This window comes from Lytechinus variegatus, chromosome 5 (assembly GCF_018143015.1).
Source record: "Lytechinus variegatus isolate NC3 chromosome 5, Lvar_3.0, whole genome shotgun sequence".
Classification (NCBI taxonomy): Eukaryota; Metazoa; Echinodermata; class Echinoidea; order Temnopleuroida; family Toxopneustidae; genus Lytechinus; species Lytechinus variegatus.
In genome coordinates this window covers 25,868,807-25,993,459 of record NC_054744.1, presented here as the reverse complement: position 1 = coordinate 25,993,459, position 124,653 = coordinate 25,868,807, and the positions used below count along the sequence as shown (strand labels likewise).

General features: G+C 36.3%; 6 protein-coding genes and 1 long non-coding RNA gene across 14 annotated transcripts; 3 read left to right on the top strand and 4 right to left on the bottom strand.

The window, feature by feature from the left end:
• Window positions 1-3,175: 3,175 nt before the first annotated feature.
• LOC121415820 (neuronal acetylcholine receptor subunit alpha-9-like) lies at window positions 3,176-36,772 on the bottom strand. Of its 3 annotated transcripts, XM_041609160.1 has the most exons (9): window positions 36,541-36,772; window positions 35,746-35,876; window positions 21,685-21,827; window positions 16,875-16,919; window positions 16,206-16,315; window positions 15,304-15,484; window positions 13,548-13,905; window positions 12,788-12,947; window positions 3,176-3,952 (listed from the first exon to the last, which is right to left on the bottom strand). In XM_041609160.1, exons 2-9 carry the CDS (start codon window positions 35,840-35,842, stop codon window positions 3,655-3,657), a joined length of 1,392 nt encoding a protein of 463 aa, XP_041465094.1. In that variant the 5' UTR covers window positions 35,843-35,876; window positions 36,541-36,772; the 3' UTR covers window positions 3,176-3,654. The 3 variants fall into 3 exon arrangements, with proteins under 3 accessions (XP_041465094.1, XP_041465095.1, XP_041465096.1); XM_041609161.1 differs by lacking the exon at window positions 35,746-35,876 and having other exon boundaries at window positions 36,541-36,771; XM_041609162.1 differs by lacking the exons at window positions 21,685-21,827; window positions 36,541-36,772 and having other exon boundaries at window positions 3,177-3,952; window positions 35,746-35,797.
• Window positions 22,994-69,433, top strand: LOC121415819 (probable ATP-dependent RNA helicase DDX59). 5 transcript variants are annotated; one of them, XM_041609157.1, is made up of 17 exons: window positions 22,994-23,072; window positions 47,224-48,033; window positions 50,557-50,724; window positions 51,492-51,567; window positions 52,198-52,317; window positions 52,799-52,945; window positions 53,058-53,140; window positions 54,090-54,138; window positions 56,995-57,071; window positions 58,062-58,190; window positions 59,074-59,177; window positions 59,486-59,552; window positions 60,800-60,997; window positions 61,844-61,910; window positions 66,180-66,363; window positions 67,870-67,952; window positions 68,795-69,433. In XM_041609157.1, exons 2-16 carry the CDS (start codon window positions 47,227-47,229, stop codon window positions 67,919-67,921), a joined length of 2,328 nt encoding a protein of 775 aa, XP_041465091.1. In that variant the 5' UTR covers window positions 22,994-23,072; window positions 47,224-47,226; the 3' UTR covers window positions 67,922-67,952; window positions 68,795-69,433. The 5 variants fall into 5 exon arrangements, 3 of the variants coding, with proteins under 3 accessions (XP_041465091.1, XP_041465090.1, XP_041465092.1); XM_041609156.1 differs by lacking the exon at window positions 22,994-23,072 and adding an exon at window positions 43,333-43,560; XR_005970062.1 differs by lacking the exons at window positions 22,994-23,072; window positions 67,870-67,952; window positions 68,795-69,433 and adding exons at window positions 43,334-43,560; window positions 62,567-62,701 and having other exon boundaries at window positions 66,182-66,263.
• A 2,364-nt stretch (window positions 69,434-71,797) lies between these two features.
• LOC121415818 (ATP synthase subunit alpha, mitochondrial-like) lies at window positions 71,798-82,385 on the bottom strand. The gene is made up of 11 exons (XM_041609155.1): window positions 82,250-82,385; window positions 78,558-78,627; window positions 77,718-77,887; window positions 77,025-77,198; window positions 76,366-76,532; window positions 75,548-75,696; window positions 75,024-75,175; window positions 74,225-74,449; window positions 73,688-73,795; window positions 73,147-73,291; window positions 71,798-72,652 (listed from the first exon to the last, which is right to left on the bottom strand). The coding sequence occupies exons 1-11, from the start codon at window positions 82,313-82,315 to the stop codon at window positions 72,420-72,422; spliced, it is 1,659 nt and encodes a 552-aa protein (XP_041465089.1). The 5' UTR covers window positions 82,316-82,385; the 3' UTR covers window positions 71,798-72,419.
• Window positions 82,386-82,586: 201 nt separating this feature from the next.
• Window positions 82,587-86,687, top strand: LOC121414847 (ARL14 effector protein-like). 2 transcript variants are annotated; one of them, XM_041607902.1, is made up of 4 exons: window positions 82,587-82,621; window positions 83,828-83,941; window positions 84,385-84,527; window positions 85,823-86,687. In XM_041607902.1, the coding sequence occupies exons 2-4, from the start codon at window positions 83,897-83,899 to the stop codon at window positions 86,025-86,027; spliced, it is 393 nt and encodes a 130-aa protein (XP_041463836.1). In that variant the 5' UTR covers window positions 82,587-82,621; window positions 83,828-83,896; the 3' UTR covers window positions 86,028-86,687. The 2 variants fall into 2 exon arrangements, with proteins under 2 accessions (XP_041463836.1, XP_041463837.1); XM_041607903.1 differs by lacking the exon at window positions 82,587-82,621 and adding an exon at window positions 82,682-82,704.
• A 7,641-nt stretch (window positions 86,688-94,328) lies between these two features.
• On the top strand, window positions 94,329-106,715 carry LOC121415817. Its single transcript, XM_041609154.1, has 8 exons — window positions 94,329-94,399; window positions 98,948-99,172; window positions 99,871-99,939; window positions 100,532-100,613; window positions 101,202-101,302; window positions 102,242-102,374; window positions 103,811-103,967; window positions 106,628-106,715. The coding sequence occupies exons 2-7, from the start codon at window positions 98,975-98,977 to the stop codon at window positions 103,939-103,941; spliced, it is 714 nt and encodes a 237-aa protein (XP_041465088.1). The 5' UTR covers window positions 94,329-94,399; window positions 98,948-98,974; the 3' UTR covers window positions 103,942-103,967; window positions 106,628-106,715.
• Window positions 106,453-113,127, bottom strand: LOC121415816. The gene is made up of 5 exons (XM_041609153.1): window positions 113,010-113,127; window positions 110,520-110,771; window positions 109,818-109,986; window positions 108,106-108,242; window positions 106,453-106,767 (listed from the first exon to the last, which is right to left on the bottom strand). The coding sequence occupies exons 1-5, from the start codon at window positions 113,086-113,088 to the stop codon at window positions 106,493-106,495; spliced, it is 912 nt and encodes a 303-aa protein (XP_041465087.1). The 5' UTR covers window positions 113,089-113,127; the 3' UTR covers window positions 106,453-106,492.
• Window positions 113,128-117,509: 4,382 nt separating this feature from the next.
• On the bottom strand, window positions 117,510-119,476 carry LOC121414846. The gene is made up of 3 exons (XR_005969919.1): window positions 119,286-119,476; window positions 118,676-118,787; window positions 117,510-117,590 (listed from the first exon to the last, which is right to left on the bottom strand). It is a non-coding gene; the product is annotated as an uncharacterized LOC121414846 (long non-coding RNA).
• Between the last annotated feature and the right edge of the window lie 5,177 nt (window positions 119,477-124,653).

Sequence of the window (124,653 nt, the reverse complement as noted above, 5' to 3'; positions counted from 1 at the left end):
CGGACATGTCAAGAACTGTATCAGCTAATATCAATCTCTCGAATCGGTATGTCGAATCGAACATTGATTGAGGTTCGATGTATTAAATTCAACTTATCTAGCTTATCCAATGCAAAGAGTTCTGGTCATTAGCATAAGAGTTACTGTGATTAAAAAACATGGCGCCTTGTTGTGAGTGCAGAAAATAACAGTATTGTGATCTATCCGGTTGAATACTCCAATTACGGACACAAATTGACTTCACGCATCGGTCGTGTTCAAAAGAAATTGTTGCAATGACAAAAGCTGTTGAAGTTTAATTGCCACATTCAATCTAGTCCAGATTGGACCTTGGTGTTTGGAAGTTCCCTTTCCCAAAGCTAACATAGAGGGCACATGTCTCCAATCTCTAATCATGCAGCGCCAAGTCAATCCATCATAACCGACTACAGGTCGACAAAAGTTACGTTATTGCCAATCGCATCATGCAGTTGCGGGATAAGGGCACAATCCTGCGCCCCCCCCCCCCCACTTGAGAGTCAGAGTCAATATTTTAATGTCAATGTGTCCTTCATCTACAAGTGCGCCCCCCTCCAAGAGCGTTGCAGCAAATATTTTAATGGAAACATGCCGTTCATACACAAGTGAGGACGTTTCTTATTTCGCTCGTCAAAATCCTGGATCCTCCCCTGGCATCATGTACCATCTTGCCGAAGCATAACGAAGTTGTTGAATTTAACTGCCCGATAAAAAAAGTACATGAATATATTGATATCATGTTTCATGGAAAGGTTCGGACTCCAGACATAATTAATGATCGTCTGTGCCGGAAGGGCACGGTCTTTTCCCTTAGTATATTTTTATTAGCAGTCTGAAAGTGAACACTCGTCTACAGGGGCGGATCCAGCATTTTCGAAGGGTGGGCACATTTTAAAAAGTGTTTAAAAACCAAAAATTTAAGATATTTTGTCCACGAAAAAATGACAAGCAAAAAAACCGGGTCTTCGCTTACAAAAGGGAGGCACACTCCTTTTTTAACGGCATTTTTCCATTACAGAAATTAATTGTGCCGCTCAAAGGGGGAGGCACGGGCTGGCTGTGCTCCCCCCCCCCCACCTTACCTGGATCCGTCAATGCTCGTTTAGAAAACATACATCTATCTAGATCTGATGAGTTCGTTTATACGTTGTCATTGGCTCGTATTCTGAAGTCGGGTCCAACTTAGTCCATAAAGTCTGACAGATCCACACTTAGACCGCGGGTCCAGTCTAACTCGGGCTTGTGTTTCTGAAAGTTCGTTCTAGTTCAACCCGTGGTCAAAAGTGATATTTTGGCCCGAGTTAGACCAGACTTATAGACCGAGGTCTAATTCAAACCCGACTTTAGAAAACGGGACATTGTGTTTGAAGAGGTCAATAAATAGGTGTAGAAATCCCTTAGAATAATGTTTCTGGCTATTCTTTGGCATGGGCGTAGACGGTAGGATGAGTGGTAATAAATCGAACTGTTATTCAATTTATTTCATTTATTTTCAATGCCGATAAAAGGAAATGTACAGAGAAATGCATGTGGGCATAATAACAGATTGTCAATACAAAAAAGGGACATTATAAAGATATACATGTAAACATGCTTATATTACATAAAGTGATGCAGAAATTTCAATGAAATGATGGAATTGAGGAATACAGCAAAAAAAATCAGTTTTATATATTTTACATGAAAATATGATAAAGCACAATATAACGACTATACTCTACTGCAGCTATAGATTTTATTTATTCCGTTTCAGATTTAGAAATATAAGAAACATAGCAAAGTTAAAAAAGTGAAAGTGCAAAGTAGAAATATGGTACAATTATAGGTGGTGAGGAACTTGATGAATACAATTACCCTAGTAGATTGAGTATTAAAAGAATACTAAAAGTCAATATAAAGTGGCACGAATATAGTGTCTACAATTTATGTTTAGAATATAATCTATAAAATAAATCAAGACCAAGTATACACCAATTACTTAAAGAATAAACCATGCATAGTGCCCACAATCATGACGATGTGTTAAAATATTATCGACAGCAAGTTACCTTAATATACACTTTAAGACAAATAAAAAAATGGAAGGAACGTATCATTTCAATAAACGGAACATGTTTCAAGGTTCACACCTTATCATCAGCCTAAATTCATAAACATACACAGCAAAAACTGTGGTGTTAACCGGTGTACATAGAGGACCACACCAGTTATTTCACACCGGTGTTAAATTGAAAGTGTTAGTTTAACACCTATAGGTGTTATAACAACACATTCGGTTGTTACATTTACACTTTTTGGTGTTATGTTATATCTCTAGGGTGTAATTTTAACACCTCAGGGTGTGGTCCTCTATTAACACAACTGGTGTCAGTTTTAACACCACTGTTTTTACAGTGTAGTCATGCTGGGTATTTATACATTTTAGATATCAGGAAACTTTGATGAATGTAGTTACAAGAATACAAAGGTACGTGGAACAAGGTGAATCTGATTTAAAAGGAGTAAAAGTAAAAGCTGATTAAATGAAGAAAAAAAAATCATTGTACGCATGTTGGTTGTCCTGTTTATGAATTCAGGCTGGTGTGAACATTGAAACGTGTTCCGTTTATCAAAATATTATGTTCTTTTCGTTTCATTAGTTTTCAATTTGATATACACTTTAAGTAATCATATATCACGACATATACACTCTAAAAACAAATCAGTCAAAAATGACTACTTAATAGGGTCAGCTGGGTGCAACTGTTATTCTAGTCATATTTGACTATTTTTCTAGTCATATTTTACTAGAACAGAGTTATTTCTGACTAGAATAAATCAGTGATTGCCATATCAGTTTCCCCCAGGTGACTACTGGTCTAGTCAATCTGACTAATTTGTTTTAAGAGTGTCCGTACATGTAAGTAAAAGAAATACCAGCAGATGATAATTATGTAAATGGAACTGGGATAATAAGTTGCCTTCTTTATTACGCCAAACTTTGAATGTATACAATGTAATCATCGTTAGGGTAATCTACAAAATGAATTCCAATGCAAAAAAACAATAGGTATCCCAAATACGATCAAGACAGAGACGCCTACCGTTATGGAATATTAATCAGATAAAATGTAAATAACCAAACGGATGAGCCAAATGTTTTCTTTCGATATATAAAAAATTCCATAATGTTTACAACATAAACATAGTACATAATTAGAGAAAAAAATGGTTTGGGCATATACTTCACATTACATAATTAGAAAAAATGGTTTGGGCATATACTTCGCATTAGGATGATAATAAAGCAGCATAAACAAATGAAAGAAGGAGACCGCCATCGTGAGCGGTTAAGCTTGTAGTTGATGGTGGCCTCATAAAAAGGGTTCGTGACTAAGATCGGTAATTACTGAACAAGAGGGTGGGATACAGGTGCAGGTGCTGTAAATAGCGCATTTGATGTGGCGTAGAGTACATTCAGGTCAAATGGGGCGTATGATCATAATTATATCATGCAGGGTCTGGCGTTAGCATTTTCTTTATTGACGGTAAGCAAATATTCATTTCTTATCAAAGATACATCGCAAAACAGTGATGCCAAAAGTTTGTTCACATCAAGTTTTCATGGCGTTCCTCTTCTTCGGTCGCCATTTTTTATTAGTGGCGGTGACTGAATGCTTCCAACGCGTATACGATGCATCCAACTGTACAAACACTTAAAATGATGCCAAATGCTCGATCAATCGCAAGAGCAAAATGCTTCCACATGAAACTGTAATTAAGATCTTCCTCACAGTCCGCCATACCGTTGGTCATCCTGCCTTTCATCGACGAGTTTGACTCGGTAGTCGAACCGGATGATGGTAGCCTTGATTTAACCTTGAGGTAGAAGGACGCTTGTCTTTCATCACCTCTGTTTAACTTTAGCATTGACCTCCGTTTTTTGTAGAAAGAGCTAAATAAGAAATAATAGGGATCGATAGATCAAAATCACATCACAATTTGACTGCCTCAGTGGTTTAACCCTAAATAAATCTAACTGGGCTATTTAGACTGATATATACGAGGGGAGGGTCAATTTTACCCCCCCCCCCTTCAGATATTTGCCGTTGATTGCGCGATCGCAGCAAAATTTTACACGCGCGTAGAGCCGGACGTATGCTACAACACTGTATAGTAAAATTTTCAAAACAAAATATTTTTTCTTGTATTTTAAAAAATATTAATTATGCAAATGAGCTATGAAACTTGCCGTAAACTTTTTTTTGTTTGCATGTTTTTGCCTTTTACTCAGTTTATATACAGTAGCTCGTAGAATGCTAATTTTGATGAACATGTCACTTTTTACATTTCTAACAAAAGTCTACGAAAAATTGGCTAAAATAATTAATTTCCTATGTATATGTTTTATCAATTCTAATGTGTTTTCCTGTTGTTTTTTTTCATTTTTTTGTCGATGAACTTTTGCGATCGTAAATAACATGAATCCATTTAAACCAACAAAATTAAAAGTAATCATACATTTATGATTTTTGGTTGAAAAAAAAAAATTTGCAATGACTTTGTACACGAAATCACATTTTTAAGCAATTTTTGGACAGACATGCGCTTTAACATATTGCGTAATTTCGGAATCGCGTACTCCGGTGTCTCATATTTGGTCTCAGAAGATGTGCAAGACTTGAAAATAAGGAGTCAGCGAGCGGCGTGGTAAAAAAAAATTACGCGGCGGCGTAGCAATGAAATATATCAAGGGGGTCAAATTGACCCCACCAGTTAAGTCAGGGATAAGTAAATACACGCTTGACTTTAAATACAACATCGTGGGGTTCAATGCCAAGCAAATGGCCTATCATGGTCATGATGGGTAATTAGAATTAGTATTCTAATACATCGAGTAAGGCTTTGCATTTTGATTCCCCGTGAATCCTAGTAGTGGTGGTAGTGGTGGTGGTGGTATAGTAGTAGCAGTGGTGTGGTAGTAGTAGTAGTAGCAGTAGTAGTCGCAGTAGTAGAAGTAGTAGCTGTATTTAATAGTATTAGTAGTAGAAGTAGTAGTGGTGGTGGTGGTGGTGGTGGAAGTAGTAGTAGTAGAAGTAGTCAAAGTAGTAGTGGTGATGGAGGTGGTGGTGGACTGGTGGTGGTGGTAATAGTAGTAGTAGTAGTAGTAGTAGTAGAAGTAGTAGTAGTAGTAGTAGTAGTAGTAGAAGTACTAGTAGTAGTAATAGTAGAAGTAGTAGCTGTAGTAGTAGTCGTCGTCATAATAATGATGGTGATATAGTGATTTCCATCGTTAGATCCACTCTGTAGAGTGCACTAAGCGCATAAAGAGCTATAAATTAAATAAAAAGGTTTTGAGAAGATTTTTTAAGGATCAACAGAGATTCCGATGTCTTTAGAAAGGCCATTGTACAATGTGAAGTGCATGAGCAAAGGATCTTTTCCCCAAGTTATTATATTTAAAAAGAAATCGAGAGGCTTTACTAAAACAACAGTTTATGTACAATATTCATTGTGTACATCAAAATTTTACATAATGAAGATAATGTAAGATACATTAACCATAACTAAAAGCAAGTTATACTTTTTTTCAAGATTAGTAGATGGTCTACATTTCTTACGGTTTAAAATCTCTGTTTCCTAGTTTAAATACAATATTTTTTCAACATTTTCAACAAATGCCAACTCATCTATGAATAAAGTCATTCAAAATTGTCCTTCTTGGCATTTTGTTCTGACAATAATTTACTTAGCGAATAAAATTATTGTATTTGAGAGATGATGGAAGTTTCTTGGAAATTCAAAACTTATCTGATAACCATTTGATAGTATACTTGTGGCAACTTATATTGTGAATTTTCAATAAAGTACTTACATTCTGTCAAAAAATAAAAAAATATGGCATAAACTAAATAAACTTCTCACTGTATGTCGGGATTGTGAGTGAGTAAAGTGTGCGTGAGTGGGTGTGCGTGTGTGTGTGTGATTAAGATTTACTTAATCTTGCTTATCGAACTGTTGAATTGGATAAGGTGTCATCCAAGTTGATTGTTCAATGTACGGTCTGGAATCCTTTTTAAAGTTTTATAAACTGAACAGAGGTGTTGTATCTGTAGGGAGTTTAAGGTTTTGAGGGGGTGCTCCGGGCTGGAAATAATATGGTTTGAACAGATTGATCTTTTTGTTTAGCTATAGATGTTTCTAGCCCCGAGCGCCCCTTTTAACCTTTATCGAATTCGTTCAGCGAATGTACACCATTCATTATTTTTTTTGTATATACAGTTAAGAATGAGAATAGCATTTTTGTTCGCTTTCTTGAACAGTGTTTTGATACTTATGCAAATTGCTGAGGTCTGCTTATCGAACTGCTGATATGTGGTTTGTTTTCTGTGTAATTAAAAGGGGTGCTCCAGGCTGGTTTGTACGAATTTATTCGTTTGCGTTTCAAAAGCACAATTAAGTGGATTTTGACGCCTTTCCTGATATACCGCCTGTATATAGGGATATTATCATGATTATAATTAAAATAGAGCTAAGAATCATGAATTGACTGCATAATAATGTTACACGCCATCCATGTTTTTATATATATATATATATAGTTCGCATATACAGTCAAGAATGAGAATAGCCTTTTTGTCGCTTTCTTGAACAGTGTTTTTGATACTTATGCAAATTGCTGAGGTCTCTTTATCGAACTGTTGAATTTGATCAGGTGTAGTCCACGTTGATAGTTCAATGTACGGTTTGGAATCCTTTTTAAGGTTTTTATAAACTGAACAGAGGTGTTGTATCTTTAGGGAGTTTAAGGTTTGTAGGGGGTGCACCGGGTTGGAATTAATATGGTTTGAACAGATTGATCTTTCTGTATAGATATAGATGTTTTCAGCCCGGGGTACCCCTTTAACCTTTGTACGAATATGTTCGTTTTGCTTTTCAAAACCACAAATAAGTGGAATTTTAATTTGGCGCCATGTGGGCTATTATGTTGTGGTTAAATGGAGTTAGGAATCATGAACTGACTGCATGTATTTCAGTTTTGTACAATTACAGTCAAGAGAATATTTTAATTTGGATCAGGTGTCATCCAGGTTAAATTGTTCAATGTATGGTCTGGAATCCTTTTATAAACTGAACAATAGGTGTTGTATCAATAGGGAGTTGCTGATTTGCTTAAGTGGTTCGCTGAACGAATTTTGACATTACTCCTGGTATTAAGGCAGTGTATGGGGCTATTCTGTTATAATTTAAACGGGAGTTAACAGGTTAAGAGTCATGAATCAACTACGTGATGCGACACATGTGGTCCATGCATTTCGTTTCTTATACAGCCAAGGGGAAAATAGCATTGTGTTATTCTATCATCATGGGTGCTTGACTAGATAATACAGAATTTATATGCATGAGTAGCTTATGATCAGTCAAGGTTGAGATTTCACAATTTCTTCCATTATGGGATTGTTTGTTTTTGTTTTTTTTATATTATTACTATTGTCATTCGTCATGACTTAAATAGGATAAGGACTTTTTGATATGCAGAATGAAAGATGTATGCTTATACGAGATTAGTTATATCGTACTGATTCGGTGCACTATATTCAAACTCTTTTGAAGTTGCACAGTTTTCGTGTAGGTAGTATGAGACTGACTCGGCTTGGCGTATCTGTTTAAATCGGTCTGTTATCTATCTGAAAATATTTATATAGGTTATACAAACGTCAATCTTTTTATCTTGAAACATCTATAAATCTTTTTTTCTTTCCTCTTTAAAAAAAAAGGAAGAAAAGGAAAAAAAAGTGTTTTTGAAAAAGATCGAAAACAATTCTGTTATTTTAAAAAAAAAAACATATTAATTGGTTACGGGAGGGCCTTTCACGTGTGGTCCTGTTGTACATAAAGATGGTTTATGGTACTTGTGTGTGCGTTTGTATCCCTCACACACTTTTTCTTTTATTTGAAAAGGGGTATACAATGTTATTTGGATGTAGTGTGGGGTGTTTTGGGTTTGGGGTCTGCTCGCAGTCTGGAAGAGGTATTTATTTCAGTTCGTCTTATCTTTGTTTGGTGATAAAATGGATATATGGTATACGAGCTCACGGGAGACACGAATGTATTACTTGGTTTCATTTGTTTAGTACAATAAGACGTTTAGTTACTTACAGGGGTTTATAATGCCAAATTCTTCCTGGATTACTTTAAATGTTAGAGGGTTAAGGGATAAGGTTAAAAGAACACGCATTTGGGAGTGGTGTAAAGGAAAAGGGAGTGATGTGACGTTTTTACAGGAAACATATAGTACTATAGAAGTAGAAGAACAGTGGAAAAAAGAATGGGGTGGGCCAATGTTCTTTTGTCATGGGTCAAACCACAGTAGGGGTGTTCTTATATTGCTCTCCCCTAACTTAAATTTTAAAAGGGATGTTGTTGTTACAGGTAAAGAAGGAAGATACATTATACTTAAAGCAGAAATCCAAGGGGTTAAATTTTTGTTGGGAAATGTTTATTTTCCTACAAGAGACAAAGTAGCATTGCAATGTGATCTTTTAAATGATCTAGATAACAGTATTCATAAAGTTTTTGATTCGGATTATTCGATAATATTAGGAGGAGATTTTAACACTGTAATGGACGGGAGTATGGATTATAAAGGGCCAAACATATCAAACTCTAGGTTTAGTGCAGTTTTGAAAGAATTTTTGAATAAGTATGATTTAGAAGATATATGGAGAAAAAGGAATCCTAATGTTCGACAATTTACTTTTAGACAAAGGTCGCCTTTAGTCCAAAGTCGTTTAGATTATTGGTTTATATCATGCAGTTTAGAAAAATTAGTAAATAAGTGTGAAATCTTAGTATCAGTAACACCGGATCATTCGGGCATTATTCTACAATTTCGGAATTTGAAAGAAAATTATGTTTATGGAAATTCGTACTGGAAATTTAATAATAGTCTTTGTATGGATAAAGATTTTATTAAAGAGATGTATGATATTATATCTGAATTGAAAAATGAATGGGCACCTAGGTTTTCGAATAAATTAGTCTTTTGGGATTTCTTAAAAATGAAAATGAGGGAATTTGCTATGAAATACTCTCGGGAAAAAGCAAAATTACGAAAACGCGAAATAGAAACAGTAGAGGCTGAAATCAAGATTTTAGAAAAGCAGATACTCGAAGGATCATCGGGATCTGTGATTGATACAATTAAATTGAAAAAAGATAAGTTAAATGAATTATATAATTTTTCTCGGCAAGGAATTAAAGTTCGCTCTAGAGCAGATTGGTTTGAGGAGGGGGAAAATAATATGAAGTACTTCGAACAACTGTTAAAAATAAATAAGAGGAAAAGTGTTATTAAAGAATTAGTCATTGAAAATGGAGAAATTATTAGGGACAAAAATAATATTTTAAAAGAAATAAAGATTTTCTATGAAAAATTATATTCTTTGAAAAATGAAAGTTATTATGATAACACTTTATTTTTTAACGAAGTCTTAAAATTAAGTGAACAGAACAGAGAATTATGTGACGGTAAAATAACAAAAGAAGAATGTTTTAAGGTGTTAAAAGAAATGAAATGGAATAAGTCACCTGGAAATGACGGTTTTACCGTAGAATTTTATGATACACTTTGGCCAGTGTTAGGGGATTTGTTGGTAGAAGTATTAAACGAAACATATATAAGAGGGGAATTAACAATTTCTCAAAAACAAGGGACTATCACATTGATAGAGAAGGAAGGAAAAGATGCTTTATATATTAAAAATTACAGACCCATTACGTTATTAAATGTTGACTACAAAATATTATCCAAGGTTTTGGCAGCAAGGATCAAACAGGTTTTAAACGAAATAATTCATTATGATCAGGTGGGATACATAAAAGATAGAAATATTGGGGAAGCAGTTCGACTAATAGAAGATATATTATTTTACTCTAGACATTACTTGGAGCAAGGACAAGGATTTTTGATTGCGGTAGATTTTGAAAAAGCGTTTGACTCTGTTTCTCATCAATACTTATTGAAAGCACTCAATTTTTTTGGTTTTGGGGAGTCATTCTGTTCTTGGGTGAAAATACTATATAAGGATATAAGTAGTTGTGTTATGAATGGTGGGTATTCCACCGGTTACTTTAATGTAGAAAGAGGGGTCAGACAAGGTGACCCACTTTCGCCCTATTTGTTTTTGATTGCAATAGAATTACTGGCACATGAAATAAGAAGGGACAAAATTATTAAAGGGATAAGTTTGGGGAGCATGAAATAAGACAGGTCTTGTATGCCGATGATATGACAATTTTTTTGAAAGACATGGATTCAATAAAAAGGTTGCATTATATTTTTGAGGAATTTGAAAAAGTCAGTGGCTTAAAGGTAAATATGGACAAGACACATTTTATGTACATGGGTAAGGAAAATGGAAAAACAAATGACCCTGTAAATGTATTTGGCAAATATGTTAGGGAAGTTAAAATTTTAGGAGTAATATTTTCAGTTGACTTTAGATTAAAAGATGATCTGAACTATAAAGAAATATTAAGTAAAATAAAAAAGCTTTTAGGTTGGTGGAAACAACGAGACTTGACTATTATGGGAAAAATACATTTATTGAAAACATATGCATTGACAAAGTTAAATTATGTTTCGTCCATCCTTGTTGTCCCCTCATGGGTGTATATAGAAATCGAGAAATTATCATTTGATTTTATATGGGGAGGGAAAGATCGTATTAAAAGAAAAATTATGTATCAGAATTATAATTGTGGTGGGGTTAAAATGATAAATTTTGAAATATTTGTTAGAACGCAGCGTATAATGTGGGTAAAAAGACTTTTGTATGGAGAAAGAAATCTGGGGTGGAAGTTATTTTTTGATTATTCCCTAAGTTCAGTTGGAGGAAGGTTAATTTTTCTATGTGATTATGAAATGAAAAAGATAAAAAGTAAGTTGAATATTCCATCTTATTATTTGGAAATGCTAGATGCTTGGCAAAAGATTGATAATTTAAGACATTTTAATGGTTCTAAAAATCCAATCATTTTCAATAATAAGAATATTTGTATAAAAAATAAAATGATATTTGATAAAGATTTATTAGAACGAGGGTTAATTAAGGTTGAACATATCATTGACAATGGACATGTTAAACCAGTTGCATATTTTTTGAACCTTGGTATGGGTAGTGATCTTTTGTTTATAATAGGTGAAATATATCATGCAATTCCAAGTGATTGGAGAAATGATTTAGGTTCGATACAATTTTGTGAGATAGACTTAATTAATTATAATATAAACTTGCTTCTGTTGGGGAGGGAAATTAGCTTTAAGGAGGTATTATCAAGAAAAATATATGAATATTTTATTAAAGAATTGCAAAAGTCATATGATTTACAGATAAGAGATGGACAAAATAATTATAATTATACAGAGAAAGAAATTAGTGAATGTTTTTTTAGACCAAGAATAACATTATTAATTGGAAGACAGAGGGAATTTCAATTTAAGCTTCTGCATGGGGCAATTTACACTAAAGTTAATTTGTTTAGATTTGGATTTGTTGAAGATAATCTCTGTTCGTACTGTAAACTGGAAACGGAAACATATTCACATATATTTTTGTCTTGCTTAAAGGTCAAACTGATATGGGAAACTTTGATACAGCGATTTGAATTAGATGAAATAAAGGACTTGAATTGGCGGGATATATTTGTTGGTTTGTCAGGCAATACAAATAGAATAAAAAGTTGTAATACTATTATCTTTATGGTAAAATATATATTATTTATTATTTAGAAAGGAGGGGGTTTTACCAACCATTGACGATATACATAAACTTATTTTAGAATATAAGGATCAAGAAAAGAAAATAGCTATTAAAATGGGGAAATTAGGGCGGCACTTGCAAAAATGGGAAACAGTAAAATTGTGACAAGGTTAAGTTGTAAGTCTTTATTTACTTTCAATATATGTAATACTTCTCCCGTGAGCTTGTTATATTCAAAATTTTTCATCGAATTGTTTTGTACTTTCAAACATGATTTATTTATAATGAGTGTGAGCAGATCTTCTGGGCAGTGGTGTGTTGGGTGTGTGTGTGTGTTTGGGTGTGTTTGTTGTGGGGGGGGGGGGAAGTTTGGTCTTTAAGCATTTTTATAATAACTGATTTCATTGTTGATTTTTTTTTTTTTTTTAAAGATATATATGACTCATGATTTTGTTAAGTTAGTGGAAAAAAGTGAAAATATGAAGTGTAAAGTATTATATATGATTTGAAATGTTAAATTGAAATGTTATGTTCATGAAATCAGAATAAAAACATTATTCAAAACAAAAAAAAAATTTACAGTGACCTTCTGGGGACATTTTATCGATCAACCCGGCACGACTTCGGTCCAGATAATCATGCCAATGATAATGATCTTATTTAACTGTTTCATATAAAAACTCATGATTTTCAAACAGTTCCCGTTTGGTCGAAGTTGTGTGTAGACATGGTAGACGGGGTAGGAAGTCTCCCCAATTGGAGAACTGTGCTCATACTATGTCGAAATAAGCCCGGCCTGGGATTAAACTCAGGTTTTTTTTCAGTGTAAGAAATCTAAAAAACCGCACACACGCGTCCCCTCTTTGGCGACTAATCACAATTGATACTTAGTGAACTACGATACTCTGATTGTTTCGGCAGTTCTTCAATTTTCGGTATAGCCTATTTAAGTTCAGTCATTTAATGGTTGAAGAAATTGGCATCTTTATGGGAAACCAGGAATTAGAACGAGAAAGGAGACAAACCTCATATTCTTTGCGATGTTTCGACTGATGAAAATGCGAAGAAGCATAAATCCCCAAAATGGCGGCATCTGATCGGAGTCATTGTGGTAGACCCGTAGAACGATTATTGTCAGGATCACAGAGGACACACTTAAGGCGATCATTATGAAGCAACAATTCACTGTGGGATCAAAAGAACAAAAATACATCCTTCCGCTTCAATACGTTCATCTTAAGACATATTTGCAAAATGTCGAAATCCCGACGATTTTCATTGAAAGAAATATTAGCGTTGAATAATTAAACGGTATTTATCTCCCTTTGCTATGTTGCTTTTTGGTATAATTTCGTATACAGAACAAAACGTGACTGAATTTTGACGAAGGCAACAGACTACCCTGTATTTTTAAACCAAAAACTTTACTTGTTAGTACGGGGGGGGGGGGTAATCAAGCTGTTCGTGAGTTAAAAGCGACTTTAAGAACGATTGGTGAACCTTCTTTACCCGCCAATATTCACCAATGAACATTCAAAGGTGAATATACAAGAAAAGGGTCACCAGTCGTTCTCAAAGTCATTTTATGAAACAGGGTGTTTCATAAAGCTGTTCGTAATATACGAATGACTTTACGTACGACTAGTGATCCTTTGTTGTACTATGTGATCTCCCGATGTAATTGAGTTATGACCTAAGAACATGTTCCAGTCGTGCGTAAAGTCGTTCGTAACTTTACGAACAGCTTTATGAAACACCCACCTGGTGTACTTACTTGTCACTTACCAACTATAGAGCTTGGTTCGCCTATCGGTGGCATGTGCTGAGCCACTAGCTGCTGGAAGAGAATCATTGAAAGGAGGTTTGTCACGGTCAGACTGATCTTCTCACCCGTGTCAGGATGGAGCCAGAAACCAACCAACATGAGGAGTGTCAAGAAGACAGAAGGTAACACGATCTGCATGGTGTAGAACGATGCTTCACGTCTCAGCTGAAGGGTGTACACCACCATATCAAAAGGATGTGGGCAACACTTGAAAGTGTCTGTGGCGTTGGTGGCTTGAAAGCTCGTAAGATCCCAAACGCCATTGCGAACATACGCTTTTTGCTGGGCGTCATCGTCATTAAGTGCAAAAAGCCGCATCTGCGTGAAAGAGTTAACATGAACGGCAACTTGATTATCGTGTTAATCGGTGTGCATAGAAAGACCATCGGGTTTTCACTTTAATACTCTGTGGTATTATGTTCAAAACTGGGGGGTTTCAACACCCCAAGAAATATGGAACAACTTGTAAAGGCTTTTGACAATTCCAAGAGAATTATGTAAAGTTGGGCCTCCATAATTAATACATTTGGCAAAGGTCCTTCATAGCAATTAAGGTTTAAGATGCCAGATTGACCGAGTCCTTTAAAAGTTATATTGGGTATTACCTATGACTGTCCAGAAGCTAGGTAAAGATCGAGATTAGACTTCAGTTTCCTGCTTTGAATCCCCCATCCCCTTCTAGAAGACAATAACTTCATAAACTGTATGCTTTTTCAATCGTCAGAATAAATGCCTAATATTGGTCGACAGCGGATATATTGATAATTACGTTCAAACCAAAAATAACTTATTTGCAATCTCCATTTCCTGATTGTTTTTCAAATCTTTTAATGTACATTATCTCCGTAGAGATATTGTAAATAATGCTTAGGTCACATGGCCATGTCACGGACCTGCGTATATTTGGATAACACAAATGCGTATTTTTTACCCCCAATAACGGAAATTTGAGCAAATGTGTTATTTGCGGACGATACGTATATATTATTTATGGATGTTCCGAATGCATTACGGATGTTACGGGTAAACCAGTGGATGAGCCTATCCGCTGCCAACTCACTGCCACATGTCACGGACGACTTACGGATGGCTTACAGATTTTACGGATGACTTACAGATTTTACGAAGGTCTTACGGACTATGCACGGATAAGTTACGGGCTATTCGGATGGGTTACGGTCGATACTGATAAATCAAAAGCATTTCTGCGCATGTCGGCTTCCTCTAGCGTTTAAATGGTTATAAGACTCTACCCCCTCCCCCGAAAGTGTCAAAAAGCCATAGACTTGTAAAAACGGATGTGAAGCCCATTCTTTAATCAGTTACGTGTTTTACGTGTTGTTCGGATGGGTTTACGAATCTTACGTATTTACGTATGGATAAAGTAATATGTTCTGCGGATGCTTACGAAAATTTCATCCGCAGCAAAATTTTGAGATTTTCAAAATTCTCGCTGCGGATCTGCGGATTGAGGTACGGATGGATCCGGATGCTTGCCGATGATACGAATCCTGGCGGATTCTTACGGATTTTCGTCCATAAGCATCCGTAGCTACCGTAAGTGGCCATGTGACCTAAGCATAAAGGTGTTTTTTTTTTTTACTGGGATTTTTTTGTAATCAGTGTCGTCGTGATTGAAGAAAATAGAGCGCCCTCTTTATTTCGTGATTCACACTCTTTTTAAGGGGTTGTGGGTGTCTGCTTTCAACAACTCACCTCTTTAATACCCAATGTCCATGGGTAGAATGTTACATTGCACTGCTGATGGTCGTACGGAAAGTAAGCAGTGTAAATCTTACACGCAGTAGTTGTGATCATAGGGAACATCCAATGCACTGCACCGGTGTGGGTAACACTGATATAGGTGTCGCTTGTGATTATTTGATCCCTGTCAACGCTTTATGAAGAAGAAAAAAATATATGAATTATCATGAATTTTGGCTGATTGTGATGTTACTGATAATACAAATAATGTTGATTGTAAATAATTATCATTGAGGTCTGGTCTCTGAAGAGACAAGGCTTCTCCTTGAGATCTAAAGGATGTGGAACATGAAGGCGAAGGTCACACCAGTCATCACTGGTCAGCACTCAGGGATGGTGAAGAAGAAGAAAATCAAACCCTGCATATTCAAGATCTCTTCTCATCTTCGACTGTATTATATTCAGAAGGCAGGTATTTATACGGATATGAAAGATCACTCCACCTGAAATTCCTTTTTTATATAATATAACAATATACTAATGATGACGATGATAATATTGATATTAATTAAGTAAGTAGTATTAATAATGATAATGATAATAATTACAATAACATTACCAATACTAGGTGTACTACGACTACCACTAATGACATGGTTTAATAATCAACTCAAACAGTATTCCTTTTCAGAATAAGACAAAGACAATACGATGGTGGTCTGCTTTAGCTTTAGCGACCATGGTGAAATCGGCTAACCGGGGGGGGGGGGCTTTACAAAAAACACGAGAAAGGGTGGATAATATTGGTCAGTAAATCATATTGAATAAAATGCATTATTCGTTTAGTGCTTTTAATTGCATCAATACGTGAAACCTTCAAATAGACATAAGCATAAATAGCGTTATAAACTTACTTCTGCTCTAAATCGAAATCTGGTCTCCATATATCGTGGTTGCTGAGGGTTACTGAAGTGATGTTATCCCACTCACGTGGATCCCACTGTAAAAACTCATCTCTCCATTTCTGCAAAATAATAGAGATTTAGTCCATTAAATTATTTAATAGATCTACGTTTTCAAGTCCCTGGTGAATCGCTTACACTTAAACCGCTTATCAAACATTGAATAATTGTTTTGAGAATAGTGGAGGTGCGATAGCTCAGTCGGTAGAGCAGGGGTTTCGGATTCCGATGACCCGGGTTCGATTCCCAAGTGGTGCGCTAGTGCCCTTTGGAAAGGCATTATCCTCATTACCAGGTCCCTCGGAGACGACCTTAAGCCGTCGGTCCCCTGGTTGCTTGCTCACAGGCATTCGTGCTTTCTTAGCAGTCAGGTAAAAAATCTCGGTATAACTTTGTAAGAATACAACCTTCATCGTTCTCTGACAGAAACTTGTATAGATAATTGTTCAACTACATACATTTGGTAAACATATTATCTCAACAAAAAAAAGTGGCATGACCGAGAAGTGGCGCTGCATCTTTTGGCAGCAATCAATAAATCAATGAAACATTATACATCAAAGATTTAAATCACAGTATTCGAATTTAATTTATTTATTTGTTTTTTGTATGCCTACTTACCATTTTCATATTAGAACGCATAGTAATCACCTGATATTGCTCATTCTGCAAAAAAGGAGTAAGGGGAATGATGAAAGAGAAGTGGGGGGGGGGGTGAACAGTTTATCAATGACAGAAAAGGACATTCATATACTCATTTCACCGGACAGGTAAAATAGTAGTAGCAATAGTAGTAGTAGTAGTAGTAGTAGTAGTATGGTAGCAACAGTAGTAGTAATAGTAGTATAGTAGTAGAAGTAGTAGTAATGGTGGAAGTAGTAGTAGCAGTAGTAGTAGTATAGTAGTAGTAATAGTAGTAGTAGTATAGTAGTAGTAGTAGTAGTAGTAGTATAGTAGTAGTAGTAGTAGTAGTAGTAGTAGTAGTAGTAGTAGTATAGTAGTAGTAATAGTAGTACTACTACTACTACTGGTAGTAGTAGTAGTAGTAGTAGTGGTAGTAGTAGTAGTAGCAGTAGTAGTAGTAGTATAGTAGTAGTAGTAGTAGTAGAAGTAGTAGTAATGGTGGTAGTAGTAGTAGCAGCAGTAGTAGTAGTAGTATAGTAGTAGTAGTAGTAGTAGTAGTAGTATAGTAGTAGTACTACTACTACTGCTACTACTACTAGTAGTAGTAGTAGTAGTAGTGGTAGTATCGTAGTAGTAGTAGTAGTAGTAATATAGTAGTAGTAGTAGTAATCGTAGTAGTAGTAGTAATATAGTAGTAGTAGAAGTAGTAGTAGTAGTATAGTAGTAGTAGTAGTACTACTACTACTACTACTAGTAGTAGTAGTAGTATTACTACTACTACTAGTAGTAGTAGTAGTAGTGGTAGTAGTGGTAGTATCGTAGTAGTAGTAGTACTACTACTACTAGTAGTAGCAGTGGTAGTAGTAGTAGAAGTAGTAGTGGTAGTATCGTAGTAGTAGTAGTAGTAATATAGTAGTAGTAGTCGTAGTAGTAGTAGTAATATAGTAGTAGTAATAGTCGTAGTAGTAGTAGTATAGTAGTAGTAGTATAGTAGTAGTAGTAGTAGTAGTAGTAGAAGTAGTAGTAGTAGTAGCAGTAGTAGTAGTATAGTAGTAGTAGTAGTAGTGGTAGTAGTGGTAGTATCGTAGTAGTAGTAGTAGGTAGTAGTACTACTAGTAGTAGTAGTAGTAGTAGTAGTAGTAGTAGTAGTAGTAGTAGTAGTGGTAGTAGTGGTAGTAGTAGTAGTAGTCGTAGTGGTAGTATCGTAGTAGTAATATAGTAGTAGTAGTAGTCGTAGTAGTATTAGTAATATAGTAGTAGTAGTAGTAGTAGTATAGTAGTAGTAGTAGTAGAAGTAGTCGTAGTAGTAGTAGCAGTAGTAGTAGTATAGTAGTAGTAGTAGTAGTAGTATAGTAGTAGTAGTAGTAGTAGTAGTAGTAGTAGTAGTAGTAGTAGTAGTAGTATTACTACTACTGCTAATACTAGTAGTAGTAGTAGTAACAAATTCAAGTCTCTCCTTTCTCATCCGAATTATGATATTTTGTTTATAGTAGTAGATAGGCCTTGACATTCTATTTACAAATCAATCATTTTTTGTTGCTCCTATTGGTATTAAAAGGACAGCGCTTTTTAACTCGAATTTTATTTAAAAAAAAAAAAATTCGGGTGTCGTCTTTGTCTTCCAATTTCTGATCCTTTGTTTATAGTAGTACATAGGCCTTGAAATTCTGATGATGAAGGAGAAGTGGGGGGGGGGGGTTGAACAGTTTATCAATGACAGAAAAGGACATTCATGTACTCATTTCACCGGACAGGTAAAATAGTAGTAGCAATAGTAGTAGTAGTAGAAGTATGGTAGCAACAGTAGTAGTAATAGTAGTATAGTAGTAGAAGTAGTAGTAATGGTGGAAGTAGTAGTAGTAGTAGCAGTAGTAGTAGTAGTAGTAGTAGTAATAGTAGTAGTAGTATAGTAGTAGTAGTAGTAGTAGTAGTAGTAGTAGTAGAAGTAGTAGTAGTAGTATAGTAGTAGTAATAGTAGTAGTACTACTACTACTGGTAGTAGTAGTAGTAGTAGTGGTAGTAGTAGTAGTGGTAGTAGTAGTAGTAGCAGTAGTAGTAGTATAGTAGTAGTAGTAGTAGTAGAAGTAGTAGTAATGGTGGTAGTAGTAGAAGTAGCAGTAGTAGTAGTAGTATAGTAGTATAGTAGTAGTAGTAGTAGTAGTATAGTAGTAGTAGTAGTACTACTGCTACTACTACTACTAGTAGTAGTAGTAGTAGTGGTAGTAGTAGTAGTGGTAGTATCGTAGTAGTAGTAGTAGTAGTAATATAGTAGTAGTAGTAGTAGTCGTAGTAGAAGTAGTAGTAATATAGTAGTAGTAGAAGTAGTAGTAATACTACTACTACTACTAGTAGTAGTAGTAGTATTACTACTACTAGTAGTAGTAGTAGTAGTAGTGGTAGTAGTGGTAGTATCGTAGTAGTAGTAGTACTACTACTACTAGTAGTAGCAGTGGTAGTAGTAGTAGAAGTAGTAGTGGTAGTATCGTAGTAGTAGTAGTAGTAGTAATATAGTAGTAGTAGTCGTAGTAGTAGTAGTAATATAGTAGTAGTAATAGTCGTAGTAGTAGTAGTATAGTAGTAGTAGTAGTAGTAGTAGTAGTAGTAGTAAGTAGTAGTAGTAGTAGCAGTAGTAGTAGTATAGTAGTAGTAGTAGTAGTGGTAGTAGTGGTAGTATCGTAGTAGTAGTAGTAGGTAGTAGTACTACTAGTAGTAGTAGTAGTAGTAGTAGTAGTAGTAGTAGTAGTAGTAGTGGTAGTAGTGGTAGTAGTAGTAGTAGTCGTAGTGGTAGTATCGTAGTAGTAATATAGTAGTAGTAGTAGTCGTAGTAGTATTAGTAATATAGTAGTAGTAGTAGTAGTAGTATAGTAGTAGTAGTAGTAGAAGTAGTCGTAGTAGTAGTAGCAGTAGTAGTAGTATAGTAGTAGTAGTAGTAGTAGTATAGTAGTATAGTAGTAGTAGTAGTAGTAGTAGTAGTAGTAGTAGTAGTAGTAGTAGTATTACTACTACTGCTAATACTAGTAGTAGTAGTAGTAACAAATTCAAGTCTCTCCTTTCTCATCCGAATTATGATATTTTGTTTATAGTAGTAAATAGGCCTTGACATTCTATTTACAAATCAATCATTTTTTTTGTTGCTCCTATTAGTATTAAAAGGACAGCGCTTTTTAACTCGAATTTTATTTAAAAAAAAAAAAATTCGGGTGTCGTCTTTGTCTTCCAATTTCTGATCCTTTGTTTTACATAGGCCTTGAAATTCTATTAATAATTCAGTTATTGCTCCTAGTATTAGTATTAAAGGACAGCGCTTTTAACTCGATTTTTTTTTATTTCAAGTCTCGCCTTTCTCACCCGAATTATATTTTGTTTATAGTAGTAGATAGGCTTTGACATTTATTTACAAATCTATCAAATATATTGCTCTTACTAATAGAATTAAGGAACAGCGCTTTCAACTTTAGAAAAAAATCAAGTCTTGCCTTTCTCATTCGAATTATATTATTTTGTTTATAGTAGTAGATATGCATTGACATTCTATTTACAAAGCATCAAAATTATTTTTGCTCCTAATGGTGGAAACGTGTATTTAACGATTTTTTATATTATAGAGCCTTGTTTTTTTTTAAATAAAATCTATTCATAATATTTTTAGCTAAAATTTCTGTATTAATCGCAGGAGGCTACATACTTCTACTCTCCAGCCTTTAACTGTACATCTTTTTATCATCGTCCAATCGAGAAGTTTAATCATTTTTCTACTGCAAAGCTCGCTTCGATTATCTGAGAAAAGGGTAAGCATATTTTGCCCAAATCAATTTCTTACAAAGGAATTACAAGCTTGCAACATATCAACTTCATTTCCTTTTATGTCATTAGAAGATTTTAGCGGCATTAATGTTCTACGTGCGTGACAGAATGATTTCGATAATACGCGGATAATAGCGGCTTAAAGGCAATTAAAAGCGAGGGTCTTTAATTACCAATTCCAATGAAATTTTGGAAACTCGAGACTCGAAGTTTAGTAACACACGAGTAGAAGTAGTAGCAGTTGTAGTAGAAGAAATAGAAGTAGTAATAGTGGTAGTAGTAGTGGTGGTGGTGGTGGTGGTATAGTAATACGAGTAGTACTACTACTGCTTTACTACTGTTACAGTGCTGCTGCTGATATCATTACATACATGAGTGAATTTCAAATGCTTTTGGTTTAAAAAAAATAATGAGAGAAAACATCCCCCCTACATAATATGATATGTGTTACGAGTAATACCGGACAGGAGTTCTTTTGCACCACTGGTTAACTGTAGTTAAACAAAAATATCAAATAAGGATTAAATTAGAATTAATATTTTTTTATATTACATGTCTAACTTCTTGTCATTATAACAGCCAGGGATATCCTAAGATTTTAAATGACACTTGAAGCTGAAAATGCCGATATTTGAAGCAAAAGTTCGAGGACACCAAGGAATACGTATAGACAGACCATGTTCTGCATTTTGTGGACGTGCAAGCGTAGCTGTCGTGTACGATGTGTGACCCCCCCCCCCCCTCCACCCATCACCTTCCCTCCCTTGGGCAAAGAAAATGCACTATGAGTACAGGCGACCTATTTTTTATTATTATTTTCAAACAATATTTGCCAAACAAAATGGATCAACCTCTTTGCAATATTAGTACAATGGGACTTACTTTTTAAACAGATCTTCCAAACGAAATGGGTCAATATCTCTGACCCTGGAAACCTCCCTTTTAATCAAGAAATCCCTTATCTAAACTACGGGATCACTGTCATGACTGTGAATATACTTACGAATTCGACGAGTTCATACAGAAGCAACCGAATAAAGACAATAGTTGGCTGTGTGTGATCATGAACTGGCCGAACAGATGTTCTGCCATATCCTTTCAACAATTTATCCACCAGCGACTTGGTTGAGTGATTAGGCCTCAAACCTGACAGATTAATTATTGAGCAACTACAGTAAATTTTTTGTTTTGAATGATATTTTTTTATTATTTAAACGAAACGTAGTAATCGGAGGTGCGCCATCTATCGGTTGCAGCGCGAACAGGCCAAATTCCTAACTTCGCGGTCGACACCGCGAGCAGGCGCAGGCAGCGCACATGATTACCTCTGGCGAAGTTCGTGCAGGTGCCATGAGCCTAATTACGTCAGGAGGGCTCAAGATATCCGTTCGACCCAACCCATTTAATTTTTTTTTAAATTTGATGTTGCTGATTGACAAAAATGTATGAATATGATTCAAAATCTAACACTGATTCTAGAAATGGTAACTACTGAACTTCCTTCGCCCAAATTGGGAAGATAAATAAGTGACTTGGAACTATTTTTTGACTGGCGGACTAATTAGGGCTATTTTACTGTTTCAGTTGATGAATTTGATCCATTCATAGATATCTTCATAAATGGCGATGGCTACGGTACCCTTTCCTGGTCAGATATGGAATGTCAGATATAAAAATTATATCCTATCCAATGGTAGTAAACATTCCACCCTCTAATGACATTTATTTTTATGAATTTTTCAAGCCACTTTTAACACACAAGTCTATGGGGAATGTTTTACGCGCGTGACACCTTGCAGGCTCCACTCCACTTCACCACCGCTACACTACGCTCCACCTACCCGAACTTCGGGACGGTAAAGTCGATCGGATATTCCGAGTGACAAAGGGGGAATCAAGAAGTGTTTTTTTTTTTTTGAAAAAAAGAATTAAAGAAAAATATATAACGAGAAAGAAAAATAGCTTAATTTCATACACCCTTATTTCACACCAAGACCATCCTCCGGTTGTCCTCAAAATTTGTGATTTTGGGCCAGTATCTAATTCCTCACACGGGTAAGGCCGATTTCAAAACATCGCATGCGATCGGTCGCAGGCCAAATAGCATAGATATTGACATTATATTGGTTGGCTCAGAAAATACCAGAATTATTCGAAGAGTTTGGGAAAATATTCCAAGAATCAGTGGAATATTTTTCCGAACTCTTAGAATATTTCTCAGTGGGGTTTTTTTCTAAGCCATCCAATGCTGTTTGGACTGCGAGCAATCGCATGCAATGTTTTGAAATCGGCCGTGAATAATACGTACGTGTGAGGAATTAGATACTGGCCCAAAATCACCAATTTTGAGGATAACCGGAGGATGGACAAGGAGTGAAATAAGGGTGTAGAGTAAGAAATTAAGCTATTTTTCTTTCTCGTTGTATTTTTTTTCTTTAACTTTACAATAAACCACTTTTTGATCCCACCTAGCTTTGTCACTCGGATATCCGATCGAGTTCAACATCCCTAAGTTCGGGTAGGTGGAGCGACGGTGTAGCGGTAGTCCCGACCTTTCGTTGGAGAACGCGGACGCTTATTTACGACGGTAGTTGATTTTGGAAGAGACTTTTTGGGCCCGTCATCATGGTCGTAAAACTCTGTCCTGCAAAGCAAATTGTACGACATGAGATTTTTTTTTCGTTTCGCATCTGCGATGGAAACCGCAATTCGTGTGCAAAATTATGGTTGTTGCTATGGTAACAGCGATTTATCCGATTGAGGACGTCTTTCCAAAGCTACATTTGTGGGCAAGTACGTTACGTATAGGCCAATGTAACGTTATAAGGGTGTCAAAACGATGTTAAAAATGCTGGAAAAGGGATATATATCCAATACTTGTAGGGTTTCACAAGCCAAATACTTGTTAAGAAATGAATATGTGGAAAAGAATTGCTTCCCTTGTTTAGAGTACTTTTCGAAACGCCATGGTCGTGCCTGGTATCCACTCATCAAGGAAGTGGTCCCCCCGGAATTTAAATCTAATCCCCCATTTCTGGGGAAAGTAAAACATAATGCCCATTACATCGTGTGCTAGAGGCATATCGTTTGTGTAGAAGGAGTAAACAAAGGAAACAAAAGAAACCCGCAAGTTCAAACGTATTGCATTTGCTGTGTACATATCAACGCATGCGAAATGTTCGGCCGGAGAGGTTGATCTGACCCATGAAATCAATTGCCAGTGATCCACCAATAATCCACTTTAGATGCAATATCGATTCGATGGACTGTAATAATCTATATCTAAGCCTTCATTCAGTAAGATTTTCCTCACTCAATATGTACTCGATTTGTTTAAAAAAACACTTTCTTATCCATGTCATAATCTATTTTAGGTCCTGCATTTCGAATATCTCCAGCCATCAGTCGTAATATACATGCATGTATGGTGCGGGTGTCGCGGGAGAGGATTTTGCACACGAAAAGCAGATCTGTAGGGCCTGTAACGTACCCCCCCCCCCCTTCCCTGTAGCACAAAGCTTAGCATTGATTGTAGAGCAGTTTTTTACGTTTGATTCTATTGACTATAATGTGCAATCAATCTTAAAAATCAAGTGTATGATTAAGCGTTAATTTTTGTGTTAGGGGACCCTAATATTAGCGTCCGTGGGGATTGCGAAAGGTCCCAAGTGAAGCGGAGTGGAGCCTGCACGAACTTCGCCTGAGTTAACATATGATATGCTTCAAAAATGAAAACCATAAGGCAAGAATTCACAAAAATGGTAATTACATGGGCACATTTCTCCTGGATTCTCGTAAACAGCATTATCCGGTCGAGCCATGTCGGCCAGCGCAGCTGAATAATCGTATTCATGGATGCAATGACATAGCGCGTGCAACAGAATGATCAACTTTTTTAACGTGCATGATAATGAGGCATTGCAAATTTAGGCCAGTGTTGCCAGGTCTAAGCTGAAGAAAAAGGCACTCCAAAATCCCCAAATTTGACTATATGTCCCCAAATTTTTCAAGTCACAAAAATTTCTGAAAAAGTGAGGACATTTATCATGGTTATTGCCCAAATCTCGTTGATATTTATGTGCTCGTTGGTTCACAACATACATAGCAGATTTTTTTTGGTAGGGGGGTTCGATGCAAAGTAGACTGGCAACTCTGACACTGAAAGGTACAACCAACTAAGTTTAATGTAATGAATACATCAGAATTGCGTAGGATGTACATTTTACCATCTACAGTAGATCGTATACTAGTATCATCATCATATTACTGAAAAATAACGAACCCTTGTCATCAAAACCTACAAAAATCCCCTAAAATGCATGAAAAATCCCAAAATCTATTCTCTCCCCAAAGGCTTCTTAAAATCCCAAAATTGTCAAAATTTGGGGATGGAAATCCCAAATCCCCAAATGGCAACACTGATTTAGGCCTGTCCGCTGCAACCGATAGATGGCGCACCGTATTGTGAATCACACTGTGACAGAGATCTGGGGCCCGTTTCATAAAGAGTTGCAACTGTTGTAACTTTGCCATTACGGCAACTACCATGGCAACCTTGATTCTGATTGGCTGCTGAGCCCTGTTACCATGGTAGTTGCCATAATGGCAAAGTTGCAACAGTTGTAAGTCCTTTATGAAACGGGCCCCTGATCTCAGTAAGCTTTCGAAGGGAGCGCACGGTGAATGGAATCCACCGATCTTAAAGCCTGGTCACTCCGCCCGAGCGTTGTTGGAGCTGTCGTGGAGCGGAGAGAAAAAAGTCATCACCGCTTGCTACCGTTCACCATTTTCGATTTCGATTTTTTGGGGGGGTTTTCTTTCGATTTTTGATGTCGATTTTTTCCCCCAATTTTGAGAGCGAAATTCGACCCTCTTTCCCTACCGCTCCAACAACGCTCCAACATTGCTCGGGCGGTGTGACCACGCCCAGGCGCGGATCCATGGGGGGGGGCCGAGGGGGCCTCGGCCCCCCCCCTTCGGCGAAAAAAAAAAGAGAGGAAAAGGGGGAAAGAAAAAAGAAAAAGAGAGAGAGGAGAGGGGGAAAAGAAGAGGGGGAGAGAGAGGAAGAGGGGGAAGGAAGAAGAGGGGAAAAAGAGAGAGGAAAGGGGGAAAGAAAAGAAGAAAAAGGGAAGAGGGGGAAGGAAGGGAAGGAAAAGAGAGAGGAAAAGGGGAAAGAAAGAGAAGGAAAAAGAGAGGGAAAGGAAAAGGAGAAAAAAAAGAGAGGGGAAGAGGGGAAAGGAAGAGAAGAAAAGGAGAGAGAGGAAAAAGAGGAAAGAAAGGAGGAAGAGAAGAAAAGAAAGGGGGAGAGAGAGGGAGGAAAGAAGAGAAGAAAAAAAGAGGGGAAAGAAAAGAAGAAGGGAAAGAAAAAAAGAAAAAGAGGGGAAAGAAAGAGAAAAAAGAGGAAGAGGGGGAAGGAAGAGAAGAAAAAGGGAGGGGGAGGGAGAAGAAAAAAAAGAGGAAGAGGGGGAAGAGAGAGGAAAAAGAAAAAAAGGAAAGAGAGGAAGAGGGAAGAAAGAAGAGGAAAAAAGAGAGAGAAGGGGGAAGAAAAGGGGAAAGGAAGAGAAGAAAAGGGAGGGGGAGAGGGGGAAAAAGAGGAAGAGGGGAAAGAAAAGGAGAGAGGGGAAGAGGGAGGAAAGAAAAAAAGAGAGGGGAAAGAAAAGAAGAAAAAAGGAGAAAAGAAGAGGGGAAAGAAAGAGAAAAAAGAGGAAGAGGGGAAGGAAGAGAAGAAAAGGAGGGGAGGGGGAGAAAAAAAGAGGAAGAGGGTGAAAATAGAGAGGAAAAGGAAAAAAAGAAGAAAGAGGAAGAGGGAAGAAAGGAGAGAAGAAAAAAGAAAGAGAGAAAGGGGAAAGAAGAGAAGAAAAGGGGAGACGAAGAGGGAAAGGACGAGAAGAAAAAAAAGAGGAAGAGGAGGAAAGAAAATGATGTTCGAACCAAAAGGGCGCTGAAATGATGTTCGAAGGAATGTCAAAATGCTGTTCGAACTGGGGGCAGAATTGATGTTTGAACGGGGGGGGGGCGAATTAATGTTCGACGTAGGGGCGCCAAATTGATGTTGGAACTGGGGGGGGGGTCAAAGTGATACTCGAGCTAGGGGGGGGCGAAATGGTATTCGAACTAGGGGCGCCAAATTGATGTTGGACCTACATGTAGGGGCGCCGAATCGATATTCGAACTAGGAGGGCGCCGAAATGATGTTCGAAGGGATGCCAAAATGATGTTCGAACTGGGGGCCGAATTGATGTTCGAACGGAGGGGGGGGGGGCCGAAGTGATGATCGACCTACATGTAGGGGCGCCAAATTAATATTCAACTAGGGGCGCCAAATTGATGTTGGACCTACATGTAGGGGCGCCGAATTGATATTCGAACTAGGAGGGCGCCGAAATGATGTTCGAAGTGGGGCGCCAAATTGATACTCGAACTAGGGAGGGGGCCGAATCGATGTTCGAGGTAGGGGGCACCAAATGATACTCAAACTAGGGGGGCGAAATGATATTCGAACTAGGGAAGGCAAATTGAGTTCGAAGGAATGCCAAAATGATGTTCGAACTGGGGGCCGAATTGATGTTCGAACGGGGGGGGGGCAAATTGATGATCGACCTACATGTAGGGGCGCCGAACTGATATTCAAACTAGGAGGGCGCCGAAATGATGTTAGAAGTGGGGGCGCCAAATTGATACTTGAACTAGGGAGGGGCCGAATCGATGTTCGAGGTAGGGGGCGCCAAATTGATACTCAAACTAGGGGGCGCAAAATTAATACTCGAGCTAGAGGGGGCGAAATGATATTCGAAGGGGGGGGGGCCAAATTAATGATCGACCTACATGTAGGGGCGCCGAACTGATATTCGAACTAGGAGGGCGCCGAAATGTTCGAAGTGGGGGCGCCAAATTGATACTTGAACTAGGGAGGGGGCCGAATCGATGTTCGAGGTAGGGGGCGCCAAATTGATACTCAAACTAGGGGGCGCAAAATTAATACTCGAGCTAAGGGGGCGAAATGATATTCGAAGGGGGGGCCAAATTAATGATCGACCTACATGTAGGGGCGCCGAACTGATATTCGAACTAGGAGGGCGCCGAAATGATGTTCGAAGTGGGGGCGCCAAATTGATACTTGAACTAGGGAGGGGGCCGAATCGATGTTCGAGGTAGGGGGCGCCAAATTGATACTCAAACTAGGGGGCGCCGAATTGATGTTCTAACTAGGGGGGCGCAAAATTAATACTCGAGCTAGGGGGGCGAAATGATATTCAAGGGGGGGGGCCAAATAAATGATCGACCTACATGTAGGGGCGCCGAACTGATATTCGAACTAGGAGGGCGCCGAAATGATGTTCGAAGTGGGGGCGCCAAATTGATACTCGATCTGGGGAGGGGGGCCGAATCGATGTTCGAGCTAGGGGGGCGCCTATGATACTCAAACTAGGGGGCGCCGAATTGCTGTTCTAACTAGGGGGGCGCAAAACTAATACTCGAGCTAGGGGGGCGAAATGATATTCGAAGAGGGGGCCAAATTAATGATCGAACTAGGGGGGCGCAAAATTGATACTCGAGCTAGGGGGGATGATATTCGAACTAGGGAAGGCAAATTGAGTTTGAAGGGATGCCAAAATGATGTTCGAAGGGGGGGGGGCAAATTGATGATCGACCTACAGGTAGGGGCGCCGAACTGATATTCGAACTGCCGCCTTGTTGTTGGCTCATTGTTCCATATATTGAAAGTTTGAAATGTCTTGGCCCTGAGGTTTTTAGGCATGGCCTTGGGGATTGATGCCTTGGAGATTAAAGCCTTGGCCTTGGAGGTTTGAGCCTTGACTACAACACTGATGGACATATTGATAGATATTATTTACAGAAATTTTGAAGTTTACTTGCAAGCACTAAGAAATAAATGTTCAGAATTGAACCCCGAAGGGTTGATGCAAAATCAGCACCCTATGGGTTAAAAAAATTGAACCCCTGATTTGGGGTTAAAAAATTGAACCCTGCGGTTGGGGTTCATTTTTGCACCCTGCGGGTTCAAAATTGCACCCATAGGGGTTCAATTTGAAATTTAGGGGTGCAGTTTTGAACCCGCAGGGTGCAAAAATGAACCCCAACCGCAGGGTTCAATCTTTAAACCCCAAATCAGGGGTTCAATTTTTGAACACATTGGGTGCTGATTTTGCAAGAACCTTTCGGGGTTCAATTTTGAACCTTTATTTTTTAGTGTGCAATATGTAAAAGGATAAATGATACTTTCATTGTAATGGTGAAAGTTTCGGATGCGTTTTTTATTTTTTGACGAATCGTCAAATACTCAAATAACTGAAATAACTCTATGGTTTATATCGTTCCTATATTTTTTGTTTCATGTAGTAATGCGTAAAAGACAGCTATATACAGTTGATGATACGACACCTTTTCTTTTCTAACCTACAGTGGGAAATCACGTTTTATTTTTTTAAACGAATTCCACTGAAAATATTACGTGGATTTACTCAGGTCTAAACTGCATTGCTATCATTTACATTTATTGTTACATCTTGAAATAGTTGATGTATACAAGATACATGGGACCTTGGAATTCATGTTTCACTAGTATTGTATGAAAGAGAGAGATAAGAACTTATCGTCCAAAATGATGCGAACTTAAGAGCATTGTTTTCATATTTATAAAGACACTGACAATAAAGTATGTTTTTACAGTAATTTATCTTTAGTATCTTATATTCTTTTTATATACACCGTTTACACGCATTTTGTTTCTTTTGAAAATCTATTTGGAGTATATAAAATTTGAGCAAGATTATAAGATGCATAACCTTTTGATACTTTATATGATTGTTGCAAGAGCGGAAGAGCCAATGTTTGCTGATTAGGATTGACAAGACAACTCAATGTTTTGAATGGAATTCAAGCGAATAACAAAAGATTATATAATATATCCAAACACTTACAGATCAAAGTAGGCAGTGCACTCCCAATTAGTAAATGCTGAGTGCTGACTACTGAATCTACCTCACCTTTATAATTAAAAAAAATGTAAATTTATATCTTTTTCAAGAATATCTTACCCAAAATAAAATATTAATTTTCTTTCATGCAGAATATACAATTTAGTTATTGCACTACCAGTTTTCATACGCGGCGATACAGGGGCGTCATCCCCATAAGATTTTTCAACCCCTGAAGCAAAAAGTAGAAAAGAAAAAAATAATGGGAGTACCCACAAGAACGAAGAATGCCTACAATGCAAGAGAGGTTTCTGTGGAACTAGACATTACCCATTCGGCAATGGGAGTCAATATTTCGGAACGATTATTACTTGACTTGAAATTAGGGCCCCCTAAGAAATCCTGGATCCGCGCCTGGATCCCGCTCACATAATTCTAGCAGGGCCTACTCTGATGAGAAGTTAAACGAATTGAAAGCATCAAATGGTTAAAATAGAAATCGCTCGAGTTTCCCGCTCGCATCGATTATTTGTTAAAGTGATATTACATTTATTCATGAACAAATCATTATAAAACCATTATTCAATTGCATCTTCTTCATGCATAGGCGGATCCAGGTGGGGACCCGAGGGGCCCGGACCCCCTATTGGTAGAGCAAAAAGGGGGGGGGAGAAAGAAAAAGGAAGAAAAAGAAAAAAGAAAAGGAGGAAGACGAATGAATAAAATAAGATGAGAGGAAGACTTGGAAAAAATATTTTATGTCACTATATAAAATTTTCGCTCGCGCTTCGCGCTCGCATTGGCTGTTAAGTGATCAAAATATCTTGTTCAACACGGAGCTTGAATATCAAGTTTGGAAGTCAGTATACAAAACATATTTCTCCTTGGAAATCGAACTTTCATTAATTTTTGTGATTTACATATTGATTTTTAAAAAGTGCTCTGTAAAAATGATAGTTTTATGGTCTGAATATTAACATTTTCCAATTGCGCTGCGCGTTCGCGAATTTGATTTATCAGGTACCTATTATTTTCATGTATTCCATAAAGTTTTCAAAATATCCCTTTTCAGGTCTGATTGTCAAAACGCATCAGCTAGCGCTGCTATGCTTGCATTTTTGATTGGCAGGTTATGTATGTCTCAATATTGATTGTATAACAAACTACTTAAAATCCCCTTTTCATGACAGTTTATCAAAAATTTCTGCTCGCGATTTGCGCTCGCATTAATGGTTAAAAATATATCAACTAATTAATGATGCATCCTATTCATGAATAAAAAGGTGCTTGAAATGTTCAGTGTTCAGGCCATAATATCATCAGATTCCGCTCCCTCATTATGCATTAATACTAAGATATCAATTTAATAATTAAATTGTCACTTTTGTTTTATCTCGCGCTTAGCAAGATGAATAGGAAGATATATAGTCATCATATTCATATGATAACATGTCCTAAGGATGTCAAGGTCCTATGTCTCAAAATTAAAGTAATAATGAAACATATCAGCTCTTTATCAAGTGCGATTTATATCCACCTTACAAGTTTCCTACAAAGTGTTTGAAATATCAGATCGGAATATCAAATATTTTAAGCTCGCGCTTCGCGCTCGCTTTTATTTTCATGATAAAAGATTGTTTAGAATGCCTAGATTCTAGGTGTAAATCTGAAACACGCGCGCGCATTTTCATTCAGTTATCCAGTTTCAGATCACAATATCGAAAAATTCTGCTCGCCCTTTGTGCTCGTATTAGGAAGATCCCTTTCTCATCCCTTTCATGATTTACAAAACACGAATAGAGTTTCCCGTTCAAGGTCGAAATCTCGATTTTTTTTACGCTCGCACTTCGCGCTCGCATAATTTGATTGTGAAATATGTAATGTCTTCATGGCTAAATGCAAGCAGTCCTTAAAAGGCACTTTTCGATCAGTTCAAAACGCACTTCGCGCTCGCATCATATAGCTATCTTGTTCATGATTACAAAAACTGATTAAAGTTTTCCATTCTTTATGTAGAAATGTCAAAAATTTTGAGCTCGCGCTTCGCGCACGTATTTATTTGATTGTGAAATATGTAATGTCTTCATGGCAAAATGCAAGCAGTCCTTAAAAGGCACTTTTCGATCAGTTCAAAACGTGTACAAGCATTTTCTGCTTGCGCTTTGCGCTCGCATTATTAATGTAGGAAGATCCCCTCTTACTCATCTTTTTCATGATTTAGGAAACATGAATAGAGTGTCCCGTTCTAGGTCTAAATCTAGAATTTTTCCGCTCGCACTTCGCGCTCGCATCAATTGATTTGATTTATTGTTTTCTTCTGCATCCATAACATTCGTATAATACATTTTTCACAACATAAAAAACATAATTATGTTAGCACTTTTGGCATGAATCATAAATAATGAGTACTAAAAAAATAATTCCAGGCAAAAATGATTAACTATATGATATTCACAATTTGCAGGAGGATTGTCATCATAAGCAGATTGCTTGAAAAAATGACAATCCCAAACTTATACTAATTGAATTAATACATTTATAAAGCAGAATTGGCATATATTTTCAAATACGAAACATGAATTCATGCAATGTTATAGTATGAAGATGAAGATGATAAAGCTAAGGGTGACGGTGATATGATGATGTTGATGATGATTATGATGATGATGATGGCCATGGAGATGATGGTGGTCATGATGAAGATATTGGTAATGACTAAATCGAAGGAGGAATAAATTCACGATAAAAAGGATATGACACAAAAATTTTACTTCAAATATTCTGATAATAACATAGATTTAACGTTTGCCTTAAATGAGTGAAGAGACGAAGATTGTTTTACAGACTCTGCTGGTAGAGAGTTACACAAATCTGGACCATGGTGCCTTATGGATTTCTGCTTAATAAGCAGTTTGGGGTTGATTAAATGGAAATTTGAAGTTACGGGTAGGGTATGAATGAATAGATGTATTCAGAGAATAAAAATTGTGGAATGAAGGTAGGTGGGAGCATGTTATTTACGTACTTAAACATAAGAAGTAAACTTTGAAGTGTATTTATGTCAAATACTGCATTAGAGTCTTTAGTTTATGGAATAATGGATTTGTGTGTGATAAATATTGGGAATCAGTACAGATTCGAATCGCTTTTTCTGTAATTAAGTAAATTGTATTAAAGTTTTCCATTCTTTATGTAGAAATGTCAAAAATTTTCAGCTCGCGCTTCGCACTCGCATTATTTGATTAATGAAATATGTAATGTCTTCATGTCTAAATGCAAGCAAGTCCTTAAAAGGCACTTTTCGATCAGTTCAAAACGTATACAAACATTTTCTGCTCGCGCTTTGCACTCGCATTACTCATCTTTTTCATGATTTAGGAAACATGAATAGAGTGTCCCGTTTTAGGTCTAAAACTACAATTTTTCCGCTCGCACTTCGCGCTCGCATCAATTGTTTAGTTATACTGTATAGCTATCCTGTTCATGATTACAAAAACTGATTATTAATTTTTCCATTCTTTATGTAGAAATGTCAAAAATTTTCAGCTCGCGCTTCGCGCTCGCATTATTTGATTAATGAAATATGTAATGTCTTCGTGTCTAAATGCAAGCAGTCCTTAAAAGGCACTTTTCGATCAGTTCAAAACGTAAACAAACATTTTCTGCTCGCGCTTTGCGCTCGCATTACTCATCTTTTTCATGATTTAGGAAACATGAATAGAGTGTCCCGTTCTAGGTCTAAATCTAGAATTTTTCCGCTCGCACTTTGCGCTCGCATCAATTGTTTAGTTATACTGTATAGCTATCCTGTTCATGATTACAAAAACTGATTAAAGTTTTCCATTCTTTATGTAGAAATGTCAAAAATTTTCAGCTCGCGCTTCGCGCTCGCATTATTTGATTGTTGAAATCTTTAACGTCTTCATGGCTAACTGTATGCAGTCTTTAACAGGACTGGTAGGCCTACCTTTCCAATCAGTTCAAAACGTATATCAAAAAATTATACTCGCGCTTCGCGTTCGCAGTATTGCAGGCACATCTTTTTTCAGAATGTTCAAATTTTAGGAAAAAATACATACAATTTCATAAAAAAAATTGCTCGCGCTTCGCGCGGTCATTATAAAATAAGGATTATGATATTATACATTTATGTTGATTTAGAGAATAAAGCTAAGAGGTGACTTATAGGACTACCCCCTTCAAAGAAACAAACGAAAAAAACATCTTCGAGCGGCCGATCGGGAAAATGTGGCCCTTTATTGGCGAAGGCTGAATCCGCCCCTGATTCATGTGTTTATGAAATAAGATAATTCAACATGCATTTAAGGCACTTATGATTGCCTGGGGGAGGGAGGGGCCGCCATTGGCGGCGGAAGCCAAAAAATGTAGGGGGTGTGCACTTGAATTTTTGGGATGGACACAGGTACAAAATTGGACAAGCGCCCCCCAAAAAGGTTATCAACCTAAATTTTAGGAGTTGCTAAACCAAAAAGCAAAAAAAAAAAAAAAAAAAAGCCATCAACCTAGGGGGGGGGGACAACACACGTTTCAGGGGAGTCCACGTGAATTTAGGGGGAACCAGGAAAACAAATTGCCCAGCAAAAAAAAAAAAAAGTTTATCATAAACAAATTTAGTGGGGACCGTCCCCCGTCTAAAATTTAGGAGGGGACACGTCCCCCCCCCCCCGCTTCCGCCGCCTATGGGGGCCGCCATTTTTCCGAAAAGTACACAGGGGCGCCAAAATCAGGTCGAATTTGGGCCCCCCTCCCTTCGAAATCCTGGATCCGGGCCGTGTGACCAGGCCTTTACCATGATACACACCAAGGAAAAGGGGAGTAGGTGCAGAGCGAGTATTCGAGCATAGTTGTACCTTTCACTAGCCATCGCGCCTGCGCAGACCCGAAGCGTGTTTGCATGGGGTGCAAGTTTGAAAATCGCGTGTACTCTAGGTTCCCGTCATATACTTCATCTTCAAATGCTCGCAAAGATAAACCTGCTCGGCAATCATGGCAATGAACAATACTTTTTATTGTTTGTGTGTGTGGAAGAGTGTGCGTACGTGTAATGACAATAAAACTCTATTTTTATTTGTAAAATTGCTCGTAAATTTTGTTGAATATCCGGGCCCAGTGCGCAACTAATAATTGGGCAAAACAAATTTTTGGAGTATTTCATTTCTGATGTCTATTTCAAACAATAAAGTATGGATTAGGATGTGCAATAAATAGAGTTTAAAGGGTCTGGGAACCATCTGCGTAGAAATCGTATGTGTTGATCGGGTCTGTGCATGGACCCAAGTAAAAGATAAACAAGGCTGGATTATATTACAAGATATGAAAAAAAGTGAAAAGGACACACAAAAAACGTTTCAAAAACAGAACGTGACAGGACGGTACAAGAACAAGGCATGACAAAAAGTTATACAAACACAAGACATACGAAATAGTATAAGAACAGAAAAAATGAAATAAAAAAATACAATAAAACAAAGGACAAAAAACGAGTAAAAGAAAGAAGACAAAAAACAAATCTGCACAGGTAGAGCGAATGAAAAGAGGCGAGAAAAGAAGCGAGGTAAAGGCGGTGGGGGGGGGGGGGTTCAGGAAGAACGCGCTTCCAAATGAATTCGATATTATTATTATCTTTACGTTATTCTGAGCCTATCTCTATATGGCCTATATGCCCTATGCAGGAGCAAAGGTCGTGTCACCAGTTAAATTACCTTAATTTACATTAATTTTCTTTACCCAACGGTAGGTTAACAAACATTAAACGTTTGGTCATCATTGCTCAGCTGTGAAAACCGCCACAACTATATTAGGTAATAACTATTCGATGAAGACATAATAAAGTATTTTCTTGTTTGATATTACAAAATCCGCATGCAAGGTGACTATCGCTGCTAGTAACCAACAATTATGATTGAGTAAAGATTTCAAACAAAATAATTCAAATGGTCTTGACTATTTGGGCTTTGCTCAACAGTTATCAACCAACAGATCATTATATAATCAATATATATTTCCCCAAATTTGTGCAATTGTTTTATAATATTGTAAGTGTAAGTGAATACACCATTTTTTATGATTGATTGTAGATGTAGCATTGATAAAAGTAATGTTACCAATGATGTCTGCATCTGCATTGCTGGACGAACATTCAGAAGCACTTGTAAAAAAGAAGACGAGACAGACAATCGTGTGCACCGTTTCAGCTTTCATCTTTCTGCTTTACAAATTATTTGTTGCTTATCTCCTGAGAAGAGAAAAAGGGGAATTTATGATAATAATAATAATGATAATAATAACAACAATAACAATATGGTCCCTATGACGCAGCTATAAATTACATGTCCTCTACTATTCTACACTGGTTGTATCTGAGCCGCCATGTAGGCGCTAAAGCATTTAAGGAATAAATTCTACAAGGCAGCAGCGTATATAGGCAGGATTTTGTAAAGAAAAGGGGGGTTCAAGCTGAATAAAATGTTGACAACCCCCCCCCCCAAAAAAAAAGGTCTTCACCACCAATTTGAGGTTGTTTCCTACCCCCTCAAAAAAAAAAATAATAATAAAAGAAGACAAAAAGAGGTCTTATAAAAAGGGGTTGGTACTAAAAAAAAGGGGGTTGAACCCCTGTAACCACCCCTTCGCCTAGGCAAATTGTGGTACAATATGAGTAAATTTCTTGCTAATGGAAAAAAAAGATATGGCTGGGATTCGAACCCGCGTCCCTCCGATTGAAAGACGAGAGTCGCAATACCACGACACCCCATATTATCCCCTACTTATCACCCGACACGAAGAAAGGAGGGCAAAGAGAGAGAGAGGGGGGGGGGGGGGGGTATGGAATGGAAGTATTTCGCACTATCGTTTAAGATTATATATATTCTGAACACATATAGGGTTTCAATACTTACTGAAATACCAGTTGATGAGAAATATCATTGATGTCCTGAAGAGTTAAAACTGATTTTATTTACAAACACCGAGTATCCCAAACAGAATAAAATATGTCTCAATACCAACGGTACGTCGGAAGAAAAGGCTCGATTGGACCCAATTGCGTGTTTTCATATTCTGCATATGAATAATTTAAAACAAGTAACATATAGTTAGATAACTTTATGGCTTTACGGTCTAAAGAGTTATTACCTCGCAAAAATTAATTTCTTTCATGCTGCGTCACGGAATCCTTTTTATTCTAACAAACACTGTGCCAGGATATATTACAGTCGAAACAAGAAGAAGTTGTTACATCATTCTTTTTTTTCCTTCTAAATTCAACATGTTATACGGGTATTATAGAGTTACACGTCCCATATCTCATTTTTGCACTCTTGTTCCTCCTTTATTATTTCCTCTCTCTCTTTTTATTAATTCCCCTCCTCTTTTTCACTTCTTGATCATTCACGAAGGGTTGTCGCCACTATATGAGCCCAATTTTACAGTGAACATGGTGAAAAATGATGTATGATGTTTATGAAATATCCAAGTATAAACCCCTCCAATGTTACAGTGTAAAGTCGCAATAGCGAAAGGAATTTACCATTAAAACAAAATTTAATAGGGTAAATTTCTGTCAAATTGCTGCGCGACTTTCCACCGTAACTTTCATGATTTACTGTAAATAAAAATGAGGATTTTTGTATTGTTTTTACCGTCAAATTAGGTCTTCCTTAAATTTCATCGCAAAATTATTGTTTCGCTGTTATTTCCTGGTAAAAAATACGGCAATTTTCAACAGTATATAATAGGCTCAGTCTGTGAAACTATGACCCTCAGTAAGAGTTGTGCGTACTAAATTTTATTTATATACAGATTGTGTATAACCATGGACCTACTAGGTCCATGGTATAACTAATACATCATGAAAAAAAAACTTCAAACATAATACAGCAAGGTGTTTGTTAGTCTCGAAAGACCTGTTTTCCTCTTGGAATGATTTAGGCCTATATAGGACTGCATTTTCAGATCGTTAAAACGACAGAATTGAACATATTATATAACTTCAAAGTTGATCTAGTTTACGATTCTCGGGGTGGCGTCAGGGATTTTCGATGGGGAGGAGGGCCTAAAAATGACTTCATTGTTTTCATCATTGTATATGGATATTGTAGAATTACACTATCCTAGAGTAGCATTTTCTTGACTTTCTTCCTTTTTCTTCCCTTCTTACCATTTTCCTTTTTTTTTCTTCATTTATTATTCTCACTCTGTTAGAGAAATCATAAAGGTCAACCCTGTCCCCTTTGGCGTAGTTCGTTCCAGTGCATTTCCAGCTGAAAATTTGTAAGGTTTTATTTATGGGGTGAATTGATTACAAAAATTTTCAAGACCCATCATGTGATCCATACCTCATCGAACACGCATTTTTTTTTTGGTATTAAGTGACCTGAATCCTGGCTCTTTCCCAATCTCATTCCTCTCTTTTTTTTAATGTCAACCCCTTTCAACCCATTTTCTTCATCTGAACAATATTCCTTCTCCTTTTTTACTCCCCCCCCCCCCGGCCCTCCTGCTCTTTTTTCCCCTTCTTCAACTTTCGAATTGTCGAAGGTTGCTGCTGCTTTAGCCTCTTGTCGAGGCCCTGTCGGCTGCCTTCCGAGCGAATATGGCGAAGCAAGCTAAGGGATTTAGCGAAGCAGCCAGGCCTAATTCGCTTCGCTCGGAAAGCGGCCGCCAGGGCCTCGACAAGAGGCTATAGGTCAATCCACCTGTGATAACTTTATTCAGTGTCTCCTGCAGCCATTCCCAAGCTTAAGAAAATGTTTAATGCAAGGCGAGAAAAAAAACTTTGGTCTTTATGCGGGTAGAGCAATTAAAAAGAAGACACAGGCAGTAGTGGCACTAAATAATTGCTATAGTTGGGGCAAGTGGAGTATGAGGTGGCTATCATATACGTATTACACACATCTCCTCCTCATTTACACAGATGTACTTGCTGGGGCAAATAGTAGGCTGCGGAATTACATATTTAAAAAACATTAACCGGCTGGATCATAATTACTTTAATCACACAATGGATACACTTTTACAAGGCCAAAATCTAGGAATTTTTTAAGGCAAAAAAAGCACGTTCAAATTATGGTGGTAAAAGAAAGCAAAGGAAAATTGATATATCATAATTAATTTCAGTGGCAAATGCAGGGCATCCACATAAATTGTCAGCAAAATCTGGAAGCCGTATAAGAGTATGTGAGGGGCTACCAGCATCATTTGATCTCATTACATGTGGGCTATAGTATATTCCAGGAACAATTAGGATGGAAATATTTATGGTAGTGAGAAAAAATAATTTGACCACGCAACGTAGATCTATGTTTAAGGAATTTTTCACCCGAGGCCATTTTTAATACAATTTCGCATAAAATAGTGCACGAAAACGGTATATTCATAAATGAGGACCCCAACTACATTAATCTGATGTATTTTGTATGATATCAAATTCGTCCTTCTCTCATTCTGCACTTAATTGTCTTTCCAAATTTGTGTTACAAGAGGAGCCCATGGTTTTGCAATGAATTTAATTACTGCGTCATTGGAATCCGATTTCATTCATAACACTGCATGCCTTACTTTGGCTTGGGCTTCGGCGCAACTCAAAATTTATCTCAGTAAAGAATAAACCTACAATACCCCCATAAATATGGTTGTTTTGGAGAACATATTTCAGCTCCGAAATCGAAATTTCATCATATTGTTTGATTTACAAATTGATCTCTAATAAGTATTCTTTAAAAAAAACTGTAAGTATTATGGTCTGAATATTAACATTTTTTGCTCGCGTTGCGCGCTTGCAAAATTTGATTTGTCAGGTATCTATATCATTTTCGTGTTCTCAAAGTATCCCTATTCATGTCTGATCGTCAAAACCTATCAGCTATAGCGCTGCAAGCTGCATTTCTATTGGTGAGTTATGTATATCATCTCAATATCAATATCAAACTACTTAAAATCCCCAGTTCATGACAGTTCATCAAAATTTCGGCTCACGATTGCGCTCACCCTAATTGTAAAAATATATTAACTCATGCATTCTATTCATAACTACAAAGGTTCTTGAAATGTTCAGTTTTCAGGCCATAATGTTAACAAATTTCGCTCCCTCATTAGGATAATTAGATTAATGAATAAGATTTTAACTTCAAAATTAAATGATCCCTTTTTTCAGATTAGAATATCGGCAAGTTTCATCTCGTGCTTAGGAAGATAAATAGGAAGATAGTCATCATTTTCATATGATGAAGACATGAATGTCTCGTTCCTATGTCAAAATCATTAAAGTATCAACTCTTTATTAAGTGCAATCCATATCCATCTAACAATTTTCCTATAAACATGACAAAGTGCTTGAAATGTAGAGCTAAAATTGACACTTTTTTTCAGAACTGAATATCCAATATTTTAAGCTCGCTCACTTTATTGATTTTCATGAAAAATATATCATTTAGAATGCCCGGTTTCTAGTTCCCAATCTGTAACACGCGCACGCATGTCTTTTAAGATATGCAGCTTGCATGTTTTTATATGTTCAGAACTTTAGATCATTATCCAGTTTCAGAATCAAAACAGATCTGTTCTGATTCTGAAACTGGATAATGATCTAAAGTTCTGAACATAAAAGAAACTCCAACCCCAAGAACCTTCTGATCTGGAGACTCTCCAGCCTTGATCCCCTAGCAAACTGGAGTCTCCAACTTAATGTGCGCCAAACGCACATCAAGAGGGCGAAGTAGGACTCGCTAGTTGCTCTCTTACTATCTCAGGCTAATTTTTTAATATTATGTTGGCACTAGTGGCGTAATGAGCCAAAAAATTTCAGGGGGGCTAGATAAATGGTGTATCGCGTAAAATTAATAAAAAGTTGCAAGCGAGCGAAGCGAGCAAGCAATATTGATTTTTTTTTAATCCAACTTTGTGATAGACTTTGACATCATATTGAAAATTATATCATATTTCTTCCTTTTCTCTTTCTTTCTCTCTTTCGTTTTTGGTCGTTATTTTTTTTTAATTATAAATATATATTTATATAATATATATATTTTTTTTTTTTTGGGGGGGGAGTTTACGCCTTAGGATGGTACTAAGTAATTAACAAGTCATGAATCAAATCATACACAAAGGTCATTGAAGGGCCCATCATGCGAGCTAGCTAGTTCGCACTTGTTAAATTTACGGGTACGAGAACGCGCGGAATATCGGCTTGGATATGAAAATTTGAGTTAGTTTAAAAAGGCGATTAATGTGTTTGGGCGGGAGAAAGATAGTTTTAAGCAGGAGATAACACATCTTAAGTGGGAAACACAGGGCCTGGGTGGGAGATATTAAATCTCGTGCGGGAGAACGGGAGATTTTGCGAAAATGGGCTTTCGCGGGTGGGAGATATCCCGCCGAAAGCGGGAGTATTGGAGTCTCTGTTGGAATATTACCATTTTTTGTTCGCGCTTTGCGCTCGCATTATCAATGTAGGAAGATCCCAAATTACTCATTCTTTTCATGATTTACAAAACATGAAAAAATGTCCCGTTTTTAGGTCTAAATATGGAAGTTTTCCGCACGCGCTTCGCGCTCGCATCAATTGTTTAGTTTTATACTTATCCTGTTCCCCGGTCCGGTTCATGACTATTAAAAGTGCTTAGAATTTCAATTCTTTAGGTAGAACTGTCAACAATTTTCAGCTCGCGCTTCGCGCTCGCATTATTTGATTGTATTATGTAACGTCTTCATGGGTAACTGCAAGCAGTCCATAACTGGTTCCAGATCACAATGATATTAAAAAATGTTATAAAAAAAATGAACAAATATGCATATCGGATCAATCGCACCTCTTTGTAAGAGTAAAACAGGACCCTATTCTGAAACTGGATTATTTAGGAACGTTTTGAATTAAGAACAAGCTGTGTATATCTCAATAAACATGCATGTGCGTGTTTTGGATTTAAACCTAGAATCTAGGCATTCTACATTTTTTATCATGAAAATCAATAATGCAAGCGCAAAGCGCGAGCCGAAAATTTCAAGCACTGTGTAGGAAAATTATGAAGTAGGTATTTTATTGTATAGATTGTTTTTTTATTCTCCAAGTCTTCTCCTCCAGGCGCGGATCCAGGAGGGGGCCGAGCCGGCCCCGCCCCCCCCCCCCCCATTTTTTGACAACCTGCAGAAAAAAGTGTACTCTTTAACTTGATAGAAACTATGAAAAACAGAAAGAATAGTAAGAAAGAGTATATCATACCCATGATGGGTAATTTGCAGCCTCGTAACGGCCGGCCCGACCCCGAAAGGAAACAAGAAAAAGGTGAGGGGAAGAATTGGAAAATATACTTTATATCAAAATTTTCGCTCGCGCTTCGCGCTCGCGTTCCCTGTGTAATGAATCCCATTCAAGAGGATTAAATGGCTCTTATATATCCAGTTCTGAAATCAATTTTCACACAATATTTTAGCTCGCACATCCGAAGCTTTCATTATTTTGTCTGATTTACACAAATTGTTTATATGTATCAAAATTTTGTTTGATTTGTGAGTTACCTATCCTCTTTGGAAATTCTTACCAAAATTTGTCAAAATGCTCCTTTATCATGTCAGTATATCAAAAAATTAAGCTTGTGCTTCGCGCTCGCATTTGATAGTTTGAGACACACAGCTTGTTCTTTATTTGAATAAAAACGCACTTAGACTGTCCAGTTTTCAGGTCGGAATATCATAATATACTCTCATTATTTAATTGGTGATACTTTTATCCTCTTCATTAATCACTAAAAACTGTCCTAATTGAGTCCCTTTTCACTTTGTCATAGTAAAATTTCGGCTCGCGCTTCGCGCTTGCATTGTTGAGCTGGATACTGATCTTTTTTCATGATATAAAATCTCTTTAGAATCTTCAGGTCTAAGGACAAAAAATATCAAAGAATTTGAGCTCGCACTTCGCGCTCGCATTATATATTAAGACCACATGAGATACCTTATCTTGTTTATAACAGAATCTTTAGTCTTTAATTAGGACTACCCCCAGAAAAACCAACAAAAAAAATCAGATTACAGCGGTCAATCGAGAAAAATATTGATGAAAATATTTTCGCCCCCCCCCCCCCCCCTATTGGCGAAAGCTGGATCCCCCTGTCCTCATTATTCACTCTTAATTCTTCCTCCTCTTATTTTCCTTTTTCTTCTCCCTTTTATCCCCTCTTACCTTCTCTTTTTTCCCTTTTTTGTTTTCTTTCTCCCCTTTTTTTCTTTCCTTTTTTTTGCTCCGCCAATATAGGGAGGGAACCAGGCTCCCTGGATACGCCCATGTCCTCGCTGCCTGGTCTGGAAATGTGTCTCCTACAAACTGTTTCCCGGCGGCTACATACCCTCATACCCCGACTCGTCTCGTCGGGATCTTTTTTCTTTTAATGCTTTTTAGCCTTCATTCAGATAATATAGTTGGTAGTTTATGATCCCCATGTTATATTAGAAATTTGATAAGTAAAATGATACGATTTAATTATTGTCTATTTTCTGTTGTCTCTTCTAATCCAACATGGATATCTTTCCACTGTGTAAGTATCGGAAATTTTAATATTGCAGCTCGATATCGGCTCGATACTAGTATTTTTTCTTCGACATTTCTAGTCCCTTAACCCACACCATATACAATACGCGCAGCAGCGTATACAGTACATGTAAGCCTAGCCTACAGCAAGTCGCAACTGTGCAATGCTATGTTGTTAGTGTGTTTGCCTTGTATTATTTTATTGTTTTGTTTGTTAAGCTTTATAAGTTATATAAGTTGAAAATATTGTAATTTTACTTTGATTATGAAAAATGATCCAGAGCAACGAACGTGTCTTGCTACCATATCCATGCCCTCTCTCTAAGACTACGTTCGTTGATCTAAAACGTAAAGAAAAGATAGGTAAGAGGCGCAGGCAGAGCGTCGAGCGGAGCCGGAGGTGAGTTTAAAATGTGGAATATTTGTAAATTTGAAAAATTGATCTGTGTGCTCTTTAATATTTGAAAAATTGGTCTGTGTGCTCTTGAATTTGACCCTGGTCTTTCTAAAGTTAGGCCAGATCAATAGAATCTAGACTCTACTTTATATTTAAAAGTATATTAAAAAAGGGAAGTGCGAATTACGTTGTCCATGTATTACGATTTGTGTTAGGGTCTAGGCCAGGCTAAGCAGTCGGTAGTCGAGTCGCGTCGGTACCTCGGGCGAAGCACTTGTTCACTGCTACCATCCTGCCTGTGGGGAATCTTCAGGTAGGACTATGTCTATGGTATGCCAATGTTGTACAGAGCACACACTTTAAAAAATCATTAAAATATCACTTTTGTGACCAAAATTACTAATTTCCATACAGTTGCAATTTATTTTACATTGTCATAGTAACTTGGGAATAATTTTTGTATTTACTAGAGCGCTCAAAAACTTGAATTTTGGCCATATTTTTGTGCACGCCCTCTATTGGTGGAAAGTAATATGGCAAGAATTTTTTCATTTTTTGATCTCTATTTTTGATTAAGAAAGAAAATTATTTAAAGTGTCAAATTTAAATAAGAGCCAAGTTGTATGAATAATAGGTGTAATGGAAACTGTCAGTGTAAAAAAATCAGGCATTTGCCCCAAACAAAAAGAGAAAATAAGCCAAACATTGCCATCCTTATTTTGCCACACATGGAGATATAACTGAGAACAAGGTTATATTATAACCTTGTTCATTGAATGAGTGGGGCGAAGTATGTTCGTGCAGGCTCCACTCCACTTCACTACCGCTACACTACGCCTCCACCTACCCGAAATTCGGGACGGTGAACTCGATCGGATATTCAGAGATGGGGTCAAAACAAGGTTTACTGTGAATTAAAGAAAAAAATATAACGAGAAAGAAGAAAATAGCTTTATTTCTTACTCTTCACCCTTGTTTACTTTAGTTTAGATAATCCGTGTCCATCCGCGGTTATCCTCACAATTTGTGATTTTGGGCCAGTAGCACAAAATTATTTCACGTATTATTCACGGCTGATTTCAAAACATCGCACGCGATTGGTCGCAGGCCAAACAGCATAAATATGGATGGCTCAGAAAATACTAAAAATATTCTAAGAGTTTGAACTGAACTGAAGTGGTTTCCCTGGATAGATTATTGTTATCTATTTTGGTAAATTATACTAGAATTCTATCAGAAAAGATTAGGATGCAAGATTTAATAGCTATAGCCTAGTCTATACCCACTTGTTCACTGCAACCACCCTGCCTGTAGGGAATCTACATGTAACGTTACATCATACAACACACATTTAAAAAAAAAATCATTAAGATATCACTTTTTGTAACCCCAAATATTCATTTCTATACAGAACTTTGCATTTTATTTTTCAATAGTAACTTATGGATCATTTTTGTATCCCCCGGAGCACTAAAAGACTTTAATTTTAGGCATAATTTTGTGTAGGCCCTCTATAATTGTTGAAAAGTAAATTGCAAAAAATTGTCATTTATCTAGAAAAAAAATAAAAAGAATTAATTTACTGAACAGTTAAGTTATGATTATGAAAAGATGTAATTGCAACTGATAGTGTCAAAAGAATATCAAGCATTTGTCCCCAAGAACAAGAGAAAATAAGCTGAACATTGCCAATCTTATTTCCTTCCACAGGGAATAGTAAACAGAAAACAAAGTTATATCATAACCTTGTTCATTGAATGAGTGCCTATCCGTACTACAGGGCATGTCATTGAACTCCTGTTTTACCCACAGTTTAAATGTCCAGAAATTATTATTTTAGAGTGCTGAAAGAAGCCCTGTAGACTCTGAATAAGTCAGTCTTTCATAAGTCCAATAATCGCTTATAAACTCAAATCATTCTGTCAGACCAGAATGTGAAAAACATGTTAATAACATCTTCCCAGTCAAATTTTCACATTAGTTGAACAGATTTCTGTTGTCCAAAGATGGGAAAAGGCTCAACCACTAAGGCAGAGTCAAGGTCTGCATTCCTAGATTTCCTTGGTAGTTTGTAGGGGTTGAATTCATTCAAGTCCATTCAAATGGTCTTGGATGTCATATTGATTTATCTCAATGTACCTTTTCACTGACCTTTGATGTTTTTCCCATTTGTGTTGTAATCTATGAAAGAGTATGACCAGCTATCCAAAAACCAGTAGTAAGTCAACGGGGAAGGTTCTCTGCAAATAGACAAAAAAGTGATTTGGTCTTCAAAAAGCAAAAAAAAAGAATATTTCGAAAAATAGCTTTTTTGATGTAGGCCTAATTCTTCTTCATCATACTGTAAAAATTTCAATTTGTGAAAAAAGTGAAGAATTGTGGAAGTGTCGCCTTTCGCCATGCAATCAGAGGGTTGTGTGTTCGAATCCCACCACAGCTTATCGTCCTTTGGCAAGGCGTTAATCCACACTCTCCACCCAGGTGTTAAATGGGTACCCGGTAGGATGCGAAAGCCTATGTAGTATGCTTTACAATTGAACTCTTGTTGGAATGCTCCCCAGGGAGTGGGAAAAGTGCATACATTGTGTGTTGGCATGCCAGGATCCAATGACCAGGGAAGTTTGCAATGTAAAGCACTTAGAAACAATGTGTAATAAGTGCTATATAAATGTAATTATTATTATTATAAAGAATAACAAGCAAGATACAAGAGCTCCTTGATACTCGTTTTTGCGTATTGCTAGGAAGTTTCATTGAGATTGCACAGTGTGCATATCCCATGATGCTTGCTAAACTGCAAACATTGTGTTATCGTTATTTTGAGAAGCTCCTGCTTCAGTTTCTTCTGCATTCAATCAAGACCTTATATTGTTAATCAATTTTGACAAGATATCATTGAAAAGCTTAGGATATGCTTTGTCAAACTCAATAAAAATTTAAAAATTCATTTTGGGCAACGTAGTGTTCGTCTTTGGGTGGATGTTCGCATATGCCCTTTTGAAAGTTTGCTTTGCCCTAAAATTACTGAAATTTAAGGCCTCTAGTTTCCAACTAAATCAAAACACATTAAAAAAATATTGACAATTGGTGCAAAAAGATTTGAAATGTGAATTTTCATCAATTCTGGGGGAAGATTTAACTTAAACCATAACAAAAAGTGGTCAAAACGCTCTTGAAAATAATCATTATGACTCAGGTTACTCAGGTCTCAGTTTAACATGAAAAAAAGGTAATCTTGATAATAATGATTTAGATATTGATGAAATCTGCCCAGGGACCAAAATCCTCTCTTAATTCCCTATTCAATTGGATCACTTTCATGAAATTTGCTTTATTAGTTCAAGCACATCGGCTAGTTGAAAGTTTGGGGCTACACCAATTTTCGCTATTGATTTTCACTAGCATTATTGCAGATTTGCAGTTGAAATTTTTTTTATATAAAATTGAGAATTCAAACTTGCTCAAATAGAGACACATTTCATAATCCAGGCAAAAGCGAAGCTTTTCATAGTGTAATTTTCTTGAAAGGTTCATTTATTCTATTAATAATTTTTATTGAATTTATCCTTCCATTTGTTACATCCAAAGTAGGTGTACACCTACATTGTATGTAAAAGTTATTTATGTTGTGACAGATTTTTAATAAATTCTTCTTGTTTATTACAGAACATGAATTTCATACCAAGAGCCTTGGCGAAAAAGCCTGCAAAGAGAAATGTGCCAATAGTGAAGAAAAAGGGGGCAAACTTAACTCAGAATGCATCTACCTCATGTCAAGCAGCAGCCCGGGTCCCAGCTGCCAATTTTCCAAGTGTAGAAATCAGAGAACCTCCAGGAAGAGATGATGATAAGGGCACCAGTGGGATATCATTGACCAGTGACCAACAGGATGATGGTATTTCAGAAGGCAGCAAGTGCATGAATCAAGCACTAACTGTTGATCTCCTTCCTAGTGTTGATGACTCAAAAAACCCTGAACCAGTCCAGGCTTGTGGATCGCCGTCTTCTAAAGGTGTCACATTAAGGAATGAAAGTGATGAAATTTTCACTGAGAATTCAGAGAGGACACCAAATGAGTCACACAAAGACAAACTTCAAAGGCTTCAGGAGTTGAGTGATCGAATATCAAGTCGAGCCACTGTCATGGAAGGACACCAAGACACGATGTTTGGAGAGGCCTTACATGTACCTCATGCCAAACTATCGTCTGACCGAGCTGAGTATGAGGAAACATTGTTGATCCAGGATGTACAACATGGTGTCCAAGAGGAAGAGAACCCTGAAAGCGATGAGGAGCCTCCACCCATTGTATCCTTCAGCAAGAACCAGCGTTGGCCAGACGAGGATGAGCCAGTCTGTGTGGTGTGTGGGAAGTATGGGGAGTATATATGCGATCAGACTGAAGCAGATGTATGCAGTCTAGAGTGTAAGGCGAAGAACTTGATCAGGAGAGGAATTCAACCCACTATTCCCCAGGTAAAGTCTACTTTTAGTCATTTACTCTCTTTTACTCTCTCTGTCAGCCCCTCTGTCTCACTTTTTCTGTCATGCTTTTTCAATACCTTACTGTCTTCGTCATTTTTTTTCTCACTCTTGGACTCTCCCTCTCTGTCTGTCTCTCTCTCCCTGTCTCTTTCTCACTCTTACTTTCTTTTTCTCTCTCCTTTTCAATACCGGTATCTAATTATCATTACATTTTCTCTCACTTCCCATATAATCTATTCCATCATTGCCATTTGATAATCAAACATTTAATAAAATCATGGGGATATAATAATAATGATATGTCCATTTATATAGCACAGTTACTATGTGCATATACTCAACTGCACTTTGATACTTGGTATTATATTATTACCCGGCTGTAGCTAAGCCGCCATATTAATAGGCGCTAAAGCGTTCAAGGAATAAATCCTACCGGGTACCCATTCATCTCATCTGGGCAGAGAGCAGCACAATGTGGATAAATTTCTTGCTGAAGGAAATTAGGTCATGACTGGGATTCGAACCCACAGCCCTCTGTTTCAAAGTCTGGAGAGTAATCCACTGGGCCACAACGCTCCACACATACAGTCGTCCTCAAAATTATTCATACCCTTGTTGATATTTGTGATTTTTCATGTTTGTGATGAAATAAATGCATTTTATCAAGTTTCTCTATGATTTATGTGTGACCTACTAGTGAAAGAATGACAACAATGCACAATTCAAGAAATTTCTCTTTTCAGGGGTATTTTATTCATAGATATTCAAACAATGTCATGTTCAAAATTATTCATACCCTAAGTTTTCTGAGTCCAATGTCTTTCATTAATAGTCGATAGCATAGCCTTTGTTCTTTACGACTGCTTCTAGACGATTCCTGTAAGTGTCCACAAGCTTCCTGCACGTCTCCTGCGGGATGTTGGCCCATTCTTCCTTGGCATAGGCCTCAAGCTGGGTCAGGTTGGTCGGGTTCCTAGCCATCACTCTGACTTTCAGGTTTCGTCACAAGTTCTCGATCGGATTCAGGTCAGGACTCTGACTTGGCCATTCTAGGACGTTGACATCATGGTCCTTGAACCATTTCTTCACCAACTTGGCGGTATGCTTTGGGTCATTGTCTTGTTGGTACTTCCAGTTGGGGCCAAGCTGGAGTTTTCCGGCAGATTCCTTCAAGTTCTCATCAAGGATTTGGATGTAATCCTCCTTTTTCATGATTCCTTTGACTCTAACGAGGTTCCCTTTGCCACTGGAAGAGAAACATCCCCATAGCATTATGTGCCCACCACCATGCTTGACGGTTGGCACAGTGTTCTTTGGATTGTATGCTTCCCCTTTCTTCCTCCAGACGTATTCAACATCCATATGGCCAAATAACTCCAACTTCGTCTCATCAGACCACAGGATGGTTGACCAAAAGCTTGGATTTTGCTTCAGATGACCTCTAGCAAAGGCCAGTCGAGCCTTCAGGTGTTTCTTCCTGAGCAACGGTGTCTTCCGAGGCCTGCGTCCATGGAGACCTCCTTTGTGCAAGACTCGCTCGATGGTGGACCGGGACACCTTCGTCCCTGACCGGTCAAGCGTTTCAAGTAGGGCCTTGGTTGTGGTCCGGGGGTTGTTGTTGACCTCTCTGCAGATTTTCCTGGCAAGTTTAGGGGACACCTTGCACTTCCTGCCACGCCCACTAAGGTTCTTCACAGTGCTGTACCTCTTGTGCTTCTTGATTACGCTCTGGACTGTTGCCACAGGGACGTCATACTGCTTTGAAATGGCCTTGTAACCTTTTCCCTCAATGTGGGCATTCACAAGACATTGCCGTAGGTCCTCACTGAGCTCCTTCTACTTGGCCATGATTATCAGAGACTGAGAATAACCAGAATGCTTTCCTCTATTTATACCCTTTTAGAAAGATGCTATTTTCCATCATTGTTCAATGGCTTGTTTAACAAAGAGGGTATTTAATTCATTGGAACATCTTGAAATAACTATAGAACAAAGAATAGCACATTCCCAGACAGTGAAAATAATGCGCATTGTCATAAAAGGACATTTTTGTTGAGGTATTGGCAAGGGTATGAATAATTCTGAACAAGTGCAAAAAATAACTTTCGACCATATCTATTATTATGCTAATGAAGACTTGCCAGCTCATATGTCAAATCATGCATAGCAACAAGCAGACAAAAGATACAAAGAAAGTTACATCATAATAGCTTTTACAAGTAAAGAATCTACAGAAGAATGTTTTACCACAAGGGTATGAATAATTTTGAGGACAACTGTACATGTACATGTACATGTACATGTAGTCGTTACCCGAGTGAAACAAAGTTTCCAGATTCCTAATCATTTCAACAATTTAATTCTCATACCTTGGAAATCATACCTTTGAAGAAGACATAAAATCATACCCGATGTATTATTAGTATTTGTCTTCTACTGCCTCACTCTTGAATTGGTCTACACCCACTTCGTCTACTTTGCGTTTGGTCTCATTCCAAATTCAACTTCAAACAGACTAAGAAGCCAGCAGATAATAATACCTGCATATCTGTCCAGGATACTGCTGCTGCTGCTGATGATGTGAATGATTCACCTGAGGAGGATGATAAACCATTCATTTACAGGGAACATCCAGACATCTCCGACCTCACAGCGGAAAGGGTGCAAGACATCCGCAATGAGGCAAGTGTATACTGTCATCTCATCCAATTCAGTTGACTTTATTATGCTTACAGTCTGAATTGAATTGCATGAAAATTTACCAATTAAATTACAAGTAACATCACATTTCACATCATGAAAACATTAATCGAAATCAATAGAAATCATTGGTTATTGGATAATTGTTCATATATATAAAGGGAGGAAAATAGATACTGATATTTATATTATGAAAGTGATCATAATGTCTGCCCTAAATGGTTAAATATGTGAATCAAAAGAAGCTTCTGCAAATGTTAATTCCACTATCATAATCAGTATTGGTGTATGTCATTTTTAGTGTCTTTTGATGTTTTGAAAATGTTGAGTATTTCAAATTGCATAATTTCAGGTGAATTATTTTCCATGAATACATCATAATATTATGAATGGAAGATTGGGAGTAGACAATTGTTGGAAAGGAAGTGTTCTAGTAATGGGACAGATGTAGAATGTCAGGTACAATACATACCTCAAATTGCCTATGTAAATTTCTAAATAAAGAAAATGGCAAAAGATTGAAATTGTTAAAAGAACTCGTTGTTTTCACTGCTTTGAAAAAGGTAGGTGTGTGTGATTTTATTTTGGTCAATGTGGTACATTGACAATTTTATATCTTTCAAGCAGCAAGAGATTTTTAAGTGGATAAAAAAGATTATAGGGAGAGATCTTGAATGTGCTTGATATTTTCTTTTGTAATGTATTGATGTTTGTATTAATTTACAGTTTTTCTTTCTTTTCTTTTTCAGGTTCAGATTTTTGTTGAAGGCATAAATATACATAGGCCCATCCTGGAGTTTGAGCAGCTTCGTCTTCCAGCTAAGAGTAAGTCAAAGAATTCAGGCACTCATCTCAAGCAGAACTTGACCATGATTGAAAATGGTTTAGCTTGCAATCTTTGTAGCATTTGTTCACTTGCAGATATTGCATTACTCATAGTTTTTTAGTTTCAATTCATGCATTGAACTCCATGATGTTGACCTCCCCATCTTATTTGGCTCAGTGTTCTTATCTTCCCTTTTTTGTATAATTATTGTTACTTACAGAGATTTGTGAGTTTGTAAATTTGAACTCATGAGGACAGTCTTACTAGTTTAAGTCATTAGCCTGTAGTTTTACGAGATACAGAAGGGCACATCTCAATAGAAGTGCCACTTGTTTTAAGGAGTGTTTTTAAAATGATTCATATTCAAATGTCAATGATACTTACAGCTGGAAAATAGTTCTTACACTGCTTCCAAAGCATCCCACCTTAGTTGATATACATAGATTTTTATTTTCTTGATATACTTATATTATTTGGTAAATATGCCACTATCTCCATCCCATCTTAATTTTCTAGTGTTTTGTCAAATTTTATTCAATGTTTCAGTTACTCTCTATTCAGTCTCAGTGTTTCATATCATGAAAATTGTTTTATAGTGGTATGATTTATTTTGTTACTTGTTTTTGCAGTCCAGAGTAATCTCCAGGTATCAGGATATGTGACCCCTACACCAATCCAGATGCAAGCTATCCCATCAGCCCTTGCACTAAGAGACCTTATGATATGTGCCCAGACCAGCTCGGGAAAAAGTGAGTGTTCATTGTGAAATCTGGATATGAAGACTACACACGAAAGTCAAAAGTTGTGGTCTTTAGAGGCAGTTGTTTTGAAGATGCAAGCTATTTCAGCATCTCTTTTAAGAAGAGACATTGTATGCGCCCAGACTACATGTAGGTCAGCAAAAAGTAACTCTATTCACACATGGAATCTGGACCCATATGAAGACTGCACAAGACAGAAAAATCCTGTGGTCTTTGTGGCTTTTGACACCTCCACACTTCCACAGTTGATTTTTACAGCAATCACACAATCTTCAAATGATGCATTTCTTTACTCATTCATTATTGTCAACAGAGTATCATCTTTTATATTTCTTCAATGATTGAACTGTTTTACTAAGTGAAATCTGCCTTTATAAGGAAAATTGGTTATAAAAAATTTGTAAATTCCTGATTCTTCTGGTCTATAAATCATATCAATGATTTGTTTCCACCTTTTTATTTGTTGCAGCCCTCTCATTCCTCGTGCCTTCAGTGATTACCATTTATAACCAAGTACTTACAAGGTTTGGAAGCAAAGATCCTTATGTGCTTATCCTGACTCCTACAAGAGAACTTGCCATGCAGATAGAAGAACAGGCAAAACAACTTATGAAAGGTGATATAATAGTAGTTGATCCTTTAAAAATACAACCTCAATATTGTAATATTTATACTGCTTCAGTTTTGCTTTCTATGATCTTACTTTTTAAATTAATTGTGATTTGTAGGATTGTCAAGCATGAAGACAGCACTCTTAGTTGGAGGGCTCCCTCTACCACCACAGTTGCACAGGTTACAACAAGGTATTCAGGTGAGTTTGTGTTGCAGTTCTGTCTTTTTTTCAAGGTTGCAAATTGCTATGTTGCTTCTTCGTAAGCCCTGAAACTTCTGTGTTGCTCTGGAAACAGCATGCAACAATATTTTTTAGATGTTATTAACATTAATATTGGCTACTGACTCATTTATCTACATTGTGTGGTTCCCAGAAGGCATTGTATTGGGACCGCTTTGACCCAGTAGGCAACAGATTAACTTTGAGCATGAAAACTGGAAACTTGATCAAAAAAAGATGAAATTCCAACTTGACATTCTATTGAATCACCATGCAAATCTCCATATTGCTAATTTCTCAGCAATTACAAATTTTTATACCAAAATTCATTCTAAAAGTTATCTTTACATTTTTATACTTTCAAACACCTTTTATGGGATCCTGTTTGAGCTAATTTTGTTTTAGATATTAACCACAACTGGCATGTATGTTTGAATGTAATTTATTAGGGGGGGAATGGTGCCCCTGTAATCATGATTTTCTGTCAGAGGGCCAGTACATAATGTATTCTCTGTATGGTGACATGATGGATATCCAATTCTAACTATAAGCAATAGCCAAAGTTTCCGGAATATAGCTCATGACATTTACTTGTGTGACCTTGTGACTTCTGTTAGCATGAAGTAATACAGCAAGAGGGATAACACAAGTAGCAAGTTTTACAATGATTCTTCCTAGAAATGTAAGAAGAGATTGAGAACGCAGTGTACAAGCAGGTGCGACAAGATTAGCACTTGCTACGGTGGGAGTAGACCAGAATGTATTGGGGCACATGTCACTGAACAAGAAGCAGAATTTCTCGTCTAGTGAATGGCAAAAACAGGTTGTATGCTACATCCGGGAACGTTTAGTTATTGTCGATGACGAAAACTGAGCACTTTACTTTGTCTGTTCATGGTATCACTCGCATTTATTTATTTTGTTATAGTTTATTGTAGGTACTCCAGGTAGGATCATGGACATTATCAACCAAGAAGGTAAGGATCCGCAGATCAATATTGTCAAAGCTGAAATTATTGGTCAATTGTGTGTGTCAACTTTCATAATGCATGCACCCTTTAATATTTACATGTATGATGACACCCATTCGGAGTGATCCTGAGAGATTGGTCAAGCACAGTGTAGTTAACACAATGCCTTGATCACAGTGTCAGTGTTGAACTTTTTAGTTTTCCTGAGAACTCACTGCTAGTTCTATTAATTAATATGTTCTCCTTTGCTTAAAATACATCATTTAATTAGATATTGCATTAATCTTTGAATTTGTACTCAGAGCTTATGCTGTATTGCATGTCTTTGGAATAAATTTGTTGACCAACAAATGAATACATTTGGCACTACACCAATAGTATGTTCATTTGAACAGAAAGAAGAAAACTCTAGCAAAAATCAGTTACAACACAAAAATTTCATCATAATCAGATACAAATTGTTTTGATGTTTTTAAGTTTAACTATTACAACAAAAAACACTGGTTAATTGCTAAATACATTTGATATGCAAATGTATGAGATAAAAATGTCATACACTCACTATTTCTTTTGAGTTTCTTTTAAAAGTGTTAGTTTGAGACACCAAGTTGGTTGTGAATAATGAATAAACACATTAGTTCTGATGTAGTGTTCAGGGTTCCTATTTTGTGATTTCTTTTATTTTAAGGTGTTCATCTTAGTAACATGTTGCTTGTGATTGATGAAGTAGACACATTAGTTCTGGTGTAGTGTTTAGGGTTCACAATTACTATTGTGCTTTTCTTTCAAGGTGTTAATCTGAGTGATATCAAGTCGGTTGTGATTGATGAAGTAGACACAGTAGTTCTGGTGTTCATAATTACTATTGTGCTTTTCTATCAAGGTGTTAATCTGAGTGATATCAAGTTGGTTGTGATTGATGAAGTAGACACCATTAGTTCTGGTGTTTATAATTACTATTGTGCCCTTCTTTCAAGGTGTTAATCTGAGTAATATCAAGTTGGTTGTGATTGATGAAGTAGACACAGTAGTTCTGGTGTTCATAATTACTATTGTGCTCTTCTTTCAAGGTGTTAATCTGAGTAATATCAAGTTGGTTGTGATTGATGAAGTAGACACAGTTAGTTCTGGTGTTCATAATTACTATTGTGCTTTTCTTTCAAGGTGTTAATCTGAGTAATATCAAGTTGGTTGTGATTGATGAAGTAGACACATTAGTTATGGTGTAGTGTTTAGGTTTCACAATTACTATTTTGCTTTTCTTTCTTTCAAGGTTTTAATGGGAGTGATATCAAGTTGGTTGTGATTGATGAAGTAGACACATTAGTTCTGGTTTTCATAATTACTGTTGTGCCCTTCTTTCAAGGTGTTAATCTGAGTGATATCAATTTGGTTGTGATTGATGAAGTAGACACATTAGTTATGGTGTAGTGTTTAGGTTTCACAATTACTATTGTGCTTTTCTTTCTTTCAAGGTTTTAATGGGAGTTTTATCAAGTTGGTTGTGATTGATGAAGTAGACACATTAGTTATGGTGTAGTGTTTAGGTTTCACAATTACTATTGTGCTTTTCTTTCTTTCAAGGTTTTAATGGGAGTTTTATCAAGTTGGTTGTGATTGATGAAGTAGACACATTAGTTATGGTGTAGTGTTTAGGTTTCACAATTACTATTGTGCTTTTCTTTCTTTCAAGGTTTTAATGGGAGTGATATCAAGTTGGTTGTGATTGATGAAGTAGACACAGTTAGTTCTGGTGTTCATAATTACTATTGTGCTTTTCTTTCAAGGTGTTAATCTGAGTGATATCAAGTTGGTTGTGATTGATGAAGTAGACACAGTTAGTTCTGGTGTTCATAATTACTATTGTGCCCTTCTTTCAAGGTGTTAATCTGAGTAATATCAAGTTGGTTGTGATTGATGAAGTAGACACAGTTAGTTCTGGTGTTCATAATTACTATTGTGCTTTTCTTTCAAGGTGTTAATCTTAGTAATATCAAGTTGGTTGTGATTGATGAAATAGACACAGTTAGTTCTGGTGTTCATAAGTACTGTGATTTTCTTTCAAGGTGTTAATCTGAGTAATATCAAGTTGGTTGTGATTGATGAAGTAGACACATTAGTTATGGTGTAGTGTTTAGGTTTCACAATTACTATTGTGCTTTTCTTTCTTTCAAGGTGTTAATTGGAGTGATATCAAGTTGGTTGTGGTTGATGAAGTAGACACATTAGTTCTGGTGTTCATAATTACTATTGTGCCCTTCTTTCAAGGTGTTAATCTGAGTGATATCAATTCGGTTGTGATTGATGAAGTAGACACATTAGTTATGGTGTAGTGTTTAGGGCTCACAATTACTATTGTGCTTTTCTTTCTTTCAAGGTTTTAATGGGAGTTTTATCAAGTTGGTTGTGATTGATGAAGTAGACACATTAGTTATGGTGTAGTGTTTAGGTTTCACAATTACTATTGTGCTTTTCTTTCTTTCAAGGTTTTAATGGGAGTGATATCAAGTTGGTTGTGATTGATGAAGTAGACACAGTTAGTTCTGGTGTTCATAATTACTATTGTGCTTTTCTTTCAAGGTGTTAATCTGAGTGATATCAAGTTGGTTGTGATTGATGAAGTAGACACCATTAGTTCTGGTGTTTATAATTACTATTGTGCCCTTCTTTCAAGGTGTTAATCTGAGTAATATCAAGTTGGTTGTGATTGATGAAGTAGACACAGTTAGTTCTGGTGTTCATAATTACTATTGTGCTTTTCTTTCAAGGTGTTAATCTGAGTGATATCAAGTTGGTTGTGATTGATGAAGTAGACACAGTTAGTTCTGGTGTTCATAATTACTATTGTGCTTTTCTTTCAAGGTGTTAATCTGAGTGATATCAAGTTGGTTGTGATTGATGAAGTAGACACCATGCTACAACTTGGATTCCAGCAGCAGGTAAGAATTATATCCCTTGTGTGCCATGATTCTAAAGCAAAGATTTGACTTTGTCTCTTTTTATACCTGAGTCATGAATAAAGGGAAATTCCATAAAGTATGCTCTAAATTTATCGCCCTAATGATGAGCACTTCACAAGTATATTTGACAATACATTTAAAAAGAATGATTATTGATGGAATCGCCCTAATGATGTTGTGCTTTATAGATATTCTCTAGGACTTGAATGTTGAATTTTTTTTAAAGAAATAGGTACATTTTAATTCATAATTTAGTTGACATTTTAATTCTGCAAGTGTGAAGGCATCGTGGTCTAGTGATTGTGACTCTCCTCTTTCAATATGAGGGATGCATGTTCGATTCCTAGCCGTGTTGTGTTTTCCTTTAGCAAGAAATTCATCCACATTGTGCTGCACTCAACCCAGGAGAGGTGAATGGGTACCCAGTAGCAAGAAGTTCCTTGAATGCTTGAGCACCTATAGGTAGCCAAGCTAAAGCCAGAGTAATAATAGCAGGGCCTACTGAACAGTTTTCGGAGCTAAAGTGGCTACCCTGTGTAAATATCCCAGTATTATTATTATTATTATGACTGGTAACTGTTTACTATTTATACACACAGATTAAGAAATGATTTCTTTTCACCTGTTGATTTATAACAATGGATGATATATATTGATTTTTAAAATGGAGCTTGATCTTACTGTAATTTTTTTTTTTTTTTTTTATGCAGCTTTTGTTTGTCAGTATCGATGGGAATAGCAAAGTAGGTTACAGGAAATATGCATGTAAATATTAATAAGTAATTCTAAGAGTCAACTGTATCTTGTGATACAGTAGTCAGTATCTCCTGATGTTTGTGAACGAAACATTAAACATACAAGGCTCTTAAATAATGGATTCTGGAATCTTTATATCTTTATTTGATAAGTGCCTGCCAGTTGCTGTAGGGTATTCAGACATTACAATCATCTTTCTTGGGTTTGTTTTAGGTCTATGACATCATGACCCACTTACCAGACAACCACCAAACCATCTTTACCTCGGCAACCATTCCAGCATCCATAGAGAAAATGGCCTCTTCTCTTCTGAACAACCCCGTCTTTATCTCTGTGGGAACGGTGAGCATTCTCCGAATTTGATACTCTGTGGGGTTTTATGGGTGACACAACATACGCTCCTGCAACATTTTCTCTGGTCTTAATATCTCATAGGGTTAGAGTAAGGGTTCAAGTAGAATTTTTGGTTCAGAATAATAAAAAGATAAGGATTAGAGTTTATATAGTTTTGGAGGTTAGATTTCGGCTAAACGTGCAGATTTAACAGAGGAGCAAACGTTGCCGGAACGAATGTCATTGAACCATTTTATGAACAGTAAATGAGTGGTGTTATATGGTTGTGCAATCAATGGTGATGAGGTGATGATTGTGGTGAAGATTATGATGATGGTGGTGATGGAGGTGGTGGTGGTAGCGTCGATGATGATGCTGATGGTGGTGGTGGTGGTGGTTGTGGTGATGGTGATGATGATGATGATAATGATGATGATGATGATGATGATGATGATGATGATGATGATGATGATGATGATGGTGGTGATGATATTGATGATGATGATGATGATGATGTGATGATGAGAATGATGATGTTGATGATGAAATGATGATGATGATGATGATGATGGTGGTGATGATACTGATGATGATGGTGATGATGATGATGATGTGATGATGATGATGATGATGATGATGATGATGATGATGGTGGTGGTGGTGATAATACTGATGATGATGATGTGGTGATGATGATGATGAATATAACGATTATGTCCATAATGATGTTGGTTATGAAGACGATGATGTGTCATGGATAATTGTGATAGAGACAATATTGGTGATAATGGTGGTGGTGGTAGTGATAATTATAAAAATAATTAAAGACTGACAAGGCTAGACACAAATGCAGGTTGTGCTTTCATGTGAACCATGTTCCATTCCTCTACAGCCCAGCACTCCCTGTACCTCTGTGAAACAGGTCATCTTATGGGTGGAGGAACCATCAAAGAAGAAGAAACTCTTTGCAATTCTTCAAGATCCCAAACATTTCAGGTACTTATTCTCTCAAATCTCTTCAATAGGTATGATTTGGTCATTGTGCACATCTACTCACTGTTCTTATTAAATAATATTGTTGCTTTGGGACATTCTAACCAATTTTATTTCTATTTTTTCCTGCTATTTCTTTTTTTTTTTGGGTGGGGCTAGTTATGAACCAAAGTGACTATTGCTAATTTTTCAGTTGAATATGAATCTTCATTCAGCCATTTGATAATTCTCTGCTTTTATGGTTAATCTGAGTGGGGTTATGTACTGGTATAAGCATAAAAGATATCAAACTATTGTTGTTGTTTTTCCAGGCCACCAGCTTTAGTCTTTGTCAATTCCAAACCGGGAGCAGATCTTCTTGCTCAAGCAGTTGGAAAGGTATACTATGATTTTGTTAGAAAGATGTGGAGATGATGGGTACTCATCTTGTACAGTACATGTCATGTCTTTATCTTTTGGTTAATCTCAAAATCACTCTTTCCATATGTTATAATTGTATATTTTACTAGATATTTTCATCTATTTTGTTTAATACTGAAGTACACATTTTTAGAGTATATCAATTCAAATTTTAAGTACCATTTTTTGCCCGGAATTTTTTTATCTCCTTTCTCCTTCAGTCTAAAAGTCTTTGCATGTCTTCCTTGTGATTTATTTGTCTTTGGGAAAATATAATATCATTTTGCAACCAAAATCTCAAAGTATCCTTGCTATAAAAGATAACTTTTTTTTATTCTTGGACAGTCCTTATTTTGGAGAAAAAAATATCGAAATATTTGCATTTGAGAAAAAAATCTGTTATAAAGTACATCCAAAATTACAGAAAAATCCATGTATTTGCCTTTTTTTGTCTCAGTTCATGATATTACCTTGATTTTTATTTTCTTTGATTTATCTCAAACACCAATAGCTGTTGTAGAGAGCTTCAAGCATTGCAAGCTTACTATATGTACATGTATGTATAAGGACACAGGGCACAGCCATACCATACATACCTTTAGTAACCCAGTGCATAGTGACTGGGGTTATGTACATGTATATGTATATGGACGGTGGCTTAATCCTGTATTCTCTTTCACATGGTATTTAGATTGGAGTGAATGTCAGGATACTGAATACCTGCGGGGACACGGTGTGGACTGTTCATTCCCTCATTTGTTATTTTCCAGATAGGATCTTTCCAAAGCCTATAAAAGTTTATTTGGTAGCCAATCTCAGAAAATATTAGCCAAGTCAACATGAAGATCACAAAATAAAAGATATTAAAATGTCATTTATTAACGTGATAATATTTATATAAATAAATTGTGAGGGTGTGGGGTATTAGTGAAGGCGATCAGCCCTCCAAGATTAATGCCAAAAACTTTCTTTGCTGAATAAAAGGAAGCAAAAACAAGACCAAAAAAAGATAAAGTTGATGGAACATAATCACAACAAAAATTAAACACACTAAATTACATTTAAAAGGAAATAGGAGCACTAAGAATATGAAGATAGGATTTATATATTCATTTTGTTGAATGTGTAAAGAGTTTGGCTCTTATGTTAGGTCATCTGGAAAGAGATTCCGGGACTGGGCGATGGTTCTAGAAATATTATAATCCGTCCTTTTTCTTGTTATCTAGAGCTGTGGTATATCGGTAGCATCACTACATGGAGACAAGCCTCAGATTCAGCGTAATGAGATCCTGCAGAAGTTTAAAGATGGTGCACATGATGTCATGATCAGTACAGCTGTGCTAGGGCGTGGTATTGACCTGCCAGGGGTCAAGATGGTTGTGAACTTTGACATGCCAGGGACAGTGGAGGAATATATACATCAGGTTGGGTAATGTACCTTTGAACGTACATTTTTGTCATGGACATTATTTACTTGGTGGAATTTTGCGAAGTTTTTTTTTTTACATACTTTCTTAGATTTCACTTGTAAAATTTTGATAAAAGTTATGTTGATAAAACATGTATTACAGAGTTAAATATACTTGTCAGACTTAAATTCTTTATATTTGGTTTAATGGTTTGTGTAGACCCAATTATTGCAAATACATGCATTTGGGGTGATTCAGGCAATAGTGATGTCCATAAATGAACCATTTCTTCAGAGATTTCTGTCCTCTCTTTTCTGGAAGCACTCATGTAAATTACTAGTTGCATATATTTTTGTAATTCATACTTTCTAGTAATTTGATTTCTCTCCTAGCAAACATAAATCTTGATGTTACATAAATTTCCTTAGTGTTGTATATTGATAGTTTCATGAACATTTCCAGTTGTGGTGATAATGATCACACAAAGAATTCAGACAGAATTCAACGAAATTAAATTAGTGTCTGTATGTGTAAATGAAAGTCTTGTTGAAAATGAGTAAGCACCTAATGATTAGCAAAATTAGCATGGCACTCATTTGATAGACAGGTCTTTCTCCAAGCATTAATGATACACGTACCCATGTATTCTTATCGGTGTAGACAATTTTCAGCCTAGATTTCATTATTTCACAATGATATGTTTATGTAAACTATGTAACTTTCTAGATCAAATCTATGATGCCATAGGAACAATTACCTGTGATTTGAATACTTTCTCTGAAAATGATCTCTTATTATGACTACTCAAATTCAGCTTATCTTATTTCTGTCTTTCTCTGTGATACCTTTACTTCTTTACAGATTGGGAGAACAGGGCGCTTAGGAACATCTGGTACAGCCATGACATTTATCAACAACAACAGCAAAAATATCCTTTTGAAATTTTGATTTCCTGAACTTGAACCCCCGTAAATATTCTACAATTCATGTCCTAGCATTTATATCTCTTTTGTCTCTATGTGTTTTATTGCTATTATTTATTTAACAACTGTTTTAATACTCTCTTTTAAACAAATGCCCCTTTGGTACATTTGTATATCAAGGAGTGTGCAATATACCTCGGTTCATAGCCCAGTCAAAGCTGACAAAATGAGTATTATATATTTCAAACAACTCATTTATCATACAAAAAGGATTTTCTGTTTTTAGAATAATTAGGATTTTCGTGATGACCATTTAAAATATGATGAAGTAGCTACCAAAGAGATATAATTGTTCAGACCCTGAATTGCAGCCTTTTTATGATGGGATTTTTTTAATTGTAAGGTGATATATCACTTGAACTTAACTATTTTTAGTTTGATGTTGATTGTTTAGCTAGATTGAGCCTGTATTTGAAATATGTAGTGAAGTAAATTAAGATTTTTTTTTCATTTTAGTTTAGAAATTAAACGAGTTCTCCAACTCTCATGTACTCATCTCTAGATAATCTGAGTTTATGAAATATGTTAGTATTACTACTACACATACTTTACACACAATTTTTTGGTATTTGAGATTCCTTGACAGACTGTATCCTTTCACAGAGTCTTTCTATTTGGCTGGTGGTTGCCAGTGGGGCGTGATGAAACAAGCTGAAGAGGCGATGTAAAATACAAGCCAAATGATGTTGATACAAGCCACCATACCTGTATGATATTTCCGAAGGCTTTAAGCCAGGTATCCATTGCCATGCCATGCTCAGTAATACAAGTTATCCTATTGACTTGTAGGCCTACCTCAAGATAGCTATCCCCAATTAACCCCTCACTCCTGCTTCTCTCTACAACATACATCAGTGATATGAGGTCCTTGAAATATTTTTCAGATAATGATCCATGATTTTCTATAAAGGGGGTGGGCTCTAGTTGTCTGAATGAAGCCAAAGTGATTTAAAAAAAATAGTACGCTAAAGTGCTGTTGAAACAAGCCATTTCATATGGCACTTCCAAGAGGCTCCAATCATATCCTATGCGTGAGAATACCTGTAATCTCCAGATGTAATACAACCCCCTTCCTCCAATCATGGACAAACACCTTCCTTCACCCTTTACCTCCCCACTTTAAGGGTCGTACATGTAAATCTATCAAGTATAGTTGTGTCTGAATAAGTCATCTTTCCATGTTAAGTTCATTGCCCAGAAGTCAAAGCAATTTTCATCCTATATTATGCAAAGTTGGAATGATTTTTCCCATTCTAAGTCAAATTTCAGCTAATTTCTAAAAGATATTTGTGCTCCTAGGAGAGATTTGAATCATGAAGTGAGATTCACCTGAATTTGTCTTTGTATTACCTATACTTTTGTAAAGGGTATAGTTGCCCTAGAAGCTGTGGAAAATGAAAGGGGTGGGACTTTTTTTATACAGGGGCTATTTTTACTAGATCTTTGCATTCCAATTAACCCTTTTTAGGAAAAAAACAGCAATCCACACAAGTCTTTCATAATTTAGTTTGGGAATTTTTTCTTCATCTATGGAGCAAATGAAATAGTGCCCATTTATTACATATTTTTATTAGTGTTCTTGATCCTTCTGTGTTCACAATAAGGCAAATCATAAGCTCAACACCAACCTCACAGCACTTATGATTTGAAAAATGAAATTGATGTTTATTATTTCCAATCTTCTGAAGTTCTTTATGTGCATTTTCAAATAGCTTCAGGATAAACCAAAACTTAGGCCTCAGTCACATTTGACCTAGGATGGTTCCAAATGGTCATGAACCAGGCTAATCAATCCACATCGATTTCATTGGGGTCAATGATGTTTTCATTGGCCATGCCTTGGATCACCATGAACCAATTCATGTTAGATTTTGATGTGTGGAGCATTTGCATCATGCATACAAAGAAAATTGATGTCAAACTTTGGAACTCTCTGACAATTTTTGTCTTGTTTCGCTTGCATAGCAAAGCGAGACTGTAGGCGCCGCTTTTCTGACGGTGGCGTTGTCAACATTGAAATCTTAACCATAATTAAGTTTTTGAAATGTCATCATAACTTAGAAAGTACATGGACCTAGTTCATGAAACTTGAACATAAGAAATCAAGTATTACTGAACATCCTGCCCGAATTTCAGGTCATATGACAAAGGTCAAAGGTCATTTAGGGTCAACAAACTTAGTCCATGTTGGGAAAATCAATATCGAAATCTTAACCGAAGTTAAGTTTTTGAAATGTTGTCATAACTTCAAAAGTATATGGACCTAATTCATGAAACTTGGACATAAGGGAAATCAAGTATTACTGAACATCCTGCCAGAGTTTCAGGTCACATGACAAAGGTCACTTGGGGTCAACAAACTTCGGCTATGTTGCGGTTATTTGAGGAATTGTTCATAAAACTTGAACATAAGAAATCAAGTATTAATGAACATCCTGCCCAAGTTTCAGGTCACATGACAAAGGCCATTTAGGTTCAATGAACTTAGACCATGTTGGGGGAATCAATATCGAAATCTTAACCAAGGTTAAGTTTTTAAAATGTTGTCATACATGTAACTTGAAATTCAATGGATTTAGTTCATGAAATTTGGACATAAGAGCAGCGATGTTTCCCTGAATACGCTACGCAAATTTCAGGAACATGGGCAAGATCAAAGGTCATTTAAAGATCAATGAACGTGTTGGAAATCTGTGTTCAATTTGCATCAAGTATGAATGATTATTTTGTGCATGTCTTAGGTCACATGTTCATGGTCAAAGGTCATTTTGGGCATAATATTTTATCATATTAGTGTTTTCTTCTGTGAATAATTATTCATTGGCTATTTTCAAAGGCAACACTGCTGCTATATCGAATTGTGTAATGCAGGCGAGACTGCCACAGGCATGCCACTTATTTTGATAGAGGCTTAGACGATCACAGAGTGATAGCACAAATCCTGTTTAATCTTTGCAAAGGCTCTGTACAGCTACCACCATTGCACAAGAAATGCATGATGCATACAGATAATGTGAGCACATATTTTGCAAACTATTATGCCCCCAAAAGTGCATACAAAATAATAAAATGAGATTAAAATACAATAACTGCAATGTAACCTAAGCATAAACAGGGCTTTACACCATGCTCGAAAGTTAGGAATTTTATAGGACAAAAAACAGATGGATAATTGATTTATTAGCAATTCTTGTACTGCAATTTGTATGTGATAGAATTTCGGGCCATTGAAGTATTGAGACATAAAAGCCCACATTTTCAAATGAGGTTTCAAGTGTACCATGGTGCACAACCATGGACTATTCAAATTTCTGTTATTATCGTGCTTCATTTGAGCTTGAATGTAGCATCCTTGCCAAAAAGTGCATTAATGATCATGAGTTTCTTGGTCGGGATGAAATGAGAGTACTTATACTCACAAACTTGCACAGTCCATGGTTTGTAATGTGGTACAATTGAATCTACCTTTAGAATTCTGACCAATGTGTAGTAAAAGTAAGGAACAATTGTTTTTATTAACAGGGTGCCCATAGTTTACTACATAGACCATGGTTTATTTGATTGAAATTAAATCCAGAATATTGGCCAGGGAGCTTACTTGCTAGCAAAAGTAAAGGGCATTGTATCAACAATGTTGATCATTCTTTCCTGTTAAGTACTGGGTTTATTGCTCCACACTTAAATGAATCCAACTTTCCATAAAAATGCAATCTGTGACCTAAGTACTTCTTATGCCTTCGCCCACCATATGTGGTTGTTGGAGGTATAATGTTATCGGGTTGTTCATCTGTCTTGTTTTTTTCTCGCCATAACTAAGAAACGTTTGATGTATCAACTTTAAATAGGAGTGACAATGATCTGATTAGATTTTAGTGTGATGATTTCATAGGTCACAGCAGTCTTCATACACCCTAAGTTGATAACCATTTGAGGGATCAACTTCAAACTTGACTCATTTATTAATTTGGGAGTGGTGGTCTTCTGACTAGATTTGGTATTCCATAGGTGAAAGGTTACAAAGGTATTAGACTGCATGCAGTCGAGTCAATCTAGCTTTTACAGTATTCATGTGGTGCGTAAGCATTTCAAAAATGAATTTGAAGGGATTTTTCTTCTCCGACAACCCCTTTCCTGCCTCTATAAGCGATATGTGAGAAAGAAGCGAAAGGAGTTTCTATCAGTACATCCTTTTTTCCTTGACCACAAGATTGCACAGCTCTTCCTACAGTTAACCAGCCTGCTGAAACCTCTGGGTGTCCTGTTACCTCCCGAGCTGATCAACTCACCCCATCTTAGCTATCAGAGACAGCAGCATCGGTCAAGGGACAGGCAGGTGGATGCCTCACGTCGCATGCCTGGAGGCAGTGGATACCATCACACCAAGCGGAACAGAGACAGGTGAGTTCTTAAATATATATCTCAGGGGAAGTTCATCTTGATACAAAACTTTATGCAATATAAATTCCATGAAGTAGAAAAATATTTTATCTGTTCATTCATTGTATCACCAAAAACTCTATTACTTTTTAGGACCCCTTATCTAGTTGCACATAACCTATTTTCATGTATAATAGAGTTCTATTCTTGTGCATGATCACTTTTGTTGACAGGCATTTCAATAGTTTGTGTAAAAGGCATACAGATTTGTAGTAACTCTGCTGTTATGGTAGCTACCATGATGACTACCTGGGGAGCTTTTCATGGAGTTTTGTTAGTTATTTCCACAGACTAATTCGCTCTCAGCCAGTCAGATGCAAGGATTTGCAGTAGGTTGTAACATCTGTCAATGAAAAACCACTGACTATTTGCTTCATGAAATGTACATGAACCCCATACCAGAGTGAGACTATAGGTGCTGCTTTTTCAACAGCACTTGAATTAGCATCATAAATTAGAAAGTTTATGGAACTAGTTCATTAGATATAGACATCAGGGACGTGAGAGCACTTCCCTGGGGTAATCAAGTAGGAATGATTGTTTTTGCACATGTCTTAGGTCACATGATCATGGTTATAGGTAGCCTCTTGTCGAAGCCCTGGGGGCTGCTTCCTGAGCGAAGCGAGGGATATAGCGAAGCAGAGCGCAGCGAGACAGGGCCTCTTGACATCTGAGCCGAATTTCACTGACTTTCTTTTGTTTATTGTTTTTACCAATTTTCCGACCAAAAATGGTCAGTGAAAATCATCCAATGAGAGTGTGGGCTGCTATGACATCATATTGAATATTCATGAGCTCATCTTGAATGGTGACGTGGATTCTTGGCGAAGAGTGACGACGAAATATTAAAGAGCATTGAATATGCCTCTAAAATGCTGAATATTGACCGATTTAAGGATTGGCAAGTTGATAAAAGTAAATCTGCACTGAAAGGAAGAGATGTTTGTAAATCTGCCCACAGGATATGGAAAAGTGTAATCTTTCATACGATTCCACTGCTATGCGTCGATTATCGATCTCCGTGGTGCAGTGAGGGAATACTAGAGTCGAGTTGTACAGTTGGTGCTTCCCCTTGACTCAGTCTGACCAGATCGATTTCCTGGGAAGTTTCAGAGTGGTGATGGGTCTGTTACGGCTAGTACTAGAAGTAGTACCACTACCTGTAACATTTTGCTGTTTATATCCCCTTTAGTGTCCCACCATTAAACGAATAGTGGACTACTAGTATTCCGCAAGTCAAGAGGGCCTGGCTCACAGTGCTCGCCAGGCCTAATTCGCTTCGCGAATTAGGAAATCCCTTGCTATGCAGCCGCCAAGGGCCTCGACATGAGGCTAGGTCAAAGGTCATTTTGGTTCAAAAGACATATTTTATTACTGTATCATATGATACACACAAACCCATTTGTCACACAACCAATTGTTAAAGACCATTTAGTAATATATCTTTTCTTTTCTGCATTTTTACAGGGAAAGCGTGACTGACATCTTGAAGAAAAGGAAAAGAAAGTTCAAGCCCTGAAGAAGTTCCACTTATGGTTATTGCATTAAAGGTAAAAGAAAGAAGTTGCAGCAAACAATTATTTCATGAGAAAGTCTTTGAAATCAAAGTTAAATGTCACCATATTATCATAGATCTCATTCTGATGCATTGAAATAAACTTATATTTGTGAAATCATGAAGTCTTAACTGAAAATCGATAATTCTGATGATCACTATTAACACAAAATTGCATGTGTGGGACATGTTTTAATATCGTTTGGAAAAATACATGACATTTTATGGAATTATGTGCTTATTTTTGTTCATTTCTCAGCAATTAAACATTTCCTTGCACAGCCATTTTACATATTTTTTTAATTCATGGCCATGTGTCATGAGGTCACCCTCCAAAAAAGGGTGGTGCTATTGGCTAATAATCTAGAAAGATTCATTACTCTAGGATAAATAGAGCTTGAGTTACAAGTCTTTAAAGACAGAGCACCAGGGGTGGTGCTGAAAATGGTGCCACCTGTACAAAGTCAATGGGGATTCTCAATATTTGGTGCTATATTGGGTGAAACGTTAATATTTTTGTGAAAACTTGACTTCCAACTACAAATTTGGTATCAAATTAAAGCTGGAACGTTAATTGATTGACAAATAAATTTGGCAATGTCATTGTCATGTACAACAAAAAATAGGGTGTATACATATGAAATAGAGACTTTTGAAGTTAAATAGGCGATGTAATAGCAAAAGTTGGTGACCTCATGACACATGACCTTATACATACAAACACTTGGGTGGCCAATTTAATGGATTCTGTTCGAATTCATTTTGAGATCGTTACCATAACTGGTATTTATCATAAGACTCAAGCCATCTTTCTTATAAATTCTCTTGATGTTCTAGGAAGACCAAGCTATAACCTAAACAGGATTAAATGATCCTCAGGCTTGCAGGAAAATGATGCTCTGACCAGTTCCAGATGCAGTGGAAAGTACTTCCATCTCCGACAGCCAAGAACTTCACTGAATAAAGCCACCAAATGTCAGTTTTTATAAGTCATGCAAATTCTTCCATATTCTGGTTTCCTTGCCCATTCTATCTACCTCTATTTGTATCAAGACATTTGAGTGAATTGTATGAAAGGGGTTTCTTTGTCAAATGATATTCAGTTTAGAAGAAATGAAGAATAAAGCCCAGGAAAAGATAGATTGGGCAAAAGTGACTAAGTTCTCTTGGCAAAACATATTTTGGAAGCTCCAAAAAATTTAAGTTCAATTATTTCATGATTGAGAAATTGTTTTAAAAATGTCCCAGATTTACAATGTCTGTAGACACATTTTTGTCATAATTGGAGTAATTGCTCTTTTGTTCCCTATTTATTTTGTGATTTTCAAGTAAACCTTGCATACACTGAATAAAAAATAAATTTTCAAATAATTTATAGCATTTGTGTATTGTACAGGTATGTTCACACGTACCCAATAATACATGTAGCACAGTAAACTGAATTAAATACACATTTAATCAAACTGAAATTGTATTTAGAGAGAAGTGAGCATGGCTGTTCAAATGTTTAACTTCCAGGTTTTTACAAAGCACATGTAAACAGATACAAATATGTGTATTTCAATCTTTACCATTAGCTAATGTGGATTAGAGACATAGTGAGAATGAGAAGAGAGGGAGACAGAGAGAGAAGAGAAATCTAGAGTTTGAATTAGTCTGAAAGGAGACAAAAAGACAGAAGATGGAAAGGTAAATTGCCAACTCGTCCACTTACCACATGGTTTACTTTCATTTAGTCTGTTGCTATTCCATCCATCAACATTTCGTCTAACAACCATTTGGTCCAATCATCACTTCGTCTAATCCCCATTTCTTCTATGACCATTTCATCTTATAACCAGTTGGTCTAATATCCATTTAATTTTCATTCATTTTGCAAAATTTTTAAAACTTAGTCTGATTAGACCAAATGGACTAAATGGCTATTGAACCAACTGGTTATTGGACGGAATGGCATTAGACTAAATGAAAGTAGACCATGTGTTGAGAGGATGAATTGATGGTAGACCAAATGATAGTATACAAGTTGGCAATCGGACGAACTGGCATTACAGTAGACTAATTGGAAATAAAACATGGAAAGGGATAAAGAAGGAAGTTAAAAGTGTGGGATAGAGGAGTGAACAAGAGAAAAGATGAGGAGAAAGATAGATGGGAGTAGTTATTGTGGAAAACGGAAAATCAAGTGTGGATTTTTTTGTTGGTTCTATTGTATGAAATTAAAAGGGAGTTTATGGTTTGTGTCAACATCCCGGGGGGGCGGAGGGTACTCGACAAAACAAGTAGTATAGTAGGTATGTGCCGCGGGCGAGACAAAAAACAGGGGCCTTGGAGCATGCTTATTGTAAAAAGGAGGATCCTTGGAATGGGTTCGGAACTACAAATGTTTGTAAGAACGGGGGTCCTTGGAACGGGACGCCTTTGAGTGCGAATGCATCCCTATGGAACATGCATGCAGCTAGTCCGGCGGCACGGGCGCCCGTGCGCTAGCCAGAGGCGATGGTCGGACACGGCTCAGCGGGTGCTTTTCACCAAAATTGCTGCTCGTTGTAGCAGATCAATGCACCCGGAAAGGCATATCGGAAAATATGCAAAGCTTTGGAGCGGATTTCTTTGATTTTTTTTCTCTACAAGACAAAAATGCTATGCCTTGGTACAGAAATTTTGAGTGTAAAATGGGGGTCCCATCCGTGGCACATACCCACTATGAATTGTATACCGAGTGCCCCCCCCCCCCCCCCCCCTCCCCCCGGCGTCAACATGAGGATTATTTTAAATTTAATGCTGGAAACGGCAGCTCGGGTGAAAACCAGGGTGATACTGCACTTCAGAAGATATTATTTTTAGATTCATGATACACGTACGGGTAATTCTTCCTGAAACGACCTTCCATAGGTCAAATATTTGCTTTAAGTTGATGCAACTTTGTAGACCTGTGGGTGTTTAAAAAAGATTTAAGTATGGCTTAAAGAGTCCCACTTAAATGTATAGTTGAGTGCGGTATAAAAGGCATCACCCCATTGGTCAGATCATGGCGATCAATATGATTGAACGTTTCATAACATGTACGCGTCGGCATTTAAGTGCAACTCTGTCATACTTAAATCTTTCTGGAACACCCCCGATTATTACAAAAGTGTCATATACATGATCTATTCAGATATCGTATTTTCTACATTTGATGTAGAAAATCGAAGGGCATTGAATTTGCATGTTTTATGAGGAACCCAGTCATATATTTACATTACAGGTGGGAAAAATTGCACATTGGATATAATACCAAGAGTAAATGTGTGATGTCATAGGTTAACTTCCTTTATCTTTACACTGTCCATGTTGTGCATGATACTTTAATTTTTCACCTTTTAAAATCAATTCCAAAAGAAGGTATCTACACCATTTTCATTTTTTTTTTAATGTAAATCAACCACTTCATAGGTCACCTTACATGGAGAGTGGATTACAATTTGCAGATTCAGTAGCACTGGAAATGCCTTTAGTAACACTCGTCTAAAGAGCTCAGCTTAATTAGCTGTCCCAATATTCTTTCACTTGTTTGGGGCACTTTGCCTGATAAAGAAAGTGAAATTCATTACATGTCGGTCCAATGGTCAAAGAGGTAGACTCCATTTTGGACAATGGACTTCATCCGCTACTGGAAAAACAACCTGCGGTTAGATTGGTCTACATTCAAGCATTCTTTCCATCTTTCATCCTCTTCAGTAACATCCATCTAAAAATATAAAAGCCAGTCTCGACACTTCATTCACATTCTCTTTCTTCTACTTATCTTACTCATCTGCAAAACTTGCAAGACAAAATCACACCAAGCAATGTTACTTCCATTTTTCTCATCAATAAATCTCTTTATTAGGAGAACCTGTCACATAACACGGTTCAAACATTTTCACACTACATTCTTGAGCCTGCAACTGTGCAAAGTGAGGAAACAACAGTACATAATTTACTTTGCAAATATTTCTGTACGACCATGAAGAAGGAATACATGGACAAAAATATGACCTACCAAATCAGAACGATAAATAAATCTTCATCTTTAGGATACTTCTAGGCCTGGTACAACAAGTTGAACAGATTCTCTTTACGATTTTGTTGGGATTTCAGGCGGCTCTTTTTAAAACAATGTCTATTCATTTCAGAATATAAAAAATGTGTACTAGTGCACAGCAACATGAAAGGACCATTTTGGGACTATTGAGAATGTAGCAAGCTACTGTAATGCAATGGTTCCATTCAACTTTTCAAGTTCAATCATGGAATAAATCTGCAATTCATATCATAAATCTCATTTTCAATGGTAGGTCTTTTTATACATACAATAATAAATCTGATCAAATACTGTGAGAGACATCACTCATCATTCCGATGACCATCTCTCGTGGCATTTGATCTTGGTTTGAATAGGTTCCCCTCCAAGCGGAAGGGGTAGAGAAGTGGTCCCTTATGCCTCAAAGGTATCGAGGAACTTGGTTACAACGTCCTTGAGCTTCTCCTCGGTCTGTTGGCTGAGCTGACCTTCGCTGCGGATGGTATCCAAGAGAGCTTGATGGCTGGAGCGGATGTGAGCAAGGAATTGTTCTTCAAACTTGGTAACCTTGGCAGGGTCGATCTTGTCCAGATGGCCACGGACACCAGCGAAGAGGACGGCAACTTGGTCCTCTACGGCCATAGGAGCTGGTAATGCAAGAATCAAATAGCATAAATTTAGCATATGATCTAATCAGGAAACACAACCTTTTTGAGAGGATGGAAACCCTTTTATTTTGCAAATGCTCTACAATTAAATAATTCAAAAGATCATAATTAGAACAATAATAATTTACCTAATCCCAAATAATTTGCCCAGGCATGACCTGGTAAACCATAATCTACCCACAATACAAAGCTATTCAAAAGGTAAATGATTGTTAATTGCAAATATATGACAACTTTTATAAATGTACGTGGAAAGCTCCGCATGAAAGTGTGTGTTAAAAAACTATACATGCCTTTACATTAATCAACTTCCCCAGATAACCTACACTTCCATAAACTCTACACCATCAAAACACAAAGGATGTTGCTTGTTATCTAGTATGGCAGTTCAGAAAGGCCAACCTCTCCAACTTGGGACAAAAACATCTCTACCATACAATGATTCATAATAAGCGTTAATGACAATAACTTACTGTACTGTCCTTGTTTGAGGAGCTCGGTGAGACGGACTCCACGGTTGAGAAGGTTCTGTGTGGCAGCATCTAAATCAGAACCAAACTGGGCGAAGGCAGCTACCTCACGGTACTGGGCCAGATCAAGCTTCATGGAACCAGCAACCTGGAACACGAGGATGCATAATATAATTGTAAGTTAAATCTGCACTGCTCCAAAATTGCAAGATAAAAGTCAAGATTACCCACAATGCTTGAATACTACTTATCATTGCTTGTAGTATATGCATCCAACATTAATGCAACTCAATTACAGTGGATTTAAAAGACCAGCTATACAGGCAATTAAACTTGGTAATGGGGAAACAAAAGAGAGATTTCAATTGATCAAGATATTGCCAATTCACTAATTTTGCAAGTTACTTGAACAGCAACAAAAAAAACTAAAGTAGGGATGGCAAACATTGTCCAATAACCTCTAGAATCATAACAGATATCAAAAAAGAGTAGATAACTAATTGTATCCCTGAATGCTTGAGGTAAAGCCAAGTGAAATATTTACCTGCTTCATGGCCTTGACTTGAGCAGCTGAGCCTACACGGCTCACAGAGAGACCGACGTTGATGGCTGGGCGGATACCCTTGTAGAACAACTCAGTCTCCAAGAAGATCTGCAAGACAATCATTTTGACAATCATGAAAGACATGAAGACATACCATCTAATGCTAAATCTTGCTTCCATCACTTGAATGGTTTTTGTATGTCATGTACCTGCATCGAGTCAATGTCAGGTGCACCTGGTTGACATCCTAAGGATATTACTTTAAGTGCTGACAGAATATGCATTTAATTCAAACATTCATGAAAAAGGGAAGCTGTCTGAACGATTATAAAGGCTCTATAAAATGATAAATATTAATCTTAGAACACTTTAAACTCTTTAAGTTCTCAAATACAAACATTTTCCACTTGAAGTGTCACTAATTATTTTCCTTGTCAATCCCAATGGCATGTATTCTTTTTTTCTCATAAACAAAATGAAGGTGAATTAAACTGCCTTGTAGCATCTTAAAATTATAATGTAGAGTAAGAGCCATACCTGTCCATCAGTGATGGAGATCACGTTGGTAGGGATGTAAGCAGATACATCTCCAGCCTGGGTCTCAATGACAGGCAGGGCAGTCAGCGATCCACCACCAAAGTCTGGGTTCATCTTAGCGGCTCTCTCCAAGAGACGGGAGTGAAGGTAGAACACATCACCAGGGTAGGCCTCACGACCAGGGGGACGACGCAGAAGCAGTGACATCTGACGGTAGGCTACAGCCTGTGTTATACACAACAAACAGAGGTCACTCATTAGGGTTACACAATGTAGCATACTTGGGGAAAAGGAAAAACATGGAAAAAGTGGAAAAGTTTAGATTTTACACTTTCACGACCCTTTTCCCTGAACTGAGGAAGGGGTGTCTGGGGTTTACAGCCAGCTGCCCCTTATTAATTACAATTTGGTGTTGTCTTGTCTTGGTGTCTGAACGATGTAAAAAAAAAATACAATTCATATGTTCTTCTTTGATGTGGGTAGTATAGCTATCTATGTTTGGCATAAGAAAATGTGTTCCATTTTTTTTCCAAATAGCAATGGAATGTGACAGATGACCTTTGCAAACAACAATTTGTTCAACTGTGAAGATTGGAGATTCCTACTGTGATATCATATCTGTATGTGGTCGGCAATTTGATTTTTCATTGCAATTAGAGTTCATGATATGACTACCCCTCAGTGGAAGAGGACATTTTCAAACTTCAAATAAATCACTTTGAACCCTATCCTACCTACATCTCATCAAACAGGGTGATGATCTACATGTACCTCGATCTCCAACTAGAAAATGACGTACCTGTTTGGAAAGATCGTCATAGATGATGAGGGCGTGCTTGCCGTTATCCCTGAAGAATTCTCCCATGGCACATCCAGAGTAGGGAGCAAGGTACTGTAGAGGGGCAGCATCAGATGCAGTGGCAGACACAATGATGGTGTATTTCAGGGCATCTGGTAATCAAGAATAGACTCCCATTAGACTGATAAAACGATAACTTCATTATGTATTAATTTTCATTCAACTACTAATTCAGACAATAAAATCCAACATTGGGTGGAATTAGTCAAGAAGCTATTTTAATTTACATCAGGTAATCTAACAATGCTTTGGTTGCTTTTATCACACACATCAAACATTGGCAACAATTTTCAAGATTTAATAAGATGATCTCATGAAACTTACTTAGTTGATAATAATGCAAGATTATTCTTCTCTTGTTCACTTATAACTAGCTTCCACCAGACAAAAATACACAACGAAGGCAGGAAATAAAACGTATCCACCCACCCCACCACTCCCCTCTATTCAATAAAACAACATACCAGAGTCTTGTAGCCTCTTGACAATCTGTGCTACAGTTGATCTCTTCTGTCCGATGGCAACATAGATACAATAGAGCTTGTTCTTCTCCTCAGCTCCATCGTTGAACCTCTTCTGGTTGATGATTGTGTCGATGGCTACAGCAGTTTTTCTAAATAATGATAGAAGATTCATAAGTCACTTAATAGGACATAGCAAAGCAATTTCAGCTACAGCTAAAAAAAAATGTTGAAGAAAACAACCCAACTCCTATTTAGGAACGTCACAATTCCTGGTTAATCATGCATAGCAAACTTTCTGCAGCTCCTTTCCTACAGATAATGACCATATTGGAATGAACACATTTTGGAATGGATAAACAATTAAAATGCATACTGCCCAATTTTATGAAAATATGCAAGGCAGATTGAGATAACGGGAAATTTATAATTTAATGCTAGGAATGAAAAAAAAAGTTTATCTTAATATACAGGTTGGATCAATTATATGAATAACATGTACTTTTATTTCATTTTTTGGTTGTTCACTTATTTCAAATAAAATACCCATATAGGTAAAAATATGGAGGGGGGAAAAATATTTAAAAACATGCTTCTTTTTCATGTAAGTTTTTATTCCCAAGAAAGTGAAATTGTTTCAAATATCCTTTCATATCATCCAATCACTAAAGTATCTTCTATCCCAAATTTAAGTTTATAATGCCATATTTTAAAAAAAACACACCAACATTTTATTTTCACTGTACAAAGACTTGCAGTTTTCTTATATTTCAGCCGTTCTGAAAAGGTAACATTTCTGCAAATTATCGCCATCAATTTACCCTGTCTGTCTGTCACCAATGATGAGTTCTCTCTGTCCTCTTCCGATGGGTACCAGACTATCTACAGCCTTGATACCCGTCTGCATAGGCTCACGTACTGAGATACGGGGGATGATACCAGGAGCCTTGGTACCTACACGGGCACGCTGATCTGTGTTGAGTGGACCCTGGAGATTCACAAGGTGATATTAGAAAATGATTTGAACTAAATAACTCTTTTCATGTTGTATGAAATATGTTTGAACTAGAAATGACTCCTGAATATTGCATCATCAACATTGTTTTTCTCGAAACACTAGGTAACTTACTCTTTTAGCATTCTCAGATACAAACTTGAAAAAGATACAGAACCAGAAGCATTCTGCTTTACATTTCAATCAAGTGTTGAAATTTCAGAATCCATTGTAAGATTTTAAAAAATGTATAGCCAACTGGCAGAAGATTTAAATGACTTTAATATATGTATGAGTTTTCAAGAATTTGTCAGTGTTGAATTCATTTCAATATTCTGCGTTCAAGCTTATGTAATTCAAGAAATTAGTTAATATTTTCAGTGCTACATGGTTTAGATCATTAAATGTTAAGAATTAACCCAAAGGGATTAGAAGTGGAAACTCGAGTGCACTGTGGCTTACCACAGTACCACAACAATGACTCACCTTGCCATCGATGGGTGTACCCAAGGCATCGACTACTCTACCCAAGATCTGCTCACCAACTGGAACGTCTACGATAGCTCCTGACCTCTTGACAACATCACCTTCTTTGATGAGTTTGTCATTACCGAATACTACAACACCAACATTGTCGGGTTCCAAATTCAATGCCATACCCTGCAAATATCAAGTATATACCTCGGAATAATCATGAAAGTATGAAAAAACACAGAAAATATCTGCTCTCCTAAATCATTTTTATTTAGTTCATCTAAATTAGGTTGCCATAAAGTACTTCCTGCTTTTATTCTTGTGTGCCAAGTAGAGCTGAAATATACCTAAATTCCTAAAAATGTAGTTCTTATCAAGGTAATAACTTTGTCAAATACATAAGGCAGCCCAACCAATATTTTAGAATACATTAAAATAAGCTACATTTTGTTCTTTTCCTCTGGGAGAGAGGGGGAGGGAGGAGTGGTTTGTGGGCAGTGGTATTTAAAAAAAAAATACCATCATTTGTTGTTTTTAGAAATAATCATACACACAATAAAAAGTGTGTAAAATTGTGCCCTGTAACATCAGTTACCGTGAAAATGCCCTTATGGTTATCACATCCTAAATAAATTAAAGAAAAAGGTGCCCAACAAATCATAGACTTGTTCCTTTTGTTTTTCCTTTATCATAAATTAAACTTACCTTGAGACCACTGGAGAATTCTACCATTTCTTCTGCCTGAATGTTTTTCAGACCATACACACGAGCAATACCATCTCCGATTGACAATACACGCCCCGTTTCTTCAAGGTTTTCTTTGGGTGTGTGACCAAGAATTCTTTCTTCTAATATGCTAGACACCTCGGCTGTACCTAGAAAAATAAGATAGATAGAACATAAGAATGACTTCCCTGGTTTAGAAGAATTCTAGACACGTGAATAGTAAATTTTCTTTGTTTCTTATAAGACTTAATGAAGTGAAAGATCATTCATTTACCAAGAATATTTTGTTGTTAACAATTACATAACTTGAACCGCTCTAAAGAAACTAGATTGTTTTTTACATCCAGTTGAAATTTAAATCCTTCTGCAATAGCCAGATCTAAAATATTTCACATTAAAAGTTAGACCTGCTGTTGATGTAACAAGAAACATGCAAGCCCATTCTATTGATAAACAATATATTTAGGCATTATACCATCTTTTTTATTGCTAAATGAAATTGGGGAATACATGTATATGTAATCACAGAAATAATTTTGCTTTACAAATTTGAATAGCATTTTTGGTCAGAAGAGAAAAGCTCTCAAATAAGTAAGGTACAGTCCTATGTAAACATATGCTTAACGAAAGACTATGCATAACAGTCTTTTTAAAAATGTGAACAAATTGCGATGCGATAGAAGGAAAATTATTCCCTGAATCAAGAAACTTGAAACCTAATGCAATTGAACAAGACTCTGACCTGTTACTGTCAAATATGTTTCAACACAAGAATTGTTTCAAGAAATTGGAATCTTTAAATAAAAAAATTCCACTTACTCGGCCTCGGCGACGATGTTGTGAGATTTCTGTGAGATACAAAGGCGGCACCTATACATCTCTTGGCAACCTGGAAATCATAAGTAGGTCTCAAAATCATTATCAAGTTCACATAATGAAAACACATAATAGGATTACAAATACGGATTAGGACTGATTGGGTAACTTCAAATACATATACATGGATAAGAAGGCAAGAGTGTAAACAAAGGATACACCAAGTACGATCGAGAAAGGAAAAAAAAAGAATCAATAAAAGAAAGCAAGTAAGAAAACATCAGGAAAGGTTTTAAAGGGATGGTCCGGGCTGAAAATATTTATATCTAAATAAAAAAAGAGTAAAATTCACAGAGCAAAATGCTGAAAATTTCATCAAATCAGATAAAAAAAAACCTACATGTAGTTATTAAATTTCAAGTTTATCAATATTTTGTGAAAACAGTTATGTACTGGTATGCACATCGTCGTGAATATTCATAAGGTGGGCTGATGTTACATGTACATCCCCACTTTCCTTTTTAAGTTATTACATGAAATCATAAATGTTTCATTTTTTCATACATGTGTAAATGATGTGTAAATGACAAATAACTAATGCACTTAATCAGTTGCTAATCCAGTTGTTTTAGCTCTTGGTAGAAAAATTTTGAATAAACATAATTTCATATAAGAAAATACAAAAGAACAAGTGGGATACGACATCAACAGCCCATCTAATGATTATTCATAGAGAAATGCCTAGAACTGTTTACCGGAAAAATGCAAATCTTTAAAATTCGATAACTTCATTACTTGTTACCCAATTTTGATCAAATATTCAGCATTTTGCTTTGTGTAATTTATTGAGATATAAATATTTCCAGCCTGGACATCCCCTTTAAGTGCATTAGTAATTTCTTGCTGCAACCTAAATACCTAATGGAGACAAATCATTTACATATTCATGGAGAAAAAATGAAACCATTATGATTTCATCAGACCTACATTTTTGAGGAGCGCGATGGTGTTGACCAAGTGTAAAACGATCAAACGATAATTTTCAGTTAATGTTTACAACACCAAGTCTACATTTGGGACTACAATACTTACAGATTGCAACATCAATCAGAGTCAAGAAAGAGCTGAATATTCTTAATATTCCTGATAGAAAATAGATGGCCATTTCATGAATTTAAAAGATGAAAAATATAAAATTTTAGCAATTTGGGGGATTTTTTTTTTAGGCAGGAGAGCAGTATTTTGTAAACGCAATGACCCAGGCCTAGTTTCACCACAGATTAATAGCAACACAGCTATTGCAGTTACAATTTTAAGAAAAGAAAAATCTTCAATTTAGCATACATGTATTGTATTAAATTGATTTGAGCTCCTCAAAAAAAAATAAGGAGTGCGATTTATTGAGCTCCATGAAATTATAAATGTGGACTGTTTCATGTAAGAACATAAAGGAAAGTGATGTGACATCATCAGCCCGCTTAAATATTCATGAAGACATCCCTAAAACCGTTTCACCAAAGCAATGCAAATCTTTGAAATTCAAGAACTTATCCGATTTTGATGAAGTTTTCAGTATTTAACTATTTATTTAGCTATAAATATTTTCAGCCGAGAGCATCCCTTTATAGGACAAGTCCACCCCCACAAAAAGTTGATTTGAATAAAAAGAGAAAAATCCAAAAAGTATAACACTGAAAATATCACCAAAATCGAATGTAAAATAAGTTGACATGTTAAAGTTTCGCTTAATTTCACAAAATAGTATGCATATCCTGGTCGGTCCGCAAATGAGGAGACTGATTATGTTATCTACTATTAATTTTTGGTATGAAATATTCTAATTAGCATTGTTTAATAATATTTTATGGTTCAGCCAAGTTGGTCCTTAAAAAATAGGCTTAATGTCAAATCGGTAAAAAATTAAATATTGTAAAATTCAGTATTTCAGTTTCATACAATAGAAAACAAAAGAAATAGTGAGGGACATCATGGACCATGTCATATTTGCATGTCGCTGAGTTGTGCATAACAGAAGAAGGGAAAGTTTAAAATTTCCACTCATTCAATGAACAAGGTTATGATATAACCTTGTTCTCAGTTATATCTCCATGTGTGGCAAAATAAGGGTACCAATGTTTGGATTATTTTCTATTTTTGTTTCGGGCAAATGCCTGATTTTTTTTACACTGACAGTTTCCATTACCATGATTACACCTATTATTCATATAACTTGGCTCTTATTTAAATTTGACACTTTGAATGATTTTTTTCTTAATTAAAAATAGAGATCAAAAAATGAAAAATTTCTTGCCACATTACTTTCCACCAATAGAGGGCGTACACAAAAATATGCCCAAAATTCAAGTTTTTGAGCGCTCTGGTGAATACAAAAATTATTCCCAAGTTACTAATGTAAAATAAATTGCAAATGTAAGGAAATTAGTAATTTTGGTCACAAAAGTGATATCTCAATGATTTATTTTAAAGTGCGTGCTCTGTAAAACATTGGCATACCATAGTCATGATAGTCCTACCTGAAGATTCCCCACAGGCAGGATGGTAGCAGTGAACAAGTGAAAATTTCGTAACTTTCTTATTTTACATCTTATTGATGAAATTTTCAGTGTTAGGCTAGTTTTATTTTTCTCTATTCATTTAAATCAACATTTTTCTGGGGTGGACTTGACCTTTAATAATCGCTTAGGCCTAGATCTAGGCCCGGCGCCAATCCAAATATCATTCCATTCAAAATTCCACTCTTGCCCACCATTTATAGACCTCTAGAGGCTCTACTTCTCTTTCCTCTCCCTTTTCCCTATTAAGTATTACTATCTTCTTTTTCTCCCTCTTTTTCTTCTCCTTCCTTTACCGGCAGTAGAGGCGCTGGTCAGAAAATTGGGATCGTCCCAGTTTACAGGGACTGTCTCAGTTTATAAGGATTTCTTCACACAAGAAATCTAGTAAAGTTCATTCACCTGTCAAGTGCCGACACCAATCAAGTGTGCTAGTCAATGTAAACGTATCAGGTTTCATAACAAGATTATTGGAAGACGGTAAGTCATGAAAAATAGACGGTGAACTGGGGGGAATTGAGGTCACTGAATCTATTTTTAGCACTCTCAATTTCCGTAATTGCTGTCTTTGTCCCGTAGGGGGAAGTGAAAAAAAAACGTCCCCATAAACAAAGACAGTCTCAATTTATCAAGACATGATTTGTCTTGGTTTATGAGGATATCCTTGTTTTCAGGGACAATCCCAGTTTTTGGACCAGCGCCTCTACTGACCGGTACTTTCTTCTTCTTGTTCTTGTTCTTCCCCTTCGGCCGGCCGCCGGCTTCGCCCTTCTCCTTATTCATCTTTTCCTCTTCCTTTTTTTCATATTCCTCTTCTTCATTTTCTTCTCCTCCTCCAGCTTCCCCCTACTCTTCCATTTTTACCTTCTTCCTCTCGCTAATCACACTTTTCCTCTCTCCATTCTCTGTGAGGGTACCCGAGGGAGACCCCGGCCAGCCGCGGCCACCGCGGCCCGCGGGGAAGATCATGAAGATCGCGAGCGAGCTGCACCTGCGGCCAGCGCGGCGCCTGGTTCAGGTCGATGATCGACACGGGTCAAGAAAATGTCCTCGCTATTTTTACCTGCATAATAAAATTACTTGGTTCTGGACTATTTGATAAATCAGAAAGCGATAATTTACCTGAGGAGCTTGCCGAGACAAACTCCTGGCTGCAGCCGCAGCTAAACGAACAGAAACCTGGGCCATCTTTCTGGTCTGTCCTATTGCAAAAATGGCTAGCGGAGAAACTCAGCCAGTGCCGGTACGTACGAGCGTGCAACCAAATTATGAAACCCGTCACTGACACATTTGCCAATCAATGTTAAAATTCAAGATTTAAATAATTATTTTTAGTTACATTCTTGATTATTTTTCTATCATTTCTTAAAAATATGTTGAACATATTATTAATCATTTGACTGTAATACTAAATATAAATTAAATGTTGTTTTCATGATAAATATACTTTGTTTGATGAAACGAGCCAAACATGGCAGCCTACATGGTGTAACGGTATGTCTTTATTCAATTCTAAATTTATGGTTAAAAGTTAGATCTATTGGACCTCGAGCTCAAGCCATTCAATATGTGTTGAAGTATCGAAACTTTATTTTTTAAGCCCGACAACTTACGTACTACCATTAAGATTCTTTACTTTGCCATTCCTTTATTTGCTACCCGATTCTGAAACTAGATGATGATCATGATTATCATGATTATGAGTTTATTAAATTGTGTACGGTAGTCCGATACACTGACAATTGTGTTGTTTGTGGGAGCTGAGTATACTAGGGGCATATTCACGGTAACTGACGTTACACGGCACAATTTTACACACTTTTCATTGTGTGTATGATATGGGAATTTGCAAGCAAATTCCCATGATTGTTTTACTTTTAGACTTGGTCATGTTAGTGTAGAAGCGCACGGCCAATATATTGGAGACTGTCTCCAATCAATGAATCATCAATGTGGGAGATTATCTCCAAAAATATATCAGAGACTTTTGTGAAGAATTTGGGTAGGCCCTATCCAATTTCAGAGGCAGTCTCCAGTTTTGGAGACCAATTTCCTTTGTTTAAATTTGCGGCAAAAGGATTACCTTGACGGCAAATAAAAATGTGATAAGCAGATTCCTCATGAAAAATTACCCCTTTTCACCGTCTACTTTTGTTTTGATAAGGATTTTTGTTGTCAATCGCACACAAAAAATATGGGCTTCTGACCTCAGTGAGACAAAATTTTGGGTGGAAAAAATCTTGCTTTTGTTGGTGTTGTTTCTTTTGTCCTTTTGCAAAGCAAGTCTCCAATGTGGAAGATTGTCTCCCCTATTGGAGAGAGTATCCCATATTGGCCGTGCGCCTCTGTTAGATGAACATTAGAGATAAATGCACAATGAAAAGTGTGTAAAATTATTGCTGTGTAAACTACTACTACTACTCTACTAGCACTCATTCAATGAACAAGGTTATGATATAGTACTAGTAATGTCAGTGAGTTTAAAATGCCCTTAGGCTAAAGGCAACGTTTGCAGAGAAAATCTGTAACTTTTAAGCAATTTTAGGACTTGAAGATTATTATGTGTTTTTATGGCATGAGCTTTCTCAATTTTGTTTTCCTTTTTTTTTGCACTTCTGAATCTGATCGTGATCATCCCAAACCTAAAGGCAGGCTGAATTTACCTGTGTCCTTTTTCCTTTTTTTTATTTTACCTGAAAGATATATTGAATTAGAACTTGGATTAATCAAGTCTTGATCAGAGTTAATGAGCAGAGATCTGAAGAAAATATGGCAGAAAGCAGCAGGAATAGATCACGCAGCAGTAGAAGAGAGGTATGATTACTTAGACTGCATGATGTGACAATGATATTAATATATACTGATATGTGAATTTTCCATGTATCGCATCGCAATATGCTCCACTTTTTTTTGAAAGACTGCTATGCATAAAGTCTTTTTTAAAGCATAATTTTACATATGACTGTACATAATTTGTTGAGAGCTTTTCTCTTATGACCAAAAATGCAATTCAAATTTGTAGAGCAAAATTATTCCCTGTGAAAACTAAGACAAAAATGAAATGCTAGATTTGCCTAAATTACATATAGAGATTAAGAAATCAAAAATTTTTGAGATCATTTTCAAAGATTGGCTAGGTTGTTATTATTTAGGAATACTTCACAATTTTCACATACAGTTAGAGATATTATATTTAACTCATGTGAATTTCTTTTTAAAGTAATTAAATGCTTTATTTATCATCCTTTATTAAACAGAACTCAAAAATCTTGGAGAGTTTAATGTTCAAGAACCCTGGCAGGAAAGTAGCAGAGTTTGCTAACTTCAAACCAGAAGAAAGTGAGAGGGAAAAGCGTAAACTTCGTCGACTACAGGAAGAAGAGTATCAACGTCACTTGCAGTAAGCACAACATATGTGCTTCCTTAAAGGACAAGTCCACCCCAACAAAAACTTGATTTGAATAAAAAGAGAAAAATTCAACAAGCATAACACTGAAAATTTCATCAAAATCGGATGTAAAATAAGAAAGTTATGGCATTTCAAAATTTTGCTTATTTTCAACAAAATAGTTATATGAACGAGTCAGTTACATCCAAATGAGAGAGTTGATGACATCACTCACTATTTCTTTTGTATTTTATTATATGAAATGTTGTTATTTTCTCGTCATTGTCATGTGAAATGAAGTTTCATTCCTCCCTGAACACGTGGAATTTCATTATTTTAACATTTTTTGCTTCAGGCAAGGAGGTCCTAATCATCAAATTCGTAAAAATTGAAATTTTGTATAATTCAAACAATAAAAAACAAAAGAAATAGTGAGTGAGTGACATCATCAACTCTCTCATTTGGATGTAACTGCCTCGTTCATATAACTAATTTGTTTAAAATAAGCGAAACTTTGAAATGTCATAACTTTCTTATTTTACATCCGATTTTTGATGAAGTTTTCAGCATTGTCCTTGTCTGATTTTTCTCTATTGATTCAAATCAACATTATTCTGAGGTGGACTTGACCTGATATCATTTTTTCCAGTTTCCTTTATTTAGCAGGAATGAGCAATAGTATTTTCTATATCATAAATTTCATAATTTTGTAAATGTTACCCTGACATGACAGTTGATTTTTTTCAATTGATGTAGGGAATATATCAGTGTCAGCTGTTACAAAAACTGCTTGAAGAGAAAAATGTGGTTACAGCCCAGGATCCATGTCTTTTTTAATAGTCCTTTTCGATGAAAGCCAATGATACTCCTGGATAAATATGTTTTGTTTTATGCACAGCATAAATCATGTTATACATGTTGTAGAGTGAATAATATCATCCTAAGTTTGATGGCTTTAAAGGCCAAGTCCACCCCAGAAAAATATTGATTTGAATAAATAAAGAAAAATCAAACTAGCATAATGCTGAAAATTTCATCAAAATTGGATTTAAAATAAGAAAGTTAAAGCATTTTCAAGTTTTGCTAATTTTTCACAAAACAGTGATATACAAAACTCAGCGACATGCAAATGAGAGAGACGGCGATGTTCCTCACTATTTATTTTGTTTTTATTGTTTGAATTATACGATATGAATATTTCATTTTTACAGATTTGACAATGACATTTGACATTGAAATTGAAACATTAATTTGCCAATTAAAAAAAATTGCTATCTGAAAATCTGATCTGCCTTTCATTCTTCCAGGAATCGCACCATGTACGATGCTAATGGTCATTTATCATCCAACGGTCAAGATCTGTGTGATTGTTTAGGTAAAGACTGCCCGGGATGTCACTATCCATGCAAGGAATGCGGGTCGGTCAAGTGCGGACCCGTCTGCAGATGCAAAAGGAAATGGGTTTTCGACCTGATTGAAGATGAGGGACAAAACTACTGCGTGAAATACTGACTGTATTGGATTCTACTTGAAAGTGAATGATGAAATTGGTTGGACTGGCCATACTACCATGGAGAACATCAATGGAAGCACTTCGGATAGAGGTTCTATTGTCATTGATATGGTGGATCAGAATAGATGAAACAGAAGGACTCCCAAGTGATATCAATGTCACATTCTGGACATCCACTAATGAATGCAAGGACTCTGTGTAAGGCGGCAATGAGGTCCCCCCTCCAAGTGACTTCTATTCATCGAAAAGAAATCCTTGTTTGGGGACGAGTTCATGAGTGAAGGATAGAACTTGATGGAAGCGACGGTTTCTTGATTGGAATCTTTTCAGTAGAATAAAATGTGTTCTACATTCTAATAATGAAGACAGGTTTGGACTTGGATGAAACATGAGACAGGGTTTCGGCTGAAAATAATTCATTTATCAAAATCAAATGTGTGATATTAGATGTTCTTTTCTGAGAGCCAGGAATTTGTTAAGTAAATGGAGTCCATTTTGATTCATTATTTCGGGTTAGGTGTTGAAAGATTTTTGAAAATGTTTCCTGAATGTAACCCAGTCATTTGACTTAAATACCACTTTGTGTACATTTATTAGTGAAAGCAATGCAGAGAATAATTTTCCTGGTATCGCATCGCGATTTGCTCCGTATTTTTTCTAAAAACACATAAAGCCTTTTGTATAGCATGTTTTTACATAGGACTGTACATTACTTACATGTAGTTGAGAGCTTTTCTCTTAGGACCAAAAATGCTTTTCAAATTTGTAAATCAATATTATTCCCTGCAATGAAAAATATTTGGATGCAATGTCTCTTATTTGATAAAAGAATTTACATTCAGGCAGTCATACCCTTGTACGTTGCTGAATTGATAGAGTATTATGACCAAAGATCAAAGCAAATAAACAAATAAATTGATTAAACTGTTTTCATCTCATTATAAATAGATGCTGGAAAAGAGCTTGTACACTGGATCAGGTAGGGGCATCATTTTTATAGTTGACAACTCTATAAAACTGATATTTTTACTTCAGAGCTGAATTTAATGTTTTTTTTTTTTACATGTTCTCACATTGCCGGCATTAAGCTATAAAAGCTACATGTATTTGTATTTTTTCATGATTCAGATTGATTTTAGAAGGCTTTCTCAAACAAATCAAAATATTTTAATGTTTGTGTTTTACAATGGCTCTGCCACTGTGATAACCTTGTGAATCCTGTTTGGTTTTCCATCTAAAACAAAATATTCCCCAAAAATGCAGCACACATAGCTGAAGAATGAAGGCATGCCAGACATACCATGTTGATGTCACAGAAAATGTCTACTAACAGCATGATTGCATTAAATCATTGGAAAGTGTTAAAGGGGAAGTTCACCCTGAAGAAAACTTTGTTGTAAAAATAGCAGAAACAATAGTAAAAATTATTGGTGAAGGTTTGAGGAAAATCCGTTAAAGAGTAAGAAAGTTATTAGAGTTCTAACTTTTGGATTTGTGACGTCATAAATGAGCAGCTGCCCCATGTGAAATGACATTTCATTGATTTTTTACCATTGGCTATGTAGGAATCATCTAATAGGAATCTAATCACCAGTTAGTCTATGATCATTTTGTCTTATAACCAGTTGGTCTAATATTCGTTTTATTTTCATTCATTTTTCCCAGTTAACACTTAGTCTAACTAGACCAAATGGAATATGAATTAAATGACTATTGGACCAATTGGTTATTAGATGAAATGATGAGTGGATGAAATGGCAGTTAGACCATGTGGATAGTGGACGAATTGATGATAGACCAAATGATAGTAGACGAGTTTAGATAAATTGGCATTAGACCAATTGGAAATAAAACAAATCAACTACTAAGTATACCAATCATACTATATTTCATTTAGTCATGAATATTTTTGCAAACTTCTTTTCTTAATGGAATGGCAATAGGCTAATGAGATACGTACTTTCTGAATACTATCTTGATGAATATGCATGAATAATTGATATGTAAAGCTCAAGTAACTCAGCCCTATGCCCTAAAGATCTACAATTATAATTACAACAGTAGCTGGAAGGGTGATATTGATTGTGAATGCCGGAAAACCTTACTAACTGCCTTGTTAGACCCGATGTAATCAAAGGTCATGTCCACCTCAGAAAAATGTTGATTTTAATCAATAGAGAAAAATCAGACAAGCACAATGCTGAAAATCTCATCAAAATCGGATGTAAAATAAGAAAGTTATGACATTTCAAAGTTTCGATTATTTTTAACAAAATAGTTATGTGAACGAGCCAGTTACATCCAAATGAGAGAGTCAATGATGTCACTCACTATTTCCTTTGTTTTTTATTGTTTGAATTATACAATATTTCATTTTTTACGAATTTAATGATTAGGACCTCCTTGCCTGAAGCACAAAATATTAAAATAATGGAATTCCACGTGTTCAGGGAGGAATGAAACTTCATTTCACATGGCAATGATGAGAAAATCAAAATATCTCATATTTCATGTAATGAAATACAAAAGAAATAGTTAGTGAGTGAGTGATGTCATCAGTTCCCTCATTTGCATACCGACCGAGATGTGCATATAACTGTTTTGTAAAATGAAGCGAAATTAAAAAAATCATAACTTTCTTATTTTAGATCCGATTTTGATGAAATTTTCAGTGTTATGCTTGTTGAATTTTTTCTCTTTTTATTCAAATCAAGTTTTTGTTGGGGTGGACTTGTCCTTTAACATACATTACATCCTAATTTTTTGCAAAGAACGACATGATACCAACTTAGAGACAAAAATAAGGAAAAGAACATAAAATTTTAATAAACGGAACATGTTTTGGGGTTCACATCTCATCAGCCTAAAATCATAGAACAGAATCACTGATATTTATGCATTTGGGATATAAAAGTAATTTCAAGAATGTAGGTACAATAATACAATCGTATGTGGAACGGTGAATTTAAAAAGGAGTTAAAGTAAAACTTCTATCAGTGATAGGTCAGATACATGCAGATACATGCACATCCTCAAATTTTGTTTTAGAGTGGGGTTCACAACATGACAAATATACATGTAAGTTGCACTTATTTTGATTATTATGTTTCATGTATTCGTACTTCAAAAAATGCAAATACATCTGTATATTTTTTAATAAAACATGAATTCTAAGACCCTGTAAGGTTCCTGCATGGTTTTATTTTCATTCTAATTTAAAATTTAACAATATTTTCTAGTGACTAACTGAATTGCCAATATTTGTTGTATTTATATGTTAATTGCCATTTTGTTTTATGTAGATTGATCATTTTTCTAAACCTTTGATGTTTTTATATTTTGTCTGATTTCTGTTAAACCTTGAGAATGGATCTTCACTCTGATCATCTTTTTCTTATTTTTGCTCTTAGCCATAAATTATTCAATTGATGATCAATTTCAGATGAGTGAAGACCACTAGTTATAAGTACCACAGTTGCAATGACAGCTAGTCATAACTAAAATTTCCTTTGCAAATTTCCATTTGGTGGACACCCACTTTGTCTATTCTATTTGTTGTCGTACTACACGGTCTAATCCTAGTTAGTCTACTTCCAGATTGTGAATTGACCATTCGGTTTAATTGTCATGTAGTCCGATATACCGCCGTGCCAATTCTAGTTTGGTTATACCCATTTAATATTCACTTGATCAAACATCATTTAGTCTAGTAATCATAGACAACCTGTTAATGACTCACATTTCCATTTGTCAGTGTGCAAAATGATAAGTAGACAATTGGAAATTAGACCATCTGGGTATTATACCAAGTGTATTTTAGACCAAATAGTAATTACCGGTAGACCAAACCTGGTGAGAAGTAGACTGGGTGAATATTGACCAGATCTCGTGTCAGAATATATTTGGATCAGGAGGATCACTATTTTTAAAATGACAATGACCATTATGTTGTTTCATAATAGTCCAGTAGAAATTTTTCACACCTGGAAAGTTTTTTGTTGAGTCATGTTCCAGATGGGAATTCAGCTTGGTTGCCACCATGGCAACCTTGAGCAATTTTTTTACGTCCCTAATTAGCATATATAATATGTTATATGCTACTAATCTTAAACCAGAGAGACCGAAAACGTAAATGTTACAATTTTTCTAAGAGTTTCTGTGGCAAGGTATTCATTCATGACAATAGTTTTCATATTTAAGTAATTAAATAATTGTAATCAACATAATTTGCATATTGAGCTAATTAGCGTAAGTGTAATAGATGTAATTGGGAATGTCTATCAAAAAAAACTCCCAAAATACAGATAAACAGCTCTTTTGGGGTTTTCTATTTTGAGGAATTCATTTATGACACTTATTAGCATAATGAGCATTATGCGCTCATTAACATATATGTGCAATATATAGATTTCTTTATCAAAGTGTGGTCTACAATGGTCTGAAGAAATACACAATACAGCTCTTCAAATTGTTTCTATGATGAAGAATTCATTAATGACACTATAGATTTCCCTTTTAACCAATGACAATGTCTTAATTAGTATAATTATGATAATGCACTAATTAACATATATGTGAAATATATGTAAACATGAATACATAAATAATACAGCTATTATATGGTTTTGTATGACAACTAAGGAATTCATTAATGGCATTATTTTTCCATTTGAAAAATGTAGGCATTGTGATTAGCATTATTAGCATACTAATGAACATATAAGTGCAATGTATAGATTTCATAGTGTATGTAGCAATATCTAGAAAACCTAAACACATGAATAATACAGCTCTTATAAGATTTCCTGGATGACGAATTCATTTATGACACAAAATATGTTTCCCCTTTCACCAATTTTATTGTAATTAACGTAATTAACGTAATGTGTTAATTATTGTAGGTGCAATAAAGCTAGGATCCCAGTTAATAACCGTAGGAACTGCAGGACCAAAGTCATAGAAAGGCGTATGAAATATGCCTTAGTATTTATATTTTTAGGCTTTCTTGATATACAGATGATTTACTGAACATAATTATGCAAACTAGTGCATTATGCTAATTATGCTCATTAGAAAAATAACATTGATTAAAAATTAAAACTAGAGTCATAATTGTATTCCCTGTTGTGCACAACTTGAGAAGAGCTGTTGTATCATTTCTTTCAAGCTGTTTTAGATAATACATTGACAGATAAAAATATATGTTGCACATTTCTGTTAATTTGTGCATTATGCTAATTACAATGCCTACATTGATTCAAAGAGAAAATAATTTAATTGATGAATTCCTTATCATAGAAAACCATAGGATACAATGAAATTGGGATAGCTGTATTATTCATGTTTACAGGGATTCTGACAAAGGAATGTATACTTACATATATATTGCCCTTATGTTAATTAGTGCATTATGCTAAATATTCTAATCAAGACATTTTCATTGGTTGAAAGAGAAATTTAGTGTGATGAATTAATTTCTTATCATAGAAAACACCAGAATAGCTGTGTTATTAATGTTTTCAGACTGTTGTAGACAATACTTTGACAATGAAATCTTTGGGGCATCATGGTAATTATGCTAATTACAATGCCCACATTGGTTGAAAGGGGAAAAAATGGTCATAAACGAATTCCTCATCATAGAAAACAATAGGATAGCTGTATTTATGTTTTCAGGCATTCTCAAAAAAAAAACAAAGAATATATATTTTTGCACATACATACAGTTGAGGCCGAAAGTTTACAAACACCCATGGAATTCAGTGAATTTTGTTCGCTAGACAGACATCGTAACAATTAATATATCTTCAGAAATATAAATGCTACCATGACAAATTTGGTATCAAATGAAAGGGCATATTAAGCTCATTCACATGATTGGGATGCCATTGGGATTAAAGTATATTTCAGGTGAAATTTTCTTTGAAGGAAAAAAATAATATTCATGCCAACGGTATTCTATTGTTTGTTATTATATTTTCAAAAATCGTTTCATAGAAATATATAAATTCAAATATATGATTTATATTACACTTTCTATCATGATATGTCACCACTGAACAAAATAATTGTAATCTGAGATGTTTGTGTTGAGAAGTAATTAGCACAAATATGAAAAGTTTTTGTCAAGTTTTTATTTTTGATTTGTCTAAAATATGAAGATTCTTGGGGAAAAAATGACACCTAAATATTTTTCAGCTCCTAATGCCAAAGCAATGTGATGAAGGGGTATGACGTACTCATTTGTTTGATATCAAATTCGTCATGATAGCACAAATATTTCATAAGATACAGTAGATTTTATGATGTTTGGCAAGTGTCAACTTTTGTTCGAATTTCCTGGGTGTATGTAAACTTTTGGCCTCAACTGTATGTTAATTAACGCATATTATGCTAATTACAACAATTATGGAAAACTGTTGCATATATGAATTCCTCGCCAACACCTTCGAAGGGCTGCATTATCTATGTTTTGAGGTTTCTGGATAGACATTCACAAATACATTTATTACACTTCATACTCATTATGCTAATTAGGCTGATTATGATGATTGCATTACTTGAAAATAGCACATACTGCAATGAATGAATTCTTCATCACAGGAACCATAGAAAATTGTATTATTCATGCAGTCTTTCTGGTGTAATAGTAGTAGCATATTGCATATATGCTATATTATGCTAATTAGGCTCATTAACCATGATCAAGGTTGCCAAGGTGGCAACCAAGCTGAATTTTCTTCAATGCCCATGTAGAACACGAATCAACCCCCCCCAAAAAAAAAAAAAATATATACATATATATATATATATATATATAAATATAGAATAACCTTGTACTTATAAACCTTTTCCAGGTCTATACATGGCCTATGAGACTGTCTGCTTGACTATAATCTATCAGTTATATTAAAAAGCAATCACTTATAAGGCCAGCATAGTTTTCTCTCTGTATTGTCCATTATCATCATCATTATTATTATAATAATTAATATTATCATTATTATTATCATCATCATCATTTTTGTTTCACCTGCAAAGTAAAGTGAGACTATAGGCGCCGCTTTTCCGACAGCGGCAGCGGCGTCAACACCTATCTTAACCGAAGGTTAAGTTTTTGAAATGACAGCATAACTTAGAAAGTATATGGACCTAGTTCATGAAACTTGGCCCTAAGGTTAATCGAGTATTACTGAAGATCCTGCCTGAGTTTTGAGTCACATGACCAAGGTCAAAGTTTATTTAGGGTCAATGAACTTTGACCAAATTGGGGGTATTTGTTGAAATACCATCATAACTAATGTTTTTGGATCAGATTCATGATTCATAAGACTTGGACATAGATTAACCAAGTATCACTGAACATCTTGTGCGAGTTTCAGATCACATGACCTTTCAAAGTTTATAGATATAGTGTATAAAAGGTGGATATAGGGGTAATAATCAAGTATCACTGACAAGTTTAGGTCAAATGATCAATGTCAAACGTCAATGAATGTAGTATTGATTGTATCATTATATATGAATTATATATATTTTGTGAATAATTGTTTTATAGTAGTTTTCAGCTCTGCTACTATATTGAATCGTGTGATGCAGGTGAGACCGACAGAGACATTCCACATGTTATCAACATTATTATTGTTGTTATCACTATTAGTATTATCAATAACTTGTTCATGATGGTGTTATTATATAGACCTTGTTCTTTATTTATCAAGAGTGGCCCTAGCTATATAGCTGGGATTTATACATTAATCTTCCCTCATGCCAATCATTTTATACGAAGTTTTGCGCCGAAAGGTCATTGGGCTATTATGAGAATTGGATTTTAGCAATCGTGAGTCTTGGTTAAATATTAACATGTTTAATCAATCTGTTCACTAACCGATCATGTTGACCAAAGAAGTTCAAAGGTTCTTTCTTATCCCGAAAAAAAATCGTTAATCAAACCACATGTTTATGTTGACCACATGGATGCTTATAAATAAAAGCTGTTCAACTCGAACGCGGGGCCAAAAAACCGATGCGAGGGGGGGGGGGCATGAAGAAATTAAAAGTTTATTTGCTGAATAAAGAGAAAATTCAACAAGTGGGCCTAGTTCAATAGTTCATCGAAAATGGATAAAAAAAGATATTCTCAAGTTTCGTATACTTTCCCAGTAAACGGTATATTGCAGAACTTATCGTTATGCAATATGCATAGAGATGTACATGCCACGCCCCTGTACAATTATTGGACTGGACAAACCCCGCCCATTTTTTGCTGATTGAAATTAGCTGTGTTCTATTCCCTGGCCCTGGGTTGAAGTGGTTCTGTTCCCGTCTTAACTCTAGTCTTATTTCGGGATTTGTTGCCTGCAGAATTGTGGTGAGAATTCGTATTTGGTTGTAGTTTTGCTAAATAATAATACACGTCATTTTTTCTTGGCACTGATGGTTTAAATCCGTCACGTAGCCGCACAGCAACCGACACCATGCACGAAATACGTCGGAGTCGGAGAGACCAGCCGCAGCCACCACCCCTCCCATATTTCCCGGGAGAACCGGGCTCGCTTTGTGTTAGCTCCTTGGCGGCATGTTGTTATCGGAGAGCTGAGATGAGAAGTGAGAGTAAGATTCAGTCTCTGAGGCTGAGCCCCGCCAACTCACCGTTTATCTCATTTCTTCTTCTTTCCTTCATTCGTCTAATCATGGACCTACTTAGACAGCTGGCAGCCGTCTGTTCATGCTGTTTCGAGGAGTTTTTTAACATTTTTTTATTTCTCCTTGTCAGGGTTGGCGGATTTAAATCACGTTGATTTAAATCGTGATTTAAATCGCGATTTAAATCACCATGATTTTTTTAAAAAAATCATTGATTTAAATCACTTCCATTGAAAAATGTACAAATCATGGACAAAGTATTTGTTCAATGCAGTTTTAATTCTTCAAGTCAACTGAAAACTTTGAATGAACTTTATATCAATAAAAGATCAACAAAGTCTTCATATCTACTTAAAACAAATTAAAATCAAATTAATAAAATCAGGTAATTCCTTAAAAACTACAGATGTATGTTGTCAATAGGTACTCATTTTTTGTAAATTATGTCGAGTTTTTCTTCTGAAATTTTACATTCTTTGCCCGGGGGGGGCCACTTACATTGACGAGTGGATACCATGCGCGACCAAAAAAACACGTAAAAAGGATGTCTTTTTCACGATAGGGCACGTTACGTACGTAACATGATAAGGGTGTCAAAAACGCAAAAATAATAAAAAAAGGGTATCTATTTCACTAGGAAAATTACGTGTTTAGGGTCGAATTTGCGGGGATGATGAGACAAAATTAAAATGTCTTATAAAGGATGTCCTTTTTGCCCCAACACTACGTGTTTAGAGTCCGATTAGCGCGGGGTGTAGAAGGTGGGGTCGTACTAAATCAAATAAGGTAACTTAGCCAAGGACCGAAGGACCCGTAACAATAAAACATTCCTGTACTTGTTTAGGGGTTCATTTCAGGGAATATTTGCCAAAAATATCGTTTTGTTTCGAATACTTGTTAAGGGTAGGGTTTCACACGCCAATATTGTTAAGGGGTGCATTTTCAGAATATGGAAATTACGTGTTTAGGGTGCTTTTCGAGACCACATGGTCGCGCATGGTATCCACTCGTGAATGGAAGTGCCCCCCCCCCCCCCCCCCCCGGGATTCTTTGTCAGTTATTATTAGTCAATTTCTTTTTAACATAAAGTTTTCACATAATCCAACTTTTCAGAGAGCAGTTTGTAAAAAAAATATATAATATATAAAAGTCAATGAGAAAAGGTTTGTTGGCAGTTTTCCAGTTTTGATCCTTCGCCTACACATAACTACTTCTGTCATGTAAAATAAAAAAAAATGATACCTGCATGTAATCAACATATTTAACATGCCTCTTATTTCGTATTGTTACATTTATCATACATTTGATGTTTTAAATAACATAATTATAAAAATCACATTAACATAATGTAGTACAGTCATAAGCTTTCTCTTATAAACCTTTTAAGTCACTGCAGCCCATTTTATGTTCAGTGCTACAAATAATGGAAGTTTTGTATCTGCATGTAATAATGGAAAGAGCTCTATAACAACAATTTGCAAAACTCAGAATAAACATTTAACACTGCATTTTAATGTTAAGATGCAGGTACTTCAGTTACAATCATTGGCAGTTGTAAGCTGTGTCTCATTTAAAATAAAATACTTCTTTTTGTAATACATATGTTGTAATTTAAGCAGTTTTGCAGTTTTTATCCTTTAAGTTAAAAGTAAGTAGATTCTTTTTCATACTTCATGGATCAAACAGATTTTTTTTGTAGAGAATATGGGAATGAAAATTGTAGATTAATGTAAAAAAATCACAGTAACATAATGTAGTATAGTCACCCTTTGACTAAGCTATCTCCTATATTGTTCTCCAAAACTGAGAGTTTTGCATCTATATCTGTAGCAAGAGAAGAGCTTTTTATCAAAAAGATCCTAAACATATACAGTTGTAGTCTCTCTTTGACTATTGTAAAGCTGTGACTAATTGAAAAAAATAATTGATTTGAATTATTTCTCTTACAATATACATGAATACTAGTAATTGGCAAAGGGTTTGTTGGCAGTTTTGATACCTAGGGGGATTTTTTCTCTTGGATTTTTTAAATATTTGAATGAAAAATCCCAGAGGGGAATTTTCTCTACTTACTGGGAATTCCCTATGGAATATTCCTTCATAGGCCTATGTATGATAGAATTAAGTTCAGATACATGATTCCTCAAATTTATTTTTAATTGCCCATTTTTACTGGATTTTAATTACAAAATATGTGGTTAAGAACAATATTAGGGTGAAATGTATAACATCAATATTGATGTCATTGTAAGAGTAAGGGGGGGGATAATTACCCTTTTTTTCAAAAAAATAAAAAAAATCTGATTTAAATAAAAAAAATCTGATTTAAATCAAATAAATCCGATTTTTTTGATTTTTAAAAAAAAATAAAAAAAATCGCCAACCCTGCTCCTCGTACACAGACGGCTCGCTATCGTGCAGCCACCATCAAAATTTAGGGGACTTGCAATGCAAAATCCCCCCGTCGGGGCTCTTCAATTTTTGTCTTTAATGAATAAAAATTTTGAAAATTAACGCGAACAAAATGCAAATTTATATTCCCTCTTGGCATTAATTGCCAAAAAACAGAGAAAAATGAAGTTGAAGGTAACAAAAACAGTGACTTACCTCGGCTGTCGCGCAAATTCACTTCCCCGTTTATCCGATCTTAAGTACATATACATATGGCCATTAAGTCCCCTGTACAGATCGCGCTAGAACTTCGGTCTCTGTATTTGGTGAGTGAAGCCAACGGAGTTCAGCTGAACAACCAACAAAACAGAGACCAAAGCTTTTGGTCTAGGACCTACTGTACTAGTACCGGTACTAGGTCTATGGTCTGAAATAAAGTTATGTATGGAATCAAGTTTGGTAGTGGATTTTTTCATGGGCTGGTAGATCTAGACAGCTGGCAGCCATCTGTTTCAAGAAGTTTTTTATTTATTTATTTTTTAAATTTCTCCTTGTACACGGACGGCTCGCTATCAAGCAGCCACCATTAGGGGACTTACAATGCAAAATTCCCCCGTCGGACGTCGAGGCTCTTCAATTTTTTTCTTTATGAATCAAACTTGAAAATTAACGCTACCGAAATGCAAATAAATATTCCCTCTTGCCTTGGCATTAACAGAGCTACCAAGTCTCGCGCATTATGCGTGAGACTCAAGCTTTTTGGACTCTTGTTCATCCCCTCAAATCTCTGTCTCACGCAACTATCACAGCCTATCCCCATAGACATTGTACACAATGTCTGTGATCTCACTCAAATTCACAGAAAATCTCACGCATAGCTGGTCTTTGAACTTGGCATCTCTGCATTAATTGCCAAAAAACTGGGAAAAACAAGTTAAAGGAACAAAAACAGTGACTTACCTCGGCTGTCACGCAACTTCACTTCCATAGTTCCATGTTTCAACATGTAGGCCTATGGCCATTGATTCCCCTGTACAGATAGCGCTAGAACTTCGGTCTCTGTATTTTGTGAGTGAAGCCAATGGAGTTCAGCTGAACAACCAACATAACAGAGACTGAAGCTTTTGGTCTAGTATAATACTAGATCTAAAGACTAACATTAGACACCCTACCCTTTCCTTTTTTATTCTAGGTTTTTTTTCCAAACAAATTGTAAACTATAGAATCTACACAAATAACCATTGTTTCATGGGGATTATGTAATTATTTCTGACATTTCTGTATTGGTGAGAGGAGCCAAAGTAGCTCAGCAGAACAACCATGTACAGTACAGAGACTGAAGATTAAAGTTTTGGGGGCAAATTTTAAAATAAAAATAGTAGTAGAAGTATAGACCAAAAGCCTCTGTCTCTGACTATTGTTTGACAGCGGGGATGCCGCGGAGCAGAAGTAATTCACAGTGGAGCATATCCCTCTCCAAATAGACTGATTTTTCAATCGTATTTTAGGCCTGAAAAGGCTTCTAACAAATGAGATAGTGAATCAAATAAGACACTGAGCTTTCTTTTCTGGCAGGGTATGTACTATGTTACCCCAGCCCCCCCCCCCCCCCCTCTCCTTGAAGATGGATGAGTTATTCATCCTTGTTATTAAAGTGCAAACTCTGAACATGGCAATAGAAAAATTCAAACACACAAGTGTGCACAAAATCCTTCAATTGTACTTTAGATAGATGTAAAGCGCCACCATGACATGCTTCGCTCCCATGCTTTCAAGCTCTTAAATAATCGGATTTACACCGTCTACACGTCTGCCCCCCCCCCCCCCTGGAAAAAACTTTCCTCTTGCCTCTGAATAACAAAAGCTTCTATCATTTGCTTAGATACAAACCCTTAAGGCGTGACTGAACATGGGGGAAGAAGAGTCTTATCGCCCTGGCCCAGGAGGAGTGGGTTCTATTATCGAGCTCACCAAAGAGATCAAAGGAGATCCAGACAATGCTCTGTTGTATGCCCAACGTTCAGAATGCTTCAGGATCATCCAGCAGCATTACCACGCAGTCAGGGATGCAGATAAGGTCATTGACCTAAGGCCAGACTGGTACAAGGTATTACACTTGGTGGTGTCAAGGAATGATGGTAACGATAGACCTACGGTCGATGATTTCACTGGCCAGTTTGCAAGTGAAGCTGTAAAATCATTTGAATAATATTCATGGTTAAAATATGACAATGATGATGTTGGCCATGATGGAGGTGGTGGGGTGACTTTGGTGATAAGTGGTGATAATGACGGCCTCATTATGCATGGTGGAGTTATTGGTGAGGCTGATTGTGTCAATGATGATAGTGATAGCGATAATGAGGATGTTGCTAATGATGGTAGGGATAGTAATTATGGAAGTGATGTTGGAGTCAGTGATGATGTTGGTAGTGATGATATTAGTTGAAGCATTTTGGAAGTGGTTTTGATGATGATAATGTTGATAGTGGTGGTGGTGATAATGGTGGTGGTGGTGGCAGTGCATACAATGATGATGGTGGTGGGTGATAATTGTTATAGTATTAATGGTGGTGTGTTTCTTGATGGTGTGATGATGGTGGTTGTGATGAAACATGATGATTATCATGATATTGGTGGTAGTAGTGGTTGTGGTGTTGATGATTATGACGATGATAATAATTTATGATGGCAGTGGTTGCCATGTTGTTTACTCTGATACATATTGATAAAGTAAATATTGATAAAGTAAATATTGATAAAATCTATATCTAAAGCTAGTGTTTCTATTTGTATGTTCCACAGGGTTATTACTACAAAGGGTTAGCCGAGTTTGGTGCAGAACACTATAGAGCAGCGGTAGAATCATTTGAGGTAAGCATATCACACACACTAAATTTGAAATTCCAGCTGGTATATTACACACTAACACTGTTTAAAAACAATTTCTGGCTTCATTTCACTCGAGTCACTGCAAAGAATTCAAGGATGGCCCATGGGAAGTTCAACAGATTGTCATTCCAGGGGAGGGTTTCCCCCTGATTTTGATTGGTAGAGAAGCCCAGTTTCTATGGTAAATGCCAGGATAAAACAGGCTTCTTGGATGTAATGTTTGATAATACATTTAATATAACAATGCTGATGAAGCCTACAGGACACAGCTTGATATCAGAAACAAATTCTAGAATTACATGTAAGCTCTAAGCCAACCAAGAGGATGAAAAGTGTCATTTATTAAATAGTGTTATATAGTACCTTGCAATTGATAACAATTTTATGTATTAAACATGGTCCTGGTATTATAGTATGAATGTTACTCAATTAACTTTTGTATGAATGAGAATATGCCCTTAGAAAATTACATGTAAGTGAAAAGCTGAGATTTCCATGTTATTTTGTTAATCATTATTATTGCATTTATCACATTTTATTGTCATCTTTCTCTTCTTCATTGTTGTATTCATAGAATGGATTACAACATGAACCAGATGAAGCTTTGTTAAAAGCATTACAGCAAGCAAACAGAGCAATATTTTCTAATAGAATGAGTAAGTTTTTTTTATGTTTTAACATGAAAATTTCCTCGTATATTGTTTTAGTAAAGATTTGATTTTAGATATTTCAATGGGCAATCATTTTGTTGAAATTGAATTCTAATTTAGAAAAATGTATGCAAAGTAAGCACTGCACAACACATTTCTTCATATAGTAATCAGTGTAATAAACAAGAAGAAGGAGGAGGGGAAGAAAAATGAGGAGGGGGAGGAGAAGAAAAAGATGGTGGCGAAGGAGAAGGCAAAAAAAAGGTGAAGAAGAGAAAGGCATTGAAGAAGGAGAAAGAGGACAAAAAAGGAGAAGGTGACAAAGAAAGCAAAGAAGAAAAAGACAGGAAAAAATGAAGGCGAATGAGGAAGGGGGGGGGGCATTCTGTAATAGAAAATTTATCTAGGCAGATTATTATTCAGAAATTCTCAACTCCTTTGTATGCTTAAAGTGACAAGTGTTATAATGCTTTCTGAATGGGCAAACATTTCCCATATGATATGCTTAGATATTGTAAGTGAGAAAATGTGATGCATGTTCGTAACTTTATCTTTACATTAATTTCATTTGTTTTGACCCTTTTCTCGTGTCAGCAAATAGAGGCAGAGTTATTAAAGGGTTCTTCTTTGGATGTCTAGTTGGTGCTCTTGCTCTAGCTGCTAATGACTTCCTGCTTCCAAATCCAATAGTTAAGGTGAGGTAAATTGAGTCTTCATCAACCAGAATGATCAATTTCAATGTTCTTATTTTGCTCTTATTGAAATTTATAGCGATCTTAAGCAAAATTCTCAAATTATAAACAGTGCATACCAATGTCCAATTCAGTGGATATACTGATATGTGTGAAGTTATACATATGCAACAGCTTTGGCAACTCTTTTATTCAAATATTGTAAAGAAATGGATGAAGAGAACAATGGTAGGCGTAGCTTAAATCAAGGTTCCCCAGAGCTATCTACCCTTTTGAAAAATTGGTGATGCCGAAAAAATGTCTCTGCCGGGAATCGAACCCGGGCCCCCAGCTTTGAACGCCAGTGCCAGTGCCACTAGACCACAGAGACGCGTTAGTGGCTAGGGCGACCCCGATCCAATTGACCGTCAGATAGACAGATTTTCGACACCATACCAAATATAATCCTTTGGTTATACCGCATGTGAGTCCATGAGAATGATGTGGACAAAGGTAAATTAGGTAAAGGTCATCTAGGGGGTCAACAGATCAAATGATATGAGGTCATGTCCATCCATTTTTAAAAATTTTTTTGATGAAGTTTTTGCTCAACTTGTTCGCATTTATTTATTTCTTCATCAATTTTTATCATACTTCTTTAAAATGATCCTTGGGCAATACAACATGTGTGTTGTTATGGATGATGGGGTCAAAATAATGTCATCTATGGGTCAAAAGATCATATTGCAATCTTCGATTAATCTTTTTCAATGACTGCACATTCTGCTAGTATGTTGATTTGTTGTTTTGTTTTTGTTTATTTTTGCTCATGAAGCATGGTTCATGAGCTATGGTTCCATGCAATTTTGCATTTCATATTGAACAATTCATTTCAACGCTAATAACATTGACTGCAACTCCAAAAATTTATTTTATAATATATTTAATTGTTTCCTCCTCCAGAATGTATTCCTGAAATTTATACTGTTTTCTGCATGGGGTTACGCAGGGACGGAACTTGCCAAGAAGTACATCACTATGCTAGAAAATGACAGAGACCAAAGATTGCTAGCTCCTGATGCTTTATTTCCATTCAGTAAGTTATGAAAAGAATCCGCCTACATTTGTACATAGACAATGAAAAATATGTTAAGCTCGGTTGAATTGAAGAAAGGCAAGGTGAATTTAAATGAATAGTTAGCACATGTACCTGTATGTTTATCTTAGTGAACTTGTGATATTAAGATTATCTTTGTACTTCATTGAGACAATGCTCCTTACCTCATAATAATGTTAAATTGGTATTTTTCGCACTTTATGTGTCATCCAGTGGTAATGAAAGCACGAGACGAAGAAGCTTGCACATGTTTTTTTAATTAAAGAGAAAATATGGCTTAGTGAAAGTCTAATGGTGACTGTACCCTAAAGACATCTCATGATGAAAGAGAAAATTCTGTTCCAACTTTATTTGTCTATAAAACTAAAAACTCATATATATATCTGTAAATATTTATATCCAATGTGACTAGAGTTTTTAGTTGAATCTATTATATAATAGTTTGCCAAGACTCCATAGGTCAACATTCCATCAATATTCCGTTTACGTTATATTCAAATTCAGAATAGTATGAAATTCTTTGCACTGTATAATAATGTTCTTTCAAGTACATGTATACATGTAATGCTTTTTTGGAAATTGTGCAAAATAAATTGACACATTAATATTACTTTATTATTATAAATGTAACATATGCATAATGACAAATGCATAGTGCCAAATGCACAGTCTGGATTGGAAAGCGTATGTGGGGATGAATGGAATTAACAGGAATGTATTGCATGAATTTCAATAGGTTGTGCATCTGTATGTGATTTTCTAAATGTGAATATATGCTGAATAAAACCAACGAATATTCATGTACACCAGTGGCGGATCCAGGGGGAGGGGGCTTATCTGGCCCATGCCCCCCCCCCCCTTTGAAAGTGAAGACCTTTAATTTTTGCTTTTCAATTTTCCATGGACGAAATGACCTACAATTATAGGTAATAATAATAATATAATAATGTATATTTGTAGAGCGCACACACCGTCAGTAGACGCTCATGGCGCTAGCCGAGCAACAGTTCTCTTTTACAATGTAAAAATTAGATTTTATAGAAATTTATATAAATACTACACAAGAACCATGAACAAGTACAATGTAAGAATAATTATTTCACATCTGCTTCATTCACCCCAACCCATCCATCAGCCCATCATCATGCGGAACCCAGTGCCCTCCAGCTGCCCCGTTCACTGACAATTTAATTGTAGAAACCTTGTCAAAATTTTCAACAGGAAAATGTGCCCGCTTCCCCCCCCCCCCCCCTTTGGAAAATCCTGGATCTACCCCTGATGTACACTATCCAGGTAATGAATGCTCGTGATGAAGATCAGTGAACATTAATCCCATGTTTAATTGCTGTATTAAAGTAAGCTCTGTCATATCTCTGTTAGTTCTTATTCTCTTTCATTTCATTCTCATTTATCAGCATCTGACACTGAACCATCGTCAAAGAGAAAAGCCAAATCGGTAAGCACTGGAACAAGTATGGACCCACCAACAGAAGACAAATCTACAGTGAGGACAAGACGTGGGAGACCGCAAGACAAAACATCATGATACATGTTCTCGTGTGATAGTCATATGTAAGGATATTTTATGCAAACCAGTGGTTTTCTGTGAAAGGGGAATTATACCTTGATGTTTAGAAATTAGAATTGTTAAAAGAAAAAAAAAAAAAAATCCCTGCAAATTTTATCAATAGAGAATATGAAAATTTTGAATTTTAGCTTTTGGAAATAAGCAACTACACAAATGGAATTCATTACTGTCTAAACAAAACTAATTTGTTAACTTATATATCGTTTTAGTAGAAACTTTTCATAAATTATGAGGGGAAAAATTAGTGATAAATGTTGACAAAAATAACAGTTGAAGACAACCTGCATCCATGATAAAATTTGCAATCAAAGCAAAATATGAAGAAAGGTGAGTGGGGAGTTATGCAACTCTAATGTTGCATGTGTTGGTTGCATTTGCCAATGGGCTGATGTCCACATCATCAGTGATGTGAACATTCAAAGGCTCATAACTTCTTTTTTTTCTTTTTTTATTCAAACTTTCATTGATTTGTTTCTTTGATTTTTCTGTTTTCACACAAGCTAACATGTTCCCAGGGTTTCATTCTCCTTTAATCTTGTCTTTCAAATAGTTTGACTATCAAAGAGACCAAAGTCGACTTGAATAATTTTCCTCTTTGCACTTGTAAAAAAAAGGAGGTGTAAGCATTTCCAGGAAATGATGTTGAATTGTAAAATGACTTGATCCCCACCTTGGAAAATCTGAATATGATCAAAAGTGAACCAACCTTTGTTTTGGGACTTTAGACCATTTTTTCATTTTCTCAAGGCTTAATATCAAAATCCAAGTCCATTTTCCATGTTACAGGCAGGCGTATCATGTGCTCACTTGCTATATTAATTCTGTACTTAAATTCTTGCAATCATTAATGATTGTTTTGCATGAAAAGTTTATGAACTAGATATACATGTATAAATTCTCCATATTAAGTTATAACAGGAATTTTTATAATTTATTGTTCCAAGTGGGACCAGGGGATACATTGTCATTAGAAGGTAGAACCATGCATAAACATGAGATTTCAAAAGAGATCCTAAACAATTAATCATCCTTTGATCTCAGAGTACACTTAACAAGTATTTTATTCTGGTATGTTTTCCCTATCCTGAATAATCACTGCTCTCAATATTTTGTTTTCATTAAAGGGTGAAATTTATACCATTTGGTACACATATTCAAGCTAAAGCTGTTTTAAAAGTGTACAATTTTTTAAGGATTTCATTTTCGCAATTTTCATACCTTTTTTCTTTGTATACATCTCAGAATACTCTTTACTGGTATGTTTTCCCTACCCTGAATAATCAATGCTCTCAATATTTTGTTTTCATTTAAGGGTGAAATAGATGATACCCTTAACACATATTCAAGCTGTTTTAAAAGTGTACAATGTTTTTTCAGGATTTTCAATTTTGCAATTTTATACCTTTTACGCGTATACCGGCCCTGTCGTGAGAAAACATCCCTTTTTATATGCTTTTGTGTATTATCATGGTGTCCACCTTGGCCCCCTCTTTATTATGGATATATATACAAGACTGGGAGTCCATTATTATGTTCAAAATTCAGCTACAGTTTTGTAGCTAACATGATATCAATGTCATGTATTTATAGACATTAAAAAAAAGACTTTAGACAAATTATGTGGAATAATGATAAAATCACTCTTTATTTGATAGAAATCATGCACAAGTATAACATCAGGGGAGTGTTTAATAAAAGAACTTGCCAGACGTTTTATCCGACAAGTCCTGTTTTAACCGACAGTTGCCATAGGAACTGTGCTTCTCAGCCAATGAAAATCTAGAAGAGTTGTCAGAGGAATTGTGATGATAAATTGCTGGTCTACCAACCTGTTGGTTGTGCCATGTGTTATAAAAGATATCCACAATAACTAAAGACCACAAAGAAATGTCTTTAGGAGCATATTGATTAATATCAAAATGATAACATGTATTTTTGTAAACATGTATCTTTGTAGTTGTCTTTCTCTCAAGAGCATGATTATGAATCAAGATTCTAAAGAAAAAAGATATTCATATATTATGATTACCAATTCGTGTTATTCCTCTGCTCACTAGGTGGTTGCAGGAATGCATTGTTTTGGGGTTGCCCTTTGTCCATTTCTCTTGATAATAAAAAGAATGTCAATTCCAACTGCACCATGACCCTGTTTTTTTTTACCCAATTTCAGAGTTCCATGATGCACACCACTTCAAAACATACCATGCTCAAATAGGCCTACTAGCTAGAGGACCATTCAAACAAAAAAGAAAATATGAAGCACATAGATTTAGCTACAGCATATACTTACATAGTAAAATTTATATTTTAGCTACAGCATATATTTACATAGTAAAATTACACGGTATTAACATTAGTATTTAAGCTGTCAGTATAGTTTATTGTGATCAGAACTTGGTATTTGAAAACTTACAATTAAAACTCTAACAAAATCCAAGTCATTCACCTAGCATTTATTATCTTAAATAGGATAGAGTATATGCTTTCTGTCAATCCTTATTGAATGGATCTAAGTTTTAACAATGACAAACTTGAAGGGTGTAACTCCGTCAGTGTTTTGAAGGGTGTTGAATGATCTGTTGGCGTGTTCATAATCTTTCAATACAGCGATCGCTTTATCCTCTAATGCTTTTGTCCAATACAGCATGCCATTGAAGAATCTGATTTCTCTAAGGTTCATCATGTCCCCGGCTATTTCCACTGCTTCAGATGTGTTGAAAGGTGATGTCACGTCCTTGTAAAAAATTTGGTCGAAGTCGCAGAAAAATATGCGTCGTGGATTTCCTGGGGAAAATTAAGAAAAAGCTTACATGGAAACTTTTTCAGTATTGAAATGTTCAAACTATAAAAGTTATGATTTACAAAATTAAAAGAATCTTTCAGTTTTCTGATTGTTATGTATCATGATAATGATAAATTCAGGATAAGGTCCTATTAGATTTTCTTGATAGTTAACGACAGCTCACAGAACTATGACATTATCCACTTACTATGTTTTTTGAATTTTATGAAAATATTCAAATTTTCTCCTTATTGTCATGTGAAACTAATGTAAGAGTAGAAATAATCAATATATGACTTAAAATAAGAAACATTAGTTGAACTGTAATCGAAAGAGTTCACTAACCCAATACTACTTTGTTTATGTCCACTTCATCACTACGTCACACTCACAAGGTTTCTTTCATGAAAATGACCATTACGGACTCTCTCTCCCACTCTCACTCACTGGTCTTTCTTATCACACCCATTTCCTTCTTATCCAGAAATAGTATGAGTCAACTGGTCCAGGCATGTAGAGCCTACATCGAGTCCAGAGTATAAATACAGAGTACAAAATATATAGAGATAGATTTTGGGGTTATTGAGCTACCGCTCCACCCCGCATAAAATCACAGAGTTTGTTCTCCTGGCCCATCCCATGGCCGTAAACAAAGGAGTCCTATAGCGTTCACATATACTGTTATTTATATTTCTTCATTTGTATACTTCCCATCGATATTCCTTTTGTACTTCATCATTACATCCTTTCTACCATCAAGAAAGGGTAAATAAATATATTATAATTATTGGAACTGAATGAGCATCGTCTTCTTGTTATCTTTCTTCGATTGTAACACTGGCCTCGATACGCCATCGAACGCTACCATAACTACAAATATATATATATCAATAATCATAAAACCTTAAGTGTTACACTAAGTTTTCCTCCCTGAACATGCACAACTACCATTGTTATAACATTTTAATGTTCAGTCCGGTTGGTCCTTTTTGTCAAATCTGTAAAAATTGAAAAATTGTGTAATTCAAACAGTAATAAATAATTAAATAAATAGTGAGTGAGGGACATCATCGAATCACACATTTTGCATGTCTCTGATTTGTGCATATAATTGTCCAGTGAAAAATAAGCGAATCTACAAAATGGCTTCGTTTTTATTTTACATCCGATTTTTATAACAATTTTTTAGCGTTACGCTTGCATGATTTTTCTCCATTGATTAAAATCAACATTTTTTCTGAGGTGGACTTGACCATTAAGATACAATAGATGCAGTATTGAATCTTAAATAGTGAAATAAAAAGGTTTGTGTGAATGACATGCATTTAAATTATACATACGACTGAGATCAATGCTTAGTCCAGTGATCTCTAGCAGGTCTGTGTTCATGGACTTGTTGTATATGGTTTGTATGAAACCGCCTCCTGGCATTAGACGTTTGCGTTGGATATTTCCTTTCATTGACCAATACAGGAATCTGTGAAAATCAAGACTGTGTTTTGTAATTTTGACAACATTCCGTCCACTATGCCCGAGTCTGTCCCCATGTATGTACCGGTAGATATGATACACTTGATCATGATGGGCGGTGCCATACACTCTAAATTAGGGATTTAAAATAAGTCCACATGGACTGTAGTTAGGGACCAATCGAATTCCAGATTTAGTTTGAATCCTTAAGATTCATTTTTAAATCTCGAAAGATTTAAATTTTAATCATTTGAGATTGAGTCTTTAGGATTAAAACTAAATCCAGAAATCAATTGGTCCCTAACTACAGTCCATCTGGACTTATTTTAAATCCCTGTAATTTAGAGTGTATGGGGTTTAAAGGCACTATGCATTTGGGAACCCGTTAATTTCCATCTTACAAAAGCTATTGAAATCTGATGAATTCTCTGGGTCTTGCTAATTCCACAAAGTTGAACATTTTTTTTTTATTTTATATAATAATCGCATTTATCATATTCAAACATAGACTTACACAACATGATTTCGAGATGAGAATCTTTGGGGGAACTTGTTCCGACCAGCCCAGCTCTATTTCATTCAAAATATTTGATTTTATATAACCGATTCAATCGGATTCACTCTATATTTGTTATACTGACAATCTATTATATGTTTTTAAACTACCGTGTATTAAAATGAATGATAAAATAAAATGATTTATATAAAATGATTTAAGCAGTGGAGCCACCAAACTTCCAAACCACAAAGAATTTTTTTGCACATTAAATTGAAATAAAATGTATCACACTTTACGTCGGTTTGCGCAAAAAAATTGAAGGGAAAATGCAAAATTGGTTTTGACTGCATGAAATTTTATTTCCTCCCGGGGGCCACTTACATTGACGAGTGGATACCATGCGCGACCAAAAAACACGTAAAAGGGATGTCTTTTTCACGATAGGGCACGTTACGTACGTAACGTGATAAGGGTGTCAAAAACACAAAAATAATGAAAAAGGGTATCTATTTCGCTAGGAAAATTACGTGTTTAGAGTCAAATTTGCGGGGATGATAAAACAAAATTAAAATGTTTTATAAAGGATGTCCTTTTTGCCCTCACACTTCGTGTTTAGAGTCCGATTTGCGCAAGGTGTAGAAGCTGGGGTCGTACTAAACCAAATAAGGTAAAGCCGACGACCGAAGGACCTGTAACAATAAAATATTCCTGTACTTGTTTAGGGGTTCATTTCAGGGAATATTTGCCAAGAATATCGTTTTGTTTCCAATACTTGTTAAGGGTAGGGTTTCACACGCCAATACTTGTTAAGGGGTGCATTTTCAGAATATGGAAATTACGTGTTTAGGGTGCTTTTCGAGACCCCATGGTCGCGCATGGTATCCACTCGTGAATGGAAGTGGCGCCCGGGATTTCCTCCACCCTCACCCCGCTTCATGCGGCTTTGATTGTCAAAATAAATCCCAAAATCCATTAAAAAAACGTCGTGGTCAGCCATTTTGAAATAAAAGGAAATATAATGGACGATTGAAAATGAATTGTAAAACTATATGTATCTTGGATATACCAAAATATGTCACTCACCCCAGTTCGTCATCAACTTCTAAAGATCCCGGTTCATCAGACAACCACGCAAAATCCCAATGAACCCCAGTTTCCACCAGATCAATATTTATGTATGTTATTTTTGGAGGGTTTGTACTCGCCATGTATAGATTGTGTGATTCCTCTGCTACAGCAAGTCCTCTTATTTCTGTTTTTAAACATAAACATAAAAGAAAACAATGCATAAAGCTCTTTAAAAGACGTTACTTTGATGGATTTGTCCCCATGATTTTGTTATATTATTTAATACCCCCCCCCCCCCGCCGCCGTCTTCTCAGGTATCAAACCATAGCCTAAGTGGCGTAACTAGGCAGGCGGGGGTGGTAGGTGAAAGGGAAAGAAATTCCTAGTCTAAAAATTAAGCTCGTTTAATTTTGTTTCTGTTTTCATTAAAAAATCTTATTTTCTTAGGGTGGACTTCACCTTTAACTACATCCACATCGTGCACTGGCTGATCCACGTAGAATATATGTCATATGCTTACGCGATAAAGTGAGGATCCTCCCCCCCCCTTTTTTTTGCTTAAGTTTTATTCTGGAACGAAATGTCCTCCTTTTTAGTAGTTACGCCTTTTCGGGTTTTTTTTTTTGCTTATCATATTTTTCCTGTACAAAAATGTCCCCCCCCCCCCCTCTTTGAAAATCTTGGATCCGCCCATACACGTAGGCATATACTTTTTACCATTCTGTTCTGTGTCCCCTTCGTGAAAACTGTAAGTCATCATCCTGTGGGCGCCATTCTCGTCCGCACAATAGATGCGAGTCTTCTGTTCGTATGTCCAGCAGATCCTCCCCCCTGCGGAGTAGTGTGTGATATATCCATCCGGTTCCCTCATTGCATTGATGGGCATGAAGCTTAACTTACTATCCGTCAGATCTGCTACGAATATCTCTTTCCTATCGATATCTGTAACAAAGATCTTTGCATTCGATGCTGAAAAAAGGGAGGGAAACAATTGACTTGCTCCGGTGACAATATTACCATGATTACAGTTTGTTTTAATAAGCCGTTTTGAGACAATAATTTAAACATGTTAAAATGAAAAAAGTGATGGGTTACATCGAAGAACTGTACATCGAAGAACCCCATATTGGTGTGGGTTGTGCGCCGGGTAAACGGAGGCATGGGCGGAAATACCAGGGGGGCGTCCCCCTACCCAAAATAATAGGGGGGCACAATTTCAAATGTCTCTCCTATATTTTTGGTCTTTTATGATGGAAGGAAATTCATCATTCAAAATCGAAATAAAACATGTATTTTGGACGAGATGATCTTACTTTCTGGGGTGATAACCTTTTACTTTTTTGTCATATTTTCCAGCCCCTGGTCCCCCTACCTTTGGGGAGAGATTTCCGCCCTTGAACGGAGGCTTCAATCGTATTCATTAAAATTATTGATAAGGTGACTAGTTAATCATGATTGTGTGATCAGTGGCATAACAAGCGGGGAGAGGCAGGGGGCAGCCCCCCCCCCCCGAGGAAATTCAATTCAACATTAATTTGCACAGATACAAGCGTTTATACATTTATGAAAGTTTCAATACAATGGTGGTAGCAACTCAGTAAGCAGAGCTTGTGACGAGTGAACGTGACATTATAGACAATAATAAAGACATTCATGAAATAAAAATATCCATACAAAGTGAATTACATAACAAGGGGAAAACAAAACTGAGGGTAAATTTATGTACATAGTATCAAATGAAACAGTAAATAAACCGTCAAACCAATTTTATCCCACAACTAAAAATAAGCAAATCACTCAATATTTAGGGACCGGATATAATTTTTACTGTCTCAAAGTAATTTAAAGATGGTACATTTGTCTTTTTGTTCCACTATAAGAACACGTCCTTTGTCTTGGCAAAATGTAATAAGGAAGAGAGTTTGCTTATCACTAAAGCGAAACTTTAAAATGTCGTAACTCTCTTATTTTACATCCTGATTTGATAAAATTTTCATTGTTACGCTTATTTGATTTTTCTTTATTGATTTAAATCAACATATTCCTGGGGTGGGCTTGACCTTTAAGATAAAATACAACAGTCGCAATTGTGTTATATGTGAAGTTGGTACAGGATAGTCCTGTCCTCGCTTTCATGGTCTTTAACATGTCATGGGCTATTTAATTTTGTCAATGCCAGTACTAACACTCTTTCATAAAGCTGACCAATTAGCCTAATGAGTTTTTCGGTTACAGTAATATAAGTTTTATCTGATCACCAGTTGATTAATTTCGCCGTTAACTACTGAAATAGATACAGATAGAGAGACAGATAGAGAGATAGATAGATAGATAGAATTGCCCCGAAGACCTGTTCCACCATCCGTGTATACTAGGTTCATTGTACTCTAGTTTATTCGTGACTGTTGGGGGAAATTGTGACTTTGCATTTGCGAGCTCTCTGCACCGACAGTGACGTATGCATCCTGCTCGTGAATTTAAAAAAAAATGTGTTTAGAATATCCCGGTTCACGTCTATAAATCGAAAAGAAAAAACTCTGCTCACGCTTCACGCTCGCATCATTAATGAGATCCCTTCTTCACAATTTACATTTCATGTACACATGTCAATGCTCAACAGTGCCTATCATAATCCCTTTGAGAGAGTGATATATCAAAAATGTCAACTCGCGCTTTGCGCTCGCATCAATTCCATTGGATTAGGCCTACACAGCATCTTCTTTATTCAAAAACATGATTAAATTGTCTCGTTTTCGATGCATGAGTAAGTTACAGACCCTTCCTATTCCTGTTTACAAAAATGCTTAATTATAAAGTCCATTTAGTTGGAATATCAGTCATTTTTAGCTTGCGCTTCGCGCATCCATTATTCATTTAGGACAATAAGATAGCTATGATTATGTCCCAGTTTTGGTCTAAATCTTTAAGAAAAATAAGCTCGCGCTTCGCGTTCACAATAAGGCCTATTTTGTTCTTAAGGAAACACTATGCCTTAACTCATGGCCAGCATTATAGGTTCGTTTATAGATATTATTCGTAGGACGTCGGCAATCAGTCTGATATCTGTCGCCTGTCGGTCATCAATACAACCCTCCCCCTAGAAAAGGCCTAGCTACACACATTTGAACAGACATTTCTTTGAAATCGAGCACAAATACGAATTCTTAAAATATGGATACAGAGAGAATGAGAGTAAATGTTTCTTACAGATTGATGTCGTTGTAATTTGTGTGCTGATGAATTCTGACGCAGACAATGTTGTTGCATCCTGTATAGGACTACTCATAGAAGGCCTATTGGTAATGGTAGCAGACGTTGTAGTAGTTGGGTCTGATTTAAAAAAAATCATAACAAATTGGAACTATCCTCCACGATGTAATAAAGAATTAGAGTACAATGCTTTAAAATTTCGTGAACTCCAGCTAATCTCAATATTGGAATATAGGGCTAATAAAAGATTAGATTGTACCTTCTTCATTGAAAATTGGGAAACATGATTTTACAAACAACTGAAATCGCTCCTATAACTTACTTTATAGGAAATATGATTATTAATATTATTATTATTTGTTTGGCGTCACCTGTGCCTGGGAGGCGAAAAGCGAACTGAATCACTATGACCCGCAGGTCTCTCCTCCCGATATAACTGATTGGGGGGAATGCAGGTGGACCACTACACCGGGGTTTCCCCCTACTCTTATACGAATAGTGCAGTGGGTTCTTAACATGCAAAGGTGGTGACTCTCCTCTACACGGGGCCTCCATTTAGCGTCCTATCCGAGGGACGGAGTGTTTTCCATTGTAACATAGCCTGCATCTATGAAACATGGGAGAGACGTTTACACACAACGCACTGGCTTCAGTGTTCAGTGGAAATTACGTGTTTAGGGTGCTTTTCGAGACCCCATGGTCGCGCATGGTATCCACTCGTGAATGAAAGTGGCCCCCCGGGGGCTATCACTGCCCCTCTGAGACAGTGATGTATCAAAAATTTCAACTCGCGCTTTGCGCTCGCATTAATTCCATTGATATATGCCTATACACAACATCTCCTTTATTTAAAAACATGATTAAATTGTCTCGTTTTTAGATCGAGCGATTAAAAAAATCAAACTCACGCTTTGCGGTGCATGACGGGGTGCATGACTACCCTTCCTGTTCCTGTTTACAAAAATCCATTTTTAGTTGGAGTATCAGTCATTTTTAGCTTGCGCCTCGCGCATCCATTATTCATTTAGGACAGTAAGATATAGCTATGATTATGTCCCAGTTTTAGGTCTAAATCTTTTTTTAAAAAAAATCAGCTCGCGCTTCGCGTTCACAATAAGGCCTATTTTGTTCTTAAGGAAACACTATGCCTTAACTCATGGCCATTATTTTTATAAGGTTGGTCTATAGATATTACTCGTAGGACGTCGGCAATCAGTCTGATATCTGTCGCCTGTCGGTCATCAATACTCCCCCCTAGAAAATGCCTATAGTTATACACACATTTGAACTGACATTTCTTTGAAATCGAGGACAAATACGAGTTCTTAAAATATGAATATAGAGAGAATAAAATTAAATGTTTCTTACAGATTGCTGTCGTTGTAATTTGTGTGCTGATGAATTCTGACGCAGACAATGTTGTTGCATCCTGTATAGGACTACTCATAGAAGGCCTATTGGTAATGGTAGCAGACGTTGTAGTAGTTGGGTCTGATTTAAAAAAAAAGTCATAACAAATTGGAACTATCCTCCACGATGTAATAAAGAATTAGAGTACAATGCTTTAAAATTTCGTGAACTCCAGCTAATCTCAATATTGGAATATAGGGCTAATAAAAGATTAGATTGTACCTTCTTCATTGAAAATTGGGAAACATGATTTTACAAACAACTGAAATCGCTCCTATAACTTACTTTATAGGAAATATGATTATTATTATTATTATTTGTTTGGCGTCACCTGTGCCTGGGAGGCGAAAAGCGAACTGAATCACTATGACCCGCAGGTCTCTCCTCCCGATATAACTGATTTGGGGGAATGCAGGTGGACCACTACACCGGGGTTTCCCCCTACTCTTATACGAATAGTGCAGTGGGTTCTTAACATGCAACGGTGGTGACTCTCCTCTACACGGGGCCTCCATTTAGCGTCCTATCCGAGGGACGGAGTGTTTTCCATTGTAACATAGCCTGCATCTATGAAACATGGGAGAGACGTTTACACACAACGCACTGGCTTCAGTCATCCGCCCGGGGTTGATAAAGGAAATTAATGTATATTTACCAATCATTTCGCAGTTTTCTCCTATCGATCCTTGGGGACAAATACACCTGCGCCCGTCAATTGTTTCTTCACAATTACCATTCGTACATGGGCTTTTGTAGCAATCTAAACAAACAAACAATATATATATATATATATATATATATATATATATATATATATATATATATAATGTACAAACATACATGTATGATAAAGAACATGTTGGCATTGAATTACTCGTGAATATTACCATTTGTTTTCCATTTCTGATGTCTTATTATTGCCAATACGTGGAAAACCAAGATGGCATATACATAATGGTTGATTTAAGCTACGCCTACCATTGTTCTCTTCATCCATTTGTTTCACAAAATATTAAAATAAAAGAGTTGCCAAAGCTGTTGTACAAGTATATTTTCACACACACACACACACACACACACATCTATATATATATATATATATATATATATATATATATATATATATATATATATATATATATATATATATATATATATATATTATATGCATGGTTTTATTAAGCATTTCATTCAAATAATTTACATAAATTTAAGGCCGTAAACAATTACCTATACACTGCACATACACAATCCTCACTGTACAAATTTAAAAGTGGGTAATCAAGGACGTGTAGCCCTACTGTTATCAGAAGAAGAAAAAAAAAATCATCATTTCGTATTTTGTCAAACAAGCGAGGACATTTTTACCGTACCATATGCATGATAATGATAATAATGATAAATACTGATAATACTTTTCCGCATTTATATAGCGCATAACACATCGGGACGACGTCTCTATAAGCGCTTTACAGAATTACCCCGGTCATCGGAACCTTGCATGCCCGCATACAATGTATGCATCTTCTCCACTCCCTGGGGAGCATTCCAACAAGAGTTGCAAGATTCAATTGCTATGCATACTACATAGGCATTCGCATCCTACCGGGTACCCATTTAACACCTGGGTCGAGAGTGGCACATTGTGGGTTGACGCCTTGCCAAAGGACGCTAGGCCATGGTGGGATTCGAACACACGACCATCTGATTACAAGGCGAGAGTCAGAACCGCTACACCATGGCGCTTCCACAGTCAAGCACAATAATATTGCATAATAGGGCTGAATTAGGACCACTCGCAACCGTTTGATGGGCCCGTGTACTGAGCATGTCCTCGCCGGTATCACGCGCCTATCCATAGGAGCATTTCATCAATATTTTCATCCGAAAAGTTTTCAGACCTGACAACTTTCCTTGATTTTGATTGGCTGAGAAGCACTGTCACTATGACAACTGTCGGATAAATCAGGACTTGTCAGATAAAACGTCCGGCAATGCCTATCATGGAACGCTCCTCTGGTCTACATGTAAAAGGGGTGAAGGAGGGTGAGTGTTGTGTGTGTGTGTGTGTCAGGCCGTGAGGTTGAGGGGGAGGAGTAAAAGTGAGAAAGAGCAGTGTCTGCTAACCAGGTAATCGGCAAATGAGATGCTGAACCGATAGGCCTAGATGGGATTGTATTACGAAGATGAGTTTGGGTAGAAGTTGTATTTTGGTCCCATCCAAATTTGTAATCGACTGACATGAAACTCCTCCAGGCAGGATGACCAAGCTAGTTTCAGGTGAACTCAACGATTCTGATACTTCCCGTCGCGTCCTTTTCTCGATTTCTGAACCCATTCCTGCAATTAGGCCTAACCATTGAACAAGAGAGACACGAGACCAAATTACTAGGATCCTTGTATACTCATTCGATAAGAAAAATGTCAGATCATGCAGCAGAAAAAACACGTTTGTTTAATTCCTTACAATAGACTATAGCGAAGACAAACGTATATTCAATTTATTGACGATCGATGATGCAAAAGGTAAGAGCTGACATTAGGATAATAATTTTGATAGGCATGATAAGAGCAGGAAGACCTTAATCGGTGGTATTATTTCTCAGTATATATAGGCCATGAAGGCATGATATATTTAGTCTAATACACGGCGATTTTTTTTTCACCTATCTATGTTTATTTATAGAGTTTTCTTTCTTCTTTCTTTCTTCTTGGTATTATTTTGAAAGGGCAACCATTCATTTTTAACAAAAATTAATATATGAAATGACTTATGTCTCCTCGTATAATAAATCGGGGACACTAAAGGCGGTCATTGCAATGTACTAACGATGCTTTTGAGTTAGGATTTTCGCCAGTGAACATGCATGCATTATCCCCAGAGATTTATTATATTGACACCTCTGTGGTGTTAACCGTAATTAATGAAATTATTCTTTATTGTTTTTTTCTATGAATAAATTATTTATGTTACAATTGCCCCCGTAATTGATGCGCACTATCACTAATTATGGTCTCAGCTAGGGCCTATATGCCCTAATTTTGTACAATGTATTAGAAAACAAAATATTTGGTAAATCGTTCCTCATTACCTGTCAAAGAGACAAGTGCGATGAATGCTGGTATGATGAAAACATGCTGAGGAAATCGTTGAAGGTGCCAAATGCGCTGAAAGGTACAAAGTTTCATAAAAAAATCACATAAACACTATACATGTATTATCAAAATGTACGCCTTTCTATTTTTTATTAATTTAAATTCGTTCTATTTTTTTTCTTTTGCCATTGCCCCCGTTTTTCTCATGGAGTATTGGTATACCCAATAAACGCACCGCGGTATCACATCTAAACTGGAAACGCTTCCCGATTTTCAAAGAATTAACATGAAAATTCCAACCAATACCATCTCAGCGATCCGAGGTCAAAATAGTTGTAGGACTACTGAAATAAAAATTCAATGTAGTTCAAGCTTCCATATAGGAATAAAAGCGAATTCAATTCCAAATCTTAATGACGTCATCATCGGCTGCAACTTGAAGCTGATAGGACTCTCCGACAACAGGAGCCCGTTGCATAAAACTTTTTACCTGAGAAAGCTCAGGTTGTTTTTATCTGAGTTTTTGCCCCGTGTTGAAGTCAATGGCAAAATCAGACTAACCTTAGTTTTCAGTTCTTACCAGTTTTCTTAGGTAAAAAGTTTTATGCAACAGGCCCCAGGACTTGCCCCGGGGACTTGCCCCAAAACAAAATGATTTCATTATTCATATCATTATGCCGAACTTCAAATAAAGTATTTTTTTCTTTTTGGAACTTTCATATTTAATGCAAAATATGATTTATTGAAAAATAATGTCTTATCAAATGGCACACCGTATCGTACTACCATTTTTTTTTATATAAAACATATAAAAATCTAAACTTTGCTGGTCCTGTATGAGACGAATCTCATTAAATGTTTAACTATCAATGAAGTGATTTGGATGCAAGGCCAAGATCGAGGGGCACGTTTTCTGAAAGAAAACAAAATTGCTAAGGAAAGAAAGAACAAAAAATCGGCATCATTATGTTTAAAACATAACGCGTTGTATAACCAAAAGACATTTCAATATTCTGTCATTACAACATTCAAATTTACACTTATTAAGCGAATAAATTACCTATTTAATAAAATTGTAGTTTGTGGCAACCATTCCAATCATCTAAAGTGTATATAAATTACAATGTAAAAAGGCAAGTATCTCTAGGCCTACTCACCATTTTGATCGGTCAAACAGATTGAAGATTTTCGGAAATGAAATCCTTTAGTACTGTCCACCACCGTAAAACTGTATTGTGTCATAAAATATTCAGTAGACGAGTATATAGCCTGCATAAATTGAAAATTGAAAATACATCATCACTTCTGAATACGGTGATGTGAACAGGCCTGTTCGAGGGTTATATATAATAATGGCCTCCTTATTCTTTGCGATTTTCGACGATATGTTTTGTTTTCGATCTCATTAATTTTACACCTTAAATGTATGACAAAGTCATTTATTCATTTGAAAATATTTTGGGACTAGCTGGCGCAAATTTCTGGTAGAGAGCACAGGCCTCCGATCCTGTGCTGAACCCCTCAAAATTGTTGCCTCATTGCACCACTGATGATGGCTGACCAGACTGTGAGTTATAAAGATAATCTCATGGCACAACTTAGGGTAATTGATTTCGTCTTGCATAATATTCCTGAAATCATGTGATATATATTCCATTACATACATTATGTTTGTGTTAAAAACACAACGCCTGATCGTAACAGATTCTTTTTGCTGAAAAAATGTTTAATAATTAAGATGCATGCACAGGCAAAAAAATACATCACCGAACTCGTAAAATTCACTAGTACAAACACATTTTCTTGCCACTCAACATAAAAGTGGAAAGATTCGATTTGCAGATACCGATGCACAGCAACCCTTGGAGCGTCAGCTGAGGGCAAAGTTATTGGAAGAGAAATTGTGCGTTTAGAGATGTATTAGGCCTACTGTACTCTATTATGGCTCCCTGCCTGGATCAATTGAGAGTTTTATCTTTACTTTTTTATATACCATGCAGAATAGAAAATATGATTGGCGTGGCTGGCGCAGGTTTGTGATGCCTGCTTGTCCACTCAACGAAATTGACGAATTAATTAGGATAGGTAAATTGCATCATTGCATATTTTGATGAAGTTAGTAAACTGTAATTATTACAGGGGCAAATCCAGGATTTTCCAAAAGGGGGAGCATTTTTCCCTATGAAAAAATTGACAAGCAAAACAGGGGGGTTTTCAACAAAAAATAAGGACATTTCGTCCACGAAAAATTTTAACAAGCAAAAAAAAAAAGAAAAAAGTCTTCACTTTGAAAGGGGGGAGGGCACACTTCTGTTTTAACGGCTTTTTACGTTACAAATTTTAATTGTGCCTCTCAAAAGGGGGGGGGGCAAGAGCCGGCTTTGGATCCGCCAGTGAATTATTAATATTAGTAAAACCCGGTAAATAGCTCAGTCACACAATATCAACTTTCATAACGATCTGCCTCGATCAGTGAACCAGCAAGGTCGAATCGACAAATTCAATGTCGTCTAGGTAATTGGATAACGCATTATAAACGGTCGACAAAGTTAAGAATACTAAATAGGTTCATTATTGCGGATTGAAATAATCGCTAGAGGGTATTCATTTGTCTCGCAATCTACTATGGTCAACAAGGAAATTCGTGATCACTCTCGCAAAAAATCGACCACAAAGTTAAGAATGTTAGAAAGTTGGCCTTTGACTTAATTATTTTTGTTCGCATTTTTACATCCGTCAATCAAAAATACACTTTTATCATAATTAATATTGAACAAAAAACAAACATTTGGAATTACAGTAAATTAAAGTCTTCTTCTTCTCCTCCTTCTTGTTCTTCTCCTTCCCCTTCTTCTTTTCCTTCTTTCCTTTATCTCCTTCTACTCGGTTCTCCTTGTCCCCCTTCTCCTCCTCCTTCTCCATCTCCTCCCTTCTTCTTCTTCTTCTCATGCCTTTTTTATGGGGGCCTTTGGGGACTGAAGCCGCCCCCCGAAAAACTCGCTCAAAGACCCAAAAAAATCGACCACAAATTTAGAATATATACATGTATATATTCATGTAAGACCTATACGCACATACTGTGTATATATACATTGATTAATGTAGTATTCCATTTATGTTGTCAAATGGTATTTTGGGGGATATATTTTTAATGGCCCTGTCGCTATATATATATATATATATATACTCCCTGAGTGGGGATAAACTTGTTTAGAACAAATAGCCCATTCAAGAGTGTCAATAGGGGTAAAGACCAAATAAAGACAATCATTTTATAATAGTATTTTCATGTCAAGTTTGATTGTTTTATAGCGCCATCAGATTTTTTTCAATCACATTTTGCAATGGAATCACTTTGCCTTTCAAAATTATCGGACACGGCAAATTGATGTTTGTCGAATCCCATATTTTCATGGCGATGCCCCAGCTGCTGCCCCGCCACATGATAGAAGCGACATATAGAACGGTTTGACTCTATCATCATATTGTGTAGACTTTTGTGCTATACAGGGCAGTAATGTGGGTCGTATGTATGTTCTATATGTATGTTGAGTATTTTCATCAGTAATTTAAAGATGTTGCAGAGATTATACGGAGGCAAAGTGCTACAAAAATGCAAGATTTCAAAAATCTCCCTGTCTCGATCCCTTTACGTGGGTAGGTCATGACATTTCGACCGGCATCTCCTGCCTATTATGTTCTATTACGTTTTAACGTACGTTCAAAGTCTCTAAATTTGAGAAAATCGCTTATAAAACGCCTGGAGAGAGAAGCAACACAAACCCATTCCATAGTCCTACCCCCACCCCGTATCGTGAAATGAGAATGAAACCTTTGAAACAAGATGGCTTGTGTAAAAACAGAAAATCAAAGAAACAGATAAACAAAAGTTGGGGAAAATCGGACAAATAATGCGAAAGTTATGAGCATTTGCATATTGCGATCACTAATTAATGCTATGGCGATCCTCAAATTAGCAATGCGACAAAGATGCGTTGATGTCACTTGTGAACAACTCCCCCATTACTATATTTCACTTAAATTACATCTTCTATTATGTCTATCAGTAGATCATGTGTTCTTTCTAGAGGGGGCATGTAATACAGAGTTTTAAAGAGTATACCATGCAGGGGCGGATCCAGCTTTCGCCAATAGGGGGGGCCGAAAAATATTTTCATCAACATTTTTTCCCGATTGGCCGCTATAAATTTGATTTTTGGGGGGTTTTTTTAGGGGTAGTCCTAACTCAAGACTGAAGATTTAGTTTTTATTGCTGGTCTTCATATGTAATGCGAGCGCGAAGCGCGAGCTCAAATTCTTGTCCCTAGACCTGAAATTCTGAGCAGTTTTTATATCATGAACAAAGATAAGTATCCAACTAATCAATGCGAGCGCGAAGCGCGAGCCGAAATTTTAATATAGTAACGTACGTGAAAAGGGACTTAATTATAGGATCGACTGTTTTTAGTGATTAATGAAGAGTGTACAAGTATCATCAATTAAATAATGAGAGTGCGGAGCACGAGCTCAAAATTTTTGATATTCCGACCTGAAAACTGGACAGTCTAAGCGTGTTTTTATTTAAATAAAGAACAAGCTGTGTGTCTCAAACAATTAAATGCGAGCGCGAAGAACGAGCATAAAATTTTCATATACTCACATGATAAAGGGACATTTTGAGAAATTTTGGTAAGAATTTCCAAAGAGGATAGGTATCTCACAAATAAAACAATGCAAGCGCGCAGCGCGAGCTGAAAATTTTGATATATATTAACAATTTTTGTAAATCAAACAAAATAATGAACGCTTAACCCTATCTAGGCCGGGGGGGGGCCTCGGAGGCCCCCCCCCCCTCAACGAATTGCGCGATATTTTCGCCGTGCGAAATTTTTTGACCGCGCCGCTCGCTGAGTTTTTACTTTCAAGTCTTGCGCAACTTTTGAGACCAATTTCGCGTCACCCGGGTACGTGGTTCTGGAATTACGCAACATTATGTAAGTGCATGTCAGACCGAAAATTGCTCAAAAACCTGATTTCATGTACAAAGTCAATGCAAATTGTGTTTTCAACCAAACTTCATAAATGTATGATTATTTTTAGTTTTGCTAGTCTAAATTTATTCATGTTATGATTTTTATGATCACAGAAGAGTCCCCAACAAATTTCATTGAAAAAACAATGAAAAACAAAAGGTCAAAAAAACAAAGAAATACATAAGAAATTGCAAAAAACAATATAATACATAAGAAAATGATTTGATATCACAATTTTTTTCATGTATTCTTGCTAAGGACACCACAAAGAGTTTCTATACCAAAAATTAGTACATTTGGAGCTTTATTTAGGGAGTTAGAGGAAAAAGTATGATTTCGCATACTAATTACGCATAAATTAGCATAATCACTTAATAGCAATTCGCATGAAATAAATTACTATACAATCTTGTAGATAATGTCCCAGACAACCCGCGTGCCAATTTTCCGCGCGGTCGACGGCCGAGATCTTAGGGGGGGGCCTGGGAGGCCCCCCCCCCGGCCATAGGAACTCCCAAAATACCCCGGCCTAGATAGGGTTAATATGCGAGCTAAAATATTGTGTGCAAATTTATTTCAGAATTGGATATATTAAGTGCCATTTAATCCTCTTGAATGACATTCATTACACTGGCAATTAATGCGAGCGCGAAGCGTGAGCGAAATTTTTGTTATATAAAGTCTATTTTCCAATTCTTCCCCTCACCTTTTTCTTGTTTCCTTTCGGGGTCGGGCCGGCCGTTACGAGGCTGCAAATTACACATCATGGGTATATCTTTTTCCTACTTTTCTTTCTGTTTTTCATCGTTTCGATGAAGTTAAAGGTACACTTTTTTGCAGGTTGCCAAAAAATAGGGGAGGCCGGGGCCGGCTCGGCCCCCTCCTGGATCCGCGCCTGCCATGGATACAGAGTTTGTATCACAATAAGAAAAAGCATAATGGTTATTTTCGGTCATTTTCGCTCATTGGTTTACGTAGTAGATAGACGATGCTAGTACTAGTATAAGTATACTTACGCAGACCCTATTGCAAATCAAAATCAATTCCGGACTCGATATTTGCTTCCTCAAACTGTAGCAATATTATAAATATCAGAAAGCAAAACTTTATAGTACAAGAACATTGTTACTTTCAACATCAAATGCGTTGATTAATTTAGTTGGACTGTATTCATTGTTTCAAATGGAAATGGTCTAGGAACAGAAACTATCGAACGTTAGTCAAGTGACGTTGTACACAGAAATATGCCATGTTCTGCCTGCTCGACCTCAAAGTTTGGGAGAAAATGAGATACCAGTCATAAGGTATTACATCAAACTGTAAGTAATTTATTTAGCATTGAGATGACAATCAATCTGGGACCTTTCTGACCCTATATAAGGAATACTCCTGTGGGAAAATAAAGGATAAAGGTGCCAGGGTCTCGAAAATATGGGTGAATTCAGACCGATTGACTAAGTAAGAGTTGTGAATATGGGGGGGGGGGCACTTCCATTGACGAGTGAATCCCATGCGCGACCAAGGGGTCTCGAAAATCACCCTAAACACGTATTTTCCATATACTGAAAATGCACCCCTTAACAAGTAGGGGAAGACGGGGCAAGTTGAGCATAGGGGCAAGTTGAGCCACCAGCCCCAGGCCAATAATGAATGAGTCAGACATTGTGGTGGTGTCATGTATTGATGACCCATAGCATAACCCCTAACCCCACCACATTGTTTCCAACTTTGAAACAAAAAGTATTTTTTTAGAGGGAAAAATATGAATTTCAGCCAAAAAAGTAAAAAAGAGTGTGAAATAGATAAGTGCTTTATAAACACACACGTCTTTAAATATAATAAAGACATGATAACAATATTATTAGTCCAGGTATGGATCTTCATTCTTGTCATAGTCTTTTATATGATGGATGCATAATAAATGTGTGGATACAAAATTATCGCACTAAGTTCGGACTGGGGTAAGTTGAGCCAAACAGCATGGGGCAAGTTGAGCCATGGTAATTCCTATGGTAATGTATCTTAAAAAACAAACAAACCATAAAAATAGATTGAAATGCAGGCTGAAAGGAGCAAATTTACATGACTGCTCTTTTCCTTTT

What these genes read in the sequence shown, in the direction of transcription:
- LOC121415820 (XM_041609160.1), bottom strand. Translation starts at nt 35,842, where the DNA reads ATGAAAGCTGAAACGGTGCACACGATTGTCTGTCTCGTCTTCTTTTTT. An exon ending in TGCAGATGCAGACATCATTG is followed by an intron (nt 21,828 to 35,745) that starts GTAACATTACTT and finishes TTAATCTGTCAG; the next exon opens with GTTTGAGGCCTAATCACTCA. An exon ending in GGACATTGGGTATTAAAGAG is followed by an intron (nt 13,906 to 15,303) that starts GTGAGTTGTTGA and finishes TCTTTCACGCAG; the next exon opens with ATGCGGCTTTTTGCACTTAA.
- LOC121415819 (XM_041609157.1), top strand. Translation starts at nt 47,227, where the DNA reads ATGAATTTCATACCAAGAGCCTTGGCGAAAAAGCCTGCAAAGAGAAAT. An exon ending in GGTTACAACAAGGTATTCAG is followed by an intron (nt 53,141 to 54,089) that starts GTGAGTTTGTGT and finishes ATTTTGTTATAG; the next exon opens with TTTATTGTAGGTACTCCAGG. An exon ending in CAAGATCCCAAACATTTCAG is followed by an intron (nt 59,178 to 59,485) that starts GTACTTATTCTC and finishes TTGTTTTTCCAG; the next exon opens with GCCACCAGCTTTAGTCTTTG.
- LOC121415818 (XM_041609155.1), bottom strand. Translation starts at nt 82,315, where the DNA reads ATGGCCCAGGTTTCTGTTCGTTTAGCTGCGGCTGCAGCCAGGAGTTTG. An exon ending in AACATCGTCGCCGAGGCCGA is followed by an intron (nt 77,888 to 78,557) that starts GTAAGTGGAATT and finishes TTATTTTTCTAG; the next exon opens with GTACAGCCGAGGTGTCTAGC. An exon ending in GTACACCCATCGATGGCAAG is followed by an intron (nt 76,533 to 77,024) that starts GTGAGTCATTGT and finishes GTGAATCTCCAG; the next exon opens with GGTCCACTCAACACAGATCA.
- LOC121414847 (XM_041607902.1), top strand. Translation starts at nt 83,897, where the DNA reads ATGGCAGAAAGCAGCAGGAATAGATCACGCAGCAGTAGAAGAGAG. An exon ending in CACGCAGCAGTAGAAGAGAG is followed by an intron (nt 83,942 to 84,384) that starts GTATGATTACTT and finishes TTTATTAAACAG; the next exon opens with AACTCAAAAATCTTGGAGAG. An exon ending in GAGTATCAACGTCACTTGCA is followed by an intron (nt 84,528 to 85,822) that starts GTAAGCACAACA and finishes TCATTCTTCCAG; the next exon opens with GAATCGCACCATGTACGATG.
- LOC121415817 (XM_041609154.1), top strand. Translation starts at nt 98,975, where the DNA reads ATGGGGGAAGAAGAGTCTTATCGCCCTGGCCCAGGAGGAGTGGGTTCT. An exon ending in AATATTTTCTAATAGAATGA is followed by an intron (nt 100,614 to 101,201) that starts GTAAGTTTTTTT and finishes TTCTCGTGTCAG; the next exon opens with CAAATAGAGGCAGAGTTATT. An exon ending in TGATGCTTTATTTCCATTCA is followed by an intron (nt 102,375 to 103,810) that starts GTAAGTTATGAA and finishes CTCATTTATCAG; the next exon opens with CATCTGACACTGAACCATCG.
- LOC121415816 (XM_041609153.1), bottom strand. Translation starts at nt 113,088, where the DNA reads ATGAGTAGTCCTATACAGGATGCAACAACATTGTCTGCGTCAGAATTC. An exon ending in AATTACAACGACATCAATCT is followed by an intron (nt 110,772 to 113,009) that starts GTAAGAAACATT and finishes CCCTTTTTTCAG; the next exon opens with CATCGAATGCAAAGATCTTT. An exon ending in AGGGGACACAGAACAGAATG is followed by an intron (nt 109,987 to 110,519) that starts GTAAAAAGTATA and finishes GTTTAAAAACAG; the next exon opens with AAATAAGAGGACTTGCTGTA.